This window comes from Dunckerocampus dactyliophorus, chromosome 19 (genome assembly GCF_027744805.1).
Source record: "Dunckerocampus dactyliophorus isolate RoL2022-P2 chromosome 19, RoL_Ddac_1.1, whole genome shotgun sequence".
Classification (NCBI taxonomy): domain Eukaryota; kingdom Metazoa; phylum Chordata; class Actinopteri; order Syngnathiformes; family Syngnathidae; genus Dunckerocampus; species Dunckerocampus dactyliophorus.
The window spans coordinates 2,958,600-3,075,555 of NC_072837.1; the positions used below are offsets into that span (position 1 = coordinate 2,958,600).

The 116,956-nt window shown below is 40.6% G+C and overlaps 5 protein-coding genes across 11 annotated transcripts; 3 read left to right on the forward strand and 2 right to left on the reverse strand.

Moving 5' to 3' along the window:
- Window positions 1-7,374: 7,374 nt before the first annotated feature.
- On the reverse strand, window positions 7,375-14,032 carry LOC129172247 (G-protein coupled receptor 6). Its single transcript, XM_054761800.1, has 2 exons — window positions 12,475-14,032; window positions 7,375-10,726 (listed from the first exon to the last, which is right to left on the reverse strand). Exon 2 carries the CDS (start codon window positions 10,699-10,701, stop codon window positions 9,706-9,708), a length of 996 nt encoding a protein of 331 aa, XP_054617775.1. The 5' UTR covers window positions 10,702-10,726; window positions 12,475-14,032; the 3' UTR covers window positions 7,375-9,705.
- Window positions 14,033-19,470: 5,438 nt separating this feature from the next.
- On the reverse strand, window positions 19,471-64,827 carry fig4a (FIG4 phosphoinositide 5-phosphatase a). 5 transcript variants are annotated; one of them, XM_054761915.1, is made up of 24 exons: window positions 64,627-64,827; window positions 64,413-64,516; window positions 62,624-62,722; window positions 60,138-60,261; window positions 57,300-57,456; window positions 57,169-57,219; window positions 56,913-57,076; window positions 56,682-56,810; window positions 53,925-54,025; window positions 51,598-51,760; window positions 49,723-49,820; window positions 46,526-46,659; window positions 44,852-44,968; window positions 40,402-40,447; window positions 40,102-40,250; window positions 38,700-38,866; window positions 36,274-36,412; window positions 35,773-35,831; window positions 34,817-34,964; window positions 34,649-34,732; window positions 33,063-33,261; window positions 28,122-28,207; window positions 26,484-26,561; window positions 19,473-20,629 (listed from the first exon to the last, which is right to left on the reverse strand). In XM_054761915.1, exons 2-24 carry the CDS (start codon window positions 64,473-64,475, stop codon window positions 20,452-20,454), a joined length of 2,733 nt encoding a protein of 910 aa, XP_054617890.1. In that variant the 5' UTR covers window positions 64,476-64,516; window positions 64,627-64,827; the 3' UTR covers window positions 19,473-20,451. The 5 variants fall into 5 exon arrangements, with proteins under 5 accessions (XP_054617894.1, XP_054617892.1, XP_054617893.1 ...); XM_054761916.1 differs by having other exon boundaries at window positions 19,474-20,629; window positions 33,063-33,258; XM_054761919.1 differs by lacking the exons at window positions 62,624-62,722; window positions 64,413-64,516; window positions 64,627-64,827 and adding an exon at window positions 59,958-59,989 and having other exon boundaries at window positions 19,471-20,629; window positions 57,300-57,404; window positions 60,138-60,189.
- A 520-nt stretch (window positions 64,828-65,347) lies between these two features.
- Window positions 65,348-78,464, forward strand: ak9 (adenylate kinase 9). Its single transcript, XM_054761822.1, has 34 exons — window positions 65,348-65,437; window positions 65,552-65,615; window positions 65,685-65,737; window positions 65,795-65,891; window positions 65,954-66,066; window positions 66,156-66,314; window positions 67,127-67,270; window positions 67,367-67,441; window positions 67,524-67,619; window positions 67,685-67,824; window positions 67,892-68,208; window positions 68,838-68,858; window positions 68,955-69,073; window positions 69,695-69,836; window positions 69,960-69,998; window positions 70,091-70,252; window positions 71,058-71,200; window positions 71,360-71,575; window positions 71,650-71,892; window positions 71,961-72,082; window positions 72,167-72,386; window positions 73,364-73,435; window positions 73,509-73,712; window positions 73,875-74,093; window positions 74,168-74,384; window positions 74,472-74,673; window positions 75,300-75,446; window positions 75,520-75,737; window positions 75,813-76,009; window positions 76,078-76,247; window positions 76,835-76,933; window positions 77,069-77,171; window positions 77,241-77,355; window positions 78,140-78,464. The coding sequence occupies exons 1-34, from the start codon at window positions 65,348-65,350 to the stop codon at window positions 78,346-78,348; spliced, it is 4,947 nt and encodes a 1,648-aa protein (XP_054617797.1). The 3' UTR covers window positions 78,349-78,464.
- A 1,631-nt stretch (window positions 78,465-80,095) lies between these two features.
- si:dkey-119f1.1 (Structural maintenance of chromosomes protein 6-like) lies at window positions 80,096-92,840 on the forward strand. 2 transcript variants are annotated; one of them, XM_054761500.1, is made up of 27 exons: window positions 80,096-80,335; window positions 80,451-80,612; window positions 80,698-80,833; window positions 81,180-81,285; window positions 82,148-82,284; window positions 82,619-82,680; window positions 82,762-82,842; window positions 83,109-83,210; window positions 83,400-83,519; window positions 83,701-83,799; window positions 83,885-84,031; window positions 84,944-85,032; window positions 85,132-85,296; window positions 85,364-85,542; window positions 85,615-85,816; window positions 85,891-86,005; window positions 89,138-89,298; window positions 89,399-89,534; window positions 89,606-89,686; window positions 89,749-89,919; window positions 90,001-90,138; window positions 90,217-90,362; window positions 90,511-90,636; window positions 90,721-90,826; window positions 90,914-91,066; window positions 91,988-92,085; window positions 92,182-92,840. In XM_054761500.1, the coding sequence occupies exons 2-27, from the start codon at window positions 80,469-80,471 to the stop codon at window positions 92,270-92,272; spliced, it is 3,291 nt and encodes a 1,096-aa protein (XP_054617475.1). In that variant the 5' UTR covers window positions 80,096-80,335; window positions 80,451-80,468; the 3' UTR covers window positions 92,273-92,840. The 2 variants fall into 2 exon arrangements, with proteins under 2 accessions (XP_054617475.1, XP_054617477.1); XM_054761502.1 differs by lacking the exons at window positions 80,096-80,335; window positions 80,451-80,612; window positions 81,180-81,285 and having other exon boundaries at window positions 80,710-80,833; window positions 82,148-82,295.
- Window positions 92,841-93,950: 1,110 nt separating this feature from the next.
- Window positions 93,951-99,219, forward strand: tmem18 (transmembrane protein 18). 2 transcript variants are annotated; one of them, XM_054761507.1, is made up of 5 exons: window positions 95,779-96,461; window positions 96,590-96,707; window positions 96,878-96,932; window positions 97,058-97,151; window positions 97,231-99,219. In XM_054761507.1, the coding sequence occupies exons 1-5, from the start codon at window positions 96,369-96,371 to the stop codon at window positions 97,327-97,329; spliced, it is 459 nt and encodes a 152-aa protein (XP_054617482.1). In that variant the 5' UTR covers window positions 95,779-96,368; the 3' UTR covers window positions 97,330-99,219. The 2 variants fall into 2 exon arrangements, 1 of the variants encoding a protein (XP_054617482.1); XR_008566916.1 differs by lacking the exon at window positions 97,231-99,219 and adding an exon at window positions 93,951-94,228 and having other exon boundaries at window positions 95,628-96,932.
- The last annotated feature ends 17,737 nt before the right edge of the window (window positions 99,220-116,956 follow it).

Consider the following 116,956-nt stretch of genomic DNA (forward strand, 5'->3'; position numbering starts at 1 on the left):
ATAAATCTTTTTTTGTTTTGGCCTTCAAATCAGAAGGGCATTGTCCTTTACAGAGACAACATACATGAAGTCTTTGCTCCTTTAATGTAGATATTTTATATTAGCATTTAGCCCAGGGGGGTCCAAACTACTTCCACTGAGGGCCGCATACTGAAAAATCAAAAGATGCGGGGCCGCTTTAACATTTTTTTTAAACCAACACAAACAAAATATTTAATATAATGTATATAGAGTATACACTGTATTTACACATATAAAAGATATTCATTCATTTTTATCAGAGACGAAGCATATTAATATTACCGTTTCTCCTTACATTATTTTTTGGCTGTTTTTTTTTTTATTTTTACAAATATTTCAATGTTCTTGTCCATTTTTTTCTCATACTAGTATGACTTATTCTCATAATATTTTGACTTTATTATCATAACATTATCGCATTCACCCAGCCGAATTTTCCTAAAATTTCAACTTAATTCTTTGTTTTGTTTTATTTGGAAAATAATGCTATTTTAGTAGCATAGTTGAAATATAAAAGAAAAAAGATGTTGTTTTTTTAAGTTGTGACATGAGAAAGAAAAAAGAAAACTATGGATAAAGTTGTAATTTTGGGGAAATTTTGGTTGTGGAAAAAGTTATAATATTACAAGAATGAAGTCAGAATTTTATGGGAATAAAGTTGGAATTCCTAGAAGAACATTTACAAGAAGAAAGTTGAATAGTTTGAAAAAACAAAATGAAAACAACAGCTGTAAGAAAATATTAAGAGGAAAAAAAGTTGCATTCTAACAAGAAAAAAAGTCCCAATTTTACGAGAATAAACTTGTACAACTGAGGAAAAATAACGTCATTTTAGTAGCATAACATTTAAATATTAAAAAAAACATTTTGTTACAAGTTGTAATATGAGAAACAAACAGAAGTTGTAGGTTTTGGAAAATTAGGTTGGGGGCAAAAAGTTATACTATTATGGCATGAAGTCATAACATTACGAGAGGAAAATACGAATTTAAATACAAAGATTATTTAAGAAGACAGTTGAAAGTTGAGCATGTGGCCCTCGGTGGGTGGATAAAGTTTGGACACCCCTGTTATACATGATAACATACATTTTCATTCCACGTCATTATTTTGATTGTGACACTGCAGTGACGGAACAGATCCGTTCTCGTGTTTTTTTGGTCTTGCCCAGTGAATAAGTGTTTGTGGATACCTTCCTCCCACTCACTCTATTATCACTAACACACACTCATACACACCGGGCACACTCACACACACACACCCTTTCTCTTGTGGCCAGCGTAAACAAGGCCATTATGCAACACTTCTGTGGGATTTAAAAGATGATGATAGGCCCCTTTGGATGAGTTTGACTATTCATTTCTACACTGAGCTGCATTGCATGAAGGTCAATCATTTCCTATACAGTATTGTTGTTGTTATTATGTAATTGAATTAGCTAGAGTACATGGAAGTGATTTGCATTGAGATTAGCATAAGTAGCTAATTAGGATTAACGGTAACTATGCTAAGAGTCACTATGATTACAATTCTGAAAAAGCGTATGAAATAACCAAAGCTCCTCAATGAACAGGAAGGGTCTAGATTCTGATTACGGTGTATCCCAGGGGTCAATACTGGGACCATCATCTATCTTATATGTCAGCCTGTAAGGCCTCAAAAGGCTTAAAATGAGAATAATTTGCAGCTGTCATTACTGCATTTTGTTCAGGAGAAAATGCACATTCAGGGAAATACAATATATAAAAACATCGATCAAAATCTATACTCCAATTGAAATGCTGAGAGTACCTGTAATGTTAGCATGCTAGCAAAGGCTAGCCAAATGTTGAGGTCAAAGTGACCAGCTCGCTGTGACGCAAACTCTATGTTAATAACCATAAAATAAACCATAACCAGAACAGCCATAACCATAACCAGCCTCTCTGTGACTCACACTCGATTGTAATGACATTTAATTCCCCATCATACGCTTTCTCCTTGATGACCAACTTTTGTTTTTATGTGAAGTGCAGCTACGGCACGCTCAAATAATTGCCAGCATGTCCGTCCGTCCGTCCGTCCGTCCATCCATCCATCCATCTTCTACGCCACTTATCCTCACTAGGGTTGTGTGGAGTATGTGGGATCCTCTGCCAGCATGTTTTTTGGGGGTCAAATTGACCTGCTAGTACAGATGGAAGCTAAAAAAAACATAAACAGAACAACATGCTGCCTCCAACCACAGTGGTTTCCTGCTGAATATCTCATCAGAGAAGCACTGACATTCACGCACAGTCAGTTGGATGTTTCTTCAATGAATGAAGGGCATGTTGCTAAGTGCCCTCTCCTGCATAATGAATAGGCTTCTCCAGCTGCAAAGAGTTTTGAGTTGTGACAGGTAGCGCTCTGAAAAAGAACCCGTATCTCCCCAAAAAGACTTTGAATTCCTTGGTGGTCTTATGCCTGTGAAAATCAAACCTGACCTAACTTTTTGTAAGCAATTTTTAGAGTGTCATCTGCGGGTCGGGGATGAGATCCTGCCCCAAGCGGAGGAGTTTAAGTACCTCGGGGTCTTGCTCACGAGTGAGGGAAGGCTGGAACGCAAGGTCAACAGGCGGGTCGGTGCGGCGTCTACAGTAATACGGGCTCTGCATCGGTCCATCATGGCGAAGGGGGAGCTGAGCCCAAAAGCAAAGTACTCAATTTACCGGCCCATCTATGGTCCTACCCTCACCTATGGTCATGAGCTTTGGGTAGTGACCTAAAGGACAAGACCGTGGGTGCAAGCGGCCGAAATGAGTTTTCTCCATAGGGTGGCTGGGCTCTCCCTTAGAGATAAGGTGAGACGCACTGTCATTCGGGAGAAACTCAGAGGAGAAACGCTACTCGTCCGCATTGAGAGGAGCCAGATAAGTTGGCCTGGGCATCTGGTCAGGATTCTTCCCGGGGGAGGTGTTCAGGTGTTTTGTAGCCCCGCGACCCGACCTCAGATAAGAGGAAGAAGGTGGCTGGATTCTTGGATGGATTCATGTTTCATTTTGAAAAAAAAATTACCAGTAAAGTGCTAAAATGGAAACTACAGGTCGAAGATGCATTGATTGTGTTTCCCAGTATTTTTCCATCAGTCGTACGTACATGTTGCACGCCTCTGATTGTGCTATGTGAGTGTGTGTAAGTTATTAGACTGAAAAAGCACTGAATCTATAGGCGTAATAATATCAAACACTACTTTCAACATTCTGTCAATTATTCAAAAACCCCCAAAACAAACCAATAGTATTCTTGCTCTACAGCAGTCATCCCTGTAATACGTAGCTATTAGTATGCTAACAGTAGGATTCTTGCTCTAATGCACATTTTATACCATTTTATACAGTTTTCTCCTGGTACTCCGGTTCCCTCCCACATTCCACAAACATGCACATTAGGTTCATTGGCGGCTTTAAATAGTCCATAGGTGTGAATGGGAGTGTGAATGGTTGTTTGTCTATACGTGGTCCAGTTGGTTACAATGATATTTATTGATACGGTATAACAGCGGCAGGGTTGTGTTAGTGAAGTGGGTCAAAGGTAAAGTCCGCTAATGGATGTTTGTTCATCCTGTTTTTTTTCTCCTCTTCTCTTTCCTCAACAGATGTTGCTTTTTCAAACGACCGCCTGCTTGAACACAGGGTTCACCGAGTGAAATGGCGGCTAAGCTGTGTTTACTCCAAGTATAAAAGTCACTTATGAGGAAAAAAGTGTTAAGGTTATAAAAAAAAGTCACAAGAAGAAATTCGGGTAACACTTTACTGTAAGGTACACAAAATTACAGTTAATGAGGAACAAAGCGACCTAACCCTAACCACTACTCATTAGTTCCTCAGTAACTAGTCTAAATTGATGTGCCTTAGTTCCTCAGTAAATACGCTACTCATTAGTTCGTCTAATGAAGAACTAATGAGGAACTAATGACTAAAGCACATAAATTTAGACTAGTTACTGAGGAACTAATGAAGAACTAATGAGGAACTAATGAGTAGAGTAGTTACTGAGGAGCTAATGAAGAACTAATGAGGAACTAATGACTCAGGCACATAAATTTAGACTAGTTACTGAGGAACTAATGAAGAACTAATGAGGAACTAATGACTCAGGCACATAAATTTAGACTAGTTACTGAGGAACTAATGAAGAACTAATGAGGAACTAATGACTCAGGCACATAAATTTAGACTAGTTATTGAGGAACTAATGAAGAATTAATGAGGAACTAATGACTCAGGCACATAAATTTAGACTAGTTACTGAGGAACTAATGAAGAACTAATGAGCAACTAATGACTCAGGCACATACATTTAGAGTAGTTACCGAGGAACTAATGAAGAACTAATGAGGAACTAATGACTAAGGCACATAAATTTAGACTAGTTACTGAGGAACTAATGAGGAACTAATGAGTAGAGTAGTTACTGAGGAACTAATGAAGAACTACTGAGGAACTAATGAGTAGTGGTTAGGGTTAGGTAGGTTAGTTCCTCATTAACTACTCATTTTGTGTAACGTGTCGTAAAGTGTTACTCTTTTTTTTTTTTTTAAGTGGCAAAGGGAGATTTTACGGCAACTTTCGCGAAGCTAACCAAAGAATTTGTTGTTTAATGTTGCAGCTTGTTTTTGGTTATGCATTAGCTTGAATTATGTAATAGCTGATCATGCAATTACCAGAGCACCATTAATTACATGCACCCCCTTGGAAAGCCTTATTATCATAATAATTATTCCTATTGAGTCATAATCGAGTTGACATATCAGCCTGTCCAAACACTTGTGTGTGTGTGTGTGTGTGTGTGTGTGTGCGTGTTACTAATGTACTAATCATGTTGTCACCCTTTGCCTGGTTATCATGGAGACACAAAGTGATGTAAAAGATGGATTTGTCAACCAGATTGTGTGTGGGTGAATGTGTGTGTGTATGTGTGTGTGTGTGTGTGCACAAGAGGGAGGGTTTTACTTCTGAGAAAAACAGCACAGGGAGTGTGAGCTACTTGTGTACACACTCCTGCCACCTCGCTGTGTTCACTTGGCAAGTTAAATAAGACAACAAATACATGACAGAAGGGGGGTAAATGGCATTGCCACCTAAAATCTCTGGAATTTAATTGTATAAAGCTTGAAGGACATATGTCAGTTGTAAACTAAACAGGCATAACGTTACACGAAAAATCGGAACGTCACGACTGTTGTCCCAAAACAATTTTTTAAAATGTATTTACTCAACTGCAGAATACCGGGTGTTTATTTGGAATAAGGCATTGTGCAGTTGTTGCACGGCTGTGAGACCATGCTCAAGTCGCGTTTTCTTCATCATACACACCTGATCAAAATGTTAAAGGGATACTTCGGATTTTTTTTGAATTTGTATGACATCCCCATCAGCAGTGTCCTACATCAACAATGACTTACACCCCCACTTGGTCCCGCGAGTCCGGTTCTGGTCGGATTCCCATGATGAGGAACGAAGTTCTGCTTAGTTGCTGGGTCATTTAAGTAAAGAGTTTGGCTCCTCAAAACAATATGCGTTCAAAAGTGTAATACATTTGCATCATAAAAATGACTCCTCTAAAAAATCTGACTTCACAAATCGATCGGCGTTATACAGTTTTTGTCTCCCGCCGTGCCCCTGCACACTGTCGGGCGAACACAACGGATGGTCCAAAAGAGTGAGGTTATTTGTGAAGTGCAGCGTTGTCCTGTCATTACTATAGACAAGGGCCCCCTGCAACATCTCCACATAGCCATCTGCCGTTTGACACCCCTGCACAACCTGAAGCTCCATTATTCCACTGAAGGAAAAGGCAGCCCAGATCATGATGGCGCCCCCTCCATTGTGCCATGTGGAAAACATCTCAGGTGGGATCTCCTTGTCATGCCAGTAACCTCTCTCTGATGGTTATTAGACTGAACTTGGCACCAGTAACAACCTTCATTTGGGCCGGGGATGGACAGTGCCCTGATGGACAGCCAGTCTGATCCTCCGGCTCAAAGCCGGTACAAATTTTTTGGGGGTCTACCACTTTTTTGTTCCATAACCCTCAGGATCCTGGAAGAAGTCCAACCTCACTACCCAAAGCTCATGACCACAGGTGAGGGTAAGAACGTAGATGGAGCTCCCGCTTCACCACAAAAGACCGATGCAGAGTCCGCTTCAGTGCAGGCGCCGCACCAATCTGCCTGTCGATCTTGGGTTCCCTCCTTCCCTTGTGAAAAAGACCCTGAGGTACATAAACTCCTCCACTTGGGGCACTCCACCCTTTTCCGTGCAAGAACCATGGAGTCATGATCAGCTGATGAACAGCCTTTGGCTCTTTCGTCTGACTCCCATTTCCTCTTTTTGCATTTTGAAGCTCTGCTTAGAACAGGGGTCACCAACGTGGTGCCCACGGGCACCACGTTGGTGACCCCTGGTAGCCCCTACGACCACATGAGGTGCCCGCAAGCCTGCTTTTCATTCAGGTTTTCAGTTAATAATGAAAGAACAGTAGAAAGAAATGCATCCTCAAATACAAAATGTGAGTTGTGGACACCAGCATTTTGTTAATGTTCTGGTAAAACAAGCATATTCGCTTTGTTTGGGTTTAAAATAAGCTCTGAAAATAAATGTTACAAAAATGAGTAGCTCTTGGCCATTTTCCTTTTGTAAAAGTAGCTCTCACAAGGAAAAACGTTGGTGACCCCTGCTTTAGAACCTCCTGAAGATCCAACAGTGCAAAATGTAAATGTTTGCAACTTTCCAACTGGCTTTAAAGTATTTAATATAAAAATTTGTTCTTTTTAAATCCGTGGATTTAAAGATATTTTGTGTTCCTTGTTGCACAAAGGCGGAGGGTTTTTACTCGTCTTTTGGCGGCTTTGTAGGAAAAAGCAAAAGATCTCCCGTCTGGCTGGGTCACACACATTCACTAACACGTGCTTGCCTGCCTGCTTGCCGCCTCAGGGAGTCATTATGGCAGATGAAGACGGGAGATGAGGCGTCACTTATAACAAACATTTTCATTTCCTGCACAGTGCAGAGTACACAACAACCAGTAAATGAATGCATGGGTGCTGAGGAAAGAAAGTTTCCTAGAGAGGAGGCTTCATCATGAGGATATATTGGATGTGTGATGGAGATGGCACGTTTACGCGGATGTCACGTGCGCACCCACACATGCACGCAAACACCATTCAAATTTGTCTGGGTGTAAATTGAAGCTATTTCGCAGGACAAGCACTTTGCTACCCTCAATATGCCATTCATTAGCCTCCTCAAACAGACCCACCTGCACTCAGGCCAGGTGGACGCCAGAGAAATAAGGCATCGGACACCAGTTGCATATATGTATATATATTTTTTATTTAACATTTTTAGTGCTTTACTTTTTTTTTCCTCTGGTAGAAAACACACAGCAAAGACAAAAAAAAACAAATACAAAATAGAAAAATGGCACACAGTTCACAATACAATAAGGGCTGTACAATACAATACTGCTTTGGCATTTCCAAATAAAAACAATAAACAAAACACAGAATAAAGTGCAAGTTTTCCCATTCCTTTTCTCTGTTAGGTACATTCACAGGTTGTTTTTTTTTTTTTTCCACAGACCTTTCTTGTTCACAGCGTTTCTCCCTCCAGAATGTTTGCTGACACGTTAAAGTGCAGATACCGAATGGGTACCACTTTACATACAGAGGAGAAAGAGTTTTGTGGGTATATATGTTTTAAGAAAAACATAAAAGAGAATTAAGTTGTAATACTATGAGGAAAAAAAAGCCATAATGTTACAAGAATACATTTTTTTAAATTGTAAAACTTGTACTGTTCTTCTGAAAAGAAAGAAGAATGATAAAATTACGAAGAACATCGCGAGGTAATGGAGGTAAAAAAAATCACAAGAGACTGAAAAGTCGTAATTTGCAAGACAATAAAGACACTATTTTTTAAAAATATGGGAAACCTGTTAAATTGCTCTTAGACAACTACAACCTGAAACAGTTGGAATGTTAAAATAGCTGCATTTTTGCGAGAAAATGTCGCAATATTGTGAAACTTTACCATAACAAATCAAGTCTTGAAACATGATGAGTCCCATAACATTATGACGTAATCTCGAAACGTTACGACTTTTCTTGTAACGTATCTACTCGAAACGTAACTTCAGTCTCGTAACATCACCGCTTCAATCTCACAACATTACGACTCAGTCTCAAACAATTACGACTTTTCTTGTAACGTTTTGGGGAAATTGTTACGAGTATTTACTTGCAGCATGACAGCGTCCATCTCGTAACATTACAAATTTAATCTCGCAGGGTTAATAACGTCTTTCATTTCGCAAGAAAACAACTCTCTCTCGCAACATTGGAACTTTTCCGGCAAGACTACAAATATTTCGTTGAAACGTTATGACTTAAACTCTTCACATTCCGACTTTTCTTGTAACGTTATGAGTAGATTGTAAATTTACTCAATTTATAAAGTAAATTTACTCACAACATTCAGACTTCAATCTCGCACTGTTACCACTTTATTCTTCTAAGAACAAAAGGCTTATCCTCAAAATAAATCTTACAATACTACAACTTTAACGTCATAACATTGCGACTTTCCGGGCAAAATTCCAAATGTTTCGATAAAAGGCTTTTCGCTCGTAACCATACAGCTTTAAAGGTTAACTGCGCGTTTTTTTGGAATTTTGCCCATCATCCACAATCCCTATGTGACATGAACACACATCTTTGTCTTTTCTGTGCGTTCTAAAGATATAAAAGCAGACAAAAAGAGGCATCAATGCATGTAATGGGACACACCTATTCGGACTAGAAAGCCCACAATTAAAACACCTCCAACAAGGTTTTATGGTTTTATATCCATGTTGTAACCATGTAGTAACATGGTACATTCATGATAACATGTAATACTTATAGTATTTAGCTGTATGGTGTGTGGCAAAGCTATACGCTAGCCAGCTAGTAGTTAGGCGGTGTGGTTTGCGAGGTGTCACTACGCCAGTAACGTAGTTCTTTGGCGTAACAATGTATGTTAATAACAATGATAATACCAAAGTTGCTGTAGCTCAGTTAACATGCAGGTCGCATTATTTGTAAATGGAGCGTTGCTGGCGGTTTTTGGAGGTTTTTTCCCGAAGTCTTTATCGGCGAAATAGGTGCGTCCCATCATGTGCATTCTTTGCGGCCTGTTTTTAGCTGTTTTATATCTTTAGAGTGCACAGAAAAGAGAAAGACGTGTCGATGTCTCACATAAGGATTGTGGATGATGGGCAAAATTGCAAAAAAAAGTGCAGTTTTCCTTTAACTTCACAACATTACAAGTTCATCTCACAACATTACGACTTTTCTTGTAACGTTATGAGTAAATTGTCGTCAATTTCAGAATACTTACTCGTAAACATTACCACATTAGTCTTCTGCCAGTAAAATTCAAATAAATTCAATCTTGTAACGCTACGACTTTAACGTCATAACATTCCAATTTTTGTCGGGCAACATTCCGACTTATTGTCACAGTGCTAATCAATGAATAAACCGTGGCCTGATTGTAAAGTGGTACCAGAGAATGCATGAGACAGGGCTTGTGTTGGTGAAGTCTTCACTGTGGACGAGAAGCAGAGAGTCAACAGTCACGTGATGCTTTGTTCTGCACGCCTTGAAGAGCACCGGCAGCTTCAGACCTCACTGGGCGACCTGGAGCGGTAGGCGGCGTTGGCCTGAAAGCAGCCACAAAGGAGAATGTAGATGGAGCGCTGGATCTCTGCGTTTCTGTAGGCGTAGATGATGGGGTTGATCATGGAGTTGTAGGTGGCCGGCAGCAGCGTGGCGTAAGTGTACACCGAAGGGTACTCCCGCTCGCCCACCAAGCAGTAGATGGCGAAGGGCAGCCAACTGGCGCCAAACGTTCCCAAGATGATGGCCAAGGTGGACACGCCCTTCTTGGTGGCGACGTAGTGCGAGGTGGCGAAGAAGTGCTGCTGCAGGGCGATCTGGTGGGCATGGCGGCAGACGATCTTGCAGATCTTGAAGTACAGGGTCAGCATGAGCACGAAGATGGCGAAGAAGGACACGGCCAGCAGCGTCACATTGCTGCGGGTCAAAGGCCGCACGATGCTGCAGGAGGCCGGCTCGTCCAGGCAGTTCCAGCCCAGGACCGGCAGCAGGCCCAGGAACAGGGACACCCCCCAGGTGCCCAGAAGCATCAGGTGCACGTACTGAAGGGTCTTCTCTGAGAAGTAGGTGAGGGCGTTGTAGAGGGAGAAGTAGCGGTCGACCGTGATGGCCAAGAGGCTGATGATGGACGCCGTGAAAGACGCCACCAGGAAGCCCACAGTCACAAGACTCACAGTCTGGGATGAGATCACGTACTGAAAGACGAAGTTGAGGATTAATCCCACGCCGGCCAGCAGGTCGGCCGTGGCCAGGCTCCCAATGAGCACAAACATGGGAGTCCTGAGCGTGGGCGTGTAGAAGATGATGGCCACCACGATGGCGTTCTCGCAAGCGATGACGGTGCCCGACATGCACAGCATGATGTCCCACGGGTTCACCGGGAACGCGAAGGGGGCGGTGGAGAACTCCAGGGTGCCGTTGTGTTCCGGCATCTCCGCCTCCATCCACGGGAGAGCTTCCACAGCCGAGGAGTCATTTGCCGCCAGCGAGTCGTTCATATCGCCACGCCGGCTTCTCTCGCTCCTGCAGAAGCAACCAGAAGAGACTGACTCAGCAAAAATGCAAAATGGTGACGCTACCGGGCAAAAAGAGCATGTGTGTGAAACCCATAATATTGCTTTTGTAGATTTTTTTTGTCTTTGTAGCTCATCATGAACGCCCGTCGTCCTATTTGATGCAAGGTAGCACTGCTATGCAATGCTTGTCTCTCAACATTCACATAACCGAGGTTTTTCATCTACAATAGCAATCACACATCATTAGTGCGGGTGCCTGTCTCTCAGAAATCATGTGACACACTAACCCTGCAGAATGACAGTCTCTCGGGATTAACACAACACATATTTTTGACCGTAGAGATGAATAATCTCTCAGCATTTACGGCAGGGGTGTCAAACTCATGCCATGGAGGGCTGAGACACTGCAGGTTTTCTTTCCAGCCAACAACTTCAGTTTGAGGGGAAGGAGCTCATCAATTAAATCACCTGCTGAAGAAACTGGTTGGAATGTCATTAGAGTGGGCGATTGCCTCTCAGCATTCACAGAACCAAAACTCCCTGAGACACGATTACATTACAAAATGCTCGTTTTTCAGCATTAACACGAGACATATTGTATTTTGAAGCAACTTACTACAGCGAATACTTGTCTTTCATCCGTCCATCCGTTTTCTATGCCGCTTATAGTCACTAGGGTCGTGGGGGTACACTGGAGCTTATCCCAGCTGACTTAAAACATGACGTACTGTAACGTTTGTCATTCAGCATTCACATGACACATACCTCGAACACACTTCACTTTACCGCAGAGGTGTCAAACTCAAGGGCCGGGTGCCGGATTCGGCCCGCCATATCATATTATGTGGCCCGCAAAAGCCTGGAAATAACGCACACTTATTTTATATTGTTATTTTAAAAAATATTTCCATATATTTTCTTGTTTTTATTTTTTTAACTCTTTGAATATATTTTTATTCTTTTATATATTATTGCAAAAATATATATATATATTTTAACTTATTTAAATATATTATAGAGTAAAAAATATTTTAAAATATATTAAAAAAATGAGTTGGTACAACAATACAAAATGAAAATGATAATCATCAAAATGTTTCATAATATCATGAGGTGATCATATGGTTTCACAGTTACAGGGGGCTCTCTGAGGGAAACCAAAAGTGCGATCTGGCCCACAGTGAAACCGAGTTTTGACACCGCTACAGTGTGAGAGTGAATCCTTGTCTCTCACTAAATGTTTTTGGGGCAAAATAGCATCATAGCAGATGCTTGACTCTCTGCATCCACAATATACTGTATATCATTACTCTGGATGCTTGTCTCTCAGCATTCAGTGTGCACCATTACCCAACACATATAAAATGAGAAGAATCCTGGTCTCTCAGCATTCACGCAATAAATATTTTTGACACGTGACACTATTAATACGGATGATTGTCTCTGAGCATTTAGACAACAAACATAAAAACTCAATTCATGCAGAAATGCAGCATTCACGCCTCAGCTCAACCAATATATAGCATTAATTTATCACAAAAATCATTACACTTAAGTGAAAAAAGGGCATTCATGCATTGAAATCCACATGAAGAAGGCAAAAGTGTTTTTTAAAAGGAGGAATCCCCCTTTAAAAGTGTAAGGAGCTGTCAGTAGTGCTGAAACTGTATCACACTCGCTCCCATTCAAAGCACTTGGCGACTAACATCAGACAAATAAAAAGTAAAAAAATAAAAAAAAAAAGAGGCAGTTTACCTTCCTCCAGCGAGATGAGTTGAGGTTTGCGGGGAAGTGATGATCTCCCACCCGCCGCCCTCCTTCAGGCTTCCACGCAGAGGACGGCAGGTAGTGGCTGCTCTCAGGTGAAGCCCTTAATCTTGTGGCGCTTCCCACGCGTGGGACACACACCCAACAAGGCAGAGATGGTGTGAAGCATTGGCGAGGAGAGTGAGGAAAGTGACGGCGGTGTGAGGAGCGGCCGGAGGACGCCCAGAGGAGATAGCTTTAAACGGTCATGACGTCACGATGGGGAGGGGGAAGAGAAGAGGAGGAGGAGGAGGAGGAGGAGGAGGAGGAGGAGGAGGAGGGGCGTGCACGGAGCAGGGATGTTTCCACTCTTTTCAGACATCAGGACATTCACTCAAGAAGTATTGGATGATGCTTCATTCATTGGCCGGCCACTTCAATTTAAAAAAATACACAAAGAGTACTTTTTAACTAAAAATGTGAAATTAGCGCTGTAAATCTGTAGATTTTTGTCTAAATCTAAGATTCCCTAACAATTTTTGTATTTTATTTATTTGAACCAAATTTGCGATGAATCTAAAATTCCCCCAAAAAATCCTAATCGTAAAAAATAATAATTCAATGTCATTTTATTTGAACTACTACTTGCTCTGTAAATTTGCTATAAATCCCCATTAAAAAAAAATTATTAATTAACCAAATCATATACAGGTATTAAAAAAAAACAATTAGGGCTGAATTAAACAAAAATAAAAATAAAAATTTAAAAAAATCGAACAAAAAAAAATCCAGTACAGTAGTACCTCACATAACATAAACCTCCTTTTACATAAATTCCACTGAACATAAAGAATTTATGTAAAATTTTTGCTTCGTATTACAGAAGAAATTCTATATAACATAAAGCGTCAAGTCAGTGCAAGTCTTTTTTTTTTTTCAATCAACTTTGTTAATGCCTCAAATCGGTGCAAGTTCAGACTAACACTGACGCCTTCTGACGCATCACGCTCTCATTGGTTGATTATCGGGGCACCGCCTACGCTCTCATCTCAATGGCTGAGTTATACAGCACGTACGTGAGTTTGAGTGAGAGACAGGCTTGTCCCTTCAACCTCCTTCCTCTCCGTAGTCCCCCTTAAACTAACTTAAACAATTAAGTTACAAATAAAAATTTTGCACACAGCATTATCGTGTAGTGCGTGTGCGTTTGCCTGTGAGACCAGCTGACTCTTAGACTCTTTGAGTCGTGTTTCGACTCAGGCTAGTCCTCCTCCTCCTTCCTGCCTCCACTTGCATTCCTGATCAAGACATCTCGTGAACGGTAGGATTGTTTTTGTTTTTCAGTTTTATTCATTTACAGTAATCTTATTTATTACCTTATTTTATATTGGAATGTTACTCTACTATGTTTATGCTAACGTTTTCTTATATTTTCCCACCATATTTGGTGGACTTTGAATATTTTGAAGTGCCAAAGGGGTGAGTTTGGGAAGATCTTGGAACGGATTAGGCTATTTACATGTATTTTACGCTTCGTATAACATAAAATCCCTATAACATAAAGGTTCTCGGAATGGATTATTTATGTTGTAGGGGCGTCTATTGTATTAATCTTATTTGAGACAAATTTTCCTGGTAAAATTTGCTAAAAATTAGATTAAAGATTAAATTTAAAAAAATGAATTAAATGAAAATACAAGTAAAAAAATGTGTTATAATACTCCCCTCCTCCACAAAAAATCCTGACAAATCTATAAAATACAAAAAGAAACTAAATGCATGGCCAGAAGCTCTAATAGCCAACCTAATTTAATCTGGATGTGATGCTGCAATTTAAATGAAATATGGAAAACACATCCCATTTAACATTCAGGAGGTCAGGTGGTTTACAATCAGGTGGTGCAGATTTGAAAACATTTTGTTACCTGGGAGGACACTACACATGCTTTTCTTATTAAGTTCAACCGTGGCTGTCCTCATTCATGCAAAAGGTTATTCAGGTGCTCTTGATATTGTAGTTTGCAGTTCTGAAAAACTGAACTGCATCACATCGAGAAAAGGGACAAACTCTCCATATGAACCAAAGGATCAAATGTGATTTTTGATGCTGTGTTGTTAAAAAAACAAACCAACCCAAAATAAACGCAACTCGTGTATTGTATCTCATCCAATTTGTTCAAAAGCAGCTCAGTTAGTCGTGATAATTAAATTCTCCTCAGAATCATCATCATCATTATCATTATATTAGGAGGATGAGTGCGTTAAAAGTTGAATTAGCAATGCGCAGACAGACGCAAGGCGTCGTCCTATTTTAACCGGTTGGTCACGTGCTCACTTATAATAATAATAATAATAATAGCGTGTGATGTTGTCAGCCCAATGAGTGAAGCCCTCAGATGAACTAGGAGGCGGGCTGAAAAAGCACCATAGAAATACAGTATGGTAACCAGTTTTGGTTTCTAGGCAACAGTTGTTTGGACACCTGTTTCAGTGGCTCCGACGATGAGGAGGAGGAGGATAATGAGGGAGGGTTGTCTTCATCCATGCGCCCAAGTGGTCACATGAAGCGGCGAGTGACTCACTGGATAACACACAGAAAGAGCCAAAAACATTGCATTTTAAACCTGCTTCTCACTGTTTAGAAGAATGGAATCAATTTGAATCAGCACCAGAATAGGCTGGCATAAAGAGATGCAATTATTCATTTCCAACCCACGTGATGAGAGGCTTCTTAAGTGATGAGACACCCACCATTAGAGACAAACACATGTCCTTCCATTGGCACGGCGGGACTTCAAAAGCGCCAAACTATCTACACACTCACACACACATACATGCAGTACATACATACAGTACATACATACACTGAGTGAGTCACCACTTAACAACCCCCATTGCATTAAAGAAACCATATTTGGTAACTTAAAACGAAATGGAGACCACACACCTCCTGTTACTTCAATTTGATACAATTTTATCCATAGGAACTAATGGACATAATCTGTTTCAGGGTCAAACTGTTGCCATCGGAAAACCTTTGGCAACTGTACAAGTAACCTTTTAAGTCTTTTTTATAACCGTTTTTATCTTTCTGTGCCATACAAGCGTAAAAAGAAGTTAATCCCCATCACAAGACGAAAGAAAACGACTCAACCTTTAATGGTGCGTGACGTAGCGTTATACGAAGAGTTGGATTCACATTCTTAACTGTCAAAACAAGTGTAATGGAAGTTAGCTGTCACAAGATCTTGCGAGATCTTGACAAGATTCCTCGATCAGAAAAAAAAACTGTCTCGTGGGCACTTGACAATAAATAAATTAATTAATCACACAATAAATGAAAATGAATATCTGTTTTCCTCATCTCCCGCCTCCAAACAGGCTGGAAGAGGGTTCACTCTGTACACTGGTTTCAGCACCTTGGCGCATTTGTTCCATACAACAACCGCGTGAACAAAGTGAGCCCTTTTGTCAGTCTTACAGTCTCTTTGTCTCAGTGGGTGGAGGCGGAGCCGCTACCATACACACAGAGTGTGGAAGAGTGTAGCATCGAGAGGAGTAATGCAAGGTAATGTGGATTGCCATATATTATCATATATTTTTTCTATTGTACTTTTCTTAAAAGTAAATTTAAAATCTCATATCGTTCTCGTGTATCGTCTCGTTACTGCGATGACTTTCGTGGTGCCATCATAAAAAAGCCCACCTGCCCATAGTCTGATGGCGTGTGACATACTATAGCGTTCAAGAACTTTACATTCTTAACTCATATTGCAAAAAGAAGTTAGCCTCCTTTATGGTAATATGTCAAAAATATCCTACTCGTATAGGACAGCAAAACTTGTGGAAGAATTCCAGACCCGACCGCAATGAATTAATTTCCACAATACAGGATTCAAAGTTAATAAATGGAATATTTCCTTAGAGCATAGAAAACCTGTTCATGACTTTCTAAACAGCCCTGTAAAATGAAAAAACACAGCTATAGTCACCTTTACAATCCTATTATTCATTGTTTACAACACACTTATGCGGCAGGGACTCGAGACGGCAAACTAGCGACCTAGCCAGTTAGCCCCAAATTTATGTCTTCTAAACTTAAGCCAAAAACGTACCACTTCCACACGGAATGGGAGCACTTTTTTCACTCTATCATATCGGACATGCTATGGCTGACTTCATGCAGTGTTAAGGTAATGTAAGGTAAGGTAATGTCTTAATGTTTTGTGCCATTACTGCTGCCTATTGACCAGAATACTGCATATCACTTGTATTTCAATATGTTTTGACTAATAAAAGATCATAGTCTACCACGAAACAGCAATAATTTATGAATTAATTTGTGAACAAACCATGATATAGCAAGGGACGACTGTAAATGAATGTAAGCTTCCCAAAATGGTAGACAACCTGCCTCCAAGAAAAGCACGTGTGGCCTGAAATGGGTTGCAGTTCAGCGAGTTAAAAGTGGAACGTAACGTCTGCACGGTGATTGCAGCAGGTTAAAAAGGATGATTGCCGACCAACACGCGCACTCAGACGAGAGATACACAAACAAAAAGGGGTACAATTTGACAAATGTGTTTGACCTCCCCACAGGTGCTTAAAAAAAGCCTAAGCCACTTAAATTTATGTTGAATGTAATTGCAATTAGCGTGGTTGCAGTAGTGAAAAACTGCACTTAATGCAAACACAGTAATAAACCTTCATGTGTTAGCTCTCAAACAGTGCAGGTGCACAAGTGTAATTTCCCTTTCTTTCCAGAAAACGTTCCTTATTTTCTGATGCACCTGTTGACAGGTATGCTCAGCAACCTGAGACAGGAAACAATAGTAAACTTTCAGAAAGACCTGCGTCACGACTCCCGTCACCTCCCCCCCTCTCGCCAGTGGAGCAGCTGAGGGATTATCCCCTGCTTTAAATACCTGCTGCACATGTCAAACTCCCAGGTCACAGGCCGAGTGTTTGCTCAAGGCGAAGAGCAACTTCCGTCTGTCATTTCCTCCTTCGACAGGTGTGCTGACTGAGAGCAGACGGACTTCCTCCATCAAAGTGTTTTTAAAGATCTGGAACAGATAACCTTCCTGCATCACCAACATCAACACCAGAACGTATTTAAAAAGGCAACACGCACACATTCATGTTAAAGTGTGAAAACATTAGCTGTAGTTCTACTGGGATCCAGCAAGAACGGTATCAAAAATTCTACCTTTCCAAAGATAATATTGCTCAATTTATTTGTCAATAAATATGTAATATTACAAGAGAAAAAGTTGTTTGTCATGACTCCCGCAGGGACAGACATTTTTTCACACACACCCCATTCTGGCATACTATTGAGAACCTGATTTTTATTTATTCATCTGTATAAATTGCTGGCATCACTTTTGGACAAGCATGAATAAAGACATTAAGAAACATCAAGAAATGTTGTGAATAGTCCCCCTGCCTCTCATGCCCCTTTCTAAATGTTGTTGTTAATCATGACTTGACTTGACTTCATTCTGTCTCTTATGCTCCCTCCAGGGCTTCCGTACCACTTCTGTCCCTCACAGTGTGGTTGGGATTGACGAGGGTGCAATAGAGAACAGAGGGGAAGGTGTTTATTTTCCTGTTTTCTTCAGAAAAATACAGAAAACTGTCCACTGAGTGGTGCTTTTTTCTTGGCCTACACACAAAAAAGCCAGTTACGCAAGGAAGAAAATGTTTTGCTACAAGAAAACAGCTGGAATTTCGGAAATAGTCATACTGTTACGGAAAAGTAGTGAAAGTGCTGCTATGGGAAACAAAGTAACAATGGCAGCTATAGCAGCATAGTAGCAAAACATGTTTTTAATGTTACATACAGACGTGTGGACTCAAGACAATTTGGATGACTTTGGACTCGTATTGACAATATCATCATAGACTTGCAACTCGACTTGGACTTTGACATCACTGACTCGGTACTTGACTCAGACTTTAGTCTGATGACTTGAAAATTCTTGACATTTTTGCTGAGTAAAATTAGTCCCCATTCAAAGTATTCAACATGATCACATTTCTGTGCACTGACTAAATCCTAAACGCTATGTCAGCACTCCTTTTCTGTGACTCTGTCTTGTCACACTGGACATATTTCAAAAATAAAACAATTCAAAATGCATTCATTGTATTTGTCAAAATAAAATGAAATTACATTTTATTTGGTAAACACTAAACAGTGCTTATGACTTGTAAGGACTAAAAAATGTCAAGCCTATGACACCAGACTTCACCTGTGCTGTCTTGACTTGAAACTTGTTATTAAAGAGTCGATCCTAACTTGAGACTTCCAAAACACTGACTTTTTTCCACCCTCGGTTAGGCAACTATTGTCATAAAAGTCCAAGAAAAATGGTATGAAGTTGCGGGACTTTTTTTTTGTATGTAACGAAATATAGTTGGAATATTACAAAAAAAAAGTTGAAATGTTGGGGAATACAGTTGTAATATTACGAGCAAAAAAGAAAATAGTGTTATGTCCTGGGAATGTTGTCGCTAATTATGAAAAAGTTGTAATAATAAAAAAAAATTGTGTTATGCACATAAAAAAAAGTTGTAATGTTACATGGAATTTTTTTTCAATATTACAAGAAACAAGACTCTCGTGTTAGATAACACAAGTCCTGTAACAAGGTGTCAAACTCAAGTCCCGGGGGCCAGACTCGGCCCTCCATATCATTTTACATGGCCTGGAAATAATGCGTGTCAAAAAGACACTTTAAAATTATGGCATTTATTTTAAATGTTACTTTAAATTTTTTTTATTCAATTTAAAAAAAAATGTGAATACATATTTTTACATTTGTTATTTTTATTATTTTTTATTTGTTTTTAAATATAAATTAAAAAAATAAATAATGTAACTAAATAATATCATGAGACGGTTTTACACTAATATGGCCTCACAGTTAGAGGCAGGTCCTCTAAGGCCAACCAGAACTGTGACGCCCCTGTCCTGTAGATCATGATAATGAATAATAGATGATTGGGGTAACCATGGCAACAACAGAGCTACTATTCTTATTACGAGCCAATGTACCATTCTTTAATTTGAAGCTGTTGCTTTTACATATTGTTACTTTATAAATATGCCATTGCACATTTCATTGATAACATGAGTCCATTTTGGCGCAGAAAATAAAGTACATGCTAAAACTTTGACATATTGTTGCTTTCATTCAGGTTCAGCTTAAAAATGGCAAATGTACTTACATTTCTTATCTGCATCCGTTGGTGTGAAACTGTGAATTACAACACTCTCCATCACATGCTGGCGGCAGGCACGGACCCCTCCCCTCGTGTCGTCAGGCTCACGAGGCTCAGAGGGAGCGAGCGGTGGTCAGTCGGCGTGCGCGTGTGTTCCAAGTGCCGCTCTTCAGCACATTTGCCATCTTTTCTGACACCTGAGACTGAAAAGGAAACTGACATAACGACAAAGTGTGACACTCAGACAGAGGAGAGAAACTCAAAGGACATAACAAGAGATTTCTTGAAGGGTACTGTAGGCAATAAAATGAAATAGGACCTCTTATGTGCAGCACATATACAATTTGTCATGCTCATGTTTAATTTAGAAGTGCTAGAATCAGCAGAAAAAAAAGAAATGCATGAAGACACAAAACAAAAACCTACATTTCAACAAAATGCAAATAGAAAATAAAACATACATTTATAAGTTAATGCTACTTAAAACAAAGATTTGCATAATAAAAGTCATTTACATCTTTGAAATATACATCAATATACATATTTTTGTTTAAAAAAACAAAACATGTGACGGCAATTAAAACACCAAGTAACAAACCCCCCAAATTTAAAAAAGGTTCCAAATAACAGTAATTAAGTCCAGAAGCAGGACATATAGATTAGTTCACTCAATAAAAGTCTAAGTAGTTTTAAAAAAAGACATGTCTTGGCTGGCGAAACATCACATCCCCCCCTCTCAAGAGTTCTTGTGATGCTTCACATGTATCTGTTCTTGACGTACTCCCTGTACATCAACGTGTCCTCCCGACATAAAGGCCTCACGTGACCTTGGCCCGCCATCACGTGGCTCTCAAAGATGTCACGGCTGTCCCGGTCTACCTGCGGTGGGGACGTGGCATAGACACTGTCCTCTGGGAAGCTGGAAACAGGCTCCCTTAATGGGCAGGAGGGAGAAAAAGCAACCAATGAAACCACTTAAATGGCCTGAAGATACTCTAGGTAGTGAATGTGTGTGCTATGTAAAAGCCAGAGTGTGATCGGCCAGCAAGAAATAAATAATTAATAGAATGATAAATAATCATAAATAATCTATCACGACGTATAAAATAAATAAAATACATACATATACAGTATGAATAAATAGAACATAAATAGTAAAATAATAAATAAACAACCCTCACTCCATCACGGTTCATCTTTCATGGCCTCGCTGTTTTTTTAAATTTATTTACAGCGTATGAACATGCATTGTCTTCCGCGTCCTTATTGGCCAAGGGAGAACTCGCCGATTGTCTTCTGCGTCCTGATTGGCTGTAGACTATTGTCTGCCCGTTTCCTGTTGTGTGATCGCTAGCAAACAGCTTGCAGACTCTGAAGTCTGTATGTTTGCACATTTTCTCTCCGGCAAAACCCGCATTGTCGACAAAACGTTCTGCACCCAAACAGCAGAGAAAGCCAACCATCGCACAAAACGTTTGACTTCTGGACAAGCTGAAGGAAGGTAGAGGTTATGCGGCTGCAGGGCGTTATTGCGGAATCTTCGGTTCGAGGAGGAGAACGAGGGAAAACAAGGATACAAAAACGCATCAGCTGCGCAGCGCCAGGACAAAGAGGCAAGCGCGGTCAGGTGAGTAAAATACGCGTGAGCCACTTAATCATTTCTTAGGTTGACCATCAAAATTCAAAGTAAGGTTTGAACTTTGAGAGTGTTTAAACAAAAGAGAACTGCGAGAAAAAGTTAATGCCTGTCTGAGAAAAGCGTATGAAGTGTATGGTGAGGGGTTTTAATAGCCCAACATATATAATCATTGTAAAAAAATGAAGTTTGCTACTTCGCGGATTTCACTTATTGCGGGCCATTTTGGGCACCTGTCCCCCGCGATAAACAAAGGAACACTGAAATACTAAAATATAAAAATATGAATAATAGAAATGCTTAAAAACAAAAAGAACATGAGTCCAGTAAAAAGCATGTCTGTTATGCAAAAAATAAAAAGAATGCATACATATATAAACATACAGTATATGCTTTTGATTGGACTGTGAACAATTATATATATACTGTATATAGATACAATAATAAAATACATCAAATGAACTATGAATAAGCTACACAGAAATATCTCAACAACTACAAAATCCATTAACAAAACTGATTACATTTTTTTTTACATATATGAAACTAATAATAAAATACTGTATATACTAAAAAAAAGAGTGACAAATCATATAATTTTATACAGTGAACTCTCAGAATCTCAATGGTTCAGGTGGTCGAATGACTCAGAATTTGTCTTAAAACAATCAAGGACAATAAAGTCCAATAGTCAAACCCAAATGAAAAAGAGGCGAGAGGCGAAAAAATGTCATCCAGTTCCGATAAAACTGCTTGTTTTTGGCCTGTTGAAACAAAACCTGAAAGTGACGCAGCCGATTGATCCAATCATCCCCGTGCTTGGGAGTGTGGAGATTACATAACTCGTGAATTCATCTGCTTTGACAAGGTTAGCTGCCTCCAGCATCATTACAACCGTTTCTTTTTTGACATTTCACAGGTTTATGTTTTGTTTTTGGTGTGACGCTGAGAGGGAAAAGGTTACATTGTTCCAAATCAATATGTGATTATGCGCCCGCTCACTGCTTACTCGCTTGACTGCTCTGACTGGTGTTCAGGTGAAGCGCTTGATTTGGCAACCCTATAGATTTTTATTAAAATGATATCTCAATCAAGATTGGTGAGGTTGCCGAGGTACAAGGTGAAATCAGTCGATGGAAAGTCTCACCTGATCCCATTCACAATTACAGATTTTGATCAAAACAAGAACCCATGTTCCTTATGAGGACAGCGAGTACGGAAAATGGATGGATAGACAGATTTTGGAGAATAAACAAGCTGGCCAAAGTCACTGTGATCAGAGGTCAAATCACTGTCACCATCCTCCCTTTTAAGTTCTCTGCCGGGCTTTCATTTGATCGTCTTCAAACTTTTAGGCCTCTTTGTCCTATATTAAAGCAAGAACCCTGTTGATTTTGAATGATCTATGACAGAATGTGATGTCAAAAAAACTAAATACACTCATCCTTCGCTACATCCCGTTCGAACATTGCTCCCTCACTCTACCACGTTTTTTTAAACATTAATTAATACATTATCGTGGATTCGTGGTTGACTACGGCCTGTTATTAGTACAAAAAAAGTGCATATTTAAGCAAATTGTACATATTTTTTGTCCAAATTAAGCATTTTCAAGCATTACGCGGCTAAATGCACCATAGCTTGTGAATGTAGTATTCTACATTCACCACTAGGTGTTATTAGTATAGTGATTGTTCGGTGAGGCCATCACCAAAGCACCAGATTTGAACAACGGGCTTTTATTGCAGGTTTAAATGATCTCAGAACAGGCACAATAATCATAATAATAATAATAATAATAACACGGGTTACTGTTAAAACTCAATTCCGAACCCCCGATGTCACTTTCGGTCCACCGCCGATTCTGCTCCCCTACAAGGTAAACTGTCTTAAATGGCTTTTTTCTCAGATTATATCTAATGTATTGGGTAATACCAATGTGAAGGTGACTCTATGGGTGCTATTTCATGTCTAAATGGCTCTAATAATGTTAAAAACATATTCAGAAGATCATGAACAGGTTTTCTATGTTGTAACATTTATAAAGATCAAATCGTACTTTGCGGAAATTCAGTTATCGAGGGATTACTGTACAGTTGTATTGCTGTACAGTTGTATGTTATCTTTATAGCGGCCCACAAATACGTTCCTCCAGTTTTAAAGGAATTTTTGTTCTATGTCAAAACAAGAACCCTCAGGTTTCTGGGGGACAACCCACCAAAGATGGTGTACAAAGCTAAGGTAAATGGTCAAATGAATGAGGTACGCACAGCTTCCATTCAATCTTCAGACTTCTGTGTCCTATAGCAAAGAAAGAAGCCCGATGATTTTGAATGACCATTAGGGATTTTGGAAAATGACCCAACTAAGACGGCTGGAAGAGGCAAGAGCACAGTTTTCAAATGATCTTCTTAAAGCTTCTGGGGCCTATACCAAAGGAAGAACCCAATTGAGCTTGACAGAATTTTTGACCGAGGACAGCCGAGGTATCTAATGTCAAAGGTCAAAGCCAAATCCACCCATAAAACAATTTCAAAGGGTTTTACTTTTCCTCACGTTTGGACAATTGCAGCTCCCTTTATTTTGGCCTTGACCAGTCTCCCATTCGCAGACTTCATCTGCTCTAAAACGCAGCTGCTTGCCTGCTCAAAGCAAAAAAGCTAGCAGTGTCACAAGACACCCAACTCACGAGACCGGGTCCATGAGAACAAGATGAGACGAGATTTTAACATTCATTTTCAGAAAAGTACAAAGAAAAGTCACAGAGTCACGGAGCTGTACAGGTGTGTTTTGAAATGTTTACTGCCCCACAAATTGATGCTTCACCACATTACTGTCAACATTTTTTGAGACCAAATAAACCACTGTTATGATATTTTGCATTATTTCCTTTAATATGTCATCTTTGCCATTTGTGACATGCTGTATTTTCTTTGGCAATTTGTACTCTGTCAAACATTTGCAGCATTTCAAGAAATGTTGTCTTTCCAACTGTACTAAAGAGCAGCATTTCTTTTGCAATGATTTTCTGTGAACGCTCAGCATTTTACGCTGTTCCGTTTGTATTTACTTGGCCAACCAAGCGTCTCGGTGAGTGATTGAGTGACTGTCAGAACGAAGGCTCTGCATCTCGATGTGTAGTTTTTTTTTTACCAGATGGGACATCTGCCTAAATGGGCTACCCCCTTCTTATTTATCTGATTTGCTGATTTTGCAAGCGGTATAGAAAATGCATCTGGGATTTTATTTGATCCATTTCATTCATGCAACAAAAAAATTGTGGACTTCATAATCAATAACGAAATCCCCAACAAACAAAGATATAATAACCCCTGCCCCAATGAGGCGTCACCCTCTCTGAAGGGGGTGTGGGCACGAGTGAAAGCATGTTTTGGGTGCTATAAGAGTGTCTTAAAATAGTACTGTTGCACAACACACACATGTGGGAACGTGTGTACCTCAGACAATAGAAGAAGTGGCGTCATGAAGAAAGGTGGAAAGAGGCTGAATGAGGAAGGGAAGCTGAGTGGCTGAGGCGTCCACGTGCACAAAAAACCTTTGACTGTAAAAATTAAAGCAGCAACTCTGCTGTTCTTCACATGACCTTCTACTAACTATTCTACCTCAAAGTCCCATCGCAAAGAGTGGTTAAAGACTTCCAATGAATGTCTTGTGTTTGCATTCAGCACTGGTTGGAACTTCATCTTCGCTTAGCCTTGATGATGATGAAGTGCTAACCTTGAGTGGAGATAGAAAGCGCTTTACTTATGGACATTCTTTTAATCTTCTGTGCATTAGATGCAGAACATTTTTTTAAACTTGTAATTAGCTAAATTACAGCTTTACTTCTGATTTCTGCGAGTTTTAATACAGAGTCGCCCCTCACTACATCACGGTTCGAACATCGCGCCCTCACTATCGTGGTTTTTCAAAAATGAATAATAAAATAAATAAACAATGTTTAAATGTGAGGTACCCTGAGATTCCCAGCCCTACTCCCAATACTTGATGTGGCCCAGCCTCACCTAGACTACCTCCAATGGCCCCCTGTGAAATTGAGCTTGAGACCCCTGGTTTAAACTCACCGCCGACAGAGGCTGGCTCTTTTCTCTTACAGCCAATAACTTTTTGTCGTCTCGTGGGAGCTTCTCGCGCTTTGCAAATGTGTCAGACTGCAAAAGTCCTTCTTCAAATGCGCCATGAGGTTGGTCGTATTAAACTTCCCCGGTTCTGTGCCACCACGGGAAACTTGCATGCATGTTTTGCACTCAGCTGCAACGTCTTTTTCAGACTTTAACGAAAAACACAGCCACAGGGCTGAGATCACTCCGACTCCCTGCTAAACACGCTAGCACACACTTTTGTTGTGATCATGTGGGTTCTGCGTGCTGAATAGAAGGGCTGCTGCTGGATAGAAGTGCTTGTGAAAAGAATGAACTGCTTGTATCGTGGTGACAATATCAGACATTTTAGATAAAGGCCGATATAATCTGATACTGTTTTTTTGGCTGATATCCACGGCAGGCTGATAAGCAACTTTTGCGCATTTGCAGAGAATGCGCCCCCTTGCGGAATATGGAGTCCCCCATGGATCGTGGAGCCCACCTTCGTGTTCTGCATGTAGAGAGGAGTTGCCTGCGTACTCAAATGTCACACTTGGGACATCTCTCCCATAGTGGGCTTCAAACCTGCTTCCGTGTAGTCCCTTTTTATCCACTTATCTGTGCTTTCCGTTTTGTTTCCTAGCGGCATTAGCAAAGCGAACACATAGCACAAATGTCAAAAGGGGCATTTTATCATTGTGACGTCCAGTATGTGCAAAAGCCTGACAAAGAGACAAGACAAAGCGGCAAATTGCTTGTACTGCTGCACATTTTAAGGCCACGTGTGATTTTGTAAAACAAAATAAAGAACCCATGAATAACAGGCTAACAGCAGGCATTAGAGCAACTAACCAAAGAGTTGTTGGGTTACGAAGATAAAACATCTCACAGCTAGAAACACCCCTGGACACCACTTAGCAGAAGTAACCTTTTAAATGCGCAAATTCATATGGACACCGCAGATGCTGGCACACGTGAGTGAGGATTATTGTGGTCGGGCTGGACACACGCTAGGGTGTGTGTTTTCATGTGTGTCACGTTTTACTCACAAGCAGATGATGTTTGCCAAGTTGAGGTGTTCGCTCCCAGCCGTTAGCTTCTGTTGGCTCTCGCCCAAGCGTGCAAACCTGTAAAAACACACCCAACTCAATTTTTTTCGAAAAAAGGTATCTTTTGCTTTAAAACACATGTTCGACGCCCCAGTGTCAGGTCGGCTCTTTGAGAGGAGCTAAATATGAGTCCAAACCACAAAAAAAAACAACAAAATAGCTCCCCTCTGGCTCCTGTTCAGGAGTTTTAATATTAATGCACTGATTAGCTGAGCCGTGGAAGGAGCTAACAAGTTGGAAGCGGTCCAACTTGTTGCCTCCATAATGAATGCACTTTCATTCTCATTATGTGCCACTGCACGGAGGAGAGGAACAACTAAGCACTTTTAAAATAGTGGAACCTCAAAGATGGAACACTAATCTGGGACCAACCTCTGATGTGCTGGATTGTAAAAATGGAAAAAAAAATCCCACAGCAAAGATGGAAAACATGTAGGAACCGCCAAAGTTAAATGTCAGCAAAGTCAGCTCTGTGAGCATCTCTTATAGTATCTTATAGTGTGATGATAACCATAGAACCATAAATGGACACATGTGGACATCAAATAATCTGTGACTCAGGACAATATGAGCAATATAATTTCATGAATATCAATTAGAGTTGCACTTGAAATTATTCAAGTCAGGAAGTAATTCACTATGATTTTCCAAAATTACAAACCTTTGATGGATGGAAAAAAAAATAGACAGTTTGGAATATTAGATGTGTTGAGCTTTTCAAATTGAATTTCTAATGAGGATTGAATGATATTGTGACATGAAGATACTGTAGGAAGTAAACGTGTTTGTAATATAAAAGTCAGTTTGTGATTGGATAAATACATAAATGTTAATAAATAAAATATTACAAAATATACAAAGACATAATATATAAATACAGAGTATGAATAATGAAATATATACATATACAGTATAGTATAAATAAATATAATATATAGAGTATGAATAATAAAATATGTACATATACAGTATAGTATAAATAAATATAACATATACATATTAAAATAATATGTAGACAACATTACAATAATACTAATATCACAAAGCTTTTTCACTAATATCACAAAGCTGTATATACACTTCAACATCTTAGCATTTCTACATGTGTTGGTTTACAAAAACATCAAAAGTGGCCCTTGGACCCTTTCATTTTTCAGCATGTGGCCCTCAATGCAAAAAGTTTGGACACCCCTGGTGGAAGAACAAAGTAAAGTCCAAAGTATGAAAACTCTGGACAAACACAATCAGTGAAATGATAAACTGGGCTTATTCAGCACGTCACGCATGAACGCAGCATGAAGGAAACACATTTGATTAGAAGTATCAAAGGAAGACGCCTTACTTACTATTGCAAATTGCATATTTATAATTCAAAGGCAAAACTTGGAAATAACTCTAGATAGATGGTGCACATACTGAGCTAGTAACAAGCTCGTCGCTGTGTCGCCGACATCATTATCGGCAGAAAAAAAACAAGACCGATATGAACCGATCTCATTTTTAATGCCATTACGGGACATCCGTAATGCATACAATACCCAACCCGACAGACGGAATGTGCTGAAGTGTGCATCCTACCGATTGTAAATCAGCAGGTCGTGCTCGGCGGGAATCTGGGCCAAATCAAGTCCGTAGGGCTCCTTGGTGGCGTGCTGATGGGTCTCCTGAGGATTTGACAGGACAAACGGGTTGCAGTCAGGTAGGACTTTAAAAGAACATGTGCTGTGCAGTTAATGCTTGAATTTTCTTTGGCTTTTCTGTGACACTATTCCTAAAGAAGGAGCAGCCTCACTCAAAATGGGGTGTTTCTTCTCTCTGTCAGTCCCCTCTTAAATGAATCTCCACCAAGCACTAGCAGGTGATAATGTTGTTTTTTCTGTCTTCTCTCTCTGCCTGTCCCCTTTCAAACGACAGGAGTATTGTAGACCAGGGGTTCTCAAATGGTCTCAACCTGGGACCCGCATCTTCCAATGGTCATTAAGTGGTGACCCACTTTTATTGAAGTCATTTTAATATTTACTTATTTGTATTATTTTGTACACTTTTATTGAAGTCATCTTTTTTTTTTACATTTCCCATGATGCTTAGAGTGCAGCTTCAGGAAGTAGTGACATGGACGAGTCAAGTGGAAGCTAATATCACGTTTTATGCATTTAATATCAGTCTTATGCAGCGATCTCGGACACATCTTAAGTAGGTTTGATTAAGTGTAGAATTAATACAGCTTTTGTTTGGACTACTCAAACCGCCAACCATCCACTATCACCAACGGGGTTCAAAAGCCTGGAATGAATGACGAGGGTAGCTCAAGCTAAATGGCTAATTTGCCTCGAGACAACAAGAGCAACAAAGAAAGAGAGAGAGAGAGAGACTGACAAAGTGTGTGACGAAGGGGAAAAAAAAAGAGGCTGTTCAATTGTGATGCTTGTCAAGACGTTCCCAGGGGGAGGAGGACGGCAATGAATGACTTTTCTGGTAGGCTACTGTTTAACTGGTCATCTTCCACTCACTGTTCGGCACTATTTAACTACCCATGTTACAATGCACTGTTCAGCACTGTTTGGAAAAAAGCATTTCTTTCATCAAAAGTTGTGTGTAACATCTTTCTGTGTAGTACATATCCCATGTTACGATGTGGACACCTGCAGCTTATAGATAGGTGCGGCCTATATACAGTATGTACATATCTTTTTTTCTTTTTCTTTAAATTTAGTGCGTGCGGCTTACACACCGGTGCACCCTGTAGTCTGAAAATTATGGTCATTTTTGACTTGCAACCCACCAGTTGAGAACCACTGTTCTAGACTCACCTGTCGCTTTGCAAAGCTGTTCTGGCACAACAGGGCATACAACATTGACGACAACAAAATGAGGTCTGTTAAAAAGTGCAGTGCAGTTGCAGCGTGCAGTTGCAGGTTTTATGACGGGCACAATTTGACCCTGGACGGGATGAATTCAATTTCAAAATCCAAACAAATGGCTCGAGGACAAACGTCCAGGAATTGAACAATTGAACTTGGGAGGTTCCATAGAAAACTTCAGTTATTAAAAATGCTGGCCTCTGGAAATAATATCTCGCATTAAAACAAAACAGCTCTGCCTCTATAAATTTCCAGAGACCAAGAGGTCTAGTTATGTAACAGCGCGCTCGCGCACACGAGAGACTATTCCTAAAGCCGTCATCCGGGCTATTATTCTCCCAGACTGTTTTCTGCCACGGCAGCAAAAATACTTACCATAATGCGTTCAATTTCTACTATATTTGTATTGATCTGCCTTGCCGGGAGGAGAGAACGAGGAGTTAGGGGATTCTCGGACCGGGTCCAAGAAACTCCAGCTGTGAACACACACGCGTGCAGTACCGACACAATCCCAAAAACACACACAAGCTCTCCCAAACAGAAACAGCAGAGTCGCATGCACACACACACCTGCACAAATCCACCCATGCACATGCGAGCTCATGTTCTGCCATATGGAGGTGGAATATGAAATGAGTGTAATTACATGGCAAACACAGTAATGATCTGACGTTTAAATATTTCAACAGTACTATGTACTTCAGGCTCCCCGGGCAATCTATTGTGAGGGGACGGGCTGGGAGGCAGCGACACGAGACCCATGTGAGCGAGGCGGTGCGTGCCCAACACGTGAGAGGCGAGTGTCCAAAACCAACATATTCATGATAGACAAGGGGAGAGAAAAGCTAAGCAAAATGTTTTTAAAAACTATACCGATAATCAGATAATCGAAGGAACCTCGGTTAGCATACGCCACGGTTAGCGTGTTTTTCTGTTACGTTTACAGCAAAATTTTGCCTCAGTTTGCTTACATTGTCTTACTTATATGCTGCGTGACTCCAACTGTGTTCTTAATGTATGCCACAAGTCTCAAAAAAAAAACAAGACAATTCAAAATGCATATAAATGACGAATGAAAGGACTAAATGTGTTTCTCGCAGTCTTTATCAAAATGCTGGCACTTGCAACTTTCTTTGGCTCCATTTGGGGTTGCAGTATTGAGGTGAGAAACATTATTGAATTCAAGAAACTCCTCATGTCAAAACAGGAGGGTGGTGGTGGTTGATCTCGCTGCCACATCATGTCTTTGGGACAGTTACACCAAGAAACACGTCTTCAATGAAGGTAAATGTAACCATAAGTGTTCATTTATCCCTTTCATTCATCATTTATATGCATGTAAAACTATAAAAACGTGTTTGGTGTTAGCATTTTTGGCTTTCTGAAACAGATTTACATGATTTCTTATGGGGAAAAATGGATTTGGTTAGCGTCCGTTTCGGTTATGTAGTCAAATCTTCTGGAACGGATTTGTGTCACTAACTGCGCTTCCACTGTATGGTGACAGCTCCAGCTAGTAGTTTCCCGATATTTGTAGTCTTTATGCTAAGCAAGGCAAGGATATGCAAGTTCTTTGAAATTTTCAAGCCTGAAACTGACAACTTTTGGCCTTAAATGCTAAGAACTACTCTTAAGCTGATATCAATAGTAATACTGAAAAGATGCTGATAACTAAATCTTGTAGTTTCTCAGTGTTGCTAAACTTTGTGCTAAGCTAGAAAGTTGCTTGACTTTTGATTTGTTTGAAATTTCAGTCAATAAGAACTAATGGAAATTATTATTTTTTATTATTTAAATGGAAATAGTCACGGTTGCGACTATAATAATAGTAAAAGTTAACAACAACATCACTACTCACAAAATGTCACACTGTTGCGTAACGGGCCGACGTTGGCTGATAAACAAACTGGGCCACACAAATGAAAAATGTCATGTCACAGCTGATCAAATACGACGTGAATCAGAAACAGAGAAACTGATAACAAATGTCAGCTGCCAGAACTGTCAGACCGGTGTCAACATGGTGACGCGTTTTAGGCCAAGATTCAATATGTGAGCCGCTTAGCAGTTCAGTAGTTATTAAATATTACTATACAACTAGCGGATGTTTTTATGGATTCGCTTCTTTAGGAGTGTAGCACAATTCAACAGTCCCAATTGAAAACAGGAGGACGAGCATCGCAATTTTGCTGAAGCTTGAGCTGGAATTGTTGGAAAGTGGTGATGAGAGACAGCACGACAGGTCCGTTTGGTTTGAACTTGAAGAATCATTTCTGAGGACCTGAGCGGCACCCTTCGGTAGGCATCTTCACCAATTTAAAATCGGAAGCACTGAAAAGGTGCATTTCATTAGTGCGCTTGACTGATTCCACTTGATCCACCTGACACACTGACCTACTACGGCAATCTGGGTCAGTGGCGGACGGAAACAGTCCACCGGGGCGTGAAATACATACTGCTATAGTGATAAAAGCTTCTGAGACATAAATAGGGAGTAAAATGAACTCCACTCGGTAGCCTACATGATAAAAACATGAAGAAAAAAAACAAGTCCATATTTGACCTGAATATAAAGTTATATTATAATAATATATTATAGTAATGCAGCGAGGTTGTAACCCTGCTAGCGGTGAATAGCTCCAAATAAAATGGCTAATATGAATACACAAACCAAGATAAAAGGTCAGTGTGTCATTTTGTTCTTTTTAACACAACAATAGGCGGGATTTTTATCATCAAAATATAAAACACAAATACTGGTGGACCTCATGTGTTTTTTAGCAATAGCAATGATGATGTTGTAATGCAAAAGCTGCTATTCAGATTCAAATTTCATGCGCTCAGGCGCTATCTAAGGCGCAACTGCTAGTAAAGGACTTTTACAAAATTTGCCGCACACAAAGATGATCACGTTTTTTTTATTTTGAAATTACCACATTGATTTTACACAAATTTAGCTGAATGATTGTATTTCTAAGCATTAGCATCTCTTGTGTCACTCACAGGAGTGTCACAAGATGTCATGCCACAAGATCTCGCGAGATTAAAACGTGACAAGGTCTCTGGTTCAGACAAAAAATGTCTTGTGGGCACTAGGCCTGCGAGGATAATAACTGAATTCATTAATCACAGAATAAATGAAAATAACAAAAGATGTTTTGTGATAACAACACATGAAGAACATAGGTGGACTTACGCAGTGTAATGACAGGACACGACATGCCCATATTGTATGCTAAGCGGAAAATGCTAATTTTTTTGCTAACCGGGGCGTACGGTAACCGAGGTTCTGCAGTAATGATTTTAACCACAGTGTAATTACAAATTTTGTTGCATGATTGTATTTTGAAACATTAGCATCTCCTGTCGTCCACATTGTAGTGTTTAGTGCTAGCTCATGCCCTACGACTGGTGAAGTTTGCCACACTCTATAATGGTGGCATTTAAGCATTAGCATCTCATACATCACTCATGTTGTTTGATGCAGGCAGCATACTGTATATGATCATTGCAAAATCCCAAAACAGAGGCCGTCAAGGCACCGCATGGTGTCCTAAAGAAGACCAAATCCCCTCTCCATGTGTCCTACAGATCAGCCTAAGGCTACCTGGACCTTGGGGGGTGAATAATATTGCAAATAAAGGACTTTGAGGCATACCTCTTGTGCGCGGCTGCTTTCTCCGCCATCTGTATAAAGTTTGATTGGGGTGGAGCGCTGAGAGACAGAGGCGTCGTCATCGCGGTCCTCCTCGGAGTCGTCCTCGGATGAGCTGGAAATGGCCTCCTCGCTCGGCGGAGGAGGTGCGCTCGCTGCTGTCTTCCTCTGGAGGAGCGTCTCTTCTTTGTTGCTCTTACTGCTGCAAGCAAGCCACAGATGTGTTAACATGCAATAACAGCATTTACATTTGACTTTAAAGGTCCCCTGTTATGCAATACTGCCTTTTTGACAACGTTCTTACAGTAATGCGCATCCCTACAGCCTGTTTATGAGCAGCAAATGTGAGAAAAAACTACCATCTCCCTCACTCCCCATTCACAAACGTGTGATTTTGAAGTTCGAGTTTGACAAGCCCCCGTGTATATGCCCACCACTTCAAGGAGAAGAAAAAAAAAACCAAACAGGCTTCGCTACACATCTTTAAAAATGCTTAGAGGCCTGCTAACTATCCATCAGTCAGCTACAGACATGGCTTGATCATTTTCTTCAACAAACAGGTCAACCTAGCACAATGTTGTTGTTAAAATGTGATGTAATGTTAGCACTGAAGCTCACAGCTAATGTCGCTAACGGTTGTGTCCTCCTGTCCCACTCCTTAAATGTTATGTTGTTCTATTGCTGCGACAATTAGTCAAACTACTCATTCGGTTGCCGGACAGAAAATTAATCTGCGACTATTTCATATTTGATAAACACATGGAGTCATTTTTCAACCAAAATGTCTTTCATCTTTTCAAACAAGATTAGGCGTGAGACCGATCCATCATGTAAAACAGTAAACTGGCGCGTTTGGGCTTGCAAGCTAGAAATGCAACCATAATGTATCCCACTTGGCATCCTCCACTTGTTTACATATGTGTACAGTCGTCCCTCGCTACGTCGCGGTTCGAACATCGCTCCGTGGTTATTAGTCAAACATTTGAAAGACAAGCTATATGCAGTATTCTGGTCACCAGGCGTCAGTATTGTTACATGGATGAGACATGACAGCCATGGCATGTCCAACATGACATAGTGGGGAAAAAAAGTTCTCCTCTCGTTCCGTGTGGAAGTGGTAAGTTTTTGGCTTCTTACTTTGTCCTTCTTCCCGACTCCGTTTAAAAGCCTTTTTTCAGTTTAGAATAAATATATTGGAGGCTAAGTAGTTAGCTCGGTAGCATGTGATGTTTAAAGTGGTGGCCGTCTCGTGTCCTTGCAGTGATCCTGTAGCCTGCGCATTACAGTTGAGCAATGTGATGTAAACAAAGAATAGGAGTGTAAAGCCCCTAGTTGAGCCTGGACTTCTGCTGTTCAGGAGCTGCACGTTTATAACGATACTCTTTTACAGGAAAGGTCATTTAAGTTCCTGGGAGGTGGAATCAGTGCTGACAGACAGGGAAGATGAGGAAAGGATGGAAGAACCTCGGTTGCTGGTTAACAGAAAACACGTCCGTATGTGATTCAATCGCAGCAGGGCACAGTGACACAGAACTTCTAAAGAGGGAAAATAACAACAAAACCCGACCAATTTGGACACAGAGACTCACCCCAGCACTGATTTTCCTGTTTCCTCTGGCTTGCGGACAGTGAAAGGGCTCGGGTCCACTCCAACTGTTTTAGGCATGAACTCTCTTAATGGAGAGCGAATGAGAGCGGGGAAACCAATTAGGCGTCACTTCAATAAGAACACAAACACATGGTCGAGTGTGTCGCACCTGGCAGAGTTGGTCATGGCTATGCAGAAGGTGTCGTCAAAGGAGGTCAGCTCGTAAGGCTTGAAGAACTCTGTGTAGATGTCCGTGCTCTCGTCGAAATGGTTCACTCGCTTGACTGTCACCTTCTTCATGGTTTCTTCACAAGGGACTATGGGAACCAAAGCAGCCATACACACACAAAAACGGGGTCAGTTTGCTTTGTATGCCTTCAGGAGCTTCCATTTCTTTATGATACTGTTTAGGTTGATGTATGTTATGTTGATTGTTCCAACAATCGAGTACAGTTAAATGAAACTGTTAACAGATAAATAAAAAAAAGGTCATTACTTCATCCAGAACAAACAGCTACCAATTTTGGCCCATGTTGACGTCTCAAGTACTGTTACAAACACAAAAGATTTGAACGTGATCCAAATAACCTGTGACCTGTGTTCTGGGCAAGTCATTTCCTGTATAAAACTACAATTTGCATTTTTTCTGTGTGCGTGTTCTCTCGCCAAGCAAGAATTCCAAAGAAAGAAACAACTTGTACTTACTTAATGCTGTTTTACAAACTAGATTGTATCTTTCAAATTAATATAATTGTAATTTAAAAAAACAGGAGTTATAATTAGGGCTGTGAAAAGATTATTAACTTTAATTTAATTTGATTTTTAAAGTATATAATGTTAAAGTAAAAATGATTTTTTTAATCACAGTTTTCGAATTAATTGATCATGATTAAGCACCATTTGCAGCTATGTCTGAAATATGCCCATCTTTGCTTATTTTATTTTATTAACAGAAAGATAAGTGACAGGACACAACTATATATAATATTTGTATGTATTAACAGGCCCAAATGAGCAGAAATCATAAAATAAATAAATAATTTATAGTTACCGCCGTTAATGTGTTATTTTTGACAGCCCTAGTTATAATATATAATAAGTTTTGAATAGAACTGAACACATTACCTTCATCATAGGCGACAGGAAGATAGGACAGTATCCCCTCTGACCACCACAGTGTGTAGCTGAGAAACAAAGACAAGATACATAAATGTGTTAACACCACATCCAAAAAAAGTAATGGCTTCTGTCCCGCCTGTACCCTACTCCTCCGAGACGCAGCATAACCTAGATAACCAAATTGTCTAGGCTGGACCTACTACTGCACAACTCCCTATTCATTCAGCATGACCAATTTGAGTGAATGCGCGGATTGTAATTTCATGTGCTTCTTTGGTGACTTTGAAAAAGCTCTGTGTGCGACAGCAGAAGTGATTTCAGATGCAGACATGTTCATTTCTCTGAATAATGACCGAGGTGCCTCGTGGCCTGTGGAAAATTGGGTCTTACTTTGCAAGCAGGAAGGAAAACAAAAGCCAACAAAACACTTCCAATCAAGCGCTGACAAATACATTCATGAAAAACACAGAAAAACTCATCATGCCCTACTTATACACGAGTGTTTACCTGCGTCTGTCTATGGGAAGGGCCATGGTGCTCTTCTGATGCAGGTAGAAGTCAGTGGGTAGCTCCCATAAGTGTGGGCTGGACTCTGCCGGCTGGTAGACTTGAAGAAACAAGTTGATGGCATCCTGTCGGTCAGCATCTGGGAAAACATGCTTTTTTTTTGTTGTATATTTACACTCACTTCCGATCTTGGAGAGATGATACATACGTATGTAAAGACAAAGTTCCTACTATCAACATAACGTATTCTCATTACATTACGCCTTTTGCTGTATTTTTTTTCCCCATTTTTGCTGAATTTGATTTCTACAATGCGCCGCAGGCCAATAACAAACGAGACAGAGGCGACAAATGACCCCTGGGCCGCACGGGTTGAGCACATGACGTGACATCAACTGCGTGCAACCAGAATGTCTCTCATCGACTATTCAGCTCGTTAGCGTCTCCTGTAGCGAGCGAACGATGGCCGTTAAGGAGAGAAGGGGAGCTGGAACTACCGTAATCAATGCAATCCGAGGAGAAAGCGTTCACGGAGGTGAGCTGTCTGCCCTGTGAACGAGTCGTATCAACACAGGAGATAATGTACTACAAGTCGATCAATCACAGCCTTAACTATCTGCTGTAGCTGCCGTAGCTGGAGGATTTTTTTTTGGAGATGCAGAGACTGACCTCAAAATGCAACTACATGTGTACCCGGAGAGCAGTGACACGTGTAAGCGTATTTAAGGGTCAAAATGCGTGCCGTGTACAAAAAAATGCGTACATGTTGTCAGGTCTGTCATTGCATCACAATTTGGCCCCATACAAACCAGTACAAACAAGGAAGGGAAGAACAAGCACACATTTCTTTCAAAAAGATAGAAAGTCGCAAAAAAGAAAGCCAACATTTCTCGAGGAATAAAAGCTGTATGAGAACAAAAAGCTGTGATTTTCTGAGAATAAAGGTGTAATATTGATTAAAAAGCTGTCATTTTAGGAGAATAAAACTCTAATATTACAAGAACAAAGGTCATAATTTTTACAGAGAAATAACACCGTAATACCGTAATCGATGCAATCGGGGGAGAAAGCGTTCTCGGAGGTGAGCTGTTTGCCCTCTGAACGAGTCGTATGCATACAGAAAATGGTGTACTACAATCACTACGATTACAGCCTGTATGTCAGTCTGGATCGCCGCAGATCAAGGATTTTTTTGGGAGGTGCACGTCATGCCATGCACAGACAAGAGACTAAAGAAGGAAAATTAAACCAGCGAAATGCAATAAAATGCTTACCTGGAGAGCAGTGAAGCATCTATATAAAGCAATGCGTGCCGTGTAGGTCCGCCATTGTATTTAAATTTGGCCCCCAACAGAACCAGCACAAAGAAGTCAATAAGGAGTGAATAAAGTTGCAAAAATGAAAGTCATAATTTCTTGAGAAAAAAGATGTAATATTAGCACAAAAAGTAAATTTTCTGAGAATAAAGTTGCAATGTTACAATAAAAAGCTGTCATTTTAAAAGAATAAATTTGTATTATTAGAAGAATGAAGGTCATAGTTTTTCGAACACAGTATTAGTATTATTACATTCATAATTTTACAAGAATATCCAGAAGTGGATTATGGATATCAATTTCTTAAAAGCTTAGTACCTAAAATTGAGCTTGTTAAATACCCTCAATATAAAAAAAGGGTCTGACTTCTCCATTAGTGTGACTAAGAAATGCAATCATGAGTAAATGTATGAAAATGGCTGTGCCCCTCTCTGATGCTTGTGTGTGTACCCTCAACACCACCAACCTTTGACAAGTGGCCAAGCAGAAATGCCTGTTTTTTTCGAAATAGAGCAAATGACGAGTCAAAAGGCACACGCAACTAAATAAGACTTACAATGTCAAGTAGCGCGTCTTAATGCACAACCCACAGCTATCATGGCCATTTCTGGAGTTGTAGATGCCATTTTTAGCTGAATCATTTTACTGATTCACTCACGCGCATTTTCATAGACATATTGTGTCGGACAAATCAGGGCGCTGTTAACAATGATCACAAATGGAAAGCGCAGGCATAGCTAAGCCACTTTTGTCATGTATGGAGCTCCTTGAAGCACTAATAAACGCACTGAGCTTTGAAGATGTTCTGCTTTGTAATGAACCCCACTGTGAGCCTCTTTGTCGTGTTGATATCATGTGTTATAGTAGCGTATGTATCACTTATTTACACATGTGCAAGATGTGCAGCACCTGTACTGGACTGCTCAGGGTTTCCAAGGTAACCTGGATGCTGTAACAATGTTATAAGGGGATACATTATAGAGTACAATATATAATATACAATATTTTGCATAAAATACAAAGTCTCTGCCTAAATAAGTATTGACCGGGTGTGAGCATTCAGATGAAGGAGCAGTGTGGAGTGCCCATATGTCTCTTTGCAACACATACCAGAGAAAGCGTTGCTGTAGTAGCGTGACAGAGTCTGCATGATGTCTTTGGAGTGCTGTGTCCATGGAGCAATCTTCCGGTAGGTCTTGACCCGGTGTACCAGCTGGGAGCCGCCATACTGGAGCGACAGGGTGTCTCCATGGTCCTCATACAGCTCCTCAAACAATCTGAAACACACAAAATATGGCCTGGTTTTGCTCAAAGAAATACTTTTTTGGTTATGTAGCTTATTTTGGACTTATAACATATCGCACTATGTATAAGAAGGAAAATGGGACATATGAAAGCATGATCTATACAGTATGGCCCTGAATTGCAAAAAATTGTGATTTTGGACATGCATGTTTTGGCATGACATGCGACCCTAATGAGGATGAAGCGGTATAGAAAATGGATGGATACAACATACCCTTATATAATAAATAAAGGAAATTGCAAATGTGTGAAATGTCAACGCTTGAACCATACAAACACATATTTAAGACCACACAATTGGAAGCAGGTGATAAGGCTGTCAAATGAGTAAAACTTTTAATCAAATTAATCGGTTGTATATGTCTGTATATGTTGTTGGAATTGCCCTGCTGTTGATGTGTTCAGGTCGGAATAAAGCTATAAAAGATAGACTGCGTGGGGATTCTACACATGTGCTTCTGTCTGCCGTCATAGCAGAGAGGTGTGGCTTGATATGACACGCTTGTGTTAATTACGCAAAAAATTAGAACGTAATTAATTCAATATATTAGTTACCGCCATTAACGTGCTATTTTTGACAGCCCTAAAAATGATATATTATTATACAAAGCAGCCTATTTTAATTTTATTTCAATTTTAATAATGATTGGGAGAGGATGAAAATATAACATTGATTGTATGAGACAAAAAAAGGACAACATTGTGTCAAATTTCAAAGGCCGAACCACACAAACACAAAAAATGGTCCTGAACCCATTTTATTATAAGTCCCTAGAGAAGTAGCACACTCTGTAACCACACGAACCATTCAAACTACTCAGAACAGCACCTTCAGTGGTAATAGACATACAAGCAGAAATTCATTGAGATGATATGAGCGGCATTGGACACAATGTACGCTATCAAGAGACAGATGTGCGTTTGTGTGTGTGTGTTTGGGTGTGTCGGGAGATAAAAAAAAAAAAGAGAACCTGCTTTAGGGGACATTTGAGAGGATTGGGTTATGGATTATGTGATTAAGGCTGCTGCACATGCTACTTTACTGCCACTAATGGGGAGGCTCATTAATGAAAAATCCTAAATTAGCAGGTTTTTTTCTGACACATATTGATGTATTTACAGAGGCCGTTAATCTGTCACTTATAAAAGTATCAGTGGACAGAAAAACCTTTATTTGTAACAGAAAATTGAAAGAAAGAGCTGTTACCTCACGCAGTCAGTGTCAAACTGGAGTTTGGGTTTGTCAATCATTCCCAGTGCATAGAGCTGATAAGCAAGCGCACACTTGCCCACCATGAACTGGGCGGTGTTGGTTCGGTCCAGGCAGTCCACGCAGTTGGTCCGCAGCACACCAGTCTAGGAAGACAAACACCAGGGATGACAGGTCACACACTACGTCAGGGCCTCGCACTATTGATTTTTGGTTTAATGTCAAGAATTCCACGAAAATCCCCAGAACATCTAACTGGAAATTCAAATAAATACAGATTTGGTTAAGCAAACTAACCTGCACCCGTCCTCGGACTGTAATGTGTCCACCCAAATCTCCCCATCTGTGGGGAAAAAAAATGCACAGAAAACAAAATGCACAGAAACTAAATTAAATTAGTCCACTACAGCCATTCTTTTACTACTGTTAAGCCAACGTGTCTGTACATAGTAGTACATCTCGTTCAGGGGTGTCCAAAGTGCGGCCCGGGGGCCATTTGTGACCAGCAGCTGTTTTGTTGATTCTAATAATACACTTCTTCACCTTCACCTTTTCATCACAAAGCTGAGATGTCGTTTTTTTTGGCAAAATCTCACAGTGGCCCTTGAATCCTTTAATTTTTCAACAGGAGTCCTTCCCTTCGGTGGAAAAAGTTTGGTATATTGCATTCAGAAATGTTTCGTAGATCATTAACACATAAATATTCAATTTTAAAATAGTGGCATAATAATACCAAGCACACCTGCCAACCATGAAGATTTTTTACAAAAATCTAAAGCTTGCATGAGGCGTTGGGTGGGGGTGAGAGCGCTATGGCATTTTTTTTTTCTTTTGTAATAACAAAAAAGAGAAAGTGGCCAAGTGATTAGCATGTTGGCCAATTCAAATTATTTGATTTCCCACGGACACCTAGATATTTAAAGGTCAAAATGCGTGCCGTGTACAAAATGCGTCCATGTTGGCATGTCTGGCAAAGTAGTCCAAAATAACAGTCAGTAAAAAGCTGTGAAAGACAAGAAGAAAAAACTACAAAAAGACAAAAACAGAAAAGACTTAAGAACTAAAGGACAGTTTTTCATTGTGTCCTCAAACTTTAACCTCAAACCAAAAGGAAATTTGTCAAGTGCAGCTGCACTTGGTATTCATTAAAAAAAAAACATTAACACGTGAGAATTGCCTGGTGAAGAAAGGCTGCCTTCAACCTCAAAGAAAATAAACAAATTCGATGCTTGGTGAAAGGAAAAACAGTTAGGCTACACACTGTACAAGGATGCACAGTGAAGGTTAAAGGTCTTGTCTGTTTTTCAACAATTTTAATACGTCTCAGCGGTCCCACAATAGTGTATTGGAAGTGTGTTGTGCAAAGTCTAGTGTTGATGCTGGAATTTAGACAGTTTAAAAGTGATTTTAGTAAGCCCTACTGGGAACACTGGTGTGCACTTTTTACATATACAGTATACACTGTAACAAATAGATGTCATATATCAGGGGTTCTCAACAGGTTTGACTGCTGGACCCAGCATCATCCCTCAATGAAAAGAGCGTCCCAAATTGTGGAGATTTTTCAACTCAAACACCTCATATTTGCTCTTCTGCAGCAGATATCTGCAGCTGTGTGTTGGACTGACGGCACGTCATCCTCCCCTTCTCAAGCTTGACAAAGTCAGCCATACACAAGACATGCACCTCGTGGAGGCATAGCAAATAGCACAGACAAGAAGGTGGAGTGTATTCACGGGCATCAGGTCATTACATTTATTTTCATTTTGGCCACTGAAAACGGCAACCCACTGGTGAAGAATGACTACCATATATCACATGTAACAATGGAACACAGGTGTGTACGTACGTACTGAAAAATGAAAGGTTGCAAGGGCCATTTTGTAAAGATGCTAAGAAGTTCAAGAAAAAGAACTGCATTTCAGCTTTGTGATATTGGTGAAAAAGCCCAATATCAGTATCAACTTTACTCTTTGCTCTTTTTTCTCCCATTTTTGCTATTGTTTTTTTTTTTTCATTTTCCAAACATTTCAACTTTCTTCTTAAAAAATGTTTGTAATATTTCTTTTGAGAATATTATGACTTTAATCCCATAATATTTTGACTTTACTCACATAAATTTACTCACTAACCCAACCTAATATTCCAAAAATGACATTTATTTTGTTTTGTTTCTAAAGGTAACATATATTTTCTTTAATATTTCAACTCAAAGCTACTAAAATTACATTTTCCAAGTTTATTCTCGTAAAATTGTAATTTTTTTTTTTTATCTCTGTAGAGTATAATTTTTTTACCTAAACAATTTGACTTTATTGTCGTAAAGTTACAGCTGTTGTTTTTCCATTTCTGCTGGGGGTTTTATTGAACTTTCTTCAATTTTTTTCTCGTAATTATGACTTTATTCCCATAACATTTTGACTTTCTTCTTGTAGCATTACATCTTTTTCCGCCATCTGATTCTCCAAAAATGACAACTTTGTTGTTCTGTTTGTTTTTCATAATAAAGACTTGAAAAAACGTGTCTTTTTTCTTTAATGTCAACTTGATGGTACTAAAATTTTTCATTATTTTTGTAAAATTATTAATTTTCTTGTTAGATTATAGCTTTTTTCTCTTAATATTTTGACTTTATTCTTGTAAAAAAAAAAAAAATGCAGATTTTTCCATTTTCGTGGTTGTTTTTTTTTTTCTTTTTTCTAATTTTCTTATTCAATTATAATTTTCGAATGTGCCAAGGGCTAATAAAAACAACTTTGGACACCCCTGATGTAACATGAAGGAGTTACAAACACTAGCATAGCTATGTGAGCTACAGTGCAAACATAAAACTCACATTTTAACAGCATCATCGCTGAAAAAAAGCAAAATGATCAAACCTACAACTCCCACATCTGCAGCTGACTGAAAGCTTTATTTTAAGATGTGTAGCGAAGGCTTTTTTTCTTTTTCTTTTTTTACAAAGCTGTCCTCCTTGAAGTGGTGAATGTATATACAGCGTGGGCTCACCTCAGCGATATCATGTCCATGAGAAAAGAGGTTTTTCCATTCATAACGTCATAAAAACCTGCAACTTCAAAAGCGCCCATGAGAGCGCCTCTTGTTCTAGATTGTTCACACACTAATGCTCATAAACAGGCCCTGGGGAGACCTATTGCTATTAGAACATCACTACAAAGTCACTGTTTTCACAGTAGGGGAGCTTACAGTGTACCTGAATCCACACACATGCTTACTGTACGTGTTTGGTATTTGTGTGCATGTCCTTGAGCATGTTAAGGAGTGTCACAACGTGAGTGCACATTATAAAGAAAGCGAGACAGCTAATAAATATGGCCGTAGCGCGGTCTTTTCGTGATGTAACAAAACGTCAGGCCAAAGCCATTAACATGTGCAGACAATGGAGGAGGCTTGCAATAAGGACATGGGAGACAATCTACTTGGCTTGAGGAACATTCGCAGAAGCACAACCGCCACTGGGCATAATTTCCATTAAGAATTCAGAGCCCTGGAGTTTGAAAATGAAGAAGCGTCGATAAATGTAGCCATCTGAACTATGGACGACACGCTAGCATAGATGTAATACGGATATCCTCAAAATTGTATAATCATTAGACAAATGGCCAATGACTTACGGACAATTAGTTACTAAGTCCTGCCCATGACAAAGACATTTTGCTTGATGCCGTCCATGCTTTTCAACCAATCGCGCTCAAATTTTACTTACATGTGCTCGTCAGCCCCCTAAAAGGTGTGTACCAAATTGTGTGGTGATTCTGCTAAACACCCAGAAGTTACGGCGGGTGTTTTGTAGAGCTGTGTGACAAGCTCAGTCTATCTGACTTAAGGGGTCAGATAACAGCGCCACCATATGGAGTATTTGTCAGGAAATACAGTAATAGGCAACACAGAAGGGGTGCATGTTTTGCCAAATTTTCACCCTTTTGAGTGCGGTTTAGCATACACCAGGGGCATCCAGAGTGCGGCCCGGGGGCCATTTGCGGCCAGCAGCTGTTTATTTATCGGCCCGTGGCACATTCTAAAAATATAATATAACAAGAAAACTAAAAAAACAAGAGCAAAAATGATAAAACAGCAGTCATTTTGCAAGAATAAAGTGAAAATATTGGGAAAACAAATTGTAGTTTAATGAGAAAAAAAAAATTGTCATTTTAGTAGCATAAAGTTGAAATGAAAAGAAAAAGACATTATTTTTTTCAAGTTGCAATATTATGAGAAACAAACAAAACAAAATAAAGTTGTGGAAAAATTATAATATTATAGGAATAAAGTCAAAATATTATAGCAATAAAGTCATAATATTCAGAGAAGAACACAAGAAGAAAGCTGAACTGTTGGAAAAAAAACTGCAGAAATAGAAAAAAAACTGCTGTAATTTTATGAGAAAAAAAGTCAAAATATTGAGGGAAAAAAAATTACGATAATAAACTTATAAAATAAATATTTTGAGGAAAATATACATCCCAAAATATTATGGGAATAATGTCATAATATTACAATAACAAAATTTGATTATAAAAGAAGATTATTTAATAAGAAAGTTACGACAAAATATCAAAGTGGCGCTGGCATCCTTTTTATTCTTCAGTATATGGCCCTGCTGGAAAAGGTTTGGACACCCCTGCTGGCTTACACAAACTAATACAGTTCATGTTGGGGGAAAAAATGATCACAACCCATAACCTCCTGCCACTCGCTTTCCTTGCTGGAAGTAACGAGGTCTCACCTGTCATCCGGCCTGAGGGTGTGACAGTAGAAGTCTGATCGATTCACGAAAAAACCGGTACGTTTCACCACATTCTCTGCAATCATGCTCAGGCGGTCCAAAACATTGCACAGTTTACTGGAAAGGAGGGGAAAACATTGTTTACATTTACAAAAAGGTAGCACAGACTTATAATATATTGGTGCTCTCGAAAACGACCCATTAATGGCGATTTATATCAATCATGATTTATATCATTAATTGTGTTGAACTGTTTAGCGTAATTGAAGTATGCGCATCGCGGCAAGACACGCATCTGTTATGATGGCAGACGCTCTTTTATAACTCCAACACCATATTGTATCTCCAGCTCGCAAACGTTTCTCTGCCATTCTCACCACACTCGAGGTGCATTCACAGATACTCCAAACTCCGAACATCACAACAACAGATTTATTATGCGTGTATGTGTGGTCCAAATAACCAGAAAGACAAAGATGAACAACAAGTGGATATTCTTATCACTCACTTGGTAACTCTTAATGCAGAAGTAAAATGTGTTACATTTAAATATACTCGAAAATCCCAGAAAATACATTCAAAACATGAGAATCAAACTTTTTTTGAAACTGTCTTTGAACGCAACCCCTCATTGCTCACAATAACACGGTTACAGTGTGATTTGAATGTTGTGCTACTATTAAAGAGACAAGGGTTATGTTGTGTGCGCCTTGAAGAAGCAGGGCCTTGGAAGTGATGTCAGCTAGCTAAAGCTGACTGTTAGCTGAGCGCGAGCAGCAGGTTAGCAGTGTAGAGAGTGGCTGACAGCAGCTCCTGTGTGAATGTTCACTGCATGTGTTCTCTGCATGTTGAAGCGAATGAAGTGCGGCATGAGTCTCTACTTAACCACAAATAGTGGCAATTGGGTAGTATTCAACACTGGTCTGTAACGTTACACTGATGAGACAATATCCACCAGGAAGTACACTGTCAATGCTAACGTATGAGTCTATCTTATTTTATTTATGTCTTAAGGTTAGTTTTTTTCCCATTATTGTATCTACTATATTGGGTAATACAAGTGTATAGGTTGTTCGAATCTCCGTTGGGATTTGGGAATCTCTGTGTGGAGTTTGCATGTTCTCCCCGTGCGTGCGTGGGTTTACTCCGGGTTCTCCAGCTTCCTCCCACATTCCAAAAACATGCATGTTAGGTTAACTGGCGACTCTAAATTGTCCATAGGTATGAATGTGAGCGTGAATGGTTGTTTGTCTGCATGTGCCCTGCGATTGACTGGCAACCAGTCCGGGCTGCCTGAAGGCAGCTGAGATAGGCTCCAGCATACCCACCACCCTAGTGAGGATAAGCGGCATAGAAGATGGATGGAAGTGTAAACGAGACTACAGGAGTGTTATTTCATGTCTAGAGGACTCTAATAATGGCTTAAAAAATAGGTTCTCTATGCTCTAAGTATGAAAATATTCCATTTATGAATATTGGTTCCTACTTTGCGGAAATTTACTTTTCGCGGTCAGGTCTGGAACCAATTAACCGTGATAAACGAGCAACGACTGTATGCCATCATAAATATTGCAAGAGTTATTATCATGTTTCCAAATGTAAATATTAAATCACATTTCAAAAACATCACTTTAGTTTCACACCAACAAAGCTTGGGTCTACAGCAGTCCCCACCTCTTGGTGTAGCGGGCCATGTCCCATGCGATGTAGTCGATGCAGTGCTGCGGCGGGAGGAACTGGTTGAGGTTGATCACAGCGGGGTACAGCTCTTCACTCAAAATCTTTTCATGTTTCCTTTTTTCTCGTTTCTGCAACACAACAAAGAGATGCATGTCAAATGTATGCTATTATGATCTATGTAGGTATGCTTCCATGAGCTAAAAAAGATGTGGGGGGGGCATTAATGTGCAGCTATTTTACAATTCCTTGCTGTATAAAAAGGATCCTGTGAGGATACAAGTAGATGCATATACATGCATGAGGCATGTAAGCTTTAATGCATTCTGTCAACAGGTCTTCTCCAGAGAGAAGAAGCAAGGAGCCCTGACTGATGGATAAACACTATAAAGACAAAAGTATTCTTTCTTCTTTTACTTAAATGGGTGTGGTTTTCGTAGTAGATGTTTTTGCTTTTAAAGCATTTTTAATTACCTAACCCAGGGGTGGCACGGGGGCCATTAGCGGCCCGCGGCATTCTAAAATATAATTTAACATGAAAAATAAAAAATAAAAAAACACAAGAAGAGCAAAAAATAAAATAAAAAAACAGCACCGTGATTTTACAGGAATAAATTCAAAATATTAAGAGAAAAAAAGTCATAGTTTTACCTGAAAAACATTGTAATATTACGAGGAAAAATAGTGTCATTTTAGTAGCATAAAGTTTAAATGTTAAATAAAAAATACTTTTTTAAAGTCGTAATATTATGAGAAACAAACAAAACAGCAAATAAAGTTGTAATTTTTGCAAAATTAGACTGTGGAAAAAAAGTCATATTACAGGAATGAAGTCATAATTAAGAGAAGAAAAATTTACAAGAAAGAATGTAAAATCGAATTTTAAAAAACAGCTGTAATTTTACAAGAATAGTGTCAAATAGTAAAAGAAAAAAATTGTATTCTAAGAAGAAAAAAGTTGCAATTTTATGAGAATAAACTCATTATGAGAAAAAATAATGCCATTGAGTTGAAAATACGTTATTTTAAATGGAGCGTTGTTGGCGCTTTTTGGAGGTCTTTTCAGAAGGCTTTATAGGCGGAATAGCTGCATCCCATTACATGTATTCTTAGCTGCCTCTTTTTAGCTGTTTTTATATCTTTAGAATGCACATAAAATAGAAAGATGTGTGTTCATGTCTCACATGATTGTGGATGAGGGATAAAATTGAAAAAAAAAAATGCACTTTTCCTTTAAGTGGCCTATGTAACATGTAAATGTCGTGTTATGCATTGAAGATGTAAGAAACAAAGTGTACAACCTGAATTAAATGATTACCTGCACAGCTTATTCACAATGAAGCGCGCACACACACACACACACACACACACAGTGTCAATGAAGTGTAATTAATGACACGGCCCATTAAGTTATCTTTACATGTACTTTTCTCCACACTTCGTCGGTCACTTCTTTTTTTCTCTCTCTCTTCGCAGCGATCATCCAGGATGATAATAGGCTTGGATGCATCATTTAACAGATCACATCTCCACTCACACGTCCCCAGTGACAGAGCCTCATCACGGCGACCAGTCAAATTAGTGTCGCCTTTCCTCACCTTTCAGCAGAGCGTGTCATGCTGTCTGGCACATGTATGCAAACACAAACATACAGATACAAAAAACATCTCCTAAGAAGCTGATGAGAGACTACAGCAAATAAATGCGCACATGCACTCGACAAAGCACACGTGCACGGTGGAGTGGTCCAAACCAGTGCATGGCAGCCACGTTAATAATCAAGGATAATGATCGAGGATGGCAACTTGCTCACACAAGCACCGGGACAAAATAATGATGAGCCTTGCTTGATACCTTGCCTGAATGTTTTTACACCTTCTCTTTGTGCAAGGTGCAATGCATTCTTCCTTTTAAAGTAACATGGTAGAAAGAGCAACGCACATGCGGGGCCACGTGTCCACTAAAGCCATGACAGGACCACGCAGGACGAGCCTCCACCTCTGGGAGATGGACTGTCATGATTTTATGCTTAATTGCCCACTATTTCTTCTGTGTGTCTGTCCACCTGGCATATGGCAGGGAGGGTGCTGTGTATAAGTCAGGGTTGGGGAGGGGTGGCGGTGTTCCCCTCTCTTAATCCCCACAGTTGCAAATATCACATGGCTGCAGCTTGTGTGGATCTAGGAGGCCTCCGATTGGTCCCTGCGCTCACGGCTCCCCATGCGAGAGACAACGTGAGCATGAAACCCAAGCTAGCGAGCGCACGGGAGTGTGCACCCCATTATGCTGTTTTGCGTGCAGCGATGAAGCTTTTGTGTATGGAATCACACATTTCTAGAGCAGTTTTGGGGACATGGTGCAGAAAAATGGGTTTCCGTCTGTGGATTTCAACAGCATTGCCAAAGGCAAGGTAATGTTTCAGCTGTCTGCAATCAAAAAACATTGAGGAAGTCACCTGTGATCATGCAGCACGTCTTCACGACAACTAACAGTCACTGCTGAACTGCCTTTTGGGGCTTTGAGTAAGCAATTCCAAAACAATAACTTACTGCTGAGTGATTCCTGTCTACTCACTCAGGCACTCAAGCAATTTAAATTAATAATTCATACAAGACCTACTGTATATTAACCATTTAAAAGCCAAATGATGACAATTTGAAAGGTTGGAGGTGATTTAATACTAAATTAAATACATTACAATGCTCTACAAATGTCTCAGGCTGTCTTTGGACTCTTTAACTCATTCTATAATAACCATACACAACTACAGTACAGTCATGACTGTGTTTATGTGTTTGTGGAACTCTTCTACTCCTTAACCACTCCACACAATTTGTCCAAACATGCACCCCTACCGTGATGCCTGTGCTATTATTTTACGGACAAATGCCAAATGGCGGCGCTGTTATGAAACCCTGTAAGTCAGCTTGACTTGAAATTTCTCTCCAAAACTACTGTAACTTTAAGGTGTTTAGCCGAATCGTGACACCTTTAGGGGACTGGCAAGCTCATGTCTGTAAAATTTGAGCAAGATTGGTAAAAAGACAACGTCTTTGCAGGGGCACGAACAGTAATCCATCGTTGATTGCAAGTTCAGTGGTTCCAGACCCGACTGTGATAACTGAATTTCCGCGCAGTAGGATTCCTTCTTGAAGTGTATGTACAGCATGTGTGCGCATTTGATCGTAGCATACCTTGACCAGGTTAAGGATGATGATTGGTGATCCAAACCGCTGCAGCATCTGATCAAAATGGAGGCCAGCGACATGGGCATATGGGTCTGCTTGGTCCACTGCAAGAGAGGTAAAACACATTTCAGAAAGATTGCACTGAATACCTTATGAATTACATATTTCCTTTGACTTTATTTTGCACACCAAACACTTCCTTAAAATAAACCTGGGGCCTCAGTGAGTTAAAAACAATGAGTTGCATTCTTGTTATATTCCAGTTCCATTTCCGATGCGCATCTCACAGCTGAGAGACATTTGCTCGCTTGAATGAAGTCATCAAAACATCTTATAAATAGGCTCCTTATGCAACACGAAGTGATGGCACAAGAGTGAGACAAGGTGAGGGTCACACTCTGCTGTTCAGACGTCTGTCCAAATTCTCTCTAAGCTACATCACTGACCTAGATTCAGATTCAGTCATAGAATAAAAGTCATTTTCCACCGCTTGTATCATGGTCGAGGTTGTATTACACTTTTATTAAGATCTGGATTGTCTGTCGGATGTTGGTTGAAGTCATCTAATTTGTCTGTTGAACATTGTAAGGAGCCACGAGAGGACAAACAGCCTGAAGGATAATAATGGGAGCAACACAATGAGAGATAATAGACTACAACAGTGGTTGATATACAAAATTAGCAGCTACTCTTTCCCTTGATGGATATTTGGTGTGACACTAACGGGAGTGTGTGAGCCAATGTCATGTTTAGATCGGGATAAGGGAGCGATATTATAAAATGGAGCCATAAAAAACTTATGCAAATTGTTCTCAAAGAAAACAATACACACTGATTTTATCCGTTTCAGGGTCAAACCGTGACCATCAGAACGTTTTTGTTAACTGTACGATGTTTTAAGTAATATTTAAACATCTGAAACTGTTACACAAGTGTGAAAAAAGTTAACTGTAAGAAAAAAAAAAGCAGTGAAATGAAATAAAACTATTCACTGGAAGTGGAATGGACATCATGCACCACACTTTTATATTCAGTTGTCCCGTGGTTTGGTTTGGTTTGGCCTCATGGGAAAAATTTTTTTAAAAAACTAAATATCACATTGGGCCCCACGTTTTTATTTATTTTATTAATTACAAAAATGTCCTAACTCTTCCCCCCTATACGGCGTCCCTGGCCAGTAGCACTCATCATATATAAATTTAAACATGCACACTTAAGCCTATGATCGGTATCGGCCGATCTCCCTCATGGATGATTGGTATCGGAATAGGCAGCCCTGCTCGGAGCTTACCTTGACAGCACTGGCTTTCTCGACAATACCTGATATAGTCCAGTACACATATGTGCACAAAGGAGGGGAGGATAACAGGCTGATTATTATTGGACACGGGTATTGTACGTAAAACCTTCAGTCCACACACACACTGAAACACTCGAAGAAGTCCCCGGTGTCATCAGTGTGGAGGACCTCATCAGCTGCCTGTGGCCTTGGTTTTGTGTACAATGGCTACAATATGACAATGTTCCCCCTATCAGCCTGTAGTTGAGAAGTCCAACCCCTGGTAAAAGCTGTTCTCTTGCTTTAAAATAATGGTCTGTATCATATTCTTCCATGCCTACAGTATAAACAAGGCTATTTGGAGATGAGGGCAGCTGCTACAATGATTTCATAGAGTGGTATGAAAATACATTCACAGCATGGCTAACCATTAAAAGGTTGAGACATGTTTCATTTCCCCTGCCCACCGATACATACCACTTCTTTAGGTACCGTACACAAAAGTATGTCTATACAAAAATAATAATGATCAGGTTTAAATATTACACTTTGGCTTAAAGTGCAAAACAATGAAAATAATAAGTACTTTCAGTATATCTTACATCGTATTGGGGGTTTGGGCATCATGGTGGAAATGTCCTGGGACCAGTAGAGCGGGACCGAACCACGTACTTGGACATACGAGGAGTAACTTCCTGTTGTGAACGACATAACTGAGGCATCATTGATGATCTGCTCCGTCTCCACTTCGTTAGCAACATCGCCCTTCACACAAACACAGAAAAAGACAAGTCAGTCAGCAAAAAAGATGTTTGAATTGAACTGTCGCCACAACAACACAAACAATGTTTTCGGTGTATATTTAACACTCTTAACTGCCAGCCACATGTGAAAAGAAGTTAATGGCTGGTAAATAAGGTTTAAACACAATACACTGTAAAAATACTTTTTAAAATTTTTATTAAAAAAAAAAATACAAAAATGTAAAAAAAAAAAAAAAAGATGTTTTTAAAAAACAATCAATTGTATCTCGAATTTGCAATAGGCATCATTTTTCCTCTTTGCTATAACAGTAGTCTTATATGGTTGCATAAAAAAAATGTAAATGTTGTCAAAAACAAATTCAAAAATGTCCAAAAAATGTGTTTAATAAAAACATTTAAAAAAGCAATAAATTGTGATGGAAGCAGTGTGTGTTGCTACATTATCGCTACCTTGCAATAGATGATTGTATCCTGTTCTATGGTCATCATCATCATTTTTCCTCTATGGTGGCATTACAAAAAAATTATGTAAGTGCAACAAAATAAAAAAACAAATTCAAAAATTGTAAAATTGTTAAAAATTAATTAAAAAATGTAACAACATTTTAACAAAACCATTAACAAAAACAATAAATTGTGACGAAAACAGTAAGTGTTGTAAATAAGGTTTAAAAACAATAAACTGTATAACTATTTCAAAAAATTAGAATAAAAAAATTACAATAATGTAAAGAAAAAAAATTAATACATACATTTAAAAAAAATTGGGATGGTAGCAGTGTGTGTAGAAAAACACAAAAAAGTAAAAAAAAAAAAAAACATTTAAAAAAAATTCAAAATTGTAAAAAAAAAAAAACTGAATTTTTAAATAAAAAACATTTTCAATAGTGACGGAAGCAGTAAGCTTTGCTACATTAACTCTACCTTGCATAATGATTCCTCTATGCGATAACTGGTAGCCTTATATGGTGCCATTACAAAAACAAATTTAAATGTAAAAAACAAACAAAGAAAACAATAAATTGGAAAATTGTTTTAAAGAAATGAAAAATGTAAAAAAAAAATAAAACAATAAATTGTGATGGAGGCCGTGTGTGTTGCTACATTATCTCTACCTTGCAATTGAAGATTGTTTCTTGTTCTGTGGGCATCATCATCATTTTTCCTCTTTGCTATAACCGGCAGCCTTCCATAGTCGCATTACAAAAATCAAATTTCAATGAAAAAAACCAAAAAAAATCACAGAAGTAGACAGAATGCTGCGCTAAAACACTATCTCTACATCACAGTAAGTCATCAATTCCTTCTATCATTCAACTGGGGCCCGCGAGCCATTTAGTTCAAAACTTGGATGTGACTAAATTTTTTGCACCACATTCCTAAAAACACTATTATCAAAAAAATAAAAATGTTGTTCCGCTAGATGGCAGAAGTACATAATTAACGTGTATTCACCTGTTACCATTCATACAACTAAATAAAAAATAATTGTTCCAATGTAGGCTCATAAAAGGTCGGGAAAGACTGATACCAAGGATCTAAGGTGCTTTGCAGAAGGTTATTAAAGACATCAGAAGCACTCTTGTTGCATAAACATATTCCTTCTGTTTTCATTTATGCTTTTAATGACTTCATTTATGACTACAAACCCTCCCCACGAAAATCTGGGCTCCAGAGCAAAGGAGTTGAAAAGGCTTGCAAATTTCTAGTGGCATAACTAATTGAAAAAAGAAAGAAAACACAGTCTCATGTGAAACCACATTTAAGGACCTAAAGGGTTTAGTGCAACTGAAGGTTCTACTGAACATACTGCAGGAATCGTAAGAATTTAAACACTTGTGGGAACCTTGGGTAAAAAAAAAAGACAAAAAAACAGCATCACACTGAGAAATGTCTTTTTTTCCCCCAAGGTAATAAAAGCACAATGTAAACCAAAAATATGACAAATCTACTGTGTTTGAAGCTCAACAAAAGCATCACAACATCCATGTTTGTTACAGACGTCGCTCCCTCCTCCCGCACAAGGACACTGATGCATACTCAAGGAAAAGCTAACGGGTCAAATTAACCTGCCATCAACATGAGTCATTTCAATCAACCCGGTGGACCTGGGCCCTGCCTGCAATTGTCTATTTTTCTTCCATTGCCCCGGCAACCGCTGGTACCTCGCAGTTGGCTCCCCTTTTGAGGAAGCGGGTCCCAGCAAATTTGCTGGAGCGCCTGGCAATGAGGGTGATGTGGACCGGGTGGCCATAGATCAGGAGCTCTGTGGTTGGCAGGGTTAAGGGGGCAAAATGGGAGGTGGTCGACAGCGTGACATGGACAGCTATTTGTAAACACACTGGAAAGCCCTTTCCGTCCCATTTGTTTTTCCCCTGATGCTCATTATTGTCTATGAATTTCTCCCATCTGCTCCCTCTGCACCTGGCAGCCCTTTTGGTGCTCTCGGAAAAAAACAGCAAAAGAGCTTCCAGGAAGTGTCGAAGCTCAGTCATTGTCACTAAGGCAGCCGAGAGTGAGCCATATTTATCTGCCTCATCAAAAATAATTACATTTCTGCCTTTATCTTGAAGCACAAATACAGAATAATTGGTGGATTTTTTTTGCAGCTGTGCTCCCCTTATAAGTTGTAAGTGCAATTGCCTTTTAAATAGAAATCCACAGTGCATATCCTGTAGCAGTTAATGCAAGGAGAATATCCCTAGGATTTAGTCAGTATCGACTCAAAACAAACAAAATATGTTGTGTACACATGTACACATGTGCAAGGACATCAGACCCGTGCACAACAGCTGATTAAAAATGCAGAGCGTCACTGCTTTTCTCCTCGCGGAGAACAGATGGGGAGATGCAGATTATGCAAGCGGCTGTGTTTACATACCTGATAACTGGTGCTTAATTGCCATCTCGCTTTCTGACAAATAAAACACAGATTGTTTTTCCGGCGATCAGACGGCAAATCTCGGCGGAATCAACGTAACACGATGGAGGCACGGCACATGTCAACAAGGCTTAGACTGAGGCTGGGAGCAGTAAAGGACAATGCTTAAATGGTGTGTGTTAACACGGTTAGACAATTGTTCTGTCTGAGTATCTCCATGATGATGTCTTAATATAAAAAACAATTAGCAGAAATGACTCCACTCTAGTTCTTTCGGGAGGGGTAATTATTTCGCTGTGGGTGAGACACATAGTGAGGGTTTTTTCACCACTCTGCTACGTCTCACAATGCACGTCCGCTGTAACTGCGAAAAGTGATCGATACAATCGTCCCTCGCAATATCTCGGTTCAATTATCGCTCCTTCGCTATATCACTGATCACTGTTTTGTGGTTGAATATGGCCTGTTATTTTTTTTTTATGCATTTGAATGCATTTGAAGAATATTTTGAAAATATTCTTGGCCTAAATTAAGCATTTTCAAGCATAAAAATGGCTAAATGATCTAACTAAATGAACTAAAATACAAATACAAGGCAGAAGAAGCATTGTAATTGTGAATGTATTATACAGCACTGTATTCTACATTGGCCACTAGGTGTCGCTGTTCGGTGAGACAGGCACTAGACTCCTCACTGAGGTTTCCTCGGGAACACATTTACTGTGACACTGTTCAAGCAGGAGTTTTATTTATGTCTTACATGGGCTGGGACGATAACAAATAAATGAATTCATCCCACAATAAATGAAAATTAACCCGATCATTTTGCTGGCCTCAATATATGACCATGTGCATGCATGTCTGTTTTCGTTTTCAGCACCTCGCCGCTTTTGTTCCATACAACGGCATGAGCGGAGTGAGCCCTTTTGTCAGTCATACAGTCTCTTTGTCTCGGTGGGTGGAGGCGGGGCCGTATCATAAACAAAGAAACAGAAGAGTGTAGCCTCCTGAGGAGCAATGCAAAGGTAACGTAGTAGAAATTAAATTAGTAGATTGCAATTATGAAGTGAAACCTGTGATCGCTGGAGCTTTAACGTTAACAAATATAATGAGCGTAAATTGAATCGCTCAGTGATTAAGGGTGCAGACATGTCCGAACTTCTACGTGGGTTGATCTGACTAATCTTAAGTAACTCTGAGGAAATGTAGAATTACTACAGCTTCTGCTTGGACAATAAACACAGCGACAGCTGTTCAACTTCAGCTTCAAACATCCACACGTCACCCCCTGATGCTGGCGCTGTGAACACAAAGGTAGGTTGGATTGCAAAGTGTGCCTAAAGCAATAACACCTTTCACACTGCCACTTCCATATTACTGTATTATCATTGATAGTAGCCATGCCATAGCTCACAGTCTGACTGGCTTCTGGCTGCCCTTCTTCTCACGATACAGCTTTTCTCCAAATGAGAAATCTCGTCATGTTTTAATCTAGGGTTGACACCCCTCGGTAATCGCGACACCCCTGGTTCATTGCGTTTAAAAATGTTAACGTAAGTAAGAATTTAGTTACCGTTAACTGTTAAAACGTTCTTTTTGACAGCCGTAGTGAAAAGCTGTGGAAGGCAGAAAGAAAGAACTAAAAAGTCAGATAAAAACTGAGAACCTTTTTATCACAGCCTCGAACTTTAACCTCAAACCAAAAGAAAACTTGTCGAGTGCATCAGCACACCTGCTCGCTATTCATCACTTTTGTTTAAAAAGAATTGCCTGGTGAAGAAAAACTGCCTCCAACCTCAACGGTGGGTGCGCTCTGAAACAAATTCAATGCTCAGTGAAAGGAAAAGCAGTGAGGCTACACACTGCATGAGGATGCACAGGCACATCAAGGTTAAAGGTCTGTCTGTTTTCCAACTACTTTGAATATGTCCCACAATAGTGTATTGGAAATGTGTTGGCCAACTTAGCTGTTCAACTCCCCCATATGTTCAAATTCAATAAAACATGCATTAAAAAATTGGCAGCCGTGTTCAAAGGATACTGGATTGTCCACAAAAGCCGTGGATTATATACATGAGCCAGTCGTGGTGCACGATGTCCTTGACGCGCTCCAGCAACTTCCCGTTCCACACATACTTGTAGTACGGCTCGTTGCGGAGGCCGTAAATCACTGTGACAGAAAACACAGACGGACCTTTGTTTTGTATCTTTTTTTGAAGATCTTTGGTGCATCATCTACCTACATGGAAGAGGGGCTTCCACTTCTACTCACCTTGCGTCGGCAACCCTTCATCCTCAAATATGTCAAAGCTATCCTGTTTCCCCCGCAGGTTCGCTTCATCCTCGGCGGAGGAGGCTGCCGACGACCATAACTCGTATGGCCTCTGCAGCAGAGTCAGGTTGTGCTGCAAGGAGTGGCTCAGGTCGTAGCTGTAGCTGCGGGGGCACAACATTGTTGTTTCAAACCAATAATTAAAGATTTTTGACGAGATATTAAGCTATAAAGAGATACAAAGTAAGCTTTTTACCTGAAGTAGAAGTTACTGGACAGGTCCACATTTTGAAAGATCCGCACATATCTGGGAAAGAGTTGCAAAGATGCTTCAAGTAAATCACACGTTGCCGCTTTTGGCGAGTAACACTGAGGACAAGATCATACCTGGCTTCATCCGGATGCGTGACTCGAACAGAGTCATTGGGGATGTAGATCATGGTGGTGTCCTCGATTTTGTAAATGGAATGGCCCCCGATGTCGGCCATCTTTCTGCGTTTGGTGATCAACACAATGTAGTAACCCTCAAGGAAACGTACAAAGCCTGTCGCAGGAAATAAACCCCAAGTGTTGGATGAGAACTAAACCGCCACATCACATTAATAAGAATTCTTGCTTCAGATAGGCCTTTTTGGTTGACTTGTGTGTTCCTTCTTTACACAGTCACACTGATCTGAAGGTCTTCAACTCATTCAATCACAGCCATTTTTCAAAAGATTTTTCAGTACCGGCCTTTTTAGACGATTTTGAGTGATTTTGACAAGGCGCACAGAATATTGTGTTCTACGGCTATAAAAAAACATGGAACCTACCAAAAGAAAGATTAGATTCTCATCTTTCATCAGAAAAAAAAAGTTTGTTTCTACCTTTTTCCGTTCCGTATGTAAGTTTCAGGAAACTATCAACTTATTTACAAATATAACACCAGAAATTAGCATGTTGGCCACACAGTCAGGAGATCGGAAAGATCGGGGTTCGAATCTCCGTTGGGCATCTCTGTGTGGAGTTTGCATGTTCTCCCCGTGCGTGCGTTGGTTTTCTCCGGGTACTCCGATTTCCTCCCACATTCCAAAAACATGCATGTTAGGTTAATTGGCGACTCTAAATTGTCCATAGGTATGAATGTGAGCGTGAATGGTTGTTTGTCTATATTTGCCCTGCGACCATATGATTGGTTGGCGACCAGTCCAGGGTGTATCCCGCCTCTCGCCCGAAGTCAGCTGGGATAGGCTCCAGCACACCCGCGACCCTATTGAGGATAAGCAGCATAGAAGATGGACAGGTGGATAACACCATGAACTATTTACAATTTTCACATTTTGAACTAAACTGTGCGTATGCACGCGTGTACCCGCACGTGCGTGTGTCGCTATTAGTGTGCACTTCCGTCACCACCTCTTTTTGCCTCTCGCGCAAAAAAACGTAAAAGATGTATATATACATGTCTTTGGGCTCGGGCATTCGGGTTTCTAAAAACTTATAAATACGTCTTTGGCATTGAAGGAGTTAATCATACTGGCAAAAAAAACATGGGTAATAAAAAACAAAAGGAGCCCAGGAAAAGGGGTTGTAACTCAGTGACTTTTGCCAAATAGCAGTCCAAGGCCAAAAAATGGCAAAAAAAACACAGACGGGACAACAACAAAAAAAAGCAAATGTCAGAGTCTGTCGGTGTCTGAAAAACACTCAGTTAAAGGGTCAAAAACGACGTGAGTATATTACAAAATATACACTTTACAGTATCTTCATCTTCAAATAGTCAGCTCAAAAAGACACAGTGCCTCAAATAATCACCACTTACAAATAAAAAACAGACATGGCAGCTGTAAAGCTGAGGATTTTGATTTTTTTGGACTTACATTTAAATAAAAATAAAAATCTACATTTATAAATATATTCATATAACTGAATATTTAATCTAATGTAATTACAGGAAATAACAATATCTACAGGAAATAATATCTCTGAAGCTAAGGTTTATTTTTGTTTTAATTTAATTTAAATTATTGATTTATTTATTTTTTCATTAAATGAAAGAATACAAATAAAACCATGTGCCAAATCAGATATGGCATCTGAAGCTTAGGTTTATTTTTAATTCCACTGAAATAAACATTAAAAAATGACACTTGTAAATGTAGTTAAAGAAATTAATAACATTTTTCAAAATGCTGAGGAATATTTTACATTTTTTAAAACTACATTTAAATAAAAATAAAAATGTCTTCTCCAAACGAGTAAATAAGCTATATAAGGAAATCTGATGTGCTGTGTATGGCTAGCATAGGTTTGTTGTGGTCATATTATATCCTGGTTCATTGTATCCACCAAAAAGTTAAAAAAGCAAGATTTTTTTTATTGCTCCTCCATCCACACAAATGCTTTCTGGGATCACTTTTGTAAACAAATCAACCTTGGTCTATGCTCTACTGAGTGCCATTCCAGTTCAAGTTCCTTTTAAAGTGGGTAAACGATGAGTAAACGACACAGATTGGAGACTCTGCAGCAATATTGGAATTTGAGCGTGTTTGGCTGACTACAAATTGCATTCTTGTTTTTCCCTATTCAATGTGAATAGGCAGTAAATCGCGAACATACCAAAAAAATCCAAATAATTGCAAATCTGATTGCTTTCAGTGATTAACAACACTGCTATGTAGCTCTCAGGTGATTTTCCTATTGACATCCAAGCAAAGAGCATCTCCGAGACAGACAGACAGACATCATGTCATTGATAGGAAATAATCAGGCGGCTTAACTAAACAACGATCTTCTGCTGCGCTGTGCATAGTATGAGTGGGGTTACAAAATGTAGGTCGCCACTTGATCATGCCGTAGACACGAGACTCGCCAATTCCCGCCTGCATTAGAACACTTTCAAAAAAGGCAAAAAAACAACAAAAATCAAGCACCTTCATTCGAAATGGCTTTCATTAAAGATGACGTCACATTGAAGATTGTGCTACTGCATACACCTCGTTTTGTAAGTCAAACCTGAAAAGTAGTTCTGGGAGTTGCATTGTGTTGAGAACATCATTCAATTACCAGGTGGGTCTTTTGTTGTATTGTCCCACCTCCTGTGTGTAATATGCAAAAATCAGGTCAACACCTGCAGCTCGAAAACTAATTATGCTATTGTAGCATGAAGTACGTGTTGCCCAAAATCATTTTTGCTTTGTTGTTGTTGTGCAAGAGCGTGACAGGACAGTGTAGGCGGGCACGTACCGACGATCCCGAAGGCTGACACGGCCCTGGAAAGGCCCGAGGGACCCTTTTGGGCGATCTTTGTGCGGTTTCCCAAGTCCAGGCGGCCCAGCAACTCCCGCACCTCTTGCTGGTTGTACACATGCTAAAGACAAAACAGCAAATCTAAATAAACATGTAAAGATGCAATATACTACACTGTACTCTTTACTTGCGTATCTTGCTTGCTTGCTGCTGTAACAAGTAAATTTCCCCGCTGTGGGATAAATAAAGTACATACATACATACATACATACATACATACATACATATATACATACATACATACTAATACGGGATTTTGGAGAAAATGACTACAAATACGTTAAAAAAAAAATGCTGCATTTTAACTGGGCTAGTTTTCAGCAAGATATACAAATTAGTCCTCCCTTGCTTTGAAAACGCTATTTATATTTTTGCACAAAATGTCTAAATTGTGCCATGATTTCAAAGTACTAAGTGTACGGACATTTTATTTTCCTAAAATTAATTCATTTTAAAAAATCAATCTTTTGCAAGTCAGTTTTCTACTAATTACTGTGTACTTATTTGTAATGAATTCTCTTTCAATGTACTGTAGCCACAATAATAGACACAAGCTCATATGTACAATATATGAACAATATTTAACAAACATAAATAAATTCTGTATTTATGAAATTACAATTAAACAGACAAATAAGTGCTATAAAAAAGTAATCATACTAAAATCTCGTGGGGGTATAATTGAAATTTGTTGCATCTCTTAATTACGGAAAGTATTTAATGTTGAGAAGCTGATGAGAAGCTTCTGTCCGCAAATGATGTTGGTATTTTATTTTGATTCAAAAAACAAAAACGGCCAAATGAAAAAAGTTTTAAAACAAAAAAACTTTGGCTATACATACTTTTCATTGAACAGCATTATGCAATTACAGTAATTAATCAATTTAATTGATTAATTACAGTAATTAAGTAACTAATAAATGACTGTGGTTTCGTGGTTGAATGCGGCCTATTCTTAGTAAAAAACGATGCATATTTAATCAAATTGAACTTATGCTTTGCCTATATTGAGCATTGAAATGGCTAAATGAACTAAAATACAAATACAAGGCAGAAGAAGCGTTGTAATTGTGAACGCAGTAATGCAGTATTCTACATTGGCCACTAGGTGTCGGTGTTTGGTGAAACAAGGGCCAGATGTGATCGCCAGAAAGGAATTTATTGCAAGTTTAAATGATATCGCAACAGGCACAATAAAAATAACATAATAATTATAATAATAACACGGGCTACCCACGACCCCAACTCTGAACCTCTGACATCACTTCATGTCCTCTACACTTCTGTCCACTCACCACTTCGGTCCCCTAAGGAACAAATTTACTGTGACACACACAAATAGTTTTATTTATATCTTAAATGGCTTATTTACTCTTATTATGTCGACTATATTGTGTAATACGAGTGTAAAGCCATTTAAAGCCGCCATTACAATACATTGAATAGACAATAGCCACCGCTGTCCAGGGACTGCTAATGTGTGAGTCATGTTATCATATTTATGTCTAATATGTCTTATTTTCTCTGATTATATCTACTATATTGGTAACACAAATGTAAAGTGTGACTATATGGGTGTTATTTCATGTCTAGGGGGCTCTAATAATATTAAATGTATTAAAATGTATTTAGAAGATCCTAAACAGGTGCCATAACTAATAAAAATATTGTATTTATTAACATGAAATTCTGCTTTGCGGAAATTCTCTTATTTATCAGCAGTTGAGTCTGATAAACGAGGGACGACTGTATGTACAGTATAAAACTATAAAGTACTATAGCACAGTAAATGGCACCTTCAAAAGCGTTTCCATAGCCAATAAAATATGCTCCTTTCTAAAAGGGGAAACATAAGAATTATCAGTCTATTTACTGTAATATCTATATGTAACTACTACATTATAAAACAATAACCAAATAGCTCATATCCAATTAATAAATACTTTTAATTCACTGTATGATCAGTCTTTATGCAGATGAGCCGCCTTCCATCTCATTTAACAACAACAAAATGACAATCTCAAGCATCCATAGTCTGTTTCTGAATTACTAGTGAATGCCAATCAAAAGGGGGCGGGGGGTAACACATTTTATAATGAATAAGTAGCCTAATATTGGCAGGAATGGCAGCGCGGGATGATGGATATTTACTGGAGGATGCTTCATAACAACCGCCACATCATCATAATAACGACCCCCACATTTATGATGAACAAATCAACTCCCAGCTCATAGATCCTGGTAATGAGGGGAGGAGAAGGAGGTGGACTCAGCAATCATCAACTGGCCCGTCAAGCAAAATACACTCGCGAGACGCTGACGCCATTGTACAATATCCCCCTAGGCGTACAGTACTGTATTACATAAGCACTGTGTTACATTAGTACTGTACCAAGCATGGCTAGTGAGAAGACGGCGCTCACCTTATCGTCAATTATGACCAGGTCCTTGGGCTCTGTGCGGTCAATCTTCAGGACTCTGTGTTTGGTCTGAGCCTGATTGCTGCCCACTAAAAAATACCTCTGCCAAAAAAGAAAAAACATATACATATATAAAAGGACTTCTAACATTCTCCCTAACCTAATTTCCCCAAAATTACAACTACTTTTTGTTTGTTTGTCATAATATTACAACTATTTAAAAAAAAAAAATCTTTAATATTTAAACTAATATTTAAAAAAATAATAATAATATTTAAATTCTAAGCTACTAAAATGACATTTTTCCTCATAATATTTTGACTTTATTCTCATTAAATTGCTACTTTTTTTGTTCTAATATTTGTACTTTAATCTGGTAAAATTATAGCTGTTTTTTTTTTCCATCTCTGCTGTTGTCTTTTTTTCTTCCAACTAGTTTTACTTTCATTGTGTAAATGTTCTTCTCGTAACTATGACTTTATTCGTGTAACATAAGTTTTTCCGCAACCTAATTTTCGAAAAATCACAACTTCATTTGTCGTTTTGTTCCTCATAATAATAGGACTTTTAAAAAATATATAGAATAACATTTTCTATAAAAATAACATATTTTCCCTTAAATAATTTCAACTTTACAGTACTAAAATTATATTAAAATTATATTTTTCCTCATAATATTATGTTATTCTCATAAAATTATGACTTTTTCCTATTAATAGTTTAACTTTATTCTTGCCACATTATTGCTGAATTTTCAATTGTTGCTGCTGTTTTTTGGGATTTTTTTTCTTAGTTTTCTTGTTAAATTATATTTTCAGAATGTGTTGCGAACCAATACAAAAAATCATCCGCATGCCGCACTTTGGACACTACTACTTTAGAGGCATAGTTTTCCCGAATATTTTAGGTAAAATTCCAAATTGTATGGCAATTACAGACCACTGCGGTCTCTAATTAGTGCCGTGTAAAAAACACTGTTGGCAACAGCTGTGGCTGTAGGCAACCTCTTGATGCAGTTTTGATTAACTCCAAAAGATGGCAATAGTACCTGCATTCAAAGCATCACAAGTAGTCAGCATCCAGCAGCCCTACCTGCCTCTCCATGCACTTTAAAATGTTGGTACTCAGCTGTTGGCTCAGCAGCGGTATTCATGTTTACAACACTGGTTACGATGCTGCTGTGTTGTGCAATACACTTGTGTGCCCATGTGGTCTGAGAGAGCTACAGTATGTTTTCCTTTCCACTTTCTCATGCACTCCACATCATTGTTAAAAGAGTTGCGGCAAGAGTTGCAGTGGCAGCCTCTGTTAAAACTCCTTTTAACTCAGCTCAACTAATACATCTGGCTTAGTTTTGATGTAAACACAACAGCCAAAGAGGGTTGACCATTTGGAGGGACTGCAAAAATAACATTTTGTCTTTTGTATAATAATATGTTATGATGCAAAATCCCATAATAGCTAATACAGTAGTAGAAATAAAAAATGATGTGACCTAGAACAAACCGGCCCACTAACATTTGCTGCCATCTAGTGTCTCTAAACAAGGGAAGCTTTCAGTTGCAAGTGAACACACTTCAGTATTTATTTCCTCTATCATCATATTTTGCTCAATTCAAATAACTGACTAACCTTATCTACACTATGTTCCGAGGGTACGAGCCCCCACTGGTGTTTAACCAAATATTTCCAGACATGAAGTCATTCCTTACATAAGCGATTGTGTTTTGTCCTTTAAGCATATTCAGACCGATGATGACGACACTGTGAGAATAATGTGACATAAACATACAGCTCTTGTCTCGTAGAGGACCATCCTCTGGATCCCACTGATGAGAGCTGCAGATTGAGGCATACTTCTACTTCTTGTACGGTCCGCAAACCAGGACAGAGTACCTGAAAATGTGCATAATTAATACAGAAATCCAGTGATATCGTCAAGCCCAAAGTCGCAAACACTTTGCTCCTCATTGTAGAGTGCATCATTTATTCGGCTAATGACTCACCCTTGAGCTAGCCAGCAAACTGCATCAGCCACGTATCTTAGCAAAAGATGACAACATGCATTTTCTTGTGCATTATGCATCAGTTTTTCCCTGAAATATGTGTATAATGAGTAACTGCAACATGCCGGTGTATTGTTTGCTAGCGAAAGAACGTCACGACACACGAATTTGTTTTAGTCAGGTGACTGTCATGAACCCGGAAACCGATCACGAGTTAGTTACTACGGCAGCTCACCAAGCCCAAAAATAGCATTTCGTTTTTGTCATCGTGTGTACTTGGACTTTATTACTGTTGTAAAAAGTTGGACTTTATTTAGTGTATTACGAGTATCTTATTTTATCCCATTAAGATTTAGCCTATCCTTTTCAAACTAATCACATTCTAATACTAATCAGCATCAAACGTAACTGTACACGCCCCCAAAATGAGCGTGTTGATAGTTGCCATGGCAACTAACGTCACTACCAACAGGTTAGCGTCTCAGTGCTAATATAAAGTTATGCTTGTTGTAAACAAGTCACTATATTCGGTTGCATGATTTTATGAAAGGTAAAATACAGTAACGGTAAGTCATAATATGCATTATAAGAAAAAAAATGATAGAGGCTGGTAATAAATAAATGGTAACAAGATGACAAGAACATTAGTGTTTAGTTTGGTTCTGCATTGCTGCAAGGTTAACGTTTTGTGTTGTCTATGCTAGTCACTAATAATCCAAACATGGATCTAGTGGACAACCTTATGGAAGATGAAGCTGAGAAACAACATCTACTTTCTAAACCAACCTGCTTCCTTGTCGTTGGAAGACCGGTAATGTCACTCTCCAACAAGGCCAGAATCAATCCAATAATGCAGCAATAATAATGCAATAATGTGGATCATATTCCACTATGATACCTCACAAAAGCAAATCATTTGTTGCAGGGGGTTGGCAAATCCACCCTGGCCAAAGACATTGCAGATACCTGGGGATGTATACTAATTGATGGTAGGAACAATCATCACGTTATATAGTCTTTTTTTTAAATGTCGTGTCATTTCATCCACCTGCTTCCAGACACGAATCTGATCAACTTCCACATCAGAACTCGAACAGAGGATGGTGTTAAGGTATGCGAGGAAATGTACATTCAGAATGCTATATTTGACTAACGCATCATTTGACAGCTTTTGAATATCTTAAATGCGGGGGAAAGTGTACCAGAAGAGATGATTCTGCAGCTCATACTTGACATGCTAAACTCAGAAAAAGTCCAGCACTACGGTAGGCTTCAATTACGCTGTCAATCACAACATATGTGCTGACAAATATGTGTTGTGCTGCAGGCTACGTGTTGAGCTGCCTGCCGTTCATCTCTGAAGAGAACGTGGCAGTCGACCAGCAAATTGAGATCATCAGGAACCTGAAGCTCAAACCTGACTTCATCATCAACATCAAGGTTGCATGCAGCACATCACCGCACCCCGATGTGTATTACTGTATTCGCATTTTAAGTTCAAATGCACTCATTCTGTATGCTGTTATCAGTGTGCAGACAAGGATCTGGTCCAGAGGCTGTCGGGTCAAAAGCAGCACCCGGAGACAGGCGTCATGTACAGTCAAGACAGGTGGAAGCGTGACGGTGACTTTCATGTCATGGGATTTTTAGATAAGACAGATGAGGACCTGGAAGACTCTGAGTTAGAGGTATGACACACTAATAGCTTGTATTAGGGCCCAGTGGGGCAGAGACCCACCAGATCATGCATGTCATGATTTAAAAAAAAAAAAAAGTAAATTCTAGTTTACTGCATATTGTCTAATTTATTGATTTTTGATATTTATATTGCATTGTTTTACATTGAAATACACATGAAATGTTTGATGTTGCTTATTGAAGATCCAACGTGAATTATTCACTTGTAGTCTGTGGCCCTTTTTGCACTATATATATATATGCTTTTTTTTAATACCACAAATAATATTAATAATTATACATATTTTATCTTACAATACAATACACTATATATATATATATATATATATATATATATATATATATATATATATATTTGTATTATTAATATTAATTATACTGGTAATTACTTTACATAATATAATTATATAAGATAAGATATTATTTATTCATATGTATATATTATAATTGTGATATATATAATTATTTATACAGGTTCATCTAAACCTTACACTTTTACATTTCTATTTATAACGTACAATACATAGTTGTACAGCACACAGTAAAATGTACCTCCTAACCATTCCCAAGTGCAAATATTATTTGAAAAAATAAAAAGCAATTCAGGCAAAAAATGCAACTGTATGACAAAAGTGGTGATCTGTAGTGTATGCACATTATAGTGGTAATAATAATAATAATATTACCTAGTTCATTATATGAAATTAATAGTGCATAATATTGTGACAAATACAATGCAGGAACATGCGTAAAGTGCATCCTAGAATTGTCGCTTAACGCTAACGGACTGCTGTGGTTGCAGGATGAAGATGAGGATGAAGATAGTGAAGAGGACCAAACCCCAAAGATCACGGTTGACCAGATGGTGTGGGTCCCGGAATATAATTCCAAAAATACGTCCCTTAGAATCAACACGTACAAGGACACCATCCTCAAGCCACTGGAGGTTAGACACATGCCATTACAAATTCTTGGTATGCATCCAAATTAAAGTGTGCACGCCATTTGGATCAGATCGAAACACGTAAGCGGTTTCTTTCAGGACTACATGATGGACCATAACCCTATATACCTTTTTGAATTGGATGGAAGCAACAAACCTGAAGAGTTGCTCTTGGTGAGTAACCACAGTGTTTAAGTGTGCAGTGGAATTTGGATGCTTCTTATTGACATCTATCTACCTAATGGATTGCTTCTAGTTTGTGTTGTCACGTCTGAGTTCGATGGCAATACAGCGTGTCTCCATACCAGTCGTCCTATATCAAAGCAGAGAACTGCCTGACGATATCGAAACGGTCAGTTTGTGACAATTCTTCATCCACAAGCTGCCTTTTAATGCGGCCTTCCATCTCATGTCTAGGAAGACCTATTGAGGTTCATGTCCTCCTCCAGGATGATGGTGCCCGGCTGCAGGTGGAGGAGGAGCCGCTGGGGTCGAAGTTGTCCCGTTGCTCTGAAGGAAGGAAGGTTCATCCCTGGAAAACCAGAATATTCTGTAGGGTAAGGCTGCTCTGTTTTGGTTTGGAGTTTTAAGATGTTCATAGCTTCTGAACAAAGCATTCTCCAGCTTCCAGGACAAACTGTACATCCTTTCCTCCCAAGAGGCCTTCGATAAGTTTATGACCAACCCCAGACGCTACCTGCTCCCTCCGATGCCCAGCCCCCCTTGCAGGGTTTGCATCATCGGGATCCAGAAATCGGGGAGGAGCGCCCTGGCCAAACTTTTGGCTGAGCGGCACAAAGTTTCGGTGCTGGAATTGGAGAAACTGGCGGCGCCTCTGCTGGGTCAGTTGGAGCAGGATAGGACTGAAAAACTGAAAGTGGAGTGCTTGGAGGCCGCCATAGAGAAAATTAAGTTGAAGCAGCAAAGCGAGGAGACTTCTGGTAGGTTTCTGTCCATTTTTGACAATTTTTTACTAACTCAGCTGAATGAAACCCTTTTGTAGATCACATATGTGTCATTGCCTCACCAGATCCAGCAGGTGGCACTGTTTTTCATTCATCCTGACACGTGTTTTACAATGAATACAGAGTTGTCACGCATAATTTCTGGCAGTGCTATTTTATAATACAGATTGACTAATATTATTGTCCTGCTGGTTGACAAAATGCCGCATTGACCCTGAATATAATTATGCAGTGGCCCTAGTTAGCGTGTTTTTCGGTGAACAAAAATTTACGTTTGTGTAACAATATAGCGCTCGTCATGTCATGTTACAAGTATTAATACACTGCATGTGTCCAACTGTGTTCTTAATGTTTTTTTTTTTTTTTTAAATCACAAAACCGCATGGAAACAGGAACCGGCATAAACGGGTGTAAATTTTTGACGTTAACCGAAAAACACGCTAACCAAGGTATACACTAACTGAGGTTCCACTCTGCTTTTTATGTCTTTAGAGCCCGAATATAAGGCAACGTTTTCTAGGCAAAAAATACCGTATTTAACACAGTGTGCGATAAAACCTTGAGTGCATAATTTCAGTGATTTTTCTCATATTTTGCCTCCCCAGCTGACATTCCTGTTATGGAGGGTAAGCCCAAATCCAGACACAGAATTTTATGTCATTTCCACGCAATATAAATAGAAGTAATACATTTAACATGGTTGTTCTTATGGCCGTCCTCAGTGACAGAGGATCATCCCGAAGTGCAAGCCCTGTTGCAGAGTACCTTCAATGAGGCCAAAAATTCGAGCGACACAAGCAAGGAAGTGTTTTCTCTCGCTGTGGAGAAGATTATAACCAAAGTAAGTCTTGAAGAAAAGAAAAAAAAAAGAAAAAAGTACCGTAATGTCAACTGCTACTTTACATTATGTTGCGGTTCCTTAGCTTTTGCTGGGAATAGTGTTTGCTTATTTCACGTGTGTCCAAAGTGCGGCCCGGGGGCCATTTACGACCCATGACTCACTTTTTAATGGCCCGTGACACATTGTAGAATACAAAAAAATAGAGCAAAGAGACACAATGTAAAGAAAAAAAGCTGATCAATATCAGCCGATTTCAGTGAAAAGGCACTTTTTAACGCCGATCACCTTCGCCGATCAGCATCCAGCCTACAGTGACCGTTTCCCGCCCACTTTCCCTTCACAAAGCCAAAACAACCATGTCTGCCGTTTGGGACTTCCTGTTGTTGTGAGAGTGATATAAGCTTTGCACCCTGTAAAACATGCCACCAAAAATATATGCGGCCCTTGGTTGAAAAACTTTGGACACCCCCTGGCTTATTTCATGAACCCCTTTGTTTTTCAAAGGCAATATTAATGATCCCTCTCTTGTATTAGCGCTCATTAGATTGTGGTTGAGCTGTACTTCCTGACGTGTCCAGTGAATGTGTGGTATAAAAGTGCTTAAAATGATTTTTGTCACAGAATGAAGAATCAAACGCGGAAGCCAAGCTCGGCAGTGGCTGGGTGCTTGATAACTTTCCCAGGAATGTCTCCCAATTGGAATCATTAGAACGAGCCGGAATCTATCCAGATTTTCTCTTCTGTCTCATGTGCAGTGATGAGAGTAAGTATCATCCAGTTAAACAAGAATAAGATTAATGCTATTGATCAGTCTGCTCAAGTGTTCAAGGTATTAATTATCCCTCGCTGTGAACTGTCCAACCACGTTTTTATTCTTCTACCAAAGACAAGACTGACAGTGCTGAACAACCAGACAAAAGTGAAGGTATGACATATAAATGTACTGTATAGCGTGCCTGAGCTGAACTGGACAATAAACTCAACTCTACTTGTTCATCGTTTACCATGTCACCATAGTAAAGACTTCTACAGATACAGAAGAGCAGAAAGCTGAAAAGGTCCAGTTTATGAGAGAATGGGAGGGTATGCAGTTGTCTCTAAGCATCAGCCACTCAGTACTGGAGACGGGCAACCGGGGCCCTGAGGAACTTCTTGAAGAGATTGTCCAGCTCATGGAGAGTGAGTGAAACCCTTTCAATCCAGGCTGTTCAGCTAAATTGTTCTGGAGGCCCTGTTTTTAGAAAACTCCCTTCTCCGGTATTCATATTGCGTATATAATGTCAGTGCAAGGCTCTGTCCTACCTTCAAATGTTTACCTCCCAAAATGCCTTATACACTGTAGTCCTAAACCAAGTTATTAAGTTAAAACATCCATCCATCCATTTTCTATACCGCTTCTTCCTCATTAGGGTTGCGGGGGCATGCTGGAGCCTATCCCAGCTGACTTCGGGCGACAGGCGGGGTACACCCTGGACTGGTCGCCAGCCAATCGCAGGGCACATATAGACAAACAACCATTCACACTCACATTCATACCTATGGACAATTTAGAGTCGCCAATTAACCTCACCTGCATGTTTTTGGGAATGTGGGAGGAAGCCGGAGTGCCCAGAGAAAACCCACGCGCACACGGGGAGAACATGCAAACTCCACACAGAAATGCCCAAGGGAGAATCGAACCCAGGTCTTCCCGATCTCCAGGCTGTTCCTGTATTGGCCAACATGCTAACCACTAGACCACCGTGCGGCCCAAGTTAAAACAAGTTAAGTTAAAACAAAGTTTTTAATTTAAAAATGATTAAACAGTGAAAGATCTACTATACTGTATGTCAGTCGCGCTCTGCTCTGCTTCCTGGACTGCAAAAACGCTCCGAAGTTTTGAACTGAACTGTCATTCTTGGGCCAGATATGCAATACTATAATAATTGCTTTTGAATGATTTGTGTGTGCCTACATGTGAAACCACTCTGTGTTTGTTCTGCAGAACCTTTCAAGTACGTGCCCAGAGAGTTTTCAGCAGTGGACCTGGATGAGGAGACGGAAGACATTGAAGCCATGGCTGAACTGGACGATGATGACGACGACAGCCTTTCCAAGGATACGGAAGACGAGGAGGAGGATGAAGAAGTTAGTAAAGGCCCAATTAAGAGTTTATATCGTTACCTTCGCCACAGGCGTGGCCCTGACTGTATTATATTCATTGTTGTTTGTTAGTAGGATTACACACAGTCCAAAAGCGGAGTTGCAAGTCTAATGTTGTCCTTTGCTTCCTGCTTCCTCTAAAAGTCGGACTCCTCAGGGGACGCAACATCCAAGAGGTCCTTTGGTGAAACCTTTAATTTCTGCCCGGTGGTGCTCCAAAAGCAAAATGCACTGATACCCTGTACGGATGAGATAGCCGGCAAGTATCGAGAGAAGGTCTACTATTTCTCCAGCCCGGAAGCCAGGGAGGACTTCCTTCAGGATCCTGAGCAGTTTGTCGCAAGTACTGAGATTCTAAAGGTACATTCCAGCAAATGAGAAAAGGTATGCTATTTAAACAATGTGATTACATATTTAAAACCCGTTTTCTGTAGCCTCCTGCCTTGCGGATCTTTTTGCTCGGTTGCAGAGGCTCGGGCAAGACTACTCAAGGTGAGTGGCTTGCCAAAAAACTCGGCCTCTTTCATATTCAGTTCAGGGAGCAGCTTCAAATGATCCTTATGGCAAAGACCAAGCAGCGGGTTGTTAGTGCCGACGAGTCGATGGAGGAGCACCTCCAGGTCGCCAAGGATACCGTCAAAGAAGCCCTCGGGGAGGAGGATGTCGAAACCAACGAGGTTAGTTTTTTATCACCACATTTAAAGTGATGGCCTCCTCATTTAAATCCTTTCTTTTGGTCCTAAAGCAGGAAGTGGAATTGACTGATGAGGAAATTAGTATTAAAGCCTACTTGGCTGATGACATTCCACTGAGTCAACATATTCTAGAAAAAGTCATTACTCCATACTGGAAAGAGGAGCCATATATGTAACTACACAGCAAACACACATGTAACATTCTCTACTTATAGTGTGTCGTGTTTGTCCATGACCACATTGTGTCCTCCTACAGGTCTACAGGTTTTATCCTGGAGGGTTTCCCTCACAACACTGATGACGTGCAGCACGTGTTGCAGAATCAGCTGTTCCCCGACGTTGTGGTCACCATGATGGCGGAGGTAACCGACATTCAGGCGCGTCTGTTGCCGGAATTTTGGAGGAGGTGGCGAGAGCACTGCAACCAACGGGAAGCTTTGTTTAACATCGTACGCGAAATAAACCGCAAGATTCGGGTAAGTCAGCACCAACCTTGCAAGCATATATTCTTATTGTCATGATGATGTGACTGCTCGGTACAATCTCAACCAGGCAGTGCCCTACCAGATCCAGCAGATGCCCCAAGTTCTTTCAGATAGGAGTAAATTAATTACAATACAATGCCATATTGTTCAGGAGAATCAGCCATTTGCGTTTGCTTGCTTGACACTCATGACGTTTACTTGCGCCCCACCTCTCCCCACTGGGACAAAGAGACTGAATGACTGACGGAACGGTTCACTCACTTCGTTCATTCCGCTATAGAACCAACACACCCCGGTGTTGAGACAGATGCACAGAGTGAACCCTCTTGACATCCAGCCTTTAAAAGAAAAGAAACACGCATGCACATGTCAGCATACCGAGAGTGGCAAAATTATCCAGTTTGTTTTTATTTATCATGCGGTTAATTGATTGATTATCGCGACAGGCCTAAAACATAATAATACACTTTGTCTCCTATAACACAAAGCTGAGATGCAGGCTGTTTTTTTCCTCTCTAAATGTACACATATTGTTAGCCTATCTGCATGGCTTTGTTCACAAAATGTAAAATGTCAAAGTGGCCCCCGCATCCTTTGATTTTTCAGCCAGCGTCCCTCGCTGGGAAAAGTTTGAACACCACTGCTTTGTCGCAACAAAATGTAGCAAGTAGCAGAGCAATGACTGTTAAAATAACATAGATGTTATTTGACATGTTATTTGACTATGTTATTATGTTGTTATTACTATGTTACTTGTTATTTGACTATGACATGTTGAATTATGTAATAAAAACATGTTTTCATTGGTTCTTCTGGTGTCAAAAGTGCGGAACTGCACATACAGTACTTTAGCTTGACTGTCTTATGATATAACAGGGGAATAACGATCCAATAAATTGCAATTTCAATATTTTGTCCGACTTTTTTATACCGTAATACAAAGTGCTATCAGGCTTTCTTTGTTGCAGGAGGAGAGCATGGCGAAGAGGAGGGCAGAACTAATGGAGGAGAAATTAGCTACTTCGGGGGACACAGCCAAAGTAATCTAGTCATAGCCACTCTAAATGTCCCGACTTTTTTTTTTTTTTTAATTCTAACCCCTAAACAAACCAGTTTACGTGTCGAGACGAAGACGAGGAGGACGAAGAGTCAAACATCGAGGATGAGATAGAGGCTATCCTGGAGGATGAGTTTCCCTTGGATAGGGATGACGAATTCATGGATGACGAGGAGACGACAGAGGCAACTGACGACAGGCTGAACCTGGAGATCGAAGAACGCTACGTGTCCGACACAAACAACATGGCTTCGGTGTTGGTAAAAAAGAGACAGACCCGTGCATTGGGTTTGCCATATTGTTAGATTAGCTGGATTGTTGATTAGCTGCAGTTAAGAAGATCATGCAACAGACAGGTTCAAACGGTCGCCATTATGAAACCTTTATTAACTCTTACTTTTCTGTGTTTTTTCTACACGTAGGAACTTCTGGCTGAACTAAACATTCCCAAAATATCTATAAATGCGGGACGTAAGACGCCACTCGTTCGGCGTCAGCTCCTCCTGAAAGTGGAGCCTCTGCACACCAACAGGGACTCGCTCTTCCAAAAATGCCAACCCATCTCATACATGTTGTCGCAGAAGCTCCTCCTCTACTCTTACAAGTTTCATAGTGCCTTTGGCTGCCTGGACCCCGTGAAGGTACAAAAAGAGGAGCTTGATTCTGTGGAATGGGACATATTTTTATAGTAAATGAAGTCATCTATTCCAAACAGCGCTACAATGAGGGTGATATCATCCAGCCTGTGCAGTGGCCTCTTGATAGAGCTTATCCTGTGCTCCTCAATCAGTATATCTATTTTTTGGAGTCTAAGAAGAACCAACAAACATTCATGCTCAACCCTTTAAAGTACCTCAGGCAGTCAAAGCCCTCCCCTACTCTTCCTGTTAAAATGGCCATTATTGGACCCCCAAAATCAGGGAAAACCGGCGGTGAGTCCCTATCTGCAGTTTTTCATACGCCTCCTTCTCTAGTTTTCTTGTTCATTTCTCCACAATCTGCTCTTAATGCCCATGAAGTGGCAAAAATGTTTGCCCAGAAATACGGCTTGGACCTGCTCTCCATCGGTGGCGTCATGCGTCGGGTTCTCGACACCCAGGAGCACAGCGATTTGGCCATGCAGATGAAAGAGCACCTCCACCGGGGCCTTGCTGTGCCTGATGAACTGGCCACCCAGTGCCTGGAGAAGGTGCTCATGAGCCTGGTCTGCTGCACCCAAGGGTTGGCCAATATCACTTTCTTACTCTATGCGCTCAAATGCACAATCAACTGAGATCCAATACAATAGTTGTATCAAGAATTGTGCATCTACTTGTACTGTACAGTATTACCACAGTACCATTGGCAATACGGTAAATAGGCCCCTATGATTTCGGGAATCGTGGAATTGGCCAATAAAAACTAGCTACTGAATCTACCTTTAAATGCGCAATCTCATGGGAATTGACATAATGTGGATGAAATGCCATCACCATGAGGAGAAGGAACGTTTATGTGGGGAAGTATTTTCATGGACAATCTCATCACATACACTAAACCCACCTCCCAAACTAAACGTGTCCAAACAGCGACCTGAAACACCAGTAAAGGTTGGGAAAAAAAAACTTTCAAACTCCTCTCTTACTGAGCGTGAATGAAAGCTAGCGAGGTTAGCTTAGTTTAGCAGAGCATGCTAGTGCGTCTCTGTGTGTGTGTGCGACTCAGGCTGGATTGTTACTATGCACAGTTTTTGAATACAGCTCTTGTACTGCCCCTCACCAGGTGCACCCAGTGAGGGTTCCGTATATCTTGGATAATTACATGGAAATGAAAGGTGTGTTGTTCTGTGGACATGTTTGGCCTTTCAGTTATGTGCTGGATGGCTTTCCCTTGACAATGAAGCAAGCAGAGCTAATGCAGTCTCACAGTATCATCCCCATGATCATAGTCGAGATGGAGCTGGAGACAGTGGAGGTCCTCAAGAGAGGCCTTACTGGCAAGATGGAGGAGAACAAGTAAGATACCCTCCTCCACCCAGGAACCACACCTAAACACAACATTACAACTTGTCCTGTCTTTTCACTGCAGGCCCCACTTGATGCACGACAGTGCAGAGATCATCCACATCCGCAACACCTGTTACACTCAAGAGGTGGAGAAGCTGAGACAACACTTCCAGCAACAATACGATAATTGGATCCTGCTTGATGGTCTCAAGAGCAAGTGGTACATCTGGGAGACCCTTATTAAAAAGATCAGCACCAGCATGATTTACATCCACACCTACCTGCAAAGGACCCGAAGCGGTAAGCTGGCCATAAGCAAAGCAGGTTAATTGAAATAGTCTCTCCTTAAGTGTTGTTATTATTATTATTATACAGGACAAGCTGGATGCATCAACAAGCTGTGCGTTACGCCCAAGGAGTTTCAGCAACAGCTTGGCGAGTTTGGCCAGTACTGCCCTGTTTGCTTGGCTCTGAATAACCACCTAGTGGACTGCTCAGAAACTGCATCCCTTATGCATGCAGCTGAATACAAGAGACACTACTTCAAGATGTGTGACGCAAACCATTTGGAGGTCTGCGTATGGAGCATTCACATGTAAGAGAGCAAAAATTCCACATTTCTTTTGTTTATGCACGGCAGATATTCCTCGCTACTCCAGATCAGTTTGTCAGCCCCGGCTGCCCACGCCCCCTCCCAGAACCACATCTGCTGCCAAAAAAGTTGACTGACACCGATGTGAAGGACAGATTCCCGCAGCAGTTTGAGATGAAGGGCTTCTGCCCCGTCACTTATTTGGATGGAAAGCTGAGGTACATGCCGTAAACACAATTCAAATATGAGAGAAAGATTGTTATTTGAGAGGAACACCACTAAGAACTGCATTGATAAATAGACAGAATGTATAATGCATATGAATCAATTGTGTTTGTATATGAAAATAAACGGTAGCAGGAAAACTACGGTACAGACGTCTCTCGCGACTTTGTGCTTAGAAGTTCACAGTTTCAGTTTTTCAAAAATATATTAATTACACCCTGCCTCTTGCCCAAAGTCAGCTGGGATAGGCTCCAGCATACCCGTGGCCCCAGTGAGGATAAGTAGCAGAGAAAATGGATGGATGGATATTAATTAATTAGGAATACTCCGATCATGGTTTTATGCTGCTGATATGGCTTATTAGTCAAAAAATAGGCAGATTTTAAGTATTTTTGCCTAAATTAAGCATTTAAGCATAAAAATGGCTAAATTAACTAAAATACAATATATATGTTCATTATTTCACAAAGTCATCACTTCTCTGTATTAAATAGAAATATTTCACCATCAACATCTGCTGGACATGGGGATAAAAGTGTTGTGTGATTGTTGTTCATATTTACTTTCTGTGTGTCCTTAGGTATGAAGCTTTGGTGCGTGGAAGTGTTGACTGTGCGGTGGAATACAGAGAACGCATCTACGCTTGCGAGACAAAGCAAAAACAGTACAAGTTTTTGAGGTGAGATTCTCAATTTCTACTCAGAGATTGTGCAAAACAGTGCTCTCTAGAATATGAACTTTTTGCTACTTTTGACTGTAGCAGCAGTCAGTTAAATTAAAGAATGTGGCTTTGACACATTGTGTTCTGTTTAAGGGCTCCAGAACACTACTGGGACTTGCAGTTGCCCACTAAGGTTCCCCCTCTGTGTGAGCCTATCCCCCTCACTTTACTTCCCACATTGGGCTACATGGAACAGGTCAGAAACAATCTAATATAAACGTTTGATGCATTATTGTGTGACTTAAGCCATTTGGCCTGCTTGAAGGGTGTGTCAGTGGCAGTCATCAAGGCCATGACAGCTGTTGGATGCTTGAAACCAAAGTTTCCCTTCTATAGTATGGAAAGATCAGCTCTCCACTATGTGGCGTTCTATATGAAAGGTAACTACACAGTATTTGAGACACCCAGCTCTACAAACCCTCCCCTTCTCTCTTCAATTGCCATTGCCAACTTGTGACAGGTTTAAGCCCTAAATATGCCTCACACATTTATTCAACGCAACACGGCAGTTTGTCTTCTATTTGGTGGCTTTATTAAGCTGTGGCAGCGTCTGACAAAGCTATACAGATAAGTTCCACTTTTAGTTCGCAGCACACAACTAATGGTGCGTTCAAGGGCCGCTGAACAAAATGCAAAATCACAAAGCTTGCGAATAAACATTATCAGTGAAGCATAAAAACATAAACATGTAAAAATGTTGTGCTCCCTGACACTGATACATGTGTGCTGTACATTTTACGGGCATTATCACATACAATAATCCCTCGTTAATTGCAGCTACTTGGTTCCAGACCCAACCCATAAGTACAGTGGTATGTTTTTTCTAGTTAGAGCATAGAAAACCTGTTTATGACTGTTTAAATGCAGTTTGTAAAATTATTAGAGCTCTCTACATATGAAATAACACCCAATAGTCAATTACAGTATAAATTATTACTGACTTACGGTGAATGAGATGTTTTCTGAGAAAAAAATAATAATTCTTGGGATAGCTGATTTCCCCAAATTTCTAATTTCAAAATTCTATTAATTTAATTTCCTTTAATAACTTTTCAGACAATTTTTAAGAATAAACAATCCGAAGCACTCAATTTATGATAAGAACTTAATTAACTGAAATCAAAGTTACTTGTTTTTTTTGTGTGTGTGGTTTTCTTTTCACAGCATTCAACCATCGCAGCACAGAGCACATTCGCCAGATGTACAAAAAGCAGTTGGCCTCATTTGAGGAGAATTGCGCACTCATCCCCTACCTGAGCGCAACGATGAAAGTGCCGTACAAGTTCCCCAGTGAACGCCCCATTGACTTTGAGTTCAAACTGAACAAGTTCCTCGCCTTGCGTGACTCACCTGAAGACGAAACCGAGCTCTAGTCTACTGTCTATTTTGGAAATCTAGTCCCCGACTGTTTCCCTAAATGAAGAGGTGAATGATGTGTGTTGTCATCAGCATTTCACATTAAAATACTGTAACATTCATATATTTAAGAAAAAATAAAGATTTCTCCAACACCTCTGCTTCTCACATTCTATACCTTTGCAACGAGACTTTACAGGAGTGTTGATTGCAAAAATTCTGAATATTGAGCTCACTTTTCTGTGTAGTGGGGTGTGGCAACTGCTTTATATACTCTGTATACTTTGATTCTGGGCTATTTCCTCGATCTTCCTCATTGATGATAAGAGTTCAGCGCTTTTACCAAATATATTGCGCTTAATTTATAATACAATTTGAAAACCTTTTAAATTGAGTGATCATTGACCATTTCTCTGATAGCAACGCGGTCCAAAGAACCAGGAAGAAAGGCTAATGAGGTGAAATAGCCATTACATTACACATCCTTCAACGCTTCACACTACTGGTCTCATAATTGATGCAAATGTGACATGTTTCATACCTATGTGACTTGCGTACAGTGGGCCGCACGGTGGTCTAGTGGTTAGCACGTTGCCCAACACGGTAACAGCCTGGAGATCGGGAAGACCTAGGTTCGATTCTCCCTTGGGCATCTCTGTGTGGAGTTTGCATGTTCTCCCCGTGTGCGCGTGGGTTTTCTTCGGGTACTCCGGCTTCCTCCCACATTCCAAAAACATGCAGGTGACTCTAAATTGTCCATATGTCTATATGTGCCCTGCGATTGGCTGGTGACCAGTCCAGGGTGTACCCTGCCTGTCGCCCGAAGTCAGCTGGGATAGACTCCAGCATGCCCCCGCGACCCTAATGAGGAGAAGCGGTATAGAAAATGGATGGATGGCTTTAAGTAATAACTTAGTGGTTAGTGGATTCAATGAATGAAATGTATTGTTGAATTTATACATAAAAGTTGTTGATTGTTGATGATGTCAAGCTGCATCAAATCTTTGTGAGTTGTGTATTTAATTTCCTTGTAGTTGATATGATGTCATCTTTAATATTTGCCAAGTTACTTGGTGTCTTTGACAAGTATTTCGGCTTTCTCTGGTCCACCATTTATCAAGTGAGTATGGTGTTGCAACTGTGATCGAGCTTCCAGCCAATCGCCGCTCGGGGCCGCCTTTTAGCTCCCTTTCGGGTCACCTCGTGCATTCCCGCTCTCCAGGATTTAACTGAGTGTTCCTGGTTGCACCGTTGTGAAGCTGGTTGTCCTCCTGGTGCATGGTGCCAGATATCCCGCCTGAACTCCACACCGCCACAGCTAAGCGTTTCTGTGTAGTAAAAGTGGGAGATCAGGCACCATGCACCAACGGCGAAACCGTGGGCGTTACAAGATTACACTTGTGGCACACACACATGTACCCCCGCAGGCCTTTGTGTTTTAATGCGTAAGTATGTCTTTTAAATGCCTTATATTTTATTTTAGATCACTTAGCTATTTTATGCTTGGAAATGCTTCATTTAGGCCAAAAACCATGTACAAATTTGCATAAGTATGCATATTTTTTTTTACTAATAGGCAGTAGTCAACCACGACATGATCTTTTTAGTGAATATATTTGGAAAAACCGTGATAGAGTGAAGTCGCAAAGTGCCGAGGGACGGCCCGATTTAAGCAATGGGAGCCGAATCAGTCAGCTTTTTTGCGCCAATACAACCGACTCCCTTAAAAGAGCCGAAATTCCCATTAATAGAGTGAAGCTCGTGGGCTGAGCTGAGCCTTTGAACGACTTGTTCATGACTTTCACATCTCTGGTGTCACATCCGCCCCACTGACAGAGGCGGCAAATAGTTTACACAAGTACGCCGCTTTTTTACGTTCTAAAACCCTGTCAACTTCTTTTAGGAACGTATACATAACCCCAGCGAGAAACAGAGCGACCACTTGCCTTTTGCTCCGTCATCACGAGCCGTTTGATAGCTAAGCTAATGCTACGTAGCTAGCAGGTGAGTATGGCTACTTTGGTTTCGTTTCTCGTTTCTCATGGTGTTTAACAGTTTGTGGTACAGGCGTTTACTCATAGCCCGACAATGAACGAACAGTTGTCCCCTATAACTTTAGATAGAATAGGAGCGCGATATGTCAAAGAGGAAGAGTAGTCCTGTTAGTGTCAACCCTCATAAACGGGCCAAACCGGTGGAACATGACGAAGAGGAGGAGGAAGCGGTTGAAAAGAGAGCCGATCACAGGATTACTAAAGGAGGGTCTCGACATGGTAAACAGGTACTAAAGTCTCTGTCTTCGTCTTTCTCTTCAAAGTTTGTGATGATGGTGATGATGATGGTGTGCTCAAACCGGACGTGTTTAGGTTCCAAGTAGCGGACAGATGGTGAGTGATGCAGGGATTGTGGAAAGCATCACACTGAAGAACTTCATGTGCCACTCCCTCCTTGGACCTTTTACTTTTGGACCCAATGTCAACTTTGTTGTCGGCAACAATGGAAGTGAGTGGAAACAGTTTGGATGTAAACAATAGCCCTTTTTCCACCAACATTTCCAGGACATGTATTAAGATCCATACATTTTCTATATTGCTTGGCCTCATTAGGGTCACAGGTGAGCTGGAGTCTATCCCAGCTGGTACTGGTCGCTAGTCAATCACAGGACACATACAGTAGACTCACATTTGGACGTATGGACAATTTAGAGTCATGTTAAGCCAGAGAGTTTAGAGAACATGCAAACTTGAACCAAGACCTCCAGATCATGAGGCTAATGTGCTAACCACTAGTCTAACATGCAGCCCACTTTTACGTACAGTGTGCAATGTGTGTGATCATTTTTGTGCAGGTGGAAAGAGCGCCGTCCTGACTGCCCTCATAGTCTCATTAGGTGGGAACGCACAGGCCACAAACAGGGGAGCGTCTCTCAGGGGTTTTGTGAAGGAAGGTGAAAGGTAAAGACGAGGCATGGGCCGGTATGAGATTCTGACAATATGATAACCTTGGGCAAGAATACCACGGTTTGACTGTTTCACAGTATTATAATTGCAGCTCTAAAATGTGTTATTTTGAAATATATTTCTTGAAAAGCGAAAAAGACAAGTCAAAACAGTCATTTTTAAACCATATAAAATAACACGATGAAAGCGGAACATAGGTATTTAAAATAACGGAATTTTTTCTAAATTATAAATAAATAAAATGCAGTTCTCAATGCAGTCCACTGTGGCTATTATTTCATAGTGGCAGGTTGCACTTCCACAAACGTCTGTTTCCAGGTCATGTGATAGTAACTGAGACGTTGTGAAGTGGTTGTTGCTCAGTGGAGAATAAACTGAATAAACTCCTCAACTCCTGTCCCATTCTGAATCACATCTCCACATTTGGTGACCCTCGTCGTGAGTAATATGTTGACCGACAACAGCGCGGCCGTACCAGCGCCGCTCAATGCCAACAGGGCAGCTAACAACTTTTGGCAACGCATGGATGCCCAGTTCCAACTGAGAGGAATAACACATGACATGACAAAAGTATTTCCACCTAGTGGTCGTGCTGGACCTCCACTTTCTCTCATATCGTAGAAACGGTATGACGCACAATTTTAGTGGTTTTCAAAGAGTAACTTTTTCCATACCATGGTATGCCAAGTAAAGACGTGAAGTGCTGCATGTCTCATGTCTCTGTAAAGACATTTTGCGACAGCATTGCATCACAGTGGGTCATGCAAGTGTGCCTAAGGCAGTGTCTTGTATATGTGTTAAGGGAGAAATGCTGTCTTACACGAAGATGCTAATCTGGGTTCCTCTGTTTTCACAGCACGGCTGATGTATCTATCACACTGCGCAACAAAGGAAGGGATGCCTTCAAACATGAGGTGTATGGTCCATCCATCATTATAGACGTGAGGCTAACACGTGATGGAGTGAGAACATATAAGATAAAGAGCAAAACTGGTAAGATTAAGGTAACTGTGCAGAGTTTTGACTTAAATCATGTCCACACAAATTATACTTTTTTTGTTAGCCTTCTATTTAACTGCCACTGTCAGTCCCCCTGTGTGATTCCCCCTTTCCACAGTTTGTTTGAAATTATTTTTTTCTGCCTCCAGATTGGCCAAAATGAGATTACAGTATCACCTGTTGCTTTGGCAGCCAGCAAAATGCACTTAAAAAAACTGACAAATTGGTGTGGACATAATATTAAGCATTATTTTCAAAATACAATATTTCTCCCTGGTCAAATGCAAGATGGTTCATTCAAAATATATATTTATTATATTTCTTGTAGGCCATATTATCTCCAACAAAAAGGAGGAGCTTGAGTCTATTCTGGACAATTTTAATATTCAGGTATGAGATGCTGTGACATAGGATAAAAATTCATTGTGTTGTTTATCAGCGGGACAAACAATCCTGTTTTCTCCCCTAAAGGTCAACAATCCTGTGTCAGTTCTCACCCAAGAGATGAGCAAATACTTCCTACACTCCAAAGGGGAAGGGGACAAATACAGGGTTTGTTTAGCTAACTTTGTTGGTGAATTTTAGGTTGTATATTGAAGAAATCAGTATACAGTGGTACACCCCTCACATTTCAGGCCCAACTTTTGTCTTCTCACACAGTGTAGGTTTACTCTCACTGAAAATGACTCAACTTGCAGATATTCTGAAATAGCATGGTGGTGGGAGCATTGTAGTGTGGGGCAACACGAGTGCTGCTAGCACTGGGGAGCTGCGGTTCATGACGATACTGTAATTCAAATGTTTTTCCGCTTGTTCAGTTTTTCATGAAAGCCACACAACTGGAGCAGATGAAAGAGGACTTTGTGCACATCAAAACTACCAAACTTCTCACCGAAGAGAAAGTGGAGCAACATGGTGAGGTAGGTGTGTTATGTTTTATAAAAAAAAAATCTGTTGGAGGGCTCAAGCGACACCTTTGCAATCTTAAAGAATTGGAGTACTTTTGCAAGAAAGAGTGGAGAAACATTGGCAAAACTGAATGTTGTCATTAAAGTATTAGGGATGCACTCACACAGGGCTGTTTCTGAATGTCTGAATGCATGTTACAGTGCTTGAAAGAGCTCAAGCGAAAGTCCCAGGAGAAAGAGGACAGATACAAGAGCCTGGCATCGCTTGATGAGATGCAAACCAAGCTGGAGGACTTACAGAAGCAGATGGCCTGGGCTATGGTCAGATCATTTTATCCCACCTTTAAAAAGGAGACCTACAGTATTATGCATTTCCTCTTTTCTGACCTATAAATGTTGTTACAATATTGTATTCTCATGTTAAACGATGGCAACGTGTCAGATAATGAGGTTTGTGCATTTGGAAGTGAGACCTGAAAGCAGTCTTAAATGTGACTTGCAGGTGACTGAGACCGAGAAGGAGTTGGAACCAATAAAAGAGAAGCTGCAGGCAGACAATCGTTCCACTGAAAAATATGATGAAAGAGTGAAAGAATGGAAGGTAACGATAGCCTTGCAGTGTTGTAACGAGCATGCATAGCACTTGTCTTTCCAATTCCAATAGCCCACCTCTGCTGTGACTGTAGGACAAGGTCAAGGAGTCTGAGGAGATGTACAAACAGATCCAGGAACAGTTGGAAGGGATCACGCGGCAGGTCCAGGAGCTCCAACCCAAATGTGCTGAGCTGAAGGCCGAAGCCCAGAAACGCAACACCCTACTCAAGTCCAGTGAGGTCAGGCTTCTGTTTACTAGCTTGTTAAGTATAGTAATCCCTCGTTCATCACGGTCAATTGGTTCCAGACTCGACCGCGATAAGTGAATTTCCGCAAAGTAGGATTCCTAGTAGTAGTATAAATAACATTTATTATTCCGTATTATTATATCATTTTTATTATTGTTTTTTTCATTAAATTATCCTCGTTTAATATTACTACTGCATCCAAACTCATATTTACATACATACGCACATACTGTATATGTATACACGTACATGTAGTACCTATATAATTGGTAATATTACCTTTTCCCCGACTTAAGAACAATTCGACCTGCGAACGGTCGTCTGGAACCAATTGTGTTCGTAAGTTGGGGACCTAGTCTATATATAAGCAGAGAAAATAAGCCATTTAAGACAGTTTACCTTGTAAGGGAGCAGAATCGATGGTGGACAAGAAGTGATGTCGGGGTTCAGAGTTCAGGTTTAGCTTGTTGTGGGGTATGGCAGTGACAGCAAGCTGTGTTATGATTGTTATTATTATTTGTTATTCTCATTGTGCCTGTTGTGATATCATTTAAATCTGCAATAAAAGCCGGTTGCTAATGTCTGGTGCTTTAGTGGTGGTCTCACAATTACTGACACCTATTGACTAATGTAGAATACTACATTCACAAGTTGTGGTCTTAATGGCTTATGCCGCATTTGTATTTTAGTGCATTTAGCCATTTTTATCCTTGAAAATACTTAATTTGGCCAAAAAATGTACAATATGCTTAATTGTGCATATTTTTGGACCAACAATAGGCCATAGCCAACATCGATCATTTATTAACGTTTGAAAATGTCGTGCTATGAATAAATTACACCTTGTGGCTTTGGTCCTGATAGTACAGAATGTCCATGTTTTGTGTGTTTTTTGTGTTCCAGGTCACAGCCCACAGATGCAACACTAACCTGAGGGCCCTACAAAAGGACAAGGCCCAGCTGTCCTCCAGAATAAATGATTTAAAGCAGAGGTGTGGTCCCTGGTGACACATTATGTTCAAAATGCATATATATATATATATATATATATATATATATATTTTTTGTTATCTTTGTATTGATCCACCCAGCATCACTCAGATAACTGGGTCAGAAAGCAAGGCCAAAGCGGAGCGTATGCAGCAAATACACACCGACCTGGAAGATCTGACTCACCAGATCACAACTCTGGACCAGCAGATTGATCAGTATCAACACGCCTCCAATCGTGCAAAAGAGGACCATGGAAAGATAAAGTGAGGTCTTCTAAATTAAGCATCATTGTGGAATAGTTAAAAGCCTCAAACACTGATGTGACTTCAGGAGAGAGCACGACCTACTCAGGAATTCCATGGAAGCCAACAGTAAGAACTTGCGCACCATGGAAGACAGTCGATCCAATCGGCTGCGGCGCTTTGGGGAGCACATGCCCACACTGCTTAATGCCATCCAGGACGCTTACAAAAGAGGCCATTTCAAGCACAGACCCAGAGGACCTCTAGGTAGGATTTTGAGCACAGTTGGAAACAATTCTATGCTGGCATCTCTGTCATGTCTATGCCTTCCTGCTCTAGGTTACCTTATCAACCTGAAGGACCCAGAGCTGGCTCTCGCCATAGAAGTGTGTCTGAAAAGTCTGCTGCAGGCCTTCACTTGTGACAACTACGATGATGAGAAAGTGCTGAAGGGACTCATGGACAAAGTGTTTCCGGGGGGCCGTAGGCCTCCCATTATCACCGGCCAATTTATCACACATGTCTATGATACAAAAAGGAGGTAAGGGCTGCAGTCCTGCCTAGGAGACTATAAAACTCAAGGATCAAGAGTTAATGTTTGGTTTCTCTTCTCAGGGCTGTGAATCACCCAGAATACCCCTCTGTGCTTCAAGCTCTAGAAATAGAGGACCCAATTGTGGCCAATTGCCTCATCGATCAGAAGGGTATTGAGAGCATTTTGCTTATTAAGGTAATAAACCCTGAAATATAATATGTAACCATGCTTCTAAACACAAATATCATTTGAAAAGTTATGATACTTAACTAATTTTTACAATTTAATAACAATTCAGAATGCATGACAAAGTGGAAAGGAAATTGTAGCTCTTTCCAGCATTAATACCGCTGATGAGTTCATTGTAAACAGTGTGGAAAGCTAAGTAGCAGAAGCTGCTGGGTGTTGACCATTCAGGATACTTAAACTGCATCTACTACCATCTTGAAGAGTTAAAAAAAAATCTCAAAGAAGTTGCCTGTAGCCACAGTTAATTCCAATGTTTTTTGACCCAGCAGCTATTTGCTTTTTTAGACCACACTCCTGCCAGCTATAGCAGACTCTGTAGTTGATTGAATAGAGGCGTTAATTGGAGCATTTACTGTAATAAGTCACATTCACAGATGGAGAATACATGAAAGAATCGTTCATAAAAATATCAGAGCATCTATTCGCCTATCGAGGGAAAGGCTTCTTGAGATGTCATCTGTACTTCTGTGAAGAAGGTGTCGGACGTTTCGCTCCTCATCCGAAGAGCTTCGTCAGCGAACAAATAAGTGCTGGTAGCCTAGGCCTAGGCCTAGAAAGAAATCATAGACTGTCTCCAAAAGTTAGAGAAGGAAGAACTACTTGACAGACAGATGTATCATAGATTATACCCTGGGGAGGCTACACCATGCATCTATGGCCTTCCAAAAATTCACAAGGAAGGGTTTCCCCTCAGACCCATTGTCTGTAGCATTGACTCTACCACATACAATGTAGCTAAATATGTAAAAACTGTTTTATCTCCATTGGTAGGCAACACTGATCATCATATAGAGAACACAAAAGGGTTTGTGGCGAGTATCAAAGACCTCAGATTGGAGCCAGAGGAAACTTTGGTATCTTATGATGTGACTTCACTTTTCACATCTGTCCCCACCTCAGCAGCAGTCTCGGTGGTGAGGAAGAGACTGCTCGAGGACTCAACTCTGCATCGGAGAACAAAACTTAGTGCTGACCACATCTGCCAATTATTGGAAATTTGCCTTAACACTACATATTTTCAGTTTAGAAGGAAATTTTACAGACAAATTCATGCTTGTGCTATGGGCTCACCAGTCTCACCCATAGTGGCGAATCTGTACATGGAAGAGATGGAGAAACAGGCTCTCACATCCTTCTCAGGGACAAAACCAAGGCACTGGTTTAGATACGTGGATGACACCTTTGTCATAATCAAAAAACAAGAAATTCAGTCTTTCACAGCACATCAATGCGGTGGACACCAATATCAAATTTACTCGCGAGGACGCTAAAGAGAACCAACTAGCCTTCTTAGACTGCAAGGTAATTATAGGAGAGGACAGACAGCTACTTACAGAGGTCTTTAGAAGGGCCACACACACTGACCAATACCTGCTTTTTGAATCAAACCATCCACTACAACATAAACTAGGGGTTATTAGGACCCTCCAACATAGAGCGGAACAAATACCAACTAGTGCTGAGGGAAGGAAAAAGGAGACACAACATGTCCAGAGAGCGCTCTCAACCTGTGGGTACCCGCGGTGGGCTTTCAACAAATGTCAAAAGAAGAGAGTAGGGAAAGAAACCCAAAAGCCCACAGAAGCAAAAAAGAGAGGAGTGGTAGTCCCTTATGTAGCGGGGGTCTCCGAAAAACTCCAGAGGATCTTATGGCAACACAAAATTCCTACCTATTTCAAACCAGTAAATACCCTGAGACAAAATTGAGTGCATCCTAAAGACAAGGCTCCAAACCAAAAACAGAGCAATGTGGTCTATTCCATCCACTGTAAAGACGAGGAATGCAAAGAGCACTACATTGGGGAAACTAAGCAAATGCTCCAAAAAAGGCTTTATCAACACCGCAGGGACAATTCTAGTGGGCCTCAATCAGCAGTACAGCTACACCTTAAAGCAACCAATCACTCTTTTGAGGACAGCGAGGTAAAGATTTTGGCCAAAGAAAACAGATGGTTTGAAAGAGGAGTAAAGGAAGCTATTTTTGTCAAACAACAGAACCCATCATTGAATCGGAATGGTGGTTTGAGGTTTAATTTGGACCCTGTGTTCAGCAGGTTACTGATACCGAAACCCACAGCTCTTAGTCTTGCAAATGAGGTGGAGCCAGGGCTGAGCCAGAACAATAGATGCTAACGAGCCAGTAGCAGAGTCGTTCATACCCAACTCAGGGAGCAACACTTCCCTTTTATTTGAGGTGCTAATGGAAGGAGAGGATTATACCACTACTCCGCCCAGGCTTAGTGTAAGGAACCAATAGGAGGAGGGTGTTGGCACACCAATTCCGCCCACTCTTACTGTATTTAAGGCCTAGGCTACCAGCACTTATTAGTTCGCTGACGAAGCTCTTCGGATGAGGAGCGAAACGTCCGACACCTTCTTCACAGAAGTACAGATGACGTTTCAAGAAGCCTTTCCCTCGATGGACAACTCCTGTACGACTGAGAGCCTACACAGACGCATGTATTCACCTAGTTAAAAAATAAACAAATGATTGAGAAAATGAAAGAATGCCTCTCACTGCAAAGACAGTCATGATATGATAAGCTTTTTTCATGTTAAAGTTGGCTAATTTTGTTTTCATTTTAAACAGATACGGGCAACCACTGAAAAAGGCTTAAAGTTCAGTGTTTAAATGATTTCAGAGTGGGCCTAGAAATGCTCGCTGCACTTTTATTTGTTGAATTTTGTTGTAACAGGTAACATTTAAAGAATATTACAACTTTGACAATTTTGAGTTGTGTGATGATTTGTGGCTCCAGACTTTCTTTTTTTTTCATACTGGAAGAGGAGGCAAAATGGCTCTTTTGATGCTAAAGGTTGCCGACCCCTGAGCTAGATGTGTCACAAGACACAGTTCATAAGACGAACTGTTTTTATTGTACGCTACTTTTATTTACCAAGTAGATCTCCACTGAGTGTGGCCATTGTCTTTCTGCTATTTTGTCATTATATGAAGGCATAAAGTCTGAATTCAACAGAATAATTTTTTTTTTTTTACGAGAAATTTTGTCACATTTTTAAGATCTTGTGACGCACATAGTTTTAGCCATTTGCACTGACGATTTTGTTTGTGTGTAGAATCGCACCGAAGCTCGACGAGTGATGCAGTCCAGACACCCTCCTCCCAACTGCCACCAGGCTTTCTCCAAGGACGGCGATCAGATCTTCACTACCCGCAGTTACACCGCCGAACAGACTCGCGCCAACTACCTCTCTGGAGATGTCGAGGAGGAGATACGGTGAGTGTGTGCGTGTGTGTTTTATGCTCTATTTGACGAAGCACATCTGCTGGCTAGGTTCTGGTGTTGTGAATGTTAACAAATCATTTGCTATTTCCAGACACCTCCAGAGAGAGTTGGAGAACCAAAAAGCTATGGCGGCGTCTTTGCAGTACGAAATGAAGAAGCTAGATGAGGACATCAGACAGAATGAGAGGCTGGAGAAGAGAGCCCATTCAGAGCAGAAGATTGCCAATGTATTGCATCTCCTTATTTGGTGACTGATGTTGAGTTCGCTCAGAGGTCAATGATCTTTGATTTGTTGCAGGATAAAGCCACAAAGTTAAGACTGGAGCTCTCTGACCTACAGAATATGGAAGAGCCTCAGATGGAGGACCTTAAGCCACTGGTTGGTACCAAGCAGCAGATTTCCTCTTATCAAGAGACAATGTTAACAGAACTCCATCACAGGAGGAGGATCTTCAGGAGATTGTCGCCAGGATCTCATCGAAAAGCACAGAGTACGAGGAGACGCAAGCTCAGATGAGTGAGCTCAAAGTGTCCTACGAGAAGGCGGAGCAGGAGTACAGGCAACACAAGGAGCGCATCAGTACCATCACTGAGGAGGCCGACGCAATCAAGGTAAGGCCAGGCTGGCCCTTGTCTCGTCTCCAACTGTAAACATCCAGTTCATTTGTGATTGATGACCATGTCCTCCTATAGGAGGAGCTGATCAAGGCGGACCAGGAGGTGATGAGGTGCAAGCATCACAAGAAGCACTATGATGAGAAACGCAGCTCCCATCTGCAAAGCATCCAGGAGCTGGAAGCCACTCTGCAGCGCAAGGAGCAGGACCTTCAGGTTGAGCGTTAACCAAGTTATAGAGGATACCTCCAAGTTTCATGAAGTACTCATGAGTGTCCTTGTTTGGTCATTCAGGCTGACATTTCTAAAGCCAAACAGATTTGTCCGGAGCGCCTGGATGTGCGTCGGACCGCCAGGAGTCTGGACACGGAGCTCAGCCGCCTCAAGGCGAAGATCGCCAGCCAGCAGGAGCAAGAGGGGGACCGCTTGGAGATTGTCAGGTGCCTTTATTTTGTGCAGAACACATTTATAAAGCTACTGAAGCATTTCTCATACATGTGCTATTCCATTAGCCGCTAAACTACACTCCTTGGCTCCTCTTGTTGGTTGTTTCATTTTAACATGAACACTTCCACATATGTACTCCAGGCAGCACCATGAGGCACTGGTGGAGTACAAGAACATGGCTCAGCAAACGAAGAACCTCAAGATGTTCATCAAAAGCCTGGACCGTGTCATGAGTAAAAGACGTCAGGCTTACACCGAACTCAGGAGGTAAATGTGGCGATGTTTTAAGCTTTGAATTACTGGGACAGCTTTAAAAGGACCTCTTCTCCGCATTTCCCCTCTGTGCCTAAGGTCCCTGACTGCAAGGTGTAAATGTTACTTTGACAGCATGCTGGCCCAGAGGGGCTACACGGGAAGCATGACCTTTGACCACAAGAATGAAACCCTCTCCATCTCTGTAAGAACATTCCAGAGTGGTGTTTTGGCGGCTTGCCTGTGGATTCAGATGAAAACACTAAATCACCCCCTCCTCTCTTTGTTGCAGGTGCAGCCGGGCAAAGGAAATATGGCCGACATGAGCAACATGCGCTCTCTGTCGGGGGGCGAGCGCTCCTTCTCCACAGTCTGCTTTGTGCTCGCTCTCTGGGCCATCACTGAGGCGCCTTTCCGCTGCCTGGATGAATTTGATGTTTACATGGTAATAACCGTTATTTATTGTGGTCCAATGTGTTTGTATGCTAAAGTTTAAGTCTATAAAGGCAACAAAACAACTGATTCACAAGTGGCCACAATATAAATAATAAATAGATCAAGGATGCTCCGAGGGTTTTATGCTGCACATTCAGATGGTCATCCATGAGTGAGATCGGCCCATGCACCGATCACATAGTACGTGATATCCACTTCCCTGTGGGACAAAAACAAGCTCCAAACTAACCACATTGCTTTTTTTGAATACAAAAAGTCACATTTGGAGTCCAAAGACCAGAAGCTAGACGGATGTCTAGCCAGCTAGCTGCCGCCAGTGACAGCTACGCAAAGTGTGTAAACAAAGACGCAAGAAAAGTCGAACGGCAATACGTATAAGGAAGTGGTCAAACACGCTGGCATGTCATGCTATCAAACTGAAACCATTGAGGTTTTACAGACATGTTGATTCTTGGGGCAATACGGGACAAAATGGGCTCAATACGGGTGTTGACAAACCTACGTGTACGGGTTTGCCGCTGCGCACTGATTGTTTTTTGTGATCGGCCGATATCGATTGCTGGCCGATCGATTGGAGCATCCCCAAAATACATTTACATAGTATTTATTGAAGTGAATATAAGGCCTAGGAAAAAAATGAAGAAACCGGATTGTCTTATATTCTGATTTATACATTCATATTATACAAGGGAGTCCAAGCTTTTATCCCTGTCACACACACACACACACACACACACACACACACACACCAGTGTCCTGGAGAGTTGCAGTCATGACAGACCCGTGGAAAAAAAGTCTCTTTGTATTCAGTTTTCTTGAAAAAGAGTGGTTGTCCTACATTCGTCTTATATTCGGGTCAGTACGGTATTTTTGGAAACCAACACCGGATGCTTTGTGTGATTTGAATTAGGACATGGTGAACAGAAGGATCTCAATGGATATGATGCTGAAAGTGGCTGATGGCCAGCGTTACAGACAATTCATTTTCCTGACGCCACAAAGCATGAGGTAATCACAAATATGTGGCCAAATGTACTTTATTATTTTTGCAATTCAAGCCATGTCATTTTAGTAAATCACTGTTTTCCTTTCTTTATGTTTCAGTTCTCTTCCAGAGAGCAAACTAATCAGCATCCTTCGTCTCAATGATCCTGATGAGGACCAAAACTCAGAACGCAATCAAAATGAGGTGTGAACCTGATACATCATAAGTTACAACTTCAGGTACAATATGCTGGAAAACGGCAATATATTGTTTTGTTACTATTGGTGTTCAAAATCAAGTGACTGGGTGGATTATAGACTTCTTTGTGGATGTTCACTATTTCTTAAATAAAAGTGTTACCACTGACTCGACACGCATGGAGGATGCACGAATATCTGAACGCGTGTTGGCCACACTAATTACATATGTTGTGACTCGAGTTCAAAAAGGTTCACCATACAAATGTACAGTATAATTAAAGACTAAAGCTTTGTGTTCTTTGTTAACAGTGTCAACATTCAAGCTTTTTCTCTTTACGTGGTGCCCATTTGTGCATTACTGTAATTTTCTGTGTATAAGCTCCACCCACTAAATTTAGAGGAAAAAACAGATTTGTTCTTGTGTAAGCCGCACATATCCACGTCATCAAGAGGCATATTGTGATGCGCACGGGTCCGTGAGGACCAGTTGGCTCTTTGACAGGAGCCAATCGTGAGCGATGAATAAACTCATGACGAGCTTGTCAACCCTTTGGGAATTGCAGGAGGTCATTACCCAATAGAACAGTCTGACTCACGGTGTCTTCTTACAAACAACATGAAACTTATCACACAGCAACTACACTCAAACGTTATACCTCAGAAATAAAGAAACATGGAAAATGAGATATTTAGTGCACAGAAAAAGGTTACAGACAGATTTTGTAAACTTTTCATACAACAGAAGACATCAATAGGGTGAAACTAACCTGTCTCACGACGGTCTAACCCCAGCTCACGTTCCCTATTAGTGGGTGAACAATCCAACACTTGGTGAATCCGTGTCAGAATTTAACCGTGTCCTAATTCCTTTAAAAACGTCAGCTCTCCCTCCCATTCGGTGAACTGTTTCCTTCAATGGCAGTAGTCCTACACAAAGCAGCCATGTTTCCTTGTCATCCATTGCCATCCATCCACCTTCTATGCCGCTTATCCTCAAACTCAAACTTGAAAGCAGCATCATAACCATTTCTTTGTGTGTTTTTGTATGAAATCTGCCAACGCGTCCACATTCCGGTACAGTAGGTGGCAGAAGGGTCACTTGCTGGATATTACCCGTTATTTCTGCTGGATTTTTCCTCTGGACTTCCTAAGAACCACGGGTACAGTGGCACCTTTTAAATGACACTTTTTAAGGGAGAAAAAAAAATCCAAACCTATATGGCCCTGTGTGGAGAAGGGAGTGCCCTGAGTTCAGCTTCTGTAGCCACACCCAGGCCTGATTACGACCACACCTGTTCTCAATCAACACACCACACCCATTTGTCCCATACCAACCATGCACACTTGTTGCCAGGCAGATTTCATCAGGCTGATTCATAACTGCCCCACAGACCAATAAAAAAAAATGAGCATACACCAACCACGCCCACTCGGATGCACTAAGGAAATTAGTCCAAAAACATCAATAAAAGGAATTATTTCCACAATAGAATCACCACTCTGTATTAAATATAAAACATTAAGCTTAGTCTACGGAGGAGAAGGGCTTTTATGCCAACTCTTTTGCACACAGTGTTGCAGAATCTGGAATGCACTTGCACTCATGCACATGATATCTGTTGGCAAAATACATGACCCCCTTCTGAGGAAACCCAAGTTTTTGTAGCCCCTCCTCCTCATTCTCCTCCTCCACAACGCTACATCCACCAAAGCCTCCACAACCGCCATGAAGCCCAAAGGTGTTCCATGGAGGTCGCTGCTGCCCAGAGAGGCAGAGACGGGACAGTACCAGCGACATGTGGACTGTGTGGAGGAGTGCGACCGTGATGAGCCCAGCACGAGTTACAGGGAGACGCAAGGATTGGCTTTCCTGACAGGACGCTACAAGGCGCTCCAAGAGAAAGATGTCCGAGTTAAAGAGGAGAAGAAGAAGAGGAAGAAGGATAAGTACAAAAAAGTCAAGAAGGTTGGTATTATTGTTATGCACTGATGTTGACTTAACCATCCAATCAGGTTTCTTTAAGAACATTTAATAAAATAGATTATTAGTAATTATTATTATTAGATTGTGATTATTATTACGCACAGAACACAGCATTGCATGCACTGGAAGTTGGCTTGCTTGTGGACTTTTCCAAATCATTTTGACTTCCTGTCCCCCACCCCCAATGGGAGTGCTCGGCCCTTTCCTGTTCCAATGAAGCAGGAGACAATGGAGTTTACAACGCTCCATTTTTAGGACAGCACTTAAAAAAACAAGACTGTGCTGTGCCATTGTTGTTCAACACTGCCTCTGCAGAAACACCTATCATCTCACAGTGGGGGGGTGGGGTTCAAAGGATAAGGTGCAGCAGCTGGAGAAAAATGAAGAAACACTCATTTTTTTTGTGATACGTCAGAGACAATACATCAAGACAGGAGACAGACTTAAAATTTCACCATTTTTTTTTCATACTTAAATGACACATACATAAATGACACCTTTTTCCTTGTAATAATAGGTCTTTAATCTTGTAAAGTTACGACTTTATTGTAAAGTTTCACTTTCATTCTCAGATGTCATTTTTTTCCTTGTAATATTACACATTGAACATCATAATATCAGGGCTTTATTTGCATTTATTTGCATTGCATTGCACCGCTGTAAGGCTCTACAACACCTGCACCACCTGAACCATGTTGTAGTGCTTTACTTTACTGTTCTCTTTACTTGTCTTGCTTGCTTGCTGCTGTAACAAGTAAATTTCCCCGCTGTGGGATCAATAAAGTACATACAATACAATACAATACAATACATAAAATTAACTTTTCTTTGGTGAAATGACTTAATTCTTTCAAAAGTTCACATGAATTATCTTAAGCACTTTTTTCATATTACAATTATTTTATTCTGACTTTTTTTTTTTTTTTTTTTACAAAAAATTACCTATTTTACTTAACATTTCTCATTAATTGTGAAATTTCACCTTTTTCCCCCTCATAATATTAGGAACCTTCATTCTCATCAAATATAATGTTCATTACCGTTGAAGTACAACTTTTTTCTTGTAATATTACAAATTTAACCTACTATATTTTATAACAACTTCATGGGGTTACAATTATGACTTCATTCTTTTAAAATTGTGCATGAATTATCCAATTAAAAATTAAACTGGACTTCATATACATAAAATGACCACAACTTGTTTTTTTCTAATGATATCACAGCCTTTCAACTCACTTGAAAATGGTTTTATATTAAAGTTGTATTTTTTCTCATTATGTTAAGCAGTATTTATATTTCACTGCAGACATTCTAAAGGTTTTTCAAATGTTTTTTTTAAACAATAATGACAATGAGTGTTTATATGGTTGTCTTCCAGAATGTTGGAAAGGCACTGCGCTCCACGTGGAAATGCTTCATGCTGGGCCTGCACAACTTTGCACTGGGCTACTCCACTCCCATTACAGTGGCTGCCACCTTTATGCCGGACTTCAACCCGGGAAGAAGCACCACCTAAATGTCTCTCCTCCTCGTCCTCCTGTCCTGTAGATTGACATCCTGCTCTTGGACTAGTTCCTTTACTTTGATAATAGTCTTTCCTACTGATACTATAATGTGCCTTGAAATGTGTTATTTTTATTCACATTAAACCTGTCTTGTGAAAAAGAGCAATGCACCAGAACAGTAAAGCCAGTGATCAATGTAAAGTGTACAGTAAAGTGAAAGTGAAAGCATTGAGTTGGGGTACCAGCATCTAATGTGATGAGAATGATTATATCTGTGTAAGTAAATGGACATAAAACGTATTTTCAGTTCTCTGTTTGTCATGACCATATACAATGGAATCATTTCAAATGTGTACTACAATGGACACGTACATTCACCTATTAATATACTATTTCTACTTTATTTTATACTGTTTTTGTAACCCCTGCTGGGATTTTACGTCACTAGTTTGTATCTATAATTAATTGTTTTCTTTAGTAGTTTTTATGTGCGCAAAAAGTTGGTCGCTTACCTCTGACGTCACTGTCATGCGACAGCAAGGTTCCTTTCTCTTGTTTACATGCACGCTACAGCTGAGCTACACTGAGCGATCTTTTTCGTGTTTTTGGTGAGGATGGCGACCCCAAAACCTGTCAACGTTAGTTCTGTGCCTATCGACGGTTTCAGCAATTTAAGAATTACATCAATATGGACTTTCCTCTTGTCCGTAAGTTAAACATTATCCCCCAATTACACATGCTAACATGCTATCAGTAAAGCGTAGTAGTTAAGAGCATCGCTCCTTCGCAGTATAAGTGTTTTACCAATTTTGTTGTATTTTCCCACTGGTTTTAGGTGCAGTGGTCAGAGCCGTGGCTTATTGCCTGTTTAGTGTTTCACATTGTGTGCCTGTGTCTGACTGTGTTGACGTGCAAGTATTACAGAGCTCAAATCTGCCACTTCCTCCTCATAGGTAGGTTGAAAAACAGTGTTAGTGCTACTTACTCAGTATGATGCAGTGCAGCTTCACCACCATCCAAACTCAGCATTATCTTTTTAAAAGGCTGGATTTGCACCATGTGCAGATGTTCCTAATGTTATGGCCTGTGAGTGTAATCACCTGACAATCTTATGTCACCACAGTTGGCTTGGTGTACAGTGCTGAATATTTAAATGAGTTGGCAGCCATGAACTGGAGGTACGTTATTACTTTTAGCACTTTGTGTTGAATGTACTCAATTGTGTGTGTTATTTGTGGCCATAAATCTGTCATCATACGTACTTTGGAGATCAATAAAGTATCTATGTGTCTCTCTATGGCAGGTCTTTTTCCCAATTCCAGTACTTTGATTCTAAAGGCATGTTCATATCGCTTGTCTTCTCCATTCCACTTCTCTTCAACGCGGTTATTATTGTGGTGAGTAATGCTGTCATTTTAATGCTATGTCAAACGCGGTGTGTTTGAATATTTGTGGAATAAACCCTGCTGCCTACAGACGGTGTGGGTGTACAAGACCTTCTCCACCATGGCTGAGCTGAAGACGCTGCAACTCAAGCGAAAGGCGCGGCGACAAGACAGAGCAAAGACTGACTGACGCCTGTGTTTGTGTCTATAAATGGGTTTCACTGGCAGGGTTTATTAAAATGCAAGACCTTTGCTAATCCCTTGCTTTTTGGGGAAAAAGACAAGTGTTAAAAGTCAGAAAGGACTGTGTGTGTCTTTCTACAGCAACAGTTGGTGACAAAGGTGGTGACAATGTTGCAAAAGGACCAAATGTTTTGTATTTAAAAGTTATTTTATAGTGTGTTTACTTGCACTGTGAAAGCATTTTGGGAAAGGTGTGTATTACTCGTGTTGATTCTTCTAATCTAGCCCACAACAAGCTAAAACTCAACTCTGAACCCCCGACATCACTTCCTGTCTGCTATCGATTTTTATCCCCAACATTGTCAACTCTTAAATGTCTTATTTTCTATTATATTATATCTACTATGTTGGGTAAAACGAATGTAAAGGTGACTATATGGGTGTCATTCTACAGGTGCGATCAAACAGTCAAATAATGAAAACAAAATCTGCACCTTTATCCAGATCATCTCTCAAATCCACAACGCTTCACGATTTCTATGCTTTTGTGTTGTAACGTTCCCCTAACCCCTTATTGAAAATAGTAGTGATGGGAAACTCGATTCCTTTTACTGACTCAAGTTTTTTTCAGTCACTCACTAAAGTGAATCAAGTACTTGATTTAATTTAGCCGGGTGTGACAGCGCACATACGCAGAAAAGCATTCACACAGACTTCCATTGATATGATATATGCAAACACCTAATTGAGATCTGCCCCGTAAGCAAATGCAAGAAAATGGAACAAACATAATAAAGCGCCTTTTGCCAAAGTTTTTGGAGGAAGGTTTCACTGCAGTATTATGCCACAAAGTCAACAAATTATGTTTGCAAAATGATGTTTTAAAGGCCAAATATAATCAAGGGTTTTTTCAGCCTTACCTGTGTAAGGTAGTCCCGTGAGATCTCGTTTGGACTGTAAACCGGTTGGTACAATTCACGCGAAACATTAATTAGGCATTAATTATCATGTCTTGCCACATCCAATATGGCGGTGACGTCGCCGTAATGATTCAGCGCTCATGAGCGTGTGAGTCTAATGCGGGGGTGTCAAACTCGTGCCATGGAGGGCCAAGTCACTAAAACAAGTGGTTTTAATGATCAACACCTCCTCCAATTTGAGGGAAGGAGCTCATTAAATAAATCACCTGTTGGAGAACCTGGTTGGAAAGGAAACCTGCAGTGACTCCGCCCTTCATTGACAAATGTGGTCTCGTGTGTCCAGGTTTGCGATTTCCCTACCATTTTTAATTTAGCTAGCAGCAGCAATGTAAGTGAACGAGTTAACAGAGACGAATACCCGCGATTCAGCCCCGGTTCTGCAAAAAAAAAAATCGACAATTTGAACGACTCGGTCAATATTCGACCATCACCAGAAAGTAAACTCCACCCCTATTCCTAACCTCACGAACCAGGAAGTAAACAGGAAGTGACAACTTCCAAAAAATCAGAATAAACACGAGCACAGCGGCCGTCCTCATTTTTCACGTTTGGAGGAAATTATTAAAAATTATTATCTTTTGGAAATTATTAATCTTTTGACTCCCGCTTAAACAATTCCCTCGGCCAGAGAATCAGTTATGGTGCAATCCTTTCCGTGTCCGTGAGGCCGGAAGTAGCCTGCGAACCAACCAACAAACGGACAAATACACAAATAGAGCACTTAGTTAATTTACCCTTTAGTTGAATCTGTATTTTTCGGTTTTTTTTTTTGCCATTTGAGTCACGATTTGAGCCCCTTACATGGAATAAAATCTTTAACAGTAACATTACAACATGTGGAACTGTGAAAGGATGATTTATGAGATGTATTCCATTGTAACCTCATGTTCAAATAAACTAATACCAAACCAAACAACTATGTCAGAAGTACTGGGTGATGTTCATGAGTTTGTCACGAGAGGGCAGCACGGAGTAAAATACATCACAGACAGGCCTACACGTTACACTTCCACTAATGCGTCATTTTATTTTAAAATTAACATTTATGTCAGAGGTTTTCATATCTTTTTGGTAAAATAGGCCTACATTTATTGGTCCGGACACTTTGGATCACAGAAGCAGCTCTGTCAGACAGTCAGGGCGTTGCATTAACTTAGGAGTGTGTGTGATTTGCCACTGCTGAAGGGAAAGAAACAATGTATTAAACATAATCTTTTACACGGTTGAAATGTGCTGAAAATTGTAAGGCGATGACTTTAACCGTCACTATGTCTCCAAGTGAGCCTCTATTTTTTTCAGTTCTGCGACTGTTGCAAAATCACATTATGCAGGTTGATTCAACTGCACTTTTCTGGACCGGGAGGTGGGGCAAAACTCCCACACCTTCATCAGGGGTCAAGGGAGGACCCAAAAATGGCAGAAAACACATGTTATTTTTTTCAAGAGGTAAATTTTCTGCATTTTTTTTCCAACTGCGTTTTTTTTTTTTTTATGTTGCAAAATCAAATTTTTTTCAGGTCACTTCAACTGCACTTTTCTGGCCCGGGAGGTGGGCGAAAGCCCCCACACCTTCATCAGGGGTCCGGGGAGGACCCAAAAATGGCAGAAAACACAAGTTATTTTTTCAAATGGGCCAATTTTCTGCATTTTTTTCAGCTGTCATTTTTTTTCCAGATGTCGCGAAATCCCATTTTCTTCAGCTCCAAGGCTGTTTGCAAAATCACATTTTTTTTCCAGGTTCGCTTCAACTGTACTTTTCCGGCCTGGGAGTTGGGAGAAACCTCCTACATCTTCATCGGGGGTCCCGGTAATGGAAGAAAATGTCCAGATTCCAAATGCACTGCCCGGTACTGCATTGAGAAAGTTTTTTTTAAAACATACATTATTTTTTTTTTACACATTGTTCTATATTAAAAGTGTTTTGTGTTAAAATGTTTGGGTTCCTGGAACGGATTCATTAGATTTGTATTGTATCAAAAGGGATTTTTTTTTTTTCAGTTTTAGATGGAGCCTTCGGAAAGCATTAATCATGAAAACTGAGGTTCCACTAAAAGTAGCAGGCGATACTGGAGGAGGAATTTGAAAACTCATTACGTATAAGGTCATTTTTTCACTTCTTAATTCTGTTTTGCAGTGCACGCAAAAGTGGAAAGGAAACGTCACACCTTTTATCAACAAGTATATTGCACAACACAGGAGCAACGATGTTGTAATCGCGGCAAGGAGCAGTAATTGACTAAATCGACAGGATTTTTAGCCCATGTTGAGAGACAACTCATGACATGTAAATTTGAACGTGATGTCAATAAAAGCGATGCTGAAGATCGTCCCCTACAGTTTTCAAGGTTAAATCCAAACAGACCGCAGTAAGACTTGGCAGGTTTGTTGAGCGCCACGAGGTTGTTTTGAAACAAACATTGTTTCTAGCTTTAGGCTGGTCGTGGCGCTGCAAAAGGGGATCGGGGTCGCCATGGCACTGACAGATGCTCCTGTCATTGTTGTAACACGGAGTACCATTACAATGATTTCTTATTTGAGTGAATGGACGATTAGTGGGACAGCGATGCGTTCCTCATGCAGGTCGGTAACCCCGCCTATCGATCATTTCTGCTGCCTATATTCTTCAAAAGACACTCATTTGGGACGCTTTGCTGGACAATCCGTCACAAACATGTTGACAGTCCCACCCACGTGTGTCTGTGTAACGTCTTCCCGCTGCTAGGGAGGTGACCGTTAGCCCCCCGCCCCCAGTCGCCACCTTCAAGTCTTCTTATCAGTTTGTCACGCATGCATCACCGTTCCCGTCTGTCGGAATTTCGTCCAAGATTATCAGCCGGCAATGGAAAAGGCAAGAGGTGACATGTTAACAAGAATGTTCACTCTCTATCACTGTGGGGAATTTGGACAAACACCCTGCAATGCATCGCCAGAGCAAAAGGGTCAGACTGGTTGGAGTGGAGCGATGACGGAAGGACTTCAGGCAGCAAACATATCGTCCCTACCTCCACGATATATTGACCCATTTATCAGGAGATGACACAAAAGTATGAAACGGGCCCAAAAAGTGCATTTTTGTTGATTTGTCCATCTCTTTGTAAGCAGGCTACTTCCTGGTTGGTGGAGAACAACATGAAGACAAGGCCGCGCACAGCATTTTGGATTGAGCGGTGGAAAAAGGATGTGCATTTTGACTCAAACGACAAAAGGGGAAAATAAATGACAGGAAAGTGGTATTGGCCCGCAGCACATTCCAAAAGTACAATAAAAAAAACAACAACCGCAAACACGGACAAATCAGCAGTCACTTGACAAGAATACAGTCCAAATATTAAGAGAAAAAAAGATGTCATCTAACAAACAAATCCAAACAAAGTTGTAATTTAGGTTGGGGGAAAGTTATAATATTATGGGAATAAAAACAAAAACAAATGGGGGGAAAAAAGAGCAAAGACTTGAAGTTCATACTAAAACTACTTTTTTTTCTTGAAATACATGTAACCTCTGAGCATATCTAGATGTGTTGCTTGACAAGGTATCAAAGTGGCCCTTGCATCCTTTCAGTTTTCAGTATGTGGCCCTTGCTGGAAAATGTTTGGACACCCCTGCTTCAGATTGCCTGGACTCTCCCACTGGCCTTCTGGGGTGGGGGAGCTATTCCATTGTGACCCAAATGACGAAAAGAGAACACAAAAAAAGAAAAAACCTCAGGCTATTTTCTGGCTTTACAGTTCTGTACATGCGTGCTAGAGGGAGCCTCGCTGTGTAATGACTTTGCTCACCGCTAGAGGGCAGCATTTACATATACGTGTAACTTGTGGCACTGCAGTAAGGCTCCCGACTATATGTCCATTTATTCCAATGTATTCACAGTTTTTATTATTTATGTATTTATTTATTTTTATTTGTAATGTATTAACAAAAGTAGGGTTGTTTGCAAATGAGCACTCATAAGATTCACTGGGATCCTTTTGTTTGTTTGTCAGACGTTGTGTCCTTTACCTAGCACTGCTCGCACCTCATACATCTCACTTTAAACTCCCCAAGTCTGAAGAATGTCAGCGGTTTTTGTTATGACTGCCAGCAACGTGCCCCCCTGACGGTCTTGGTCTTGCGAAAATACCCGTCTGATGTATGATGCGGCTTATCTGCACGAGGGCAGGAAATACCCTTGAAGGATGGGTCTGCTGGTAGAACACCAGGACGACAAATGGACGGGAGACGGGCAAAGGAGACATAAAACAACCTCGTCCGTGTCTTTTTATTCTTTTCAAAGCACAAGACTGTAGCTAAGCGGCGGTATAGTCAGTTTACGTGAAAGAATACCAAACGGAACCTCACAAAGAAAACACTTTCAAAATGCGAGAAGAATTACCCAAAATTGAACGAGTCACCGATATCACGTAAATAAATATAATATCAAAGATGCGATGTAGCGAGAGACGACTACTGTAGATGCCATTTGGAGACGTCTGCTGCCCCGTGCTAGTCAGCCTGCTGATTGCACCGTAATAGACCGTGGTTGGATCTAAGTAGACTGCAGATGTGCCGCACGTTGTGGCCGCTCGCAATGTCAAACAGCTGAATCATCACTCAGGGATTTTTGTGTAAATCGTATTCTCTGGATTCTATTCTATTTAACAATGTGCTCTGTGTGTATTTACAATAATTACAAGCTGGAGCGAGTGCAGATGTTAGTCTTGCGTTGCACCACAGCCGGCCGAGAGATGTCCAAACAAGGGCCCGTGTTAGATTTTAGTGCCTGCATTTTAGGGTTTAATTAACATATGTCAATGTTATGTCGACCTTTACCAAAGGCAACGATTCCATCCACTCCCCAACATTCCATGTGTGTGTGTGTGTGTGTGTGTGTTTGTGAGACATCATAGCACCTACACAACAGTGACACGCAGGATTTATAAGCTCATTTAGAGGCCGTGAAACTCCCAGTCTATACCTTGTCCATGCCGTTATCGCCGTCCCATCACTGGGGGAGTCGTCCTAGACTGTGACTATTTCCAAATTACACCACATCCCATCTCACGATTCAAAGAGGCTTCGGCGTGATGGATGGTGACGCATGAAAGAGACGCTGTGCTGTAACCTCACATGAAATGAACGCAGTCGTCTGATAAGTGGTTTTGTAGTGTGGTAAATCTCTGTCAGCCACGTTTGTAGTCCTTCCATAACCTTCCATTCAAATGAGCTCAAGATGTCCAAACCCTTTGATATTCTTCACCTTTTGCTAGCAAATAGTTATGAGCGTTAATGGAACATTTTTGTTCTCGTGTGTCCTCCTTTGTGGCCTTTTCATGCGATCTGTGTTCAACTGGATTTTTTTACAATGAGGCCACAAACAACGAGCTGTGGGCCGCAAGGGGCCCCCCCGGGCCAGAGTTTGCACTCCCCTGATCTACTGTCTTTACTCAAATAGTGGCTGGTGCCGTTTGTTCCACTGCAGGGACAAGCAGGTACCTATTAGGGGTATGGCATTTCCTCATTTGTACCAATGCTTTTTTATAATAAGATGAAATAATATATTCAAAGTATGAATGTAGAATATGTAGAGTAGATCCGCACCTATTCACAGGCGGGCGTTCGCAACCCCTTTTCTCCGCTTTAAATTGCACATAATGAGGTTTCTTTCATGGTAACTTCAAAACAACTTGGTTTGATGGCACTATCTAATTTCATGTGTAGAATGTGCCGCGGGCCGCAAATGGCCCCCCCGGCCGTGTGTGAACATCCCTGATGTAGACTACGCGTGTTATTTTGTTCCCCAGATCATATTTTGGATTTATTTCATGTTATCGTTCGTACGCTGCTCGCTCCACACGGTTTCTTTTTCACAGTGTGGACGCCACTTTTTTTCCAACCCGCCAAAAAATAAATCTCTGGAACGTTCCCGTGTGGACAGGGCAAGTCGCTCCGGAGTACAAGTCGCAGGTCCAGCCAAACCATGAAAAAAAGGTGCGACTTATAGTCCGGAAAATACGATATTTGAAAAGAGTCAACTGTTCTACCTTCAATTTGTATCATTGTAACTTCGGAACTACAGTCATCCCTCGTTTATCGGTTAACAGGTTCCAGCCCTGACCGCGATACGTGAACTTCCGGATGGAATATTTCCGTAGTTATAGCCTAGCAAATCTGTTTATGACCTTCTTTTTAACATTATTAGTGTCACGCCCCGCATTATTTCTGGCGTGACCTCTCAATTCCGGTTTCCTTGCCCTTATTTTGTATTACTTCCTGTTTTGTTCTGTTCTGTCTTCGGCCGCCTTTACTTTCCTGCCCTTGCCCACCTGGTGCTAATTTGTGTGTGATTATTTAGTTCAGCCGGTGGCGTCTATCCTCTGATGCAGCATTGTTTGTTTCCTGCGTGTTTGTTCAGGTCTCGTGCCATCTGTGTGTGTTTTGGCTGCATGCCTCTGCTAGTTTCCTTTTTTCTGCTCTGCAGTTATTATAAAGAAAGGCTTTTTACCTGCACTGGGTTCCTGTCTCTGCATCTTGGGGTCATCGTCACACAGCAACGTGGCAATTACAGCCCTGTAAACATGAAATAACAGTTCTGTAGTTAACTTTATACTTGCATTACCTAATATAGTAGACATGGTAAACAATAATAAGATGTAATAACTCACCGTTAGCATTGGGACTTGGGGCTCCTTGTTGTTGTACCTGCAACGTAAAGTGGGTCGATTGCGCATGGCATTAAAAAAAAAAAGATTGCGATCAGGCCAATCATCCATCCTCACGGTGACGTTTGCCACTTGACAGACATATGTTCGCCAGTCTGACATGTGTCTGCCATACAAAGACGTACACTCCAACAGCACTGCTAGCTTTGTTCACGTCACATGGCACACTGCTCGTGCGCAGGCTGCGGCCGCGCTGAAGTAACACGAGACTGCTGCCGCTTTAAACGTAGCAATACTGTATACCGAGCTAACTACAGGAGCTAGCCTCCAGTGTATTTATCCTAAACGTAAGAATGGATTTGCATGACGGAGTGTTAGGGCCACATTGGAAAAAAAATAATAATAATCTGAGATTACGAGAATAAAGTCGTAAATTTACGAGAATAAAATCGTAAATTTATGAGAAAAAAAGTCATATATTTACAGAAAAAAAGTGTAAATTTATGAGGAAAAAAATTCTTAATATTACCAGAATAAAGTCGTAAATTTACGAGAATAAAGTCATAAATTTCAGGCAAGCTTTTATTTATGATGTGGCAGCAAAACAGAGAGATTAGCATGGGCTAGCATCATCTCACTTCCACCGTCCTTACCCCGCCCCCTCCTCCTGCCCAAGGCCAAAGGTCACATAAGCCCCACCTTTTCATAGCTGTCTCAGGCAATGCCTGTTACAAGTTTTTTTTGGGAAAAAAAAGTCATAGATTTACAAGAAAAAACTAAATATTACGAGAATAAAGTCGTAAATACTACATTTACCACTTTCTTCCTTGACTTTATTCTAACATTCTAATATTATGACTTTTTTTCTCACGAATTTCCGACTTCATTCTCGTAAACGTCACAACTTTATTCTAGTAAATTTACGATTTTAGTGTTGAAATCTCCGAATTGGAAGGATTTCTTTCCATGTGGCCCTAATACTTGAAACCGAGTGAGGAAGAAGCACAAAACAGGCAGGCAAACATGTGCCACGTTCACACAGGATAATGTGCCAATGTTTCAACATTTTTGAAGAAGCGATGAGTGAGGGAGCAATATTCCAACTGCGATGTAGCGAGGGACCACTGCATATTTAAGCCATTACAAGCAGGCTTTTTTTTTTTAAATTGAAAAATGTCAAAATGTAATCAACCAGTATATCGGATATCAGATTTTTATATTCCCTAATATCAGAGCTGGCATCCACCCCCAAAAATGAATATTGGTCGGACCCTAATGCTAAATCTATTTTGTTGACCCCAAATATAAGACGACTTGTCTTTTTCAGACTTTTTTTCTTGTATTTGGGTCAACATGGTATCTCCTTTGGGGAATATAGTTGTGAATTATGAACAAATTGGAACGTCTACCAGCGTGAGAGGTTGCCAAAGCTTCCTTTCCCCTCACACTTCAAGGTGCGTCACTCAGCCAAACGTGTTTTCATGAAGTCATTCGAACCGAGACGCGCTTCCATATGGAGGAGTAGAAATCGCCGTGTTATGGCGCAAATTTCCAAGATGAGTTTCATCTCATGAATCTCTCTAAAGAAGAGGGAAGAAACCTCCCTCCTCTCTCACACGCAAGCACACACACGCACACACACACACACACACACGCAGTGCTGATTACAACGTGTGTGTGCTTCCACACAGCACATGCGTCCTAACGCACATGGACATCCCGGGTGTTGTTAAAGAGGCAGACACACACCTTGACGCTAATAAATCATACTCCTCGACAAGTGCACTTTGTGCTCTGAAAAAAGGAAATTGTTTGCATTTCACATTCGGGTGTGATTCCTTTATCTGCTGGCAGCCCCAAAGTGCGAGCAGTAGGAGTGACTCACTCGGACTAAACTGACCGCACTGAAGCTATTTGTCAAACTTTCATCACTGACCACGCGTGCACACACACACACACACACACATGCACGCACGCACGCACACACACACGCTGTAATGAAGACCTCTCATTTGTCATTCCTGTCTTGTTTTTATTACCAATCCTTCTTTTTTGCTACATTTATTCCCTTATCCCATTTGTTGTTTTAGGTGCCGCTCCAAGTCTTTATTTTCTCGATTAACAAGGAGTCAGTTTTGTCCAGAGTGGATTGGACACTTTCCAAAGCAAAGTCTTTAATAGGCCATAAAATAGACATTACTGTAACTTTAGCTTGTAGCACACTAGCATTTGTTAGCCATTTGAGGCCGCAAATGGTCCTCAAGCCACATTTTGGACACCCCTAATGTAGACTGTCTTTTATACATGACTGTAAACAACATTTGTGTTCAAAATGCTTTGGAACATATGCTAGCATACATGTAATACACATAACCTCAAAGTTTTATCATCATTAGACAATCAATGACTTATAAACAACTAGTTGCTAAGTCCCGGCCGTGCCCCCGATAAGACACTTAAGACACACGTGCTTGTCAGTCCCGTGAAGGTGTGCACCAAATTTCGCGGTGATTCAGCCTTCGACACCCTAAAGTTACAGTGGGGACTTTGCAGAGCTGCGCATTGAACTGTGTGAAAAATGTCAAATGTCAAGTCAATCCCACTTCTGGAGTTTAATAACAGCACCGCCATGTGCTGTGTTTGTCACAAAAGTAACAGCACAGGCAACACAGCAGTTGTGCATGTTTTGACTAATTCTCACCTTTTTGTGTGCAGCGGTTCAGGAGTAGAAGCTTACACAAACAATACAGACGTAAAACTCCTTTCAATACTACCTGTGCTTTTACGCCCAAAGTGATGACTCTTGGTTTTTCCAGGAAGATTTTGAGTTTGGATATCGTGTTTACTGAGCAAGGGTCAGGTTATCCCGTTCGGCCATCGGGATGATGGCAGTAACAGGAAATCTGACCCACCACACACACACACACACACACACACGCACGCACGCACACGCACAACCAAAAAGGAGGAGGAGAAGGGTACACAAGGATGATGGATGAAATATGCTTGATGTGAGTTAAGTAACAACAAGAAAAAAAACAAGACAAACAACACGAAAAAGAAGTTTCACTTTTTTCCCCACTTTACCCAGTATGGGGATTTGCAAAGGAGTGAGACATCCTGTTTGCGAAGAAGGTAAAAATGACGACCTCAGAAATCGATTAATCAGTCATATAATTTCAAACTTATGCAACAATTATTCATCGAATGGCGACATTAAGCAGATCGTTTCGTTACGGGGTATAAGTGGTTGCCAAGTGTAACATTTTTATAATAATTTTTAAAATCAAGCATGAACCTTTGCAGCGAGGAAGAAAAACAGTGCACTTTCATGTGAACAAATCTGTTACAAATTGGTGTCACGTTTATAAACTGTATTTTTTTTCGGCTGTGTTTATCTCTTCGGCTTTTTCCTGTCGTGGGTCGCGAGTCAAAGGCATGTTTGACTTGGCTTAGTTTTTATGTTGCCTTGGGACTCCACAGTGGACGGGTGCTGGGGTGCTGGGGGGCTGGGGGGCTGGGGCCCGGGCCCTGGGAATCGAACGCCTGCCATCCTGTGTATAAGTGGCAGGCGGTGCATTTTGCACCTGCGCCTTCAGTGGGGGCTTAAGCGACCCAATCCACCTCTTAGAACCGCTGCCATCACATCACAATTATGTCCTCATTTGCCCTCATTAGGGTCGCGGATATGCTGGAGCCTATCCCGGCTGACTTTGGGCGAGAGGCGGACTGGTCACCAGCCAATCGCAGGGCGCATATCGACAAACAGCCATTCAAAGTCACATGCTTTGGTTATGTTCACGACATACAGTATACCCCTGTAGTACTAAAATCCGTTCAACCTCCTCGATCACCTTTTAACAAACTACTATAAAGAAACATCGCAATAAATGTCGTTTTTTAAAACTTGGCCACATATGAAGTTTGCAGCTTTTCTCCACCAGGGCCACAAGCCACGGGGTGGAAGTCTGCAGACCATGACATCACCAACACGCCTGGAATGACTTCCCTTAGAAGTACATCCCCAGGAGGGCGAGATGAGGGGATGATGGCCGGGTTGATTGCATCATTAATGATGGCATACAGTAAGTGTGGCAGTGTTTCCAAAGAGCTCAGCTGATGGATGCTGCCTGAGTGCCTTTTTCCACGCAGCAAATACAATACGGCTTTTCTCCGGAATACTGTTGTCAAGCCGCAGCTTTCTCAGAACGAGCATAAGTGGGATCTGTGCACAGTTCATATGATACTACATCAAATATGGCTGCAGTTCATAAAACACACGAGCATCTTCAAGCAAGTATGACAGCAAATACCATTTTTACTCCTTAATAAAACAATACATCTCTTTTCTTCCTGATGTTCTGTCAACACTGCATCGTTGAAAAGCCCCCTATTATCCAACGCTGACACTCTAACAGTACCGTTCCTGGAGTAAGCTCATGGGAAGCAAACCTCCTCACTCGGCTGCTCCGCTTTTGAGAGAAGATGTGCTCAAATAAAGTTTCAGAGTTTTCATGACATCATGAAGGAAAAATCTTCTTCCTCATGGACATGATGCCACTTCTCACCCGCCCCCTCGCTAGATGAGCCTGCCCAGTGTATATTGTTCACCTCTAACTGCTGTAACATGTAATAGGAAAACTAGTAAATGCCAGGGGTCACAATATCTTGCGAGATCAAAATGTGACAAGATTTCTCGTTCTCGTCTCGTGCGCACTAGGCCTGGGACAATAATACATTCATTACTCACACAATAAATCGAAATGAAATCCACAGTTTTGCCGGCCTCAATATATCGCCATGTGCACGTGTGTCTGTTTTCCTCGTCTCTGGCCTCCAAACAGGCAGGAAGAGGTTTCACTCTGTGCATGGGTTTCGGCACCTTGGAGAGTTTGTTCCACAGAACAACGGCATGAACAGAGTCAGTCATACAGTGTCTTTGTCTCGGTGGGTGGAGGCGGGGCCGCCACCATACACACACGGCATGGCTCAGGTGGTATAGCGGTCATCTCCCAACCAGATCGCGGGTTCGGTCCTCCCGTGAGCGTGTCAAAGCTCCTGATGCTGCGTCCTCAGTAGCTAAATGCGCTAGCAGTGCCAAAGCACTTTGAGTTGCGATACAAGTGAAAGACCATAAGAGTTTAACATAGCAGATTGTAATTTTTTTCATTGTACTTTTATTAAAAGTAACATTAAAACCTCATCTCGCCTCGTTCTCGTCGAGCCAATCTCGTGAATCGTCTTGTGACACCCCTACTAAATACTGTATGTTATTTTTTTTACGGAGTTTCCCACCTTCCGTGGTGGTCTTCACTCTGCAGAGTGTCATTCTAGTTTATTTTGCAAGGTAGGATTTTTTTGTGCACGCTGTTTCACCTGACTGTATATCAGGTTATGCGAGCCATGAAGGCAAATTTTCCAACGTAAACGCATAGCTTCATGTCTCCTGAGGTTTCTTTAGCTGGCAGCGCTCGCTCTCTTCTCCACAGAACTCATGCACGCTTGCAGTCTCATGCAGAGTGATCAGGGCCCTGCAGGGAAAGCACGCTCGTATCGATTGCTACTAGGTGGGCTGACATCTGGGAAGAGCATTTTTGTATTGTACCATATAAGTGCGAGTATCCGCATCCAACGAAGACGGTGGAACAGTTACAGTTACAGCTGTTACCCTTGTGCTGTTTTGTACATCTGGCATCTTTACCTTGGGTGAACGACAGATCAGCTGACGTGAGGTCACCACAGAGCGGGAAAGTCTACCACTGTACCTAATCTGGAAATCAATTTCAAACTTCAGCACTGTCCTCACACGTCCTCTTGATGCCAAAACGCTGAAAGAAAGCCCGTGCTGTCTGGCTAAACAATGAATTCTGTATAAAGCAAAGATAATATTTTCTCCTCAGCTGCTGGCAATTGCAGATTCACCGCCGTAGATTTATTTGATAGTGTGATTGACTTATTGAAAAATATACAATCCTGGAGCGGCCGAGAGGAGACATCCTGCCTCCTCATGGCTGCTCTCATAATCACAACATTGACATGCACTAAAAATCCAATTATTGCATGAATTTGCTGAAAATCAGCATCTTAAAAGGCATGTAAGCAACTGAATTAGATTGTGTTCTGCGTTTTAAAAATGGGATGAACATACCTCCTACTGGTAGTACATACTAATAACACACGCACCACACTTGAAGCTGTCAACAACAATTATTGCAGGTTTCTATTGCCTCACAACAGGCACAGTAATAACAACAACAACAATAATAATAATAATAATAGTAAAACGGGGTACTGTTGTGGCCGAACTCCAGCTAAAACTCAACACTGAATCCCAGACGACGTCACTTCCTGTCCACACGTCCAGAAGACATTTATTGACACACACACGAACACTAGTTTTATTTATGTCTGAAATGGCTTATTTTGTCTGATTATATCTATTATTTTCGGTAATATGGGTGTAAAGGTGACTATAGGGGTGTTATTATATGTCTAGAGGGCTCTAATGATATTAAAAATCATATATAGACGGTTGTAAACAGTTTTCTATGCACTAACTAGATCAATTAACCGCGATAAACGAGGGATTAATGTAAATGTGCTACAGTGTCAAAGCACTTTGAGTGCCTTGGAGGGGGTAAAGCGCTATACAGGTATAGTATACAATTAACCACAATAAACGAGGGATTACTGTAAGCTAATATTTTCAAGTGTACGGATACAATAAAAACCTGCCTGTTCAATTAGTGTCAGAATGTAAAAGACACTTTTAACATGTGACATGACGTGAATTTTAACACCAAAACTTGATTTTTGTACTCACAAAACATTAGAATTAAAATAGACTGAAACCTATACGTGTGTACTCGTTAGTCAGTGATAAGTGCATAACAACAATAACAGCGGTAGAGTGATACGTACTGTAATGGCTAGCGTGCCTTTCTTCCTGCTTCTCTGGATCGTCAAAGTTGGGATTTTTTGACATGAAGTTGTATGACATCCCCATCAGCAGTGTAGTACATCGACAGTGACTTACCCCACCATTTGGTCCCGCTTCCAGTGACGAGGAACGTAGTTCTGCTTAGTTGCTGGGTTATTTAATGGGTTTGGCTTCTCAGAACAATATGTCCAGAAACTATACAGAACTGGGGATGTCATACAACTTCATGTCAAAACATCCAAACTATCCCTTTAAAGAAACAGCCCCATTGCTAATAGTGTGTATGTGACAGGGGCCAGCCCTCCTGATACTGAAGCCCCTGGGCAGATTACATTGATAAGGCAATACACAGAAGCTGAAATCTGATCGGCCAAAAAACTCTAACACACTACTGGAAGCGGTACGAAGAAACACGCTACTAAATAAAAGATAATAGACTGTTGTGAATAAATTAATACTATCAAAGACGAGAAGACCGCCGTGAGGCAGGTCAGTTTGACCCTACTGATGATGTGTTGCTGTAATAGTAATCCTTTTTTCAATGTAGATCAGTGCTTCTGGTCGTGGTTAGGCCAGCAGAGAAGGCTTAGCTGGCCCTGACTGCACACCACTGTTGTGGACTAATGTTATCCTTGTCCTTATCCACCATGTACATAGCCACATTGACGTGTTAGCAAACGTACAGTAAATTAGGAATCAGTATAACAGCCCTAGAAAGGCCAGCCCTCTGTGGAGACTTCCAGCTGACCTGTGACCCATCCCCGGGCAGCGCACGACGGCTGCCCGCTGCTTCTCAAAAGGAAGGGTTAAGTCAAGAAAAACTTTTTGCTGTTCACTGTACACCGGACAAAATAAAGATCCTTCTTTGCATAAAATACTGAGTGATCAAAAGAAAAAGCAGCAATATCAAATCTTTACAGCACAGTCCACCTTCAACCTCTATAGCTCAATGGTGATATCAGTCAGCATTGGACTTCATGTGTTTTAAGTAATTGATTAGAAAAGCAAGTATGAATGATGAGGCGAGCAGTAAACACCCCAATAAAATAGCCCCCGCTTGTTGACACCAGACCTTGTAGATTGTAGTTAGGGCAACAAAACATGATTTTCACAGTGCCCTAAAATCTTTTTATATCCTTCCATAAATGTTTTAGATGAAAGCACATGAGAGCCTTTAAGGGAAATGTACGCTGGCTAAGTCCTGGCTTCCATCCACAAAATATCAGCTGCTAAAAAGATGCTTTGAACGCCAAGGGGCGACTCCTCCCCACTTATTGGCCCACTTTGTGCTCACTTGTTGTTCAAACTTGTTGTTCACAATCGATAGCGGGCCCATCGAAGTTATTGGCAAGCGCTCCGGAAAAAACTGTGTGTCATTTTTTTGGCCAGAAAAAAATCTCCAATAAAATCTGCATACCTTTGGGTTTCTTCGTCACGATGGATCATCATGAAAACATTTTTGTAGTAAAAATGCTTGATTCACAATTCATCATGGTCATACTTTATTGCCATGTTGAAATGAGCTGTGGATTATTGAATTATGATATCTATTTTGGGCTTTGCACCCCAAAGAATTGGATTTCTTCAACATCAAGTGGGGAGCTGGTATAGGACTGTTTATCCCCTTCTTTCCTGTCTGTGGATTATGGATTAGGATCTTTAAGATAAAGAAAAAACGGAACTGCAAAAAGACCCAAAGGAACTCTTTTCAACTGAAACATTGTTCCCCCCCCCTTCTTTTCTCAAATGATTTGAGTGCACCCAGCAATTTAAAAAACTGGGATTTTCTGTGTTTCGAAGTCATTTTGTGTTTAATTGTTGATTATTATATGCTTTGTGACACATACCCTTTTTCCCGAAATAATTACAATCTATAATTTCATGTAAAAGTCCATTTTGGTTGTGTATGTTTTCATTCTCTCCAGTTTGGCTCCATTATGAAGTATTTCTTTTTTCAATATATACATACATATAAAATTGCGTTATATAGCCTAAAATAAGCACTGGTTACACATACACATTTTAATCACAACGGAATTATGCTGTTACCGATTACTGTTGGATACACAGAAATAATCCGTTCCAAGGTCAACCTGTTGCCATATTCACTGCACTTTTGGTAATGTATTCATTTTGCAGTGTCAAGTTTAAAAACATGAGTATAAATATGAGTAACGTCGCATTGGCTTTTTCGCCAAAAGCCACTGCTTTCCGTGACCCTGACACGAATAATCGCAAAAAAAAGGGACAGATGCTTGGCACTGCTTGTCGCAAAACAAGAAAAAATTGTCTTAGCTGACAAAATTCACAGCGTAATGAGTCGTACAAGTGTAAAAAGAAATACAGTAATCCCTCGCTTATCGTGGTTAATTAATATAAATGCAATATTTTCGTAGAAAACCTGTTTACGACCTTCTAAATACGGGTTTTAACATTATTAGAGCCCTCTAGACATAACAGCCATATAGTCACCGTTACACTCATGTTACCCAATATAGTAGATATAAACAGAGAAAATAAGCCATTTAAGACATAAATAAAACTCGTGCTCATGTGTGTTGCAATAAATGTGTCCCGAACGTGCGGACAGGAAGTGACGTCGGGGGTTCAGAGCTGAGTTTTAGCTGGATGATCTCTACGGGCATGTGCGTGTCATGAGACAGCCATGAGTGACAGCCAGTCATCTTATTTGGGCCGAAGGACAATATCTTTGCAATTTCTTTTGGAATTGTGAAAAATATTGACTTTTTTTCCCCCAATATGTTCTTTTAAACCACTAATGGTAACATACGCTAGCTGATGGTGTTTTTCTTTTAAATTTGGGTGGAAAAAAAAGGACTGTTGAGCCAGTTGCAAACGGCCCCTTTAAGTAACGTTGCATATACTGTACTGTATGCCTCACCCATCTCTTTTTTCAACATTCTTCTTACTTGTCATACAAGTCTAAAAATAAGTTAACCAGTGCTGTTTATTTCTGGAAGATTTACAGAACATCAAAGAACAAGGGTAATCTTTTGACGCTAGCTAAGCTGAGGTCTCGGGCGACGTTCTCCGACTCTGTTTTGTGCACTTCAGAGGTATCAAAGATGTTTTGGGATCAAATTCTGAATAGTGGCGTTCGACTCCAGAGGTTCCATTGTAGATCAATAGCTTGTCGGTGGGACGGATGTGCAGACAGTTGGCTTGGGTTCTGAATAATGGTGAGTCATTAGGTTTACACACAGGACTCCATGACTCACTTCCCTGAGTAGAATTATTGGAGTGAGGATGTGCGCGTGTGTGTTAGAGACAGCCTAGAATTAAAGAAAATGGGGAAATATAACACATCTACAATGAATCCTGCCTGAGATAGGTCCCGAAACAATTTGTAATCGTCTTCCAGACTGAAAGGAAATGAAGCATAAAGCGCGTGGGCTCAAATTTAGACTAACCGAGTGTTTGTGGTGAAGTCAGATTTTTGTTCTACATATTTGTGGCCGGGACGCATAAACTTACAGCAGCGGAATGACGACTGCGACGCTGATCAAGTTAGAAATGCAGTTGATTATTAACAGCACAAGCATATTGTCCTCAGGTTGCTTGTGCAGCTAAATTCACCTTCGTCAGCAAGGCACTTGTCAGAGTTGGGATTGTTATGTTTAAAAATTGCCATACTGCCAAGTTTCCCTAAAGCCTAGGTCACAAGCGGTCGTACGGGCTCCTACAGCCGGTCTACGAGCAAAAAAACACACGAGGGGCACGCGTGTGATGTGCTGATTTTCGAGCTGTAGACTGGCCACAGAGCGGCCATAGAAGTTCTTTGTCATGTTCAACAAACTACAGGCAAACTACACGCTTTTATCAGGTTGCAAGAAAACATTCTGCACTTCGTACATCTTTGTGCGTCATCCGTATGGCCAACATGTGTCTTGCGTACGTTTTGCTGGTACCAGGTTTGGGCGTGTCCATTTTTTCGTACGTCACACTTGCGGACTTCTGTGTGTTTCGTGCGCCACACGTGCACCCATATTCGTAATTAGTGCGGTCAACACATGTTCAGATATTTCGTACGTCCTCCGTGCGAGTCACAATCTTACCCCTTTATGGTCACCACGTCTACGTCCTCCACAAACAAAACAAACTCAGCAATTTGGGGAATACCAAAAATCGCACGGCCAAAAAATCGTACGTCCGGTTGTGACCTACGCTTTAGGGAGGGAATCATGCTCTCGCTTCACAATGCCACAATACATGTTGGGATTCATGCTCTCAATGAACTGCAGATCCCCAGTGCTGGCAGCACTCATGCAGCCCCAGACCATCAGACTATGACGCAATCTACTTGTATTTAGACCAGGGGTGTCCAAACGTTTTCAAGTGAGGAAAGTTTGAAGTTTTGGACTTCTCCATCCAAAGTCTTGCTGGAAATGTTGGATGAGCTGCTTGAAACGAGGCCTACAGATGTGACAATTTACCTCAGCAACTAGTCCAGAACACTCCGAATGAGGAAGACATCCAAATGGAGATAACGCCAAGATCGATGATGGTAGCCTATAGCCATTATCGATTCTGAGCTGAGAGAAAGGCAACAGGAATGGACGGCTTTGCCAAATTGCCATGGAAGCAATCAATTCAAAGACACAAAGTCATTTTGCTAGCTAACAACTAGCCTGACACAAATGGACAGAGACTCATCAAACAGAAAGACAGTCTAGTCTCACTCACGGTACAAACAAAATCAGCAGCACAACACATCCACAGCAAGCTAACAGAGCACAACAATGCCGAAAAGGCATGCTTGGTAGCCCAGTGGCGGCTCTCTTCGCCTATCCAGCATGAAGAATGGTCACGATATAAATTGTTGATAACAATTACGTGTTTGTGGCTGGTGTTAATTGCTGTTTACTACTCTTCCCGTAGCACTAATAGTCGGTTATGTGTTTTACCAAGCAACCTGAACTGGACCTCCATCCATTTTCTGCATCCTGTTCAGGGTCAAACCTGGAGCTGACTTAAGGGGGAAAGGCAGACTACACCCTTGACTAGAGAGTCGACAACAGCGTGATTAGGGGCGAGGCACTGACAAGGAACTGATCA

What these genes read in the sequence shown, in the direction of transcription:
- LOC129172247 (XM_054761800.1), bottom strand. Translation starts at nt 10,701, where the DNA reads ATGAACGACTCGCTGGCGGCAAATGACTCCTCGGCTGTGGAAGCTCTC.
- fig4a (XM_054761915.1), bottom strand. Translation starts at nt 64,475, where the DNA reads ATGCCTCAATCTGCAGCTCTCATCAGTGGGATCCAGAGGATGGTCCTC. An exon ending in CTTCCCATAGACAGACGCAG is followed by an intron (nt 35,832 to 36,273) that starts GTAAACACTCGT and finishes TTTGTTTCTCAG; the next exon opens with CTACACACTGTGGTGGTCAG. An exon ending in ACAGGAAAATCAGTGCTGGG is followed by an intron (nt 33,262 to 34,648) that starts GTGAGTCTCTGT and finishes GCTTGCTTGCAG; the next exon opens with CAGTAAGAGCAACAAAGAAG.
- ak9 (XM_054761822.1), top strand. Translation starts at nt 65,348, where the DNA reads ATGGATCTAGTGGACAACCTTATGGAAGATGAAGCTGAGAAACAACAT. An exon ending in GGGATGTATACTAATTGATG is followed by an intron (nt 65,616 to 65,684) that starts GTAGGAACAATC and finishes ACCTGCTTCCAG; the next exon opens with ACACGAATCTGATCAACTTC. An exon ending in AAATAAACCGCAAGATTCGG is followed by an intron (nt 72,387 to 73,363) that starts GTAAGTCAGCAC and finishes TCTTTGTTGCAG; the next exon opens with GAGGAGAGCATGGCGAAGAG.
- si:dkey-119f1.1 (XM_054761500.1), top strand. Translation starts at nt 80,469, where the DNA reads ATGTCAAAGAGGAAGAGTAGTCCTGTTAGTGTCAACCCTCATAAACGG. An exon ending in AGGAGGCCGACGCAATCAAG is followed by an intron (nt 89,920 to 90,000) that starts GTAAGGCCAGGC and finishes GTCCTCCTATAG; the next exon opens with GAGGAGCTGATCAAGGCGGA. An exon ending in CTGACGCCACAAAGCATGAG is followed by an intron (nt 92,086 to 92,181) that starts GTAATCACAAAT and finishes TTTATGTTTCAG; the next exon opens with TTCTCTTCCAGAGAGCAAAC.
- tmem18 (XM_054761507.1), top strand. Translation starts at nt 96,369, where the DNA reads ATGGCGACCCCAAAACCTGTCAACGTTAGTTCTGTGCCTATCGACGGT. An exon ending in TATGGACTTTCCTCTTGTCC is followed by an intron (nt 96,462 to 96,589) that starts GTAAGTTAAACA and finishes CACTGGTTTTAG; the next exon opens with GTGCAGTGGTCAGAGCCGTG. An exon ending in TCAACGCGGTTATTATTGTG is followed by an intron (nt 97,152 to 97,230) that starts GTGAGTAATGCT and finishes TGCTGCCTACAG; the next exon opens with ACGGTGTGGGTGTACAAGAC.